The sequence below is a fragment of the Struthio camelus genome, chromosome 2 (genome assembly GCF_040807025.1).
Source record: "Struthio camelus isolate bStrCam1 chromosome 2, bStrCam1.hap1, whole genome shotgun sequence".
Classification (NCBI taxonomy): Eukaryota; Metazoa; Chordata; class Aves; order Struthioniformes; family Struthionidae; genus Struthio; species Struthio camelus.
Window position 1 is genome coordinate 173,120,160 of NC_090943.1, and position 134,843 is coordinate 173,255,002.

Below are 134,843 nucleotides of genomic sequence, written 5' to 3' on the forward strand. Positions count from 1 at the left end.
TCCCGGCTCGGGCCGTGGGATGTTTCCTGCCGGCTCCTCCCGGGGGGCGAGGAGAGGAGCGCGGCCGGCGGCAGGGCTTCGGGCCGTGCAATCGGCGCAGCCGGCGCGGCCTCTCCCCCGGCCGCAGCGCCCGTGCCCACTCCGCCGGCCCCCCGCCGCCGGAAGCCCCTTGCTCTGGATATCGCACGCAGACCCTTCCCCACGGGGCCAGCGCGGCTGCAGGGCCCGGCCCCCGGGGCAAGCGCAGCGGCGCCGGGCACGCGCACCCCGAGGGCACCGGCGGCCGGCGGGGCGCTGCCACCCCTGCAGCCTGCGCGCTCGCCGCAGCACCGGCCGCGCGCGGGGGCACGTGGGGCCGTGCGTCGGTCCTGCGCAGCTGCAGGCGCTGGCACCACCCGGGGCACCCCAGCCCCGCGCCTCCCCTCGGGGCGCCCACTAACGCCACCGCAGGGCTCAGCAGCCTGCAAACCCGTGCAGAGGGGTGGGCAGGCTCGGGGGCACGCACCCCACCGCAGCCCCCCTGCTCGGACGCGAGCAAACAGCGGCGCGGGTGCTCGCCTCCGGAGCGACGCCGAGGGGTGCGCGCGCCGGCTCATCGCGGTCGCGCCAGCAAACCCCGCCGGCCCCGAACGCTGGCCCTCCCCGGTGGAGTCCGGCCAGGGGGGAGAGCCCCGCCGGCAGCGGCGTGCCAGGCGATGCTGCGCCCGGGGCGGCGGGTGCCGGATGCCGGGGAGGGCCGGCGCTCACGTGTCCGCGCCGGGGCACTGACTCTCTGTTTGCTCCCGCAGAGAAGCAGCTGGGCAGCGCGACGCCGCAGGCGGTCCCGGAGGTAAGAGCCTTCCCCGGGGCAGAGTGCACCCGAGGCGCCGCCGGCCGCGGCAGAAGGGCGGCGCGGGAGCCCCGGCAGTGCCCGGCTGCTCCCCGCGCCCCGTGCAGCGGGGTCGGTGGGTGCAGACCCGTCGCGGCCGGCAGCGCCCCCTCTTCCTCGGGGGGCCGGGGGCGCCCGGCCCCGCTGCGCCCTGCCCCCAGTGGGTGCCCTGCCCGGGCCGCGTGCGCCAGGGGAGCTCGGCGCTGCCCGTGCCAAGCGTGCCGGACCTTTGCCCTGGGGCCGAGGGGCCGGTGGGGCCGAGCGCGGCGGTGAAAGGGGCCCATTGTGCCGGCTCTTAATGAGGGAAGTCGCTCACTCCTCCAGCGCTGGGGCCCTGGGGTGAGCACAGCCAGGGCGGCGTGCCAAGCACCCAGCACGGCCCTGCCTGGCGGAGGGGGCTGGCACCCCGGTACCGCTCCCCACGCGCCCCGCTGGCAGCGCCGTGGGGCAGGGGAGGGCCCTGGGCAGGCACCCAGCTGCGGGCAGAGGGCAGGCACCCGGGTGCAGGCAGGCTGCATGCAGACACCCGGGTGCAGGCAGGCACCCAGCTGTGGGCAGGCACCCAGCTGTGGGCAGGCACCCAGCTGCAGGCAGGCTGCAGGCAGACACCCGGGTGCAGGTAGGCGCCTGGGTGCAGACAGGCTGCAGGCAGGCATCTGGCAGAAGGCAGACACCCGCATGCAGGCAGACTCCTGGGTGCAGGCAGATTCCTGGGTGCAGGCAGACACCTGGCAGTGGGCAGGCCCTTGGGTGCAGGCAGATTCCTGGGTGCAGGCAGACACCTGGCAGTGGGCAGGCCCTTGGGTGCAGGCAGACACCTGGGTGCAGGCAGACACTTGGCAGTGGGCAGGCCCTTGGGTGCAGGCAGACTCCTGGGTGCAGGCAGACACCCGGCAGCAGGCAGGCACCCAGGTACAGGCACCCAGCTGCAGCAAGGAGGGGTGGGTGACGTGCCATGGGGCAGCTGGAAGCAGCGTGCCTGGGGCCGGGGCCGGGCAGGGCGCCCCGTTTGCTCTGCGGGGGACTCCCGGGCCCCCCGCGGTACTCGTCAACCCTTGGGCAATCACCACCCCATGGTACTCATTACCCTTGGGGTACTTGTCACCCCTGGGGTACTCACCACCCCATGGTACTCATCAACCCTTGAGCACTCACCACCCCATGGTACTTGTTACCCCTGGGGTACCCACCACCCCACGGTACCCGTCACCTCTGGGGTACTCCCTGCCCCATGGTGCTTGTCACCCCTGGGGTACTCAACACCCTGCGGTACTCGTCACCCCTTGGGGTATTCGTCACCTCTGGGGTACTCCCTGCCCCATGGTACTTGTTAGCCCTGGGGTACCCACCACCCCGTGGTACCTGCTAGCCTGGGTGCTCACTGCTCTGCAGTACTCAGTGTCCCGGGGCATCGTGTGCCCTGGGTTACTTGCTCCCCAGGGCACGCGCTGCCCCTGCGGTACTCGCTGCCGTGGGGGTCCTCGCAGCCCCTGGGGGTGCCGCTGTCCTGGGGTGCTCATTTTCCTGCGGTGCTTGCTGCCTTGGGGTATTTGCTGCCCCGGACGTGCTGGCTGCCCCAGGGCCCTCGCTGCCCAGCCTGTCCTGCTCCGCGTGCTCGCAGCAAAGCTGCGGCCGGGGCAGGGCCGGTGTCCCCCGTCCCTCGGGCTCCGAGCTGAGGGGCATGCAGGGTGCAGCAAGCTGCGCTGCCCTGGCTTTCCTGCATGGGGCTGGGGGCTGCATGGCCCAGGCTGGGGCTGTCCCTGTGTATGTCACCCCTCCCCTGCGCCTTTTGGCTGCTGCGTCCCCACTTGCCTTTCCCAGAGAGCTCCCCAGGGAGCTCGGGTGCCTCCAGAAAGCGTTTCTGCGTGCAAGACTGGCCTGGGAGGCTCCCGTGCATCCAGGCCCCTGGGCGTACCGGCGAGGGGAGGCAGCTGGAAGCGTGGCAGCTCAGCAGCAGAGGGTCGGCACAGCCTGGTGCGATAGCTCTGCTGGGGGCAAAAGTGAGGTACGCCGCGCTGGCGGTGCAAGGGCTGCAGGTGGGGGATGCCAGGCGTGCTGCTGAGCAGTAGCAGTGTGCAGGCGTGTGTGTGGCTGCACCTGGTGGCAAGCGTGCATGCACATGCAAAAGAGCATATGTGACTGTGTGTGTGTGTGCATTGGCAGGGTACGCCTTTGCGTACATGCGTGTGTATTCATACGTGCACGTGCATGCAGGGGTGTGGTGTCTGTGCACGCCTGTCTGCCTGCGGGCAGGCGTTCAGCAGGGTGTGCAGCCGGCGTGTGCAGTTTGAGCAGATGTGCATGCATGTGCGTCCACACCCCTGTGCGTTCAGGTGTATTTGTGTGTGTGTTTGCATGCGTGTGTACGTTAACACGGTGTGTGTGTTTGTATGTGTGCATTTGGGCAGAAACAGAGGTGTGTGTACCTGCTCCGTCCTGCACCCCGTGGCACGTCCGTGCTGCGGCACCCACTGGGGGCCGGTGCATGGGACGGAGCCGGTACCCTGGGCGGCTCCGGTGCCTCAGGTCCCCCTGTGTGCACGCAGGCTGCCCTGCAGCCCCCCCTGCACAGGGTGACCCCGGCCCTGCCGGCAACGCTCAGCTGAGCAGCTCCAGCGCGGCGGCACCGCCAACAAGCCCGGGAGCAAACAGAGGCTGCGCCAGGCGTTTGCGAGGAAGTGGGTCATGTGAAGGGCTCATGATGCCTGTGCCGCGCTGGGGACGGCGGGCACCGGGAGCAGGGCGCGCGGTGCCTGGCTGGAGGGGAACGCCACGCACGGGGTAACGGGCAGCTGCCAGCAGAGAGGGGCTGCGTGGGGGGCGGCCGCCTGGGCCGGCGGCTCTCCGGGGTGCAGCGGGTGCCCCCAACACGTCGGCGGCCGGAGGGCCGACGTGCAGGGCCGTGTTATCGCCCGTGCCCTGGGGGATCGCTGCCCCGGGTGGCGGCGTGGAGCGCCCAGAGGGCCGGCGCGCTCGCCGCGGTGCTGCCCGTCCCGGGGTGGCGGTGCCGGCCCCATCGCTCCCAGCATCCTGCCTGCCAGGGAGACCGGAAAAGCCTCCCTCGCCGGGGGGGTGGCGGGAGGGCTTTGGCCGCGGCCGAGCTCGCGCTGGACTAAAACGGGCAGGTTTCCGGCCCTGAGTCGTGCTGGTAGCTCGGCCCTGGACACGCTCCAGCTGCTTTGCAGGTGCGGAGCTGGGGGAGCCGAGCAGGCGGGTGAGGACGGCGGCTGGTGCGCCGCGCATGCTCCGGCGCCCGCGGCCCGTCCCCCCAGCGCCGCCTCCCCGGGCACCTGGGGCGGAAGGGGGCCCCGGAGCGCCCCGCGGCCGGCGCTGTCACGGGCCTGGGCCCGAGCCCAAGCCCGAGCCCGCCACGGGCAGCTGGTGGCCCTGACGGGGGCTTGGGGCTCCCTAGGGCCATGGGGCACGGGCCGGCAGGTTGCAGCAGGTAGTGCCTAGGGCACTGGCATGGCTCGGGCACCCCAGGGTGCAGCCTCCGCTCTGCAGGGACACGGGCTCAGCAGGGCTCGGGGCCCTGCGGGTCTGTGGGCTCGAGGGTGGGGGGGGGACGGGAGGGCTGCAGGTGTCTGCTGTCGGGACGATAACCTGGGGGCTCTGCGGCTGCACTGACGGATGCCCCCAAGTAAGCGACAAGCCTTGGGGAAAGATAAGGGACAAGTGGGGGGGGTGTCATGGCAGCCCCCCTTTGTCCAAGGGGAGCAGTCACAGCACCCTGCCGGAGGCTGGGGGTGCGGGAGGAGCTTTCCTGGGCGGAGCAGGGCAACCCCCGGGGGGGACTGTGCGGGGGGGGGGGAGGCTGGCATGTCGGGGGTCTGCAGAGCGGGTCAACCCTGACACCTGGGGGGGGGGGCACTCCAAGGGGGTTAATCCTGGCATGCTGGCTCCCCCCCCCCCAGGGGGATGCGTGCTGGAGGGGTTGACCCCAGCCATGCTGGGTGCGCTAGGTGCACTGGTCATGGTTAACCACTGCTGCACTGGGTGCACCGGTCACGGTTAACCCCCGCCGTGCGGGGTGCACGGGGTCCGTGTGCAGGGCCCGGCCCGGGGTGCACACCGGGTGCACCGGTCACGGTTAACCCACGCCGTGCGGGGTGCACGGGGTCCGTGTGCAGGGTCCGGCCCGGGGTGCACACCGGGGGCACCGGTCACGCTTAACCCCCGCCGTGCGCGGTGCACGGGGTCCGTGTGCAGGGTCCGGCCCGGGGTGCACACCGGGGGCACCGGTCACGCTTAACCCCCGCCGTGCGGGGTGCACGGGCTCCGTGTGCAGGGCCCGGCCCGGGGTGCACACCGGGGGCACCGGTCACGGTTAACCCCTGCCGTGCGGGGTGCACGGGGTCCGTGTGCAGGGTCCGGCCCGGGGTGCACCGGTCACGGTTAACCCCCACCGTGCGGGGTGCACGGGGTCCGTGTGCAGGGTCCGGCCCGGGGTGCACACCGGGGGCACCGGCCACGCTTAACCCCCGCCGTGCAGGGTGCACGGGGTCCGTGTGCAGGGTCCGGCCCGGGGTGCACACCGGGGGCACCGGTCACGGTTAACCCCCGCCGTGCGGGGTGCACGGGGTCCGTGTGCAGGGCCCGGCCCGGGGTGCACACCGGGGGCACCGGTCACGGTTAACCCCCACCGTGCGGGGTGCACGGGCTCCGTGTGCAGGGTCCGGCCCGGGGTGCACACCGGGGGCACCGGTCACGGTTAACCCCCGCCGTGCGGGGTGCACGGGGTCCGTGTGCAGGGTCCGGCCCGGGGTGCACACCGGGGGCACCGGTCACGCTTAACCCCCGCCGTGCGGGGTGCACGGGGTCCGTGTGCAGGGCCCGGCCTGGGGTGCACACCGGGGGCACCGGTTACGGTTAACCCCCACCGTGCGGGGTGCACGGGGTCCGTGTGCAGGGCCCGGCCCGGGGTGCACACCGGGGGCACCGGCCACGCTTAACCCCCGCCGTGCGGGGTGCACGGGGTCCGTGTGCAGGGTCCGGCCCGGGGTGCACACCGGGGGCACCGGCCACGCTTAACCCCCGCCGTGCGGGGTGCACGGGGTTTGTGTGCAGGGTCCGGCCCGGGGTGCACACCGGGGGCACCGGTCACGGTTAACCCCCGCCGTGCGGGGTGCACGGGGTCCGTGTGCAGGGCCCGGCCCGGGGTGCGCACCGGGGGCACCGGTTACGGTTAACCCCCGCCGTGCGGGGTGCACGGGGTCCGTGTGCAGGGCCCGGCCCGGGGTGCACACCGGGGGCACCGGCCACGCTTAACCCCCGCCGTGCGGGGTGCACGGGGTCCGTGTGCAGGGCCCGGCCCGGGGTGCACACCGGGGGCACCGGTCACGCTTAACCCCCGCCGTGCGGGGTGCACGGGGTCCGTGTGCAGGGTCCGGCCCGGGGTGCACACCGGGGGCACCGGTTACGGTTAACCCCCACCGTGCGGGGTGCACGGGGTCCGTGTGCAGGGCCCGGCCCGGGGTGCACACCGGGGGCACCGGCCACGCTTAACCCCCGCCGTGCGGGGTGCACGGGGTTTGTGTGCAGGGTCCGGCCCGGGGTGCACACCGGGGGCACCGGTCACGCTTAACCCCCGCCGTGCGGGGTGCACGGGGTCCGTGTGCAGGGCCCGGCCCGGGGTGCGCACCGGGGGCACCGGTTACGGTTAACCCCCGCCGTGCGGGGTGCACGGGGTCCGTGTGCAGGGCCCGGCCCAGGGTGCACACCGGGGGCACCGGCCACGCTTAACCCCCGCCGTGCGGGGTGCACGGGGTCCGTGTGCAGGGCCCGGCCCGGGGTGCACACCGGGGGCACCGGTCACGGTTAACCCCCGCCGTGCGCGGTGCACGGGGTCCGTGTGCAGGGTCCGGCCCGGGGTGCACACCGGGTGCACCGGCCACGCTTAACCCCCGCCGTGCGGGGTGCACGGGGTTTGTGTGCAGGGTCCGGCCCGGGGTGCACACCGGGGGCACCGGTTACGGTTAACCCCCACCGTGCGGGGTGCACGGGGTCCGTGTGCAGGGCCCGGCCCGGGGTGCACACCGGGGGCACCGGTCACGGTTAACCCCCGCCGTGCGGGGTGCACGGGCTCCGTGTGCAGGGCCCGGCCCGGGGTGCACACCGGGGGCACCGGTCACGGTTAACCCCCGCCGTGCGGGGTGCACGGGGTCCGTGTGCAGGGTCCGGCCCGGGGTGCACACCGGGTGCACCGGTCACGGTTAACCCCCGCCGTGCGGGGTGCACGGGCTCCGTGTGCAGGGCCCGGCCCGGGGTGCACACCGGGGGCACCGGTCACGCTTAACCCCCGCCGTGCGCGGTGCACGGGGTCCGTGTGCAGGGTCCGGCCCGGGGTGCACACCGGGGGCACCGGTCACGGTTAACCCCCGCCGTGCGGGGTGCACAGGGTCCGTGTGCAGGGTCCGGCCCGGGGTGCACACCGGGGGCACCGGTCACGCTTAACCCCCGCCGTGCGGGGTGCACGGGGTCCGTGTGCAGGGCCCGGCCCGGGGTGCACACCGGGGGCACCGGCCACGCTCACCGCCGAGCCCGGGCTGCGCCGGCTGCACGGCTCGTGGTTCTGCCCCAGCACGGCGGTGCCGGTGCCGGTGCCGGGGGCTGCAGCGTGCGCGGCCCCGGTGGCGGCGGCGGCGGCTCTCGGCGCCGGCCCCGGTGTGCGGCAGCGATAGGCGCGGGCGCGCCGCCGCCCCGCCCGCCGCGCACGGCCGCGCCCGCCCCGCCCGCGCCGCCGCCGCCGCCGCACCGAGCCGAGGCCGCCGCCGCCGGTGCCGCTGCCGGTGCCCGCGCCGCGCCGCAGCCCCCGGACATGCTCCGCCGGCGGGCGGGCGGCGCGGCGCGCCCCGGCCCCCCCCGCGGCGCCCGGTGAGTACCGCGCACCGGCACCGCCGCGCTCCCCGCCGGGCCCTGCGCCCTGGCCGCGCCGGGGCCCCGGGGGCGGGGGCTGGTGGGGGGGCCGCCCGCTCCCGCCCCCGCCGGCCTCGGCCCCCCCGCAGCCCGTGGCCACGGCGACGGCGCGCGCACGGGCGGCCGCGGTCCCGCGTGGGCGGCGGCGGAGGTGCGCCCGAGCCGCAGCGTGGGAAGGGGCGGGCGCGGCGGGGCCGGTTGCGTGCCCGGGGCGGGCTGTCCGGTCCGGTCCTGTCCTGTCCGGTCCGGTCTGGCCCGACCCGGTCCGGCCCGCAGCCGCAGCGTGGGGGCTGCGCGGCCCCGTCCCCGGCTGCGGGCGGGGGGGCGGCGGGGGCCAGGCGGGGGCTGCAGTGCTGCTGCGGGAGCATCCGGGTCTGCGGGTGCAGGGAGGGGGGCTGCGGGGTGCAGGGAGGGGTCTGCGGGGTGCAGGGTCTGCGGGTGCAGGGAGGGGTCTGCGGGGTGCAGGGTCTGCGGGGTGCAGGGAGGGGTCTGCGGGGTGCAGGGAGGGGTCTGCGGGGTGCAGGGTCTGCGGGTGCAGGAAGGGGGTCTGTGAGGTGCAGGGAGGCGGTCTGTGGGGTGCAGGGTCTGTAGGGTGCAGGGAGAGGGCTCTGTGCTGCAGGAGCCATGGGGTCTGTAGGGTGCAGGGTCTGCGGGGTGCAGAGAGGGGGTCTATGGGGTGCAAGTTCTGCAGGGTGCAAGGAGGGGGTCTGTGAGGTGCAGGGTCCCGGGGGTGCAGGGTCTGCAGGGTGCAGAGAGGGGGTCTGTGGGGTACAGGGTCTGCAGGGTGCAGGGAGAGGGTCTGTGAGGTGCAGGGTCTGTGGGGTGCAGGGTCTGCAGGGTGCAGGGAGGGAGTCTGTAGGGTGCAGGATCTGCAGGGTGCAGGGAGAGGGGTCTGTGCTACAGGAGCCATGGGGTCTGTAGGGTGCAGGGTCTGTGGGGTACATGGTGGGGATCTGTGGGATGCAGGTTCTGCAGGGTGCAGGGAGGGGGTCTGTGAGGTGCCAGGTCTGCAGGGTGCAGGGTGGAGGGGGCTGTGCTGCAGGGTCCCTGGGGTCTGTAGGGTGCAGGGTGGAGGGGGCTGTGCTGCAGGAGCCATGGGGTCTACAGGATGCAGGGCACAGAGTGTGTGGGGGGCAGGGTGTGTGGGGGACAGGGCAGGGGTCTGTGCTGCAGGAGCCATAGGGTGATGGGGTGCATGATGAGAGTCTATTACAGGGTAGGGTCTGTGGGGTGCAGGATGAGGGTCTGTGCTTCAGGAGCTGTGGGGTGGAGGGTGGGGGTTCCTGCTGCAGGAGCTGTGGGGTCTGTGGGGTGCACGATGGGGGCTGTGCTGTAGGAGCCATAGGGCTGTGTGCTGCAGAGTCCATGGGGTGCAGGGCGAGGGTCTGTGGGGTGCAGGATGGGGGTTTGTGCTGCAGGAGCCGTGGGGTCTGTGGGGTGCAGGGTGGAGGTGTGTGCAGCAGAGTCCATGGGGTGCAGGGTGGGGATCTGTGGGGTATAGGATGGGAGTTCATGCTGCAGGAGCTGTGGGGTGCAGGACGGGGGTGTGTGGGGTGCAGGGTGGGGGTTCGTGCTGCAGGAGCCGTGGGGTGCAGGGTGGGGGTGTGTGGGGTGCAGGGTGGGGGTTCGTGCTGCAGGAGCCATGGGGTGCAGGACGGGGGTGTGTGGGGCGCAGGGTGGGGGTTCGTGCTGCAGGAGCCGTGGGGTGCAGGACGGGGGTGTGTGGGGCGCAGGGTGGGGGTTCGTGCTGCAGGAGCCGTGGGGTGCAGGACGGGGGTGTGTGGGGCGCAGGGTGGGGGTTCGTGCTGCAGGAGCCGTGGGGTGCAGGACGGGGGTGTGTGGGGCGCAGGGTGGGGGTTCGTGCTGCAGGAGCCGTGGGGTGCAGGGTGGGGGTGTGTGGGGTGCAGGGTGGGGGTTCGTGCTGCAGGAGCCGTGGGGTGCAGGACGGGGGTGTGTGGGGCGCAGCGCCTGGCGGAGAGGCGCGTGCTGCGGGTGTGCTGTGGGCCCGTGCAGCGCCGGGCGGGGGTGTGGGGCCGTGGGTAGCGCTGTGGGGGCTGCGGGGGGCGGCGGGGGGCTGGTCCGCACGTTTCAGGCCCCGTGCGTGTCCTGATGCTGCAAATCCCTTGCGGAGGCAGCGCGTGGGGGGAAGGGGGCGTGCGGCCGTGGGGTGGGCCGGGGTCCCGGGGGCGGTGTGGGGCTGCCGGCCCGTCGGGTCCGGCGCTGTTCTCCTGTCCCACGCGCTGAGGTTTCCGCCCCTGCCGGCGGGCAGCACGTGGGCCCGGGGCTGCAGGCCTGGAGCCCGCCCCTGGGGGGACCCTCTGGAAAGGTTTCGGCTAAACGCCTCGACCGTTTCTGAGGTCGGGGAGAATTCCTCCTGCCTGGGTTAAACCAGTGCCGGAGCTGCGCCCCTGGGGGGGCTGCAGGGTCACTGTGCTGCGGGGGGGCTGCTGGGGGGCTGCAGGGTCACTGCGCTGCTGGGGGGCTGCAGGGCTGCAGGGGGCTGCAGGGTCACTGCGCTGCTGGGGGCTGCAGGGCTGCGGGGGGGCTGCTGGGGGGCTGCAGGGTCACTGCGCTGCTGGGGGCTGCAGGGCTGCGGGGGGGCTGCAGGGTCACTTCGCTGCTGGGGGCTGCGGGGGGCTGCAGGGTCACTGTGCTGTGGGGGGGCTGCAGGGTCACTGTGCTGCCAGGGGGGCTGCAGGGCTGCGGGAGGGGGGCTGCCCGGGGGGGCTGCAGGGTCACTGCGCTGCTGGGGGCTGTGGGGGGCTGCAGGGTCACTGCGCTGCCGGGGGGCTGCAGGGCTGCAGGGGGGCTGCAGGGTCACTGTGCTGTGGGGGGGCTGCAGGGCTGCCAGGGGGGCTGCAGGGCTGCGGGGGGGGCTGCAGGGTCACTGCGCTGCTGGGGGGGCTGCGGCGGGGGCTGCAGGGTCACTGCGCTGCTGGGGGGGCTGCCAGGGGGGCTGCAGGGTCACTGCGCTGCCAGGGGGGCCTGCAGGGCTGCGGGGGGGGCTGCAGGGCCACTGCACTTCGGAGCAGGCGCTTGCGGTCGGCAGGGTGAATTTGCTGAGTTTTGAGCTTCTGGAGAGGGTGCTGCAGCAGCAGGGAGCTCCCCGGGGTTCGGGGCTGAGCTCGGTGGCGGCTCCGCTCGTGCCAGGCTGGCTGCGTCCCCCTGCTCTCCGGAGCCCCGGCAGCGCGGCGTCGAGGGGCGCCAGGGAAGAGGTGCCGGGTCCGGAGCAGACCCCGAAGCGCCCGGCGCCCCTTTCCCGCGCTGAGCCGGCGTGGCGCGGTGCCGGCCGACCCGGGCGGCTGGCTCCCTCGGGATCCCCGTCCCTCTCTGGGGCTCACCTGCCGAGCGCTTCCGGGCCCCGAGCCATGCGGCGTCCCGTGGAAAAAAATAGCACGTGATCGCGTAATCGAAGACGGCTTCTCGCGGCGCTGCGCCAGGGGGTGGAATTGCAGAAGCATCCTCGCCGCCGGCAGCCGCTGGCGTTGGCGGCTTCGCTTGGCAACCTCCGGCACGCTCTCCGGGGACCGTCCCCCGGCGCCGTGGGGCACGCCGCTCCGGGCTGTTCCCGGGGGGCCGCCGGGGCCCCAGCTCCTCCTGCGGCCCCAGGCCCTCCCGCACGGCTCGCGGCCCCGCCGGGACTCACGTCCGGCCGTGGCTCGCTGCATCCGCGGCATCGGCCGCGTCCTCCCCGCGTGCCGGACCTGCAGGGTCCGAGCTCTGCCCTGGCCGTGAGCCGCCTCCGTTGCGCCAGGTTTTTCCCCTTTGCCGAGGTCTTCCCTGGGGCGCCCTCCTGCCCCGCGCCAGGCGCCGCTCTGAGCACGGAGCGGCGTTGGGTGCAGCGGTCTGGGGGTCATGCCGGCAGTTTGCCCCCAGCGCGCGGCTCCCCCTGGGCCAGCCGTCCCGCTCCGTGGCCGCCCTCGGAGGTGGCAGGCCCAGCCGGCCACCGCGGCCCCTGCGGCGGCCTCTGCACGGAGGCAGCAGGGTGCAGCAGCGGGGCTCCGCGCAGCTCGGTCTGCGCCCTCGGCGCCGGCCGTGTTTTCTCAGTGCGGTGCACGCGGGCGCTTTGCACGGTGCGCCGGCCAGGCAGGAGCCGGCAGGAGGCCCTGCCCCGGCGAGCGGGCTGTGGGGGTCTGGAGGTGCCGCCGGGGAGGGGACGCGGCGCTGGGCAGCGGGGGCTGCGTGGGGGCCGCCCCGCGCAGAGCCGAGCGCGCCCCGGGCCCTGACGCCGCCTCTCCTGCAGGAGCTGATGTCGGCGGGGTGCCGGGAGGCGGCGGGGATGGCGGAGGAGAGCTCCAGCGGCAGCAGCAGCTCGCCCAGCCCCGGGGACACGCTGCCCTGGAACCTGGCCAAGCACCAGCGCAGCAAGCGCACCAAGGCGGCCGCCGGCAACGGCACCGTGCTGGACCCCGCCGAGCGGGCCGTCATCAGGATCGCAGGTAGGGCTGCCGGGGAACGGGGCGGCGCGGTGCGGGCCGGCGGCGGCGCGAAGCGCGGGGCCGCTGCGTGGCCGTGCTGGGGGGCTCTCGCCACCCGGATGGGCCCCTCTCCGTGGCGTTGCGGCGAGGGGTGTCTGGGCCATGGCAGACGCGGCCCGGCCCGCGGGGCGGCCCGTTTGCACAGCTAAGTGCCCGTTGTGCCTCGGACGAGGGTGCTGGCCGGGCCGGCGGGGGGTGCGCGCGTGCCGCTGCGGGGCGGACGGGGCGCGGGACCCTGCCGGGAGCTGCCGGCGGGCCAGCGCTGTCGGAGGGGACGAGGGTGGCGAGGCCGCTGCAGGCTGTGGACCCTGTCCCGCTCAGCTGCACCGAGCAGGGCGGTCGTGGGGGCGATGCTGGTGCCGTGCTGGGGCGTTGGGGGTGATGCTCCGCGGGGCCGTGCCAGTGTGTCCGGGGTGCTGCCGGGGGCGGGAGCGCCGAGCCGGGCTGCGGGCACAAGGGGCGATGCTGCGGCTCAGAGCTGGGCCCTGCCGAGGGGGTCGGGATGGCAGTGCTGAGCGGGGAGGTCTGCACCGTGCCGAGGGGGTCGGGATGGCGGTGCCGAGGGGGTCGGGACGGCGGTGCCGGGCGCGGAGGTCTGCACCGTGCCGAGGGGGTCGGGATGGTGGTGCCAAGAGGGTCAGCATGGCGGTGCCGGGCGCGGAGGTCTGCACCGCGCCAAGGGGGTCGGGACGGCGGTGCCAAGAGGGTCAGCATGGCGGTGCCGGGCGCGGAGGTCTGCACCGTGCTGAGGGGGTCGGGATGGCGGTGCCGAGGGGGTCGGGACGGCGGTGCCGGGCGCGGAGGTCTGCACCGCGCCGAGGGGGTCGGGATGGCAGTGCCGAGGGGGTCGGGACGGCGGTGCCGGGCGTGGAGGTCTGCACCGCTCCGAGGGGGTCGGGACGGCGGTGCCGGGCGCGGAGGTCTGCACCGCGCCGAGGGGGTCGGGATGGCAGTGCCGAGGGGGTCGGGACGGCGGTGCCGGGCGTGGAGGTCTGCACCGCTCCGAGGGGGTCGGGACGGCGGTGCCGGGCGCGGAGGTCTGCACCGCGCCGAGGGGGTCGGGATGGCAGTGCCGAGGGGGTCGGGACGGCGGTGCCGGGCGTGGAGGTCTGCACCGCTCCGAGGGGGTCGGGATGGCAGTGCCGAGGGGGTCGGGACGGCGGTGCCGGGCGTGGAGGTCTGCACCGCTCCGAGGGGGTCGGGATGGCAGTGCCGAGGGGGTCGGGACGGCGGTGCCGGGCGCGGAGGTCTGCACCGCGCCGAGGGGGTCGGGATGGCAGTGCCGAGGGGGTCGGGACGGCGGTGCCGGGCGTGGAGGTCTGCACCGCTCCGAGGGGGTCGGGACGGCGGTGCCGGGCGCGGAGGTCTGCACCGCGCCGAGGGGGTCGGGACGGCGGTGCCGGGCGCGGAGGTCTGCACCGTGCCGAGGGGGTCGGGATGGCGGTGCCGAGGGGGTCGGGACGGTGGTGCTGGGCGCGGAGGTCTGCACCGCTCCGATGGGGTTGGGACGGCGGTGCCAAGGGGGTCGGGATGGCAGTGCCGAGCGGGGAGGTCTGCACCGCGCCGAGGGGGTCGGGATGGCGGTGCCGAGGGGGTCGGGACGGTGGTGCTGGGCGCGGAGGTCTGCACCGCGCCGAGGGGGTCGGGATGGCGGTGCCGGACGCGGAGGTCTGCACCGCTCCGATGGGGTCGGGACGGCAGTGCCAAGGGGGTCGGGACGGTGGTGCCGAGGGGGTCGGGACGGCAGTGCCGAGCGGGGAGGTCTGCACCGCTCCGAGGGGGTCGGGACGGCGGTGCCGGGCGCGGAGGTCCGTGCGGTGCCAGGATTGCCGATGCCCGTTGGGAGCAGGGCGTCCACGGCGTCTCCGTGAGCGGCCCCGGTGTCGCTCCGGCGTGCTGGGCCCCGCCGGGACGTTGGCAGGGCTCCGCCGGGCGCTGGGTGGGACGCGCCGCTGGGCATCGCCGGGCTGCGGGGCCGGGGGCTTCGAGGCCGCCGGAGGAGCCTCGTCCGGGGGGCTGTGCCCACCCCGGGGTGGCGTCTCCTGCGGGACGCCGGCCCGTGCTCCGGCTGGGGCTCTGCAGTGACAGCGGGCGCCGTCGGAGGCAGGACGCGTCCCTGGGGCACCCTTGCAGCGGCGCCGCGGCCGGGTCGTCCCCGGGGCTCTGCAGCCGCCACGGTTGCCGTCACAGGGCCCCTGGGGTCGGGGGCGAGGTGTGTCGACCCTTTGTGCCCCCCCCGTGTGTGCTGGGCCCAGGGGGGCTCCTGCCCCCCCCGGGGGAATGTCCAGCACCCCCATGTCCATGGCGAGGGGGCTTTTTGTGCCCCCTGCCCCATGCCCGTGGAGGAGTGCCCCCCTTCTGCCCTGTGCCCTTGGCAGGGGGGGCCATGCCAGAGGGGCCATGTGCCCCCCTGCCCCCCCCATGCTGGAGGGGCCGTGCACCCTGCATTGGGGGGATCATGCAGCCCCTGCCTGCCCTGCACTGGGGATTGTGCATCCTGCACTGGGGGGGGCCACGCACCCTCTGCCTGCCCCATGCTGGGAGGGGGCCATGCACCCCACACCTAGGGGGTCATGCACACCTGCCTTCCCTGCGCTGGGGGGCTGTGCACCCCATGCCTAGGGGGCCGTGCACCCCTACCTGCCCCATGCTGGGGGAGGGCTGTGCACCCCTACCTGCCCCACGCTGGGGGGGGGGGCTGTGCACCCTATGCCTAGGGGGCCGTGCACCCCTACCTGCCCCATGCTGGGGGAGGGCTGTGCACCCCTACCTGTCCCACGCTGGGGGGGGGGGGGCTGTGCACCCTATGCCTAGGGGGTCATGCACCCCTACCTGCCCCATGCTGGGGATGGAGGCCATGCACCCCACACCCAGGGGGCTGTTCACCCCTACCTGCCCCACGCTGTGGGGGGGCCGTGCACCCCATGCCTAGGGGGTCATGCACTCCTACCTGCCCCATGGTGGGGGGAGCTGTGCCCCTTGCATTGGGGGGGCTGTGCACCCCTACCTGCTCCATGCTGGGGGGAGCATGCACCCCACGCCTGGGGGGCCGTTCACCCCTACCTGCCCTGTGCTTGGGAGGGGGCTGTGCACCCTGCGTTGGGGGGGGTCGTGCACCCCCTGCCTGCCCCGTGCTGGGGGGGGGGGCCGTGCGGGGCTGCTGGCTCAGGCCGCGCGAGGCGGTCATGGGGCTGTGGCCTCCCAGCTATGGGATTGTTTCCACTGCCTGTCCTTGTCCTCGATTTAGCAGCCGTCCCAGGTGCAGGGTGGCCTGGCCCCGCGCTGGGGCTCAGCTATGCCCTGCCCTGCCTGGGGCCGGCCCCGTGGCCCCCCCAGCCGCACTGCCCGGCTCCGCTCCTCGGCGGGCAGCAGGCTCCCCCGTCCCCACATGCCGTCTCTGTGGGGCTCCCCCGTCCCCACATGCCGTCTCCGTGGGGCTCCCCTTTTCCCATTCGTTTCCCTGCGGGAGTTTCTCCCTGCCCTTTCCCGCGGGCGCCGTGCCAAGCGTCAGCGCTCCCTGGCTCGGTACCCGCAGGGCTTGGGGGATATCCTGCTGGGGCCGGGGCCGTGGGTCTGGGGGTGCTGGGTGAAGCCAGGCCGGAGCCCCTGGGTCACCCTGACGGCTCCTCAGGGGGTTCCCCAGGGTCCCTGCTGGTGCTGGTGCCCCAACTTGGGGAGTCCCCAGGGGTCCCAGCCTCACCATCGCAGCCCTGCTGGGGTCTCGGGCGCTGGGTCACAGCTTGGGGTCGGGAGCGGAGCTGGCTGACAATGCCCAGGCTGCAGGGGGCTGCAGCCCCGGGGGGCGCCCGGGGCGGGTGCAGGCGCCCTGCGGGCACCTGGCTGAGTCCGGCCGGGTGACACCGGCAGCTGAGTCATGGGGTGGGGTGCTGTGCTGTTGGGGAGCTGCCCCGGGGCAGCGTGCTGGGGGGTGGGGGTGGGGGGCACGGGTGGTGTGCGAGTGCAGGGGGGTGGCAGCCCTTGGGGCACGAGGTGAGCACATGCAGGGCTGCAGTGCGCGGGGGGTGGCAGTGTGTGCATGGGGGGCACGAGACGCATGCGAGCACATGTGGGGTGGCAGTGTGTGTGGGGTGGCAGCACGTGTGTGTGGGGCATGAGGTGAGCACATGTGGGGCAGCAGTGTGTGTGGGGCGGCAGTGTGTGTGCATGGGGCATGAGGCGCATGCGAGCATGTGTGGGGCAGCAGTGTGCATGGGGTGAGAGCGTGCGTGCCCGCGCTGCAGAGGAGCGGGGCGCGTGTGGGGCAGGAGCGTGCGTGCCTGTGCCCACGCTGCAGAGGAGCGGGGTGCGTGTGGGGCGGGAGTGCGCGTGCCCGTGCCCGCACTGCAGAGCACTGGGGTGCGCGTGGGGCAGGAGTGCGCGTGTGGCTGCCCGCACTGCAGAGGAGTGGAGTGGGGCACGCGTGGGGCGCGGGTGCGCGTGGGCAGGCCGGGCTGGGGGCGGGCGGGCTGTTTGCCCGGGGCGCGTTGCGCGTGGGCACACGGGCGTGGGGCCGGCACCCCGCGCTATTTCGGTGCGGCGCCGGGCTCCAGCGGCTCCCGCTCCGCGGCTTGGGTTTCCTGGGGGTTTTGAGCCGCTATATTTAGGGCTGACGCCGCCGCGTCCCGCTCCGGGCCGGTATCGCATGGCCGCGGCCGTGCGGCTGCCCCACGCGGCGTGTGCGTGCAAACGCGTTTGCACGCGTGTCGTGCGGCCGGGCCGGGGCGACCCCCTCCTGCCGCGGGGGCGGCGGGGGCGGGGGGCGGGCAGCGGCGCGGCGCGGCGGGGCGGGCGGGGGGCGGCGGGTGCGGGGGTCCCCGCAGCCCCGGCGGGCTGGGTCCGCGCTGCGGCGCCCGGGCAGGGGCGTCCGGCCGCGGGTGGCGGAGCGCGGTGCGCGGAGCGCGGAGCCCGGTGCCGGCTCCGGCGGCTCCTTTAAGGGGTAGGGCCGGGCGGCTGGAATGTCCCGTCGGGCTGGGCCGGGCCGGGCCGGGCCGGGCGGCGCCGGGGCTGTTGCAGGCGGCGCTGGCCCCCGCTGGCAGCCCCCGGCCCCGCCGCGCCGCCCTGAGCCATGGCCACCTACGCCCTGGGGAGCTTGCCCCCCAACCCCGAGGAGCAGGACTTCATCCAAGCCTACGAGGACGTGCGGGAGAGATACAAAGGTACCAGCGCCGCTCCGGCCCCTGCCCGCCTCCGGGGGTCGCGGCGCGGGACCCCCCGGGCGCGGGACCCCGGGCCGGGGCCGGGCAGCGCCGAGCTCCGCGTTCATTCCCATAATAGGGCAGGACAGGCGCAGCCGGCGGCCGGAGCCGGGCTCGCTCCGATGGCGCTCGCTGCAGCGCGCGGCGCTGCCAGAGCCGGGGGGCTCCCGGGGTCCTGCCGGCGGGGAGCTGGGGCCCCTCCGGCTGCCGCCGCCCCTCCGGGTGCCGCTGCCTGGGGGCTGCCCCAGGCTGCCGCCTCCTCCACCTCCTCCTCCTCCTCCGGGGTTACAGTGCCCAGGGAGCCGGGGGCACGGGAGACCCCAGAGCAGGTGCGACCCAGGGAGCACGGGGGGCTGCAGCCGGAGGGCAGCCCTGTGTTGGGGGCATGGGGCCGGGTCCCCACAGGGCTGGGACGAGCCCCATGGGGCCAGGAGGTGGGGGGGGTAAGGGGGCACGTGCAATTCGGGGTGCCACTTCTGGGCACACGTAGGAGGAAGGGCAGGAGCCCGTGCCAGCACCCGGACGTGGAGGAGCGCCCAGCAGGGCAGGGGGCCTGGGCGAGGGTCCCACGCGCGGGGCGGCTGGGGACGGGGCGCTTTGGTGCTTGGCAGCGGCGCTGGCACCTCGGGAGCTATGTGGCTCCTCCGGTTTCCTCGGGTTTCTCGGAGCAGCGGGACGGACACGTGGCCGGCCGGGCATGGGGCTGGCGCTGCGTGGGGCCGAGCGCCGCCGGCTGCCATGCCCTTACAAGGGGAGCCAGGAGCAGCAGGACGCCGCGGCCGGGGTGGGGGGAGCTGCCCCCGGGTGCTGGCACACACGGGCTGCGGGCGACGCCAGCTGTCCCACCGCGCTCTCCGGGGCAGCAAGCATCCTTGCCGGGCGCCTTCCCCCGTGCTGCGTGGGTGCGGGAGCAGCGGCCGTTCGCCCTGCCCTGCCGTGCCCCCCCCCTTCCTTGCAGGAGGGTAAGTCCCTGGCTTACGTCCTCGTGCACGCGAACGGTCCACGTGCGGTCGCGTGCCGGCTCTGCCGCTCTGCGCGCACGGGCTGGGACAGGTACCCGCTCTGGCACCTGGCTGCCACGGCCGGGCTCCACTGCACGTGCATGCTGGCCCCACGCGGGGCGGGGGGGAGGTTTGGGGGCCCCTGAGGCAGCCCCCAGCTCTTAGCGGGGTCGTGCGCCTCTTGTAGCAAGCCGCGAGCAGCGGCGCTGCGGAGGACGAGGGCAGGTGAGCTGCTGCCGTGGGGCAGCGGGGGCAGCGTGGCAGAGTCTGCCTTGCCCGCGCTGGCCCTCAGCGGTGCTGCACGCGGCCTGTGCGTGCACCTGCGTGCTTGCGTGTGCGCTGCTGCTGCGCACCTCTGCAGCCTGCCCGCCTTGGCGGCTCCCCGGTGCTGGCCCTGCTCTCCGTCCTGGGGAGACGTGGGGAAGCGCCACGGGCAGGAGAGGGCCGTCCCGCGGCCGAGGGACCGTCGCGCGCTTCGTGCTGCCATCAGACCCTGGGAAGGGCTCGCCTGCAAAGCCAAAGCTGCGCCCGGCGCCGCGCAGCCACCAGCGCTGCCTCTGGTTAGTTCTGGGTGCAAGATCTCGAATGCAACAGGCTCTGCGCGGTCGGGCAGGGAGTCTGCAGAGGAGCAAAGGGGGAGCAGGATGAGCTGCTCCATGACGCCTGCCTGCAGCGGGGAGTGTGCCGGGGTGTCTCTCGCCTGCACCGCCGCGGCCGCCTGTCCCTGGCGCCGGTGCAGACTGGGTCTGCGCAGCGGGGTTGTTGCACTGCGTGCAGGTGAGTTAGGGCCTGAGGTCTCGCGGGTGCGGACGGACTTTCCCAAAGGCGAGTAAGCAAGCCAAGGACGCGCGAACGAAGCCTCGGGGCTCTGCAAAAGGCTGTGACGCCGCAAGGGAAGAGGAGACGACTTGGCGGGGAGCCCGCCAGACAGCAGCGTGTGCCTGTCGGCTCTACCCGAGCTGGTGCTGGTCTCCTGAGCCTGGGCAGGCTCCGAGGCCGACCTCGGCGGCCGCCTCGCGGGGCTCCCGCTCTGCCGTCCCATGCTCCGAGCCGGCCGGTGCCGCGGCCCTGCCCTGCGCAGCATCGCTGCGGGCTCTGCACCAGCATCCTGCACCTGCCCTTCGCCGTCCGCAGCCCCGTCGCACCCGTCCGCACGGGGCCCCGCGTGGGCCAAGCACCGTGGCTGTGCGTGGAGATCTGCGAGCAGACCTGCCTGCAAAGAGCAGCTCTCGTATTTCTGCGCTTGCGGGCCCCTGCCTGGACTCGCACATCCCCATTGCAAAGCATGCAAAATCAACGGGGGAAGCTAAAGGCGGCTGTGTAAGGATAAAAAGCTTAAGTGTATCAGTAACGGGATGAATCCCAGCAAAACAGGACCTATTATTAGCTGAGATGGTGAATTTGTTGTTGCTGCGGGAAAGCAGTCATGCTGCATAAATGTCTGCTCTGTGTTTGGAGAGAAGCAGGATGAGGTACTCGTGTAGCAGGAGGGTGATGAAGTGCATTCCAGTCCACTGCTAACAAAAGAGCATTTTAAACAGCCTCTGCATGGGATAAACATTTTAAAATCAGCAGGCCTGGATGACTTGCACCCAAAAGCCCTAGAAACATCGTCCTGTGGAGAGCTGCGCTCTCCGGATGTCCATCTGCCATAAATCGTCAGGACAACATAGGAAAAGGGCAGCAGCGTGTCTCGGTCCCGCTGAGCTGACATCAGCCCCAGGCAGAGCCACGGCAAAGCTCCAGGACAGAGCGACAGCGGAAGGGGAGAGGGGACAGATGGGGGCAGCTTGGACTTATGGAAAGCGCATCCCCGGATGAGCCCGGTCGTGTTTTCTGGAGTCAGGGTTGCAAAGGGCTGATGCCGCGAGCTTGGTGCGGCGCTCGCCTCGGTGCCTCATGGCTTGCTGATTAGACGCGTATCGCTGTGCAGCGGCGGTAAAGCACGTGGTAAAGGAACCGAAACCTGGCCGCCGGCCAGCTCTCCAAAGACAGCCGCCGAACGGGGCTTTCCAGCCGGGCTCCGCATGGAGCGCGCTGGAGCTGGCTCCGTCTGGCGCCCGCCGCCGGCGCGAGGCCCTGCGCCAGCCCGGGGTGCCGCCCGCCCCGCGGCCGGGGTCTCTGCCCCGGGGGGACCCCGGCCGGTGGGGCAGGGTGGCCGCGGGCCTCGCGGCGCTGGCCGAGGGGGAAAGGCCGGGCAGAGGCTCCGCGCCGGGGCGGCCGCGCTGGGAGGCTGCGAGGGGCCGGCGGATGGGCTGCAGTGCGGCGGCGGCACTTCCCGAAAGGGGCCGGGTGCTGGCGTGCCAGCGCGCGGAGCGGGGCGGCCGGGGACCCGTGCCAGGCGGCGGCGTGCTGGGCCGTGCCCCCGGCGCCGGGATCGCAGCCTGCAGCCTCGGTGGGCGCTGGGGCTCGGGGGGGCCCTGCGGCGAGGGGAGCGGGGCCGCGGTTGGGCAGGGCGCCGCGGGCTCCTGCTCCGGGCGGTGGTGCCCGGCGCCGCGTCCTGGCTTTGCGGACAGCGCTGGCCGCTGCCCCCCAAGTCTCGGAGCAAGCGGGAGGGAGGTTTGGGGCAGGCTCTGCCGCAGCCCCTGTGCCCAAGCGGGATCGCGGTCCAGGCCCGGACGGTGGCAGGGTTTGGGCTGGGCTGGGGGGAGGGTGGGGGTGACCCCCGTGTGTGGGGCCCGGACCCCTGCCCAGGCCGGATGAGAGCCTGGGGCCGGCTCTCCCCAAGGACAAGCGTCCCCCCTCCATGGGGCAGAGGGGCTCTCGCTCTCCCCCCACCTCCGTCCCTTGGTCCCTCGCTGCTGCCAGCGTGGGGCAGACCCGCTCTTTGGGCATGACACCATGGTGATGGGCCCCCGGCAACACAGGCGGGCAGGCAAAGATGAGAGCTGCTGGGTGAGGGGTGGAGGGGGCTGTGCTGAGTCAGGGCAGCGGGAGGAGGACGCGGGGGGCTGTGCGTGGCGGGACCGGGTTGGATGGGCTCGGGATGGAGGGGCTGTGCACATGGGGGGCCGTGACAGACTATGTGGGGATGGAGGGAGCTGTGCACATGGGGGGCTGTGCTGGACTGTGTGGGGATGGAGGGGGCCATGCACGTGGAGGGGCCGTGATGGACCGTGCGGGGATGGAGGGGGCCGTGCACGTGGGGGGCTGTATCGAAGCGGGGGGGGATGGAGGGGGCTCTGTCTCTGGATGTGGCTGTGCTGGAGCGGGTGCATGGAGGGGCCGTGTTGACAGGTGGGGCTGTGCCCTCCGGGGGGGCTGTGCTGGACTGTGGGGGGGATGAGGGGGCTGTGTTGATGGAGGGGCTGCACCTATAGATGTAGCTGTGCTGTGGTGGGGGGGGATGGGAGGGCTGTGCACCCGGGGGGGGCTATGTTGGACCGGGGGAGGGAGTTAAGGGGGCCGTACAGGGCGGCCGGGGGGCCTTGCACCCCTGGGGGCTGTGTCGGACCGGGGGGGGGGTTAAGGGGGCCGTGCAGGGGTTCCGGGGGGCTGTGCACCCCTGGGGGCTGTGTCGGGCCGGGGGGGGGTAAGGGGGCCGTGCAGGGGTTCTGGGGGGCCATGCACCCCTGGGGGCTGTGTCGGACCGGGGGGGGGGGTTAAGGGGGCCGTGCAGGTGTTCCGGGGGGCTGTGCACCCCTGGGGGCTGTGTCGGACCGGGGGGGGGGGTTAAGGGGGCCGTGCAGGTGTTCCGGGGGGCCGTGCACCCCTGGGGGCCGTGCCGGACCGGGGGGGGGGGTTAAGGGGGCCGTGCAGGGGTTCCGGGGGGCCGTGCACCCCTGGGGGCCGTGCCGGACCGGGGGGGGTTAAGGGGGCCGTGCAGGGGTTCCGGGGGGCTTGCACCCCTGGGGGCTGTGTCGGACCGGGGGGGGGTTAAGGGGGCCGTGCAGGGGTTCTGGGGGGCCGTGCACCCCTGGGGGCCGTGCCGGACCGGGGGGGGTTAAGGGGGCCGTGCAGGGGTTCCGGGGGGCCTTGCACCCCTGGGGGCTGTGTCGGACCGGGGGGGGGTTAAGGGGGCCGTGCAGGGGTTCCGGGGGGCCGTACACCCCTGGGGGCTGTGTCGGACCGGGGGGGGTGTTAAGGGGGCCGTGCAGGGGTTCCGGGGGGCCGTGCACCCCTGGGGGCTGTGTCGGACCGGGGGGGGTTAAGGGGGCCGTGCAGGGGCTCCGAGGGGCCGTGCACTCCTGGGGGCTGTGTCGGACCGGGGGGGGGTTAAGGGGGCCGTGCAGGGGCTCCGGGGGGCCGTGCACCCCTGGGGGCTGTGTCGGACCGGGGGGGGTTAAGGGGGCCGTGCAGGGGTTCTGGGGGGCCGTGCACCCCTGGGGGCTGTGTCGGACCGGGGGGGGTTAAGGGGGCCGTGCAGGGGCTCCGGGGGGCCGTGCACCCCTGGGGGCCGTGCCGGACCGGGGGGGGCCGTGCAGGGCGGCCGGGGGGCCGGTCCGGGGCAGGTGCGGACCGAGGGGCCGGGCCGGGGGCGGTGCCGGCGCCGGTGCGGCCGGGCCGGGGGCGGCGCGTGCGGCGCTGCCGCAGTCGCGGATCCGTTCCCAGATCGATGGACGGGGCGGCCCGGCCCTGATTGGCTGCGGCTGCCCCATAAGTGCGGGGGGGCCGCGCCGGGCCGAGCCGGCCGGGCCATGGACACGTCCCGCTCCATCCACCACGAGATCGTCTCGCTCAAAGGTACCGGCCCGGCCCGGCCCGGTGTCCCCCGGGTCACCTTGCTGGGGGGCTCCGGGTGCCGGCCCCCGCGCTGGCCGCTCAGCTTCGGGCCTGGCTGCGGGGGGCTGCGGCCGGGTCGCTCGCCTGGGGGGAGCCCCCAGCTCGCCGGGTGCCCGAGCGTGCGGATGCAGGGGCTGGTGCTGGTGCTGCATCCCTGCGGGGCTCCCGGCTGCATCCCGCGCTGGCGTTGGCCTGGGCTGTGCCCGGGTGCTCCCTGCGGAGCCGAGCGCCCTTGGGCTCACAGGGCGCAGGCCGGGGTGGGGAGGAGGCGTGGGGAGCCGGGGGGCGGCGGCGGCGGGGAGCGGGGCTGTGCCGCAAAGCCTGTGCACTGGGGCGTGAGCGATGCCTGCCCGCGGATGCTGCACGGATGCTCGTCACTGGGATGCTGGCCGTGACCCGGATCGCGTGCGCCTCTCCTCTCCGGAGGCGGCTGCGGCGGGCAGGCAGCCACCGCGCAGGCAGTCGCCCTAGTGAGCTGCGGCGTGGAGGTCGGGGCCAGGCCGGACTTATGGGCACGGGGAGGTCAGCTGCGCACTGCAGGCACGCTCCAGCCCGTGCCTGGGCACAGCACAGCCCGCGAGCGGGGGGCTCGCTCGGGGGGGGCCAGCACCCTCGGCGGTGCCGTGCATGAGCTGGAGGGAGGCCGGGCTCTGCCCGCTTCGCGCAGGGCTCGGGCTGCCGCCGGGCTGATTTATCGTGAGAACGGTATGGCCGGAGGACCCCTGCCGGCTCCGTCCTCATTAATAATCCGGCCCCGGCTCGCTGTGGCTTCCAGGCCTTCCTTGGCTCCGTCCGCAGTGCCCTCCGCAAACAGCCTCTCCTTTGTTCCCGGCTCAGCATGGGAAGCCCTTCGTCCCCTGCTAATGCCAGCCGTAGCGGTCCCAGGCACCGGCGCGGAGGTGGGGGGGAGCGGCGGCCCCAGGCCAGGAGCTGTTGGCGGCGGCCCCCCCTGCGGCGCCCGCTGCCCAGGTGCCCGGTCCGAAGCGCTCTGCCCCAGAGCGGGGGGCTCGCGGGGCAGTGCCAGCATCTCCCATGGGCAGGACGTGGGGCAGGCCACAGGCCCGTGGGCTGGGGGGAGCGCGGTGGGGGGTGCGTGCGGCACGTGGCCGGGGCTGCGGGCAGGGAGCGGCGCTTCCCCAGGGCCCTCTGAGCGGCGATGCTGGAGGCTCTCCTTGCACGCGTGCCCTGCAGCCGGGGAAGCCGGTAGCAGAGAGATGTGAGCTCTGGCACCGGTCCCCTGGGTCTGGAGGGTCTCGTGCCACCAGGGCTGGGTGGAGGCGAGGGCTTGCTTTGCAAAGCCTGGCTAGGCTGGGCAATGCCGAGGCCTTTGACCGCGGCGGGCGAGCTCGTAGGAGGAGGACGGCTGGGGACGTGCTCTGTCCTAGGCTGCGTGGGCCAGAGCCCCAGCAAAGAGCCTGCGGGAGCCCGGGGCAGAGCTGCGTCCCGGGGAGCTGAGCCAGCACGCGGCGGAGGGGCTGGAGACGGGGAGGTTGGCGCAGGGCTGCGGGTCTGGGGGAGGCAGTGTGGTCTGGGGGCAGAGCTTCGTGCCTTGGTGCTCTAGGATGGCGTGTGGCTGGAAGAAAGGGGCAGAGCTGCATGCCTGGGGGGCTGAGGAGGGCTTGGGGTCTGCCGGCCTCTGCCTGGGCCGGCGGAGGTTGCACCTGGCGATGCCTCGCGAGCGCGCCGGCCGGTGTGTGAGCCGGGGAGGGGGGAAGCACGGGGTGCGCGGGGGAGGGCGCCGGCGCGGTGCCCGCTGACTCTGGCCGGCGGGCTGCGTGGGAGGGGGAGGCTGGATGCCGGAGCCGGCTCCCCTGTCACATCGCGTCGGATCACTGCGACGGGCGCTGACTCGGCACTTCCCAGCGGGCAGCCCGGCTTGCTGCAGCCACCCGTTCGCGGGGCCGGGAGGGGGCGCGTGGGGCAGGGTCGGGCCTGCCGTCCCGACGGAGAGGCCGTGCGTGGAGCAAGGGCATGGCTTGCCCTGGCCAGTGGAAGCAGCAGGGTGCTCTGGCTGCAGGTCTGCTCTCGTGTCCCCTCGCCTGCCTGGACCATCCCAGTTGGTGATCCAAATGTGAGGACCAGGGACCCTGTGCTGCCAGGTGACACCCTGTGCTGCAAAGGGGCAGGGCCAGGGCTGGCTCTGGGGCAGCGAGCAGAGCGTGGTGGCAGCTGGGTTGGGGAGCCAGTGCTGGAGGAGACGTGGGGCCTCTCTGGAGGACACGGGTGCAGCGCACCTGCACAGAGCAAGGTCGTTGCTGATGCTTGCAGCAGGGTGTGGAGAGCCCTGCACTGACGTACTGGCCTGTCCCCCCGGTTTGTGCTGCGTGCCTCCCAGCAGGCCCCCTCCAGCTCCTAGTGCTGGCCGGGCCAGCCTGGGGCGTCCCTGTCCGGGGCACCGGCCCTGCACAGGTGGGTCCCTCGGGGCCCGGATCAGCGCGGCGCTCTGGCAGCGCCCCGGCCCTGCTCCCAAGGTGCAGGCGCAGGGCGGCGCGCGGGGAGAGCTGCCGCCGAGGGCTGTGTCCCCAGAGGGTTCGCGTGCCGGCAGCGTTGGTTGTCTGACGGCGCGTCCCCGACCCCTCCCTGTCCTGCAGGGAGAAGCCTGTGGCTATCGACCGCCGGCGGCGGCGGGGATCCGGCGTGTCTCGCTCCCGTCGCCCTGCCTGCCCCGTGGGGGGCTCCCGGGGGGAGCGGGGAGTGCTGCAGCCGGGGCTCCCCGCAGCCCCGAAGCGGCGGGTGGGCTGTGGGAGAGCCCTGCGCTGGCGCCCAGCCCGGCTGAGCTCCGGAGCCGAATGCTGGCCAGGCTCCCGCTGCGCCTTTGCTGTTCCCGGAGCTCCCAGACGTGCCGGGCCGACGGCCGCGGTGATGGCCGGGAGCGCCGGGGCGCCGTCCTGTACCCCGCGGGCTGGGGAACCGACAGCCCCGTCCGGTGGGGCTTTCCTCTCCGCTGGCACGGCGCTTCGTGGGCCTTTGCAGGGGGACTGAAGGCCCGCGCCTTACGGCGGCGCTGCGTGCGGGTGTGCGCGCCCCGCGCCGCGCTCGCTGCTCCCTGCACGTCGGCGTCTGATGGGCTGCTCGGCTTCAGAGCCGGTCTCGGTCCTTGCTCTTTGCCTGCTGTTGTGTTGGGTCCGGGACAGCCACCAGCGTGCGCCCAGGCTGAGCCGGGTGCCGACCTCTGCAGGGACAGCGGGGCTCTGCTCCTCCTCCCCTGCTCTCTTCTCTCCCAAATCGGAGTCACGGGGAAGTTGTGCAAGTCCCGCGCTGCGGCCCTCCTCCCCTCGGCAGCGCGGCCGGCAGCACTAACAGCTTTTGTGGTTTCGGGGTCCCGTGGCACTTGCGTGGTGAGCAGCACTTCTGGTCCAGCGGCGCCCCTCCACCGCGAGCGAGGTCGTGCAGGCCCTGGCCCTGCCCGTGCTCAGCCGGGTGGCCCGTGCCTGTGCCCTGGTCTCCTCTTCCACCAGCCCCTTGCCTGGTCCCTGCCACCTGCTCGGTAAATCTCAGCGCACCCCTTGCCGCTCCGCTGCCGGCGATGCAGTCAGCTGGGAATTGGCTCCGGGGGAAGGTGGTGCTTCTGCAGCTCGTGCTGTCCCCAAGGCCGCCCTGTGCCTGCAGCGGTGCTGCGGCAGGTCCCTGTGTGCCAGGCCCTCCATCGGCAGCATGGAGCCCAGTGCCAGGCTGGCCCGGCCTGACCCGGCTTTGTTTAGGAGGGCTGCAGGAGCCCCGGCTGGCAGCGTCCCAGGCGTAGCCTCCCGCTCCTGCTGCGGGGCGGCGGAGCTGCCATCCTTGAGGCACGGCTCCCAGGAAGCCTCAGGTTGCTCCGTTGCGGGACCTCTTGAACCCAGAGGTGCCCCGAAGGCCGGTGCGAGCCTGGTGCTGGCTCTGAGCTAGCGCCGGAGGTGGGAGAACAGGCAAACAGGTCGTGGGCATCCTGGGTGCCCTGCAGCTTGCCGGAGTCCCTCCTTGCTATTCTTGGAGAGCAGAGGTTGGCAGCCGGCACAGGCGCGTGACTCGAGGTGGGAAATGATCCGGGTGCGCCGCGGGCACCGTCCCCGGAGCAGCCTCCCAGGCGCGGCTGTGCTGCGTGCGCCCTCGGGGAGGGAAGGCCTGGGAGCGCGGAGCAGGTGCTGGCCGGCGCGGGCGCGCGAGCCGCGGCGCTTCCTGCGGCCCTCGGCGCCGGCTGCGGGCGGCGCTGGGGCTGAGGCCTGCCTGCAGCCCGTGTTCCCAGCGGCTGCGCACCGATCCGCGGCGGCGTCCGTAGCTGGTGCATCTGGGACGGGGTCCCGGGGTCCCAGGCCCCCCGCGCGGGGTGTTTGGCCCTGCCGCTCCTTCGGCACGTGCGGGCAGCGGGGGCGGCTCTGCGCGGCAGCCGCGTCCTGGGGGACAGCCGGCGCCCCTTGCCTGCGGCAGGAGGCTGAGCCCTGCCGCAGTGCGGGGCTTCCCGCGGCCGCCCCAGGCCCCTTGCGGTGCGGGGGGCGCTGGGCCTGCCCGTGGGACGCCCGGCGTCCGGGACGGCCCGGCGTGGCCTGCGCCCAGGGCACCCCGCTGCCGGGGCAGGGGCCGGAGCAGAGCCGCGGCGGTGCCGGCAGGATGCGGCCCCTGGAGGCGGGCGGGGGGCCGCTGCCCCGAGGTGGGCCGGGCCGGGGGCGGAGGGGGCCGGGGCCGGTGCGGGCGGGCCCGGGCCCGGGTGCGGCCGCGCTGGCAGCAGCCGCCTTTGCCTGTTTCTTCCTCCCTGCCATGGTGACGGCGGCGCCGGGGGGGGCGCGGGGGCCACGTCCCGGGCAGGTGCCGCCCGGCCGCCGCCGCCCCGACGGCGCTACCGGCTGGGGGGGGGGGGGAGGCGCGGTGCGGGGCCGGGGGGCTCCTGCCGCCGCCCCGTGCTTGCAGCCCCCCCGTGTTTGGAGCGGCCCCCCCCGGTGCTTGCAGCCCCCCCGTGTTTGGAGCGGCCCCCCCCGGTGCTTGCAGCGCCCCCCCCCCCCGTGTTTGCAACCCCGCCGGGCCCCCAGCAGCAGCAGCTGGCGCCGAGGCGGTTAAGGCGGCCCGGCCCCCCCCCCCCCCTCCCGCGGCGCCTCCTTGGGCCCGGGGCCAGCGGCGGGCGGGGGGCGCTGGAGCCGTCGGTCCTCGTCGTGCGCGGCCGGTGCCGGTGCCGGCTCCGGTGCCGGCTCGGGGAGGGGGCGGCCCGGAGCCGCGAGCCGCGCCCGGGGCCGTTCCCACGTCCGCTGCCGCGGGCGAACCAGTCGGGTCGGTTCGTGGGCCGGGTGCGTGTCCGTCTCCCCCCCCCCCGTCCCCCGCCGCCGGGGAAGCCGCGATGACGGGGAGCGGGGTGGTGGATGGGTGGGGGGGGGCGGAGGTTGGGGAGCCCCGGGGCGGCGGGGCCGGGGAGGGGCTGCTGAGTCAGGGCTGCCCGCGGAGCGTGTGCCGCCGCCTGCCCCGGCCCCCCCGCGCCCAGCCCGCCGGAGGTGGAGCTGCCGCCAGTCTGCCCCGCCGCCTGCAGCGAGCGCCCGAGCCGGGCCGGGCCGGGCTGGGCTGCGCCGAGCCGCGCCGGGCTGCACCGAGCTGAGCCGGGCCGGGCTGGGCTGGGCTGCGCCGGGCTGCACTGCGCCGAGCCGTGCCGAGCCGCGCCGGGCTGCACTGAGCCGCGCCGGGCTGCACTGAGCCGTGCCGAGTCGCGCTGCGCGCCCCACCATGGTGGCCGGGATGCTGATGCCGCTGGAGCGGCTCCGCGCCATCCTGGAGCTGCTGTTCCGCGAAGGCGTGCTGGTGGCCGAGAAGGACCGGCGGCCGCAGCGCGCCCACCCGCAGCTGCCCGGCGTGCCCAACCTGCAGGTGATCCGCGCCATGGCCTCGCTGCGCTCCCGCGGGCTGGTGCGGGAGACCTTCGCCTGGCGCCACTTCTACTGGTACCTCACCGACGAGGGCATCGCCTACCTGCGGCGCTACCTGCGCCTGCCGCCCGAGATCGTGCCGCTGTCCCTGCAGCGCGTCCGCCGCCCCGCCGCCCCCGCGCCCGCCCGCCGCCCCGCCGCCGGCCCTGCAAAGGTGCATCCCGCCGGCGGCGAGGAGCCCCGCGGCTCCCGGCTGGCCTACCGCAGGAAGGAGGAGGCCGGCGAGCAGCACGTGGAGCCCGCCACCGCGGGGGGAGTGTCCCGGCCAGCCCCGGAGCCCAGTTCGGCCCCAGGTAGCCACCGGCCCCGAGCGGGCGGCGGGAGGGGGCTCCGCGCCCCGGGAGGGCTCCGAGCCCCGGGGCTGGGGCGGGAGGAGGGCCCCGGCCCGCTTGTTCGGTCCTTGCACCCCGGGAGCTCCTGCGGCCCCGCCAGGCCCCGGACCCTCCTTGGCACCGGCCGTGCCCCCGGATCGGGGCGGCCCCAGGCCCCAGTGCCCCCCATCCCCTGGGTGCAGGGGTGCGTCGCGGCCCGTTTGCCCTCGGCTCTGCAGCCGCTGCCCCCCCGGCGCTGACGTGCCGCCGGCCCTGCTGCTGGCCCTGTCCCCTCTGCCCCTCTGCGGGGGCAGCACTCCCCCCGCCCCAGCTGCTCTCCCTTCCTGGCCAAGGTCGGAGGCAGAGGGCACCTGCGGCCCCCGCGCTGCCCGGGAGCTGCCGCAGGGGGGAGCGGGGCAGGGGGCCCGAGGCTGGGGGTGTGCATCTCCCGAGACCCCGGGGTCTGCTGGAGCCCCTGCTGTCCTGCGGGGCAGCTGAGGGATCCCGTCCCGGCTGGTCCCCCGGCCTTGGGCCGGGCCTGGCAGAGGGCACGGTGCCGGGGCCAGGGTGGTCCCAGGCTGGCGCCGGGGGTGCTGCGGGACGGCTCCCCGGGCTCCGGCGGGGCAAGGAGCGGTTTGGCGGCCCCGGCCGCCGGAGGGGCCTGCGCGGCCCGCCGTGGGAGATGCTCGGTGGCCGCGAGCCTCGACGTGGCCGGGCCAGGCTGGGCTCTCCGCGGCCGGCGCGGGTCCACCCGCCCCGGGGGCCGCCGCATCGCGCGGTGGGGCGGGGGAGACGGACGGCAGCAGCTGGGGCGGCTGGGGCCGCTCGTGGGGAGGGGGCCCTGGGCGGCCGGGGGCTGCGGGGGAGGCCCGGCCCCCTCCCGCCTGACACGCGATGCCGACACGCGATCTGCTGCCGGGGGCGCCGCGGCAGCTGGATCCGGTGGGGGCAGCGGGGCATCCGCTCCGCGGGCGGGAGGGGGCAGCTGCGGCCGGCGCCCAGAGGCCGCGCCGACGGCCGGGCCCCACCAGGCCCTCCCTGCGCCGCCTGGCCGGTGACTCAGCCCCGCGGCCACGGCTGCTCCAAGTTTCCAGCAGGAAACGCGCAGAGCTCGCTCGTCTTCCAGGACTGTGAGTCAGCCCGGTCTGTGGGCAGGGGGGGCCGGCAGGCGGGCCTGGCCTCAGGGCCCTGCCGTGCAAGGGGGCGGCGTGGCCGTGCCCCCGCGGGGACCAGGCATCGTGCTCTGCTGCACTGTCGCCGTATGCCCACTCCCCACCACCCCTGGGCCTGCGGAGACACTATGTCCTGCTCTCCGTGTTCCCAGGGGGGTCGGTCCCCCCCAGGGTGCTGTGCTGGACTCTGACCCTGCAGCAGCACTGTGCATCCCTCTGCCCATGCCCCCGGGGGTCGGTCCCCCCCAGGGTGCTGCGCTGGACTCTGACCCCGCAGCAGCACTGTGCATCCCTCTCCCCATGCCCCCGGGGGTCGGTCCCCCCCAGGGTGCTGCGCTGGGCTCTGGCCCCGTTGCCCCGAGGCTGCTCTGGCTGTGTGTGTGGGACTTCAGGACCGGGGCCTGTGGCTTGCAGGGGACCGACTCGTGGGGTCAGCGCTGGAGGGGGCGTCCAGCGCGGCCCATGTGTGTGGCGGGTAGCACTGGGCCGGAGACCCGCCAGGCACGTGCCGCTCTGGGGGCTGGGTGTCCGACGGCGCGGGGGCCGGGGCCGCTGCTGCTCGGGCTCACGGGGCCTCGTGGGATTTTCCGGCCGTGGCGTGGCTGAGCGAGCGCGTTGTTCCCTTCCCACGTGCTCTGCCGGCGAGGGAGCGGCGGGAAGCGGCCGAGCGGGCCTGGCCAAGAGGCCGCGGGGCCCGGGGGCGTGGGAACCTCCGGCCGGGGCAGCGGGCAGCCCAGCCTGGCCCGGCCCGGCCCGGGATGCTGCGCGCTCACCGCATGCTGCAGGGCAGGCGCTGAGCCGCTCGCTGCACGCCTGGCCACAGCCCCGGCGCTGCTCGGGCTTGCTCGGACGGGGCGGGCCGGCCCCGGCGCACGCTGGCAAGGGGGGTGTGCAAGGAGCTGCCCAGGCGAGACGGCATCAGGAGCGCGCCATGGACTGGGAGGACGGCAGGTACTTCATGGAGGACCTCATCCAGCAGGGCCAAGGTAGGGACGGGGCTGCCGCACCCGCCTGCTGCGGGTCTCTGCCCTCCTTCGCCCGGCGGGATGGGGGGGAGGCGGGGGGCAGCCGTGTGCCAAGGACCCGGCTCTGTGCCATGCTCCGGTGTGTCCTGGCCCCGTGCCTAGCCCCGAGCCCAGCCTCGCTCAGCTCCGTGCCCGGCTCCGTGCCTGCCCCCTCTCCGGTGCATCCCGGCCCCTCTCCGGTGCATCCCGGCCTCTCTCCGGTGCATCTCGGCCCCGTGCCCGGCCCTGCTCGGTGCATCCCGGCCCCTCTCCGGTGCGTCTCGGTCCCGTGCCCGGCCCTGCTCGGTGCATCCCGGCCCCTCTCCGGTGCGTCTCAGCCCTGCTCGGTGGGTCCCGGCCCCTCTCCGGTGGGTCCCAGCCCCTCTCTGGTCCCAGGCCCGTGCCCAGCCCCGCTCGGTGCGTCCCGGCCCCGTGCCCCGGTCCCCAGCGCCGCCGGGCCCCGGGGTGCTCCTCCTCGCCGAGCGGTGCCGGGGGAGGCGGCCCTGGCGCCCCCCAGCCCTCCCCGGCCCGCTCCCCCGGGGCCCGCCGGCCCGCCGCTCCGGCCGAGCCGGGAAATCCAGATCCGGGTCCTCCCTGCGCTCGGGGCAGCCGGCGCGGGAAAACCAGGGCTGGATTGCGCCGCGGGCTGGGACGGGGCCGCGCCGTCGGCCCGCGGCCGGGGGGCGCGGGGGGCTGCGGCTGGGGGCGGGCGGGCGGAGCGGGGCCCGGCGGCCCCGGCACACCGGGAGCACGCTGCCGGCACCCCCCGCAGGCCGTGCCCGGGGCCCGGCGGCCAGTTTCCTCTGGGAGGCAGGGCCCGTTTTCCAAGGAATTAGTGCCAAGGTAATTAACTGCCCGACGGGAATTAACCCTCTCCGCCCCGGCGGGTGCGGGCCGCGCGGCGATGCGTGTGGGGGCTGTTCCTGGCCCGCTGCGGCTGGGGGGGGGGGGGGGGGGCAGCGCGGCTGGGGCGGCCCGGGGGGCTTGCCCAGGCGGACGCGGTGGGGGTCCCACGGTTGGGCCGGGCCGCCCCGTCCCGTCGCCGGGGCCCGTCCCGCCCCTGCCCGTGTCATGTTCTAACTCGGGCACCGTGACGGACCCCGGTTATTTATATCGGCGCCCGCCCGCTCCCTCCCTCCCTCCCTCCCCCGCGGCGGTGACCGGCCGGAGCCGCGCTGCGCCCTCGCTCCGCGCTGCCCGCGCCCTGCCCGCCCATGAAGGTCGTGCCGGGTAGGTGAGCGCCGTCGGGCCGCGCCGGGCCGGGCCGTGCCAGGCCGGGCCGGGGGGGCTGGCGCCGCCCGGCCGCGGCGTCCCGGGATATAAAAAGCCGGGCTGTGAGTGATGGGCGCGGGCCGGGGGTGCACGGCCCGGGGGGGCGGCCCGAGGCGGGGGAAGGCGCCGCGGGCAGGTGCTGGCTCCCGGCCTGGGGCCGCCCCCCCGGGGCCTGATCCTGCCGGTGCGGCGGGCCGGGGCGCAGCCGCCGGGCAGAAAGGCGGCTCCGTGCCGCGGGCCGGGAGGGGTTAAGGCGGAGCGGGAGCGGCCCGGGGGGGCGGGCGCTGGCACGTCCCAGCCCCGCCGGCCCGGCCGCCGGCAGCCGAGCCGAGCCGAGCCGAGCCGAGCCCGAGGCAGGTGTCCCCGCGGAGCCGCGCCGTGCCGAGCCGTGCCGGGCCCCCATGGACGACCCCGGCTCGCTGTTCCCGTCGCTGGTAGCGGCGGGGCATGTGGTGTCGCTCGCCCTGGTCTGGTACTGGCGGCGCCGCGCCGGACCGGGCGATGCAGGTGAGTCCGGCCCGGCTCGGCCCGGCTCGGCCCGGGCGCCGCCCGCCCCCCCGGGGCTCTGGCTGCTGCCGGCGGCGGTGCTGGAGCCGCGGTCCCGGCCGCCCCTCGCCCCGCCCCCCCGGAACCGGCCCAGCCCCGGCGGGGGAGGGACCGGCCGCGCCGACGGGGCGGGAGGCACGGCGGCGCGGGGGGCGGCCGGGCGCCTGGACCCCCTCCCCGGCGCGGGCGGGCCGACGGGCCGGGAGCTGGACCCCGTGCCCGGTACGGGCGGCTTCGGGGCAGGCCCCGCCGGTGCTGGGCTGCTCGGCGCCGGGTGGTCCTGGGGAGCCAGCGTGGGGGCGCAGTGCCACCCGTGGAGCCGGCGACCGCTGTCCGAGGGGGGCTGAGCCCTGGCAAAGGGGTGCAAGGGGGTGCGCCAGCCCCCGCCTGCCCCAGGGCCCCGGGCCGCGCAGCGCCCGTGTGGGGTGGCTGGCATCCCCGCAGGATGCAGCCTGTGGGCGCGCTGGGGTGACTCAGCAGGGCACGCAGCTGCCCTCCCGCCTGGCCCCGCGCCAAGGGCTGGTGGTGAGAGCAGGGTCTGCAGAGCAGCGCGCGGGCAGGAGCGCTTCCCAGAACGGGTTGCGTCTCGGCGCTGGGCGGAGGCGCGCGAGGCTGCCCGCAGCCCCCGCGGCGCCCCCAGCCCGTGCCCACCTGCAGCGTGCCCCTGCCCCAGCCTGCGGGCGCCCGCCCGCCGCGTGGGCCGGGGCAGGGCTTGGGGGGCGCTGCCAGGCGCGGGTGCTGGGTGTCCAACGGCCTGGTGGCCGGACAGAAATCTCTCCGCTTGGAAGCGCGGCAGGTGTTTACCTGGGGCGCGAAGGTGCCGAATGCCGCTGGGGACAGGGCTGTGAGGGCAGGAGGGGCGGAGGGTGCTGGGCAGCAGGCCGTGCCGTGCCCGCCTGCCGTGTCCCCAGCCCAGGCGCCAGGCCGCCTGCTGCCCCGCGCTGCAGGGGGGCAGCGGCGTGGGGGCCCTTGGCAGCTTTGGCCCCAGCCCAGCGTCTCTTGGCTGCCAGCAGGGTCCGGAGACTGAAGGGGGTTTGTGACAGTCGAAGGGAGGTGGCGTCTCGCCGGGCAGCCGGACCGTGGCAGCGCACGGCTGGGCAGGGGCTGGAGGCTGGCTCATGGGGCGGGTGTCACCGGTGCGCCGTGGGGCAGGGGAGCGCCGGCGGGGCGGCTTGCCGGGGACTCCGGCGTGGGGGAGAGCGGCTGTTGCTGCACAGCGAGCGGAGACGCCGCTGCAGGCTGCAGCCGGGCTCAGGCCTGCTCAGGGCAGGAGCATCGCAGCGCGGAGCTGACCCGTGGTCTCGGGCAGGGGCGCAGCACAGGGGCGCGCGTCCTTGCTGCAAGGGCGGGCAGGACTTCCCTGCTCCCTCCTCGGCCAGGCTGCGCCTCAGCTGCTGACGCCGGCGGCCTAGACAGGTTATTTTGGTGCATGCCTCGCTGGCGCGGGTTCGTGGAGCCCCCCCGGCCGGCGCTATTGTCTCCTCCACCTGCCGCGCTGGCGGCTGCCGCTCTCAAAACTCGGGGCGCCCCCCTCCCAGGAGCCGTGCCGCCCTGCTCCGGGCAATGCCCGGCTGGTGCTGGCGGCGTGCGCCTGCCGTCGGCGTGCCGTCGCTGCGTCTCGTGCGAGCGGCGGCGGGGAGCGAAGCCGCCCCGCGCGGAGCAGAGGGGCTTCGTGGCGGCCGCGGTGCGGCACGCTGGCGCTGCGGGAGGCGCCGGGAGGCTGCGGCGCGGCCGGGGACTGCAGGAAGGCTCTGCGGTCTGGTGGTCAGGCGTTGATGTGGTCCAGCGCCTGCTCCACACATCCCCTTTCGAGCGCTGCAGCCCAGTTCCTTCTCCGCAAGGGAATTGGCTGGGGGGGGGGCGCTGGGTGCGTGCAGGGGGAGACCCAGCAGCGGGGCAGCGCCCGGTCTCGTGCTTCCTGGAGCCGCGTCCCGCGAGACCCCTCGGGGCTGCGGGGGTCCCCGTGCGGCTGGGACAGCCCCCGGCACGTGCAGCCCCTCGTGCCGGCGCCGCGTCCTCGTCCTCGGAGTCGCTCGCAGACGTGGAGGGCGCAGGCTGTGGTCCCGGCCCCCGGCCCCCCCGCGCCGCTTTCCAGGGCGTTGGCTGTGGTTTCCGTAGATCTGTGCACAGCATTTCGTGCTGTCACGCTGCCGCCCGGTCTGGTGACGGGCACCGGCCCCCGTTGCCATGGCAGCCGCAGCTGCAGGGCCCGCGTACCAGCGCTCAGGAAACCGCCATCCCGTCCCGTCCCGTCCCGTCCCGCCCCACGGTGCCCCACGCCGCGGCGAGGCGCGTGCACGCGGAGAGGCCGCGGCCGCCCCGGGGCTCTGCCGACGCGGGGCGCCCCGGCCCGGCACCGCTGCAGCCGGCCCGGCTGCTGCTGCTGGACGCCAGGGAACGCGCGTGCCGGCGGCGGTGCCGGGCACCTTGACGTGCCGGCGGCGCTGGCGCCTGCCCAGGGCTGCTCAAAGGGCGTCCCCCCCCCCAAGGTCACACCTGCCAGGGCCAGTCATCCCGAGCCGGGCCGTGTCCGCCCCCCGCCGGGCGCATCCTGGACGGGCTGCAGCACCGGCGGGCGCGCGGGGCCCTGCCGGCCGGTGCAGGGCTCCTGGGCTCCCTCCGCAGATGCTGCGCCCGCTCCCGCGGGGCTCGGCGGCCGGCCGGCCGGCACCCGCTGCGGTGGGCCCAGGGTTTGTTTCCGAGCATCTTTCCGGGAATGGGCGGAGGCGGGGGAAGCCGCCTTGGGTCTGGGTGGGGGACAGCTCTGCTCTGCTCTCAGTCGCGGTTTCGGCGTGCTGTCGGGTACTGTTTACCTTGGATACCGCGTCCAGCTCCGCCGCCGCTCGTGTCGGGTCGCTGCCCGTGCCCAGTGGGATGCTGCGCCCGCAGGGCACGGGGCTGGCGGAGGGGGCTCGTCCTCCCCGGCGCGGGGCCGGCCGGCCCGCCGCCGCCTCCCCTCCGCTCCCGAAAGCCGCTTGCCCCAGGGCTCCTGCGGGGCCGGGGCCGGCCGCGGCGATGGCTCTGGCGTCGCGGAGGGGTTTCCGGGTCGTGGGACAGGCTCAGAAGGGAGATCCCGCGGGATGCGGCGCCGCGAGGGTGCTGGGGGAACGCGCTGGTTTTGGTGCTGGGGGAACGCGCTGGTTTTGGTGCTGGGGGAACGCGCTGTTTTTGGTGGCAGAGGAACGCGCTGTTTTTGGTGCTGGGGGAACGCGCTGTTTTTGGTGGCAGAGGAACACGCTGTTTTTGGTGGCAGGCTGCTGGCTGTTTGTTTGGGCCCCGCTCTTGTTTCCAAGGCTGCTCGTGGCCTCAAATAGCGCGGTGGCGGTGGGTGGAGAAGGCCACCGGGGAGGCTTGGGAACCCCCCTCCCTGCCGGGCCCCCTCTGCACTCAGCTTTTCCACAGCGTTGGTGCTGCGGCGGTGGCCGCGCCGGAGCCGGGGGCCGGCGGGGGGGTCGGGCGCTGCCGCTGGCTCCGCTCTCGCCAAGTGACTCACCAGCTCCGCAGGAAGCGGTGCGGCCCCCGGCCCCGGCTGGCAGCTGCGGGGGCTGCCGGGACGGCCCGCGCCCGGGCTCGCGCCCCGCTGCTCGGAGCAGCTCTAGGGCGCCCGCTCGGCTCGCCGGGGCGGAGGGGGCTTCCCCGGCGGGGCCGGGCCCTTGGGCCGCCGGGGACGGAGTTGGGCAAGAGCGAAAGCAGCAGCAGCGCAAACACGGAGGAGGAAACGTGTCCTGTGATTCCAGATGACGTTTCCTGCGCGGGGCTAATCGCCCCGGCCCTGCCGTCGGCGCTGCCCAGCCGCCCCCCCACCTCCTCCTTATCTCTGCGGCACAGGCGGCCGGGGCAGCGCGGCGGACGGCACCCCGCGCCCTGCCTGGCCCCCCGCCCGCAGCCTGCCCCGCTCCGCAAGTCGGGCTTGCACCACAGCTCGGGTTGAGACACGAGCCAGCGCCGCTGCCCCTCCTGCCCCAGCCTGGCCCGGGCGCTCGCTGCTCTTTGCACAGAGCCCGCTGCGGGGCAGAGAGGAGCCCCCGAAGCGCGCTGCCCCCCTCGAGGGCGCTGGCCACCGGCAGGAAGAGCCGGGCCTGGCCGAGCTCCTGGGCTGTCTGAGTCACCCCGTCCCGTAACTCCCCTCCCGATGCGGGAGAGCTGCGAGCGGAGCGGCCGGAGCAGCGCGGCGGCGGCGGGCGAGCAGGGCCCTGCCGGCACAGCACCATGCTGTCCAAGCTCTGCTGCTGCGCGCCAGGAGGCAGGTGCCCTGCGGCGCGGGCTGCCGGCCTGCCGGAGCCACCGTGGCCGGAGCGGGGGATGCTCCCGCGGCGGGTCCCGCCGCCGGTCGCCCGGAGGTTTGCTCCTGCAGCAGCCCCGCGCGGGCCAGGGGGGGCTGCGGGCCGGGCGCCCCGCGCGGCCCCAGCTTTGGGCAGCTGCCGGCCGCGGCGAGCGGGCGCCGGCGCGGGGGGGCTCGGGTGATGCTGGCCCCGCTCGCAGGCCTGGCAGCTCTCTGATGAGGTAGCCGGCCGCATCCCACGCCGAGGGAGCCCTGCGACGGCTTCCTCTAGGGGCTGGGGGCTGCGTGCGCGGCCTCGCCGTGGTCCTGCGGGGCGCAAGGTGATGGGCGAGGGGGTCGCTGGAGGTGCCCGCGGCCGTGGGAGCCTGGGCTGGCTCCCGGGGAGCGCGGGGGACATGCTCCCCCCGGTGATGGGGGGCAGAAGGGGCTCCCCGCCTGCCCGGCTGTGCCGGGAGGGGTTCGGGTGCGGGTGTGCGAGAGGTCGGGGTGCCCCGTGGCGGTGCCCGTTGCTCTCGCTGCAGGGAGCGGGGGTGCTTCTGGGGCCTGCGCGAGGCTGCGGAAGGTGAGAGCAGCTGCGCTTGGCTCCCGGGCAGGGGTGCTGGGCCCAGCCCTGCAGGGGGGCCGGAAGGAGGCGGCTGATGCCCCTGCTTTCTGCAGGGAGAAAGCCCCCGGCGGCGGGGGGCAGAAGGTGTGCTGGCTGCACGGGGGGTCTGGGTGCAGGGGATAGCGGAGTCAGTGGGGAGATGGGCACCAGGGGTGCAGGGTGCATGGGGGACAGAGTACAGGGTGCATGGGGGATGGAGCACAGGGTGCCCGGCGAAGGGTGCAGGGTGCATGGGGTGCAGGGTGCATGTGGCACAGGGTGCCTGGAGAAGGGTGCATGGGGGAAGGGGTGCATGGGGGATGGGGTGCAGGGTGCATGAGGGATGGGGTGCATGGGGGATGGGGTGCAGGGTGCCCGGAAGAAGGGGTGCCAGGGTGCATGGGGGATGGAGCACAGGGTGCATGGGGGACGGGTCTCAGTGTCCCCAGGGGAAGGGCGCGGGGTGCATGGGCGCAGGTTGCTCTGCTCACGAGAAGGGGCTCCGGGTGCCCGAGGAAGGGGCGCCCCGGCCCCGCGGCTGGCGGCGGCCGCCCGGGAGGCGCGGTGGGGCGGGGCGGGGCGGCTCCGCCCCGTCCCCGTCCCCGTCCCCGTCCCGGTCCCATCCGGTCCCGTGCCGTGCCGTGCCGTCCCGTCGCAGCCCCACCGCGGTCCCGGCCCGGCGGCGGGCATGGCGCTGCGCGGCTCCGACTGGCTCCGCGGCGGCTCCGAGCCCGAGAGGAAGCGGTACCTGAGCGCCCAGCTCTGCTGCGCCGGTGCGTGCGGCCGGGGGGCCGGGCTGCCGGGGGGCCGGTGGTCCTGGCTGCCGGGGGTCCGGGCTGTCGGGGGTCCGTGCTGCCGAGCTGTCGAGGGGTTAGGCTGCCGGGGGTCCGGGCTGCCGGGGGTCCGTGCTGCCGAGCTGTCGAGGGGTTAGGCTGCCGGGGGTCTGGGCTGCCGGGGGGCCGTGCTGCCGAGCTGTCGAGGGGTTAGGCTGCCGGGGGTCCGGGCTGCCGGGGGGCCGTGCTGCCGAGCTGTCGAGGGGTTAGGCTGCCGGGGGTCCGGGCTGTCGGGGGGCCGGGAAGCGCGCTGTCGGGGGGCTGTTCCGTGCCGGGTCGGCAGGTGCTGGCCGGGCCGTGCAGTGCCCGGGGCAGCGCTGCCCGGGGGTCCGGGCCGTGCCGTGCCGTGCCGTGCCGTGCTGGGGGACGCGCTGGGCAGTGGGCTCGGCGTGGCCGTGTGGGCCCCCCACCGAGGGGGGGTCCCGGTGCCCCGGGGTGCTGTGCCGGGGCTCGCTGCCGTCGGGGTGCGCACACGGCGCTGCCGGCCCGGGCAGCAAAGCGTTAAGGGGGCGGGGCCTGCCCGCGCGAGCTCCGCCCCCACCGGGCCGGGCCGGGCCGGATCGGCGGGCTGGGCCCGGCTGGGCCCGGCTGGGCGGGGGTGGGTGGGCGTGCATGCGTGTGCATGTTGGCTTACATGTGTGTGTGTGCATGCACATGCCTGTTTGTATGTAGGCCCCTGCGCGTCTGTCGGCGTGTGTGCGTGTGCCACGCTGTCTGTGCATGGCTCCGTGCGTGCACATCCGTGCACGCCAATACGCATGGGTGTGCAAGCCTGTGCGCATATATGCACGCACATATGTGTGTGTGTGTGTGCATGTGTGTGCACACGCGTGTGGCTTTCCCCTGTGCCTTGCACAGTGAGGGACAGATGCTGCGTGGTGCCTCCCTGGGCTGTAGTGACCCCCCCCAGCAGCAGACCCCCCGATCCCCCTGACTGTAGAGACCCCGGCCCTCCCCACCTCTGCCCCATTGGGGCCAGCCCCCAGCGAACAGCTCTCCTGGAGCAGCAGCCTGCCCTGCCCAGTGCCAGTGACTGGGCCGGTGGTCCCTGCACACCGTGCCAGGACTGCCCTGTCCATGCACGTCTCCGCAGGTCCAGCCCCGTGGGTGCCACTGCAGGGCCCACGGCCACGAGGCTGACCCAGCCTGGTGCACCGAGACCCCAGTGCTGGGCACGCACAGCCCTCGGCATCACTGCCGCAGGGGCCTTGGTGCACCCCTGGGAAAGACAGCGGCTTTCCAGGCTGGAGAGAAGCTCCTTGCGAGTCCGGCTCTGAGTTCCCTCCCGCTTCCCTCCTCTCCTTCCCTCCGCACACCCACGCTGCTCCCGGGAGACCGACCGGGCGGCTCCTTGCGGCCCCCTGCCTCGGGCGGCCGGCGGGGCGTCGGGAAGCGCCCCGCGGCTGTTTCGCTGCGCTCTCGCTGCCTCTGCACGTCCGACCGGTCTCCCCCGTCAGGGAGCGGCGCGTCAGGGCGGCCGGGCGCCAGGCTCGCTGCTCGCGCCCCGCGGCCTTGGCGCAGCAGGGCCGGGGCCGGCAGCTGCCTCTGGTCGGGGGGCGAGACCCCGCTCGCCTCTGCCAGGCGCCCAGCCCCGGCCGGGCCCGCTCGCTCCGGATGCGGCGGGGCACGGCCCTTCCGGCTGGTTTCCAAAATGCGCCGCGTGTGCGCGGGAAGCAGCAGGGCTTGGGGTGGCAAAGAGATGCGCGGGCGCCGCCGGTGCGGCGTTCGCTCCGCTAGGCTGGCCCCGCGCCGGCCCCTGCCGCCTCCGTCCGTGCTCCCGCAGGCCCCTTGCTGCCCTACCTGCTGCCGCAGCGCCTCCGCCAAGGGTCGTGCCGACGCCGCAGGTCCCGGCGGGCCGGGAGGGCTTGGCATGCGGGAGCAGGGCGCAGGTGGTCCTGCTCCTGGGGACACGGAGAGCAGCGGCCCCGGCCGCGGCGGCTCTGCTGGTGCAGGGAGGTCCCCGCGAGGGGCCGGGCCGCCCCGCCGGGCGCTGACGCCGGGGCACCTCGTCGCCGAAGGGCCAGGTGGAGGGCAGCTCCCCGGCCGGCGCGGCCGGGCCGGCGGTTCCCCCCGTGGGAGCCCTCCCTGCCCCAAGGGCTCCGCCAGGGCTTCTGCCTCTTCACATCTTCAAAGCGCCACCTCTGCCTGCCGCGTCGGTGCTCCCACGCGCGGCCGCCGAGCCCTGGGGTGCCCGCGGGCGCCAGGCGGCTCCTTCCTTTGGCGACAGCATGGGGAAGAGGTGCCACCCCTGTGCCAGCCTGGTGGCATCCCCCAGCGCTGGCGGGTGCCCAGCGTGGCTATGGGGCGACCAGGGGCCGAGGGGGCAGTGGGGTCGCTCTGGCCTGACCCATGAGCCTCTGGAGCCGTGGCCAGGTTGGGCACAGCGGGTGCACAGTGCGGTGCATAGGCGGGTGCAAAGCCAGGTGCGCAGTGGGGTGCACAGTGCGGTGCGTAGCGGGGTGCACAGCGGGGTGCACAGCGAGGTGCACAGCGAGGTGCACGGAGGGGTGCACTGCCGCGTGGGCTGGGGACATGCAGGATGGCAGGGTGGTGGCGGCTCTGCTGGCCGGGCGTGGGCCGTGGGTCCATCCTTGTGCCTTGCCGCGGGGGAAGAGCGTGGCTGCGGCGGGCGTACCGGAGCTGGGGTGCCCGGGCAGCGCGGGTGCACCGTTGCAGGCAGCGCCGTCGCGTGCGGTGTCGGGCTCCCGGCGTCGCGCGCTGGAGGTGGCCAGGGCGGGCTGTGCGCCGTGGCCGCCGCAGCGCCTGGCCGGGCCCGGGGTGCAGGGACCCGGCAGGGAGAGCTGCCGTCGCACCGCGCACACCATCTGGCAGCGCCCTGCAGGCCCCGCCGTCCCGCCGGAGCCCGGGCTGGCGTGCCTTGCCCCGAGGGTGGAGGCAGAGGCAGCTCGCCGTCCGGCGGCGCGTTGCTGCGCGCGGTCTGTGCCCCAGCCCCACGGTGCCGGCGCCCCAGGCGGAGGCGAGGTGCACCTGGAGGAGCGTGAGGAAGCGAAACTGCGCGTCAGCTCAGCAAGCGGTGCCGCTGGGCACCTGTGCTGGGCCTGGCCACGCAGCTGCCGGCGTGCTGGTGGGGACGGAGCAGGGCGAAGGCTCCCCCGTGGCAGTGCCCTGCACCCAGCACGATGGCTGCAGCCCCTCCTGACTCTTGGCTCCTGCCCCGCATGGCCCCACGCAGAGGTGCAATGGCCCCTCGTCCCCCCCCGCCCTGCATGGTCCCCCCCGGAGGTGCAATGGCCCCTTGTCCCACCCCTGCCCCGCATGGTCCCCCCTGGAGGTACAATGGCCCCTCGTCCCCCCCCCCACCCCGCATGGCCCCCACGCGGAGGTGCAATGGCCCCTCGTCCCCCCCGAGAGGTGCAATGGCCCCTTGTCCCACCCCGCCCCACATGGCCCCACCCAGAGGTGCAATGGCCCCTCGTCCCCCCCTGCCCCACATGGCCCCACACGGAGGTGCAATGGCCCCTCGTCCCCCCCCACCCCACATGGCCCCCACGCGGAGGTGCAATGGCCCCTCATCCCCCCCTCACCCTGCATGGTCCCCCCCGGAGGTGCAATGGCCCCTCGTCCCCCCCCAGAGGTGCAATGGCCCCTTGTCCCACCCCGCCCTGCATGGCCCCCACGCGGAGGTGCAATGGCCCCTCGTCCCCCCCCGCCCTGCATGGCCCCCATGCAGAGGTGCAATGGCCCCTCGTCCCCCCCGCCCTGCATGGCCCCACCCAGAGGTGCAATGGCTTCTCATCCCCACCCCTGCCCCGCATGGCCCCCCCTGGAGGTGCAATGGCCCCTCGTCCCCCCCCAGAGGTGCAATGGCCCCTTGTCCCATCCCACCCCACATGGCCCCACCCAGAGATGCAATGGCCCCTCGTCCCCCCCCGCCCCGCATGGTCCCCCCCGGAGGTGCAATGGCCCCTCGTCCCCCCCTCACTCTGCATGGCCCCACCCAGAGGTGCAATGGCCCCTTGTCCCACCCCGCCCTGCATGGCCCCCACGCGGAGGTGCAATGGCTTCTCATCCCCCCCCCGCCCCGCATGACCCCCACGCGGAGGTGCAATGGCCCCTCGTCCCCCCCTGCCCCGCATGGCCCCACCCAGAGGTGCAATGGCCCCTCGTCCCCCCCCTGCCCCACATGGCCCCACGCGGAGGTGCAATGGCCCCTCGTCCCCCCCCACCCCACATGGCCCCCACGCAGAGGTGCAATGGCCCCTCGTCCCCCCCGCCCCGCATGGTCCCCCCCGGAGGTGCAATGGCCCCTCGTCCCCCCCCAGAGGTGCAATGGCCCCTTGTCCCACCCCGCCCCGCATGGCCCCCACGCGGAAGTGCAATAGCTTCTCATCCCCCCCCCGCCCCGCATGGCCCCCACGTGGAGGTGCAATGGCCCCTCGTCCCCCCCCCCGCCCTGCATGGCCCCCATGCGGAGGTGCAATGGCCCCTCGTCCCCCCCTGCCCCGCATGGCCCCCCCTGGAGGTGCAATGGCCCCTCGTCCCCCCCTGCCCTGCATGGCCCCACCCAGAGGTGCAATGGCTTCTCATCCCCACCCCTGCCCCGCATGGCCCCCCCCGGAGGTGCAATGGCCCCTCGTCCCCCCCTGCCCCGGCAGCCCCGCTGGCTGCGGGTGGATGTGAGCTGTAGCTCAGGTATGTCCCTGCCCTCTGACGCGCGCTGGCGTCAGCCGGGCTCCCACAGCTGTAGCTCATCGCTCCAGATGTGTTGGCGGCAGAAAAAATGTGTGTTTGGAGCCCGCTGCCGCGCGCATTCCTGCTCGGCAGGCCCTGGCCCCGGCCCAGCGGGGCGCCGGGGCGGGAGAGCGGCCCCGCTTGCGGCTGGCGAGGATCCTACCCGGCGGTGGCAGCGTCGCTGCGCCGGCCCTGCCCCTGCCCCAGGGTCCCCGGGCTGCTGGGCGCCGGCCCCGGTGCGCGGGCTGCAGCGCTCCTGCGGGCTGCCGCTGCCTGCCGGAGCGGCTGTCCTGCCCAGAAAGCAAACACGGCGGAGGGTCCGCTGCGTCAGCAGCTTCCCCGTCTGCCGCCGCAAGGGCCTCCCTCTGCCCTTGGCTCTCCCCGCGCCGCCGGGCGCTCCCGGCCGCTGCTCCCGGCGGAGGCGGCGCCCCGGGCAGCGTGCCGGGCAGGGCGCCTGCGCCGGAGCCGTGAGTCACGGCGGGGCCGCGCGCACCCCTTGCACCCGGGCAAGGGTCGGGCTGTGCCCCGCGGCCGGCCGGCCGCTCCGCGCCTGCGACCCGGGCGCTGGCCGGGCCCCGCCGGCGGCGCTCGGTCTGCGCTGCCCTCGCCTGGCTCTGCCCCTGCCCGGCGCCCCGGCTGCACCCGCCCCTGTGCAAAGCGTGCCCCGGCCGGGGGTGCATCCGGCGCGGGCTGGGGGCACCCCTGGGTTGCCGGCTCCCCGGCGGGCCGGTGCAGCCGGGCCAGGTCGTGCACGCTCCCAAACGGGACGCGGCACCGGCAGCCCCTCGCCGCCCGGGGTGCCGGGGTGCCCGGCGGCCCCGCGGCGAGGGCGGGAGATGCCGGGCTCCCGCGGGAGCATCGCCCGAGCCCCCGCCGGGTGGGGGGCAGCGGCTGCGCGCGCGCCCTGTGCCGGCCCCGTGCCAGGCGCCGGGACGGGAGCGCCTGGAATGCGTAGCCGGCAGCGCTGGCTCCGGGCCCCGCGCGCGGCGCTGTCTGGGCCGAGGAGCTGCGCGCCCGGCCCCCGCGGCCCGCTTCGGGCACGCCAACGCTTCCCACGCCCGCTCGGCGACGCGGGGCTGAGACCCCGGGCGCGGGGGTCCTGCCGCCCCTGGGTCGGGGTCCCGAGCCCCCCGGGTGCGGGGACCGGGGGTGTAAGGCTCCCAGGTGTGGGGACTGGGGGCCCTGAGCCCCCCGGGTGCGGGGACCATCGGTCCTGCAGCCCCTGGGCATGAGGACCAGGGGTCCTGAGACCCCAGGGCTTGGGGATTGGGGTCCTGCAGCCCTGGGCATGGAGACCAGGGGTCTTGAGACCCCAGGGCTTGGGGCCTGGGGTCCTGCAGCCCTGGGCATGGGGACCGGGACTCTTGAGACCCCAGGGCTTGGGGCCTGGGGTCCTGCAGCCCTAGGCATGGGACTGGGGGTCCTGAGGATGCTGGGCATGGGGACTTGATTTCCTGAGTCTCCTGGGCTTGCAAATTTGGGGGTCCAAATGCCACAGTGTGGGGACTGAAGGTCCTGAAGCTCTGAGGTTTGAGGACCAGGGTCCCAAGACCCCTGGGCATGGGGACAGGGGGCCCAGAGGCTCTTGGACTTGCAAACCAGAGTGTCCTGAGGATGCTGGCCTTGCAGACTGGGGGCCCCTGGGCATGGGGACTGGGGGCCCAGAGGCTCCTAGCTTTGGGGACCAGGGTCCCAAGACCCCTGGGGACAGGGACTGGGGGGCCGGTGGCTCTTGGACTTCCTAACTAGAGGGGTGCTGAGGACCCTGGGCTTGGAGACGGGGGTCCCCAGGCTCACGGCCATGAGGCCTGGGGGGTCCTGAGGACCCTTGGCATGGGGACCAGGGCTCTGGACCCTCCTGGGCTTGCAGACCTGGGGGTCCCGCGGCCCCTGGATGTGGGGCCAGGGGTGCCAGCGCCCCGGAGTGTTGCACGTGGCGCCGGCCCCGGGGCCCCGAGGCCGCTGCGCAGGGAGGAAACGGTTAAGGGAGGCGATGGGCTCGGCGCACCAGGTTTCCTGTGGGTAGGAGCCGATGCCGATGCCCGGCCGCAGCGGCAGCGCAGCGGGGAGGGAGGGCTGGAGGGAGGGAGGGGAGCCCCAGTCTCCTCCCTGCGGCCGGGCCCCACCTCGGGCGCCCGCCTGGCTCCGCGCCTCGGGAAGGGAAGGCAAGGGAAGGGAAGGAGGGGTTTGCAGAGGGGCCAGGCCTGGCACCCGCACCGCACCCCCGGGCAGAGCGGGAGGCGAGCCGAGCGCCGTCGGTGCTCAGCGCGGCCGCGCAGCGGGAGCCGCGTCCCCCCCGAGCCGTGGCGGGATTCCCAGCCGGCAGCCAGCATGTCGCGGCAGCGCCTCTGGAGCCGGGAGGAGGAGGGTCTCTCTGCGGGGCAGAGGACCAGCTCGGAGGACAACCTCTACCTGGCTGTGCTCAGGGCGTCCGAGGGCAAGAAAGGTAGTGGAGCGTGCGGGGCGGATCAGGGCACGCCGTCTGCCCGCCGCGGGCATCCCGCTCCGCGGTTTGGGCCCCTTCTTGCAGCCCGGGGGGCTGGTTGCTGCCCTCGCTGCGCCCGGCGGGGCCCGGCGCCGGCGGCCGGTGGCCGTGCGTGCCGGGCCGGGGTGGGACGCGGGCGCTACCCGGCGGCCCAGCCCGCGGGAACCGAGCGGCACTTCTTCCCACGCCCGTCCCCGCGCGCCGTGGGTCGGCCCCGCCGGCCGGGCCTTGCCTGGGCGACGGGCGCTCCCCGGTGCCTCTCCGGCTGGCGCGTGCCGGCCGCGCTCGGCCCCGGAGCGCCGTCCCTCCGCCCGCCCGCGGCGCTCGGGCTCCCCGGGCCAGCGCGCATTGCACTTCCTCCCTCCGTACGTGCGTGTGCCGGCGGTGGCCGCTCCCTGCGTGTTTGCTTTCCTGTGCATCTCCGACCCGGCCCGCCGAGACGCCCTGCGCCGAGCAGGCGCAAGCGCCGGCCCTGCGGACGAGCGGGCCCCTGGGCCGTGCCCGCCCGGCGGCGGGGTGTCTGCAGCGGGGTGCCCCGTGCCCCACGGCGCCCGCCTGGCTGCGCGCGGGCAGGGTGGAGCCGCGCGCGCCGCCCTGGCACCTGGGGAGCCGCCGGGCGCCGCGTGGGCAGATCCCGGCACGCTCCGGCGGGACGAGACCCGGCGCGCGCCGCCCGGACCCGCGGGGCTGGCCGCGGCGGGGGGCGGCAAGGGGCGTCTCGGGGGCGCGGGGGCGCGGCGGCTGGGACCCCGCGCACGCCCCCTCCGTGCCGAGCTCGGGGCCCAGGCGTCCTGGGCTCCGCCGTAATGCTCTGTGCTCTGGGGCTGGGAGAGGCCTGGAGGTAACGATGTGGGTGCTCGTTAGCAGGGGCGCGGGCGTGGGGCTGGGCCGGGGCCGCGCCGGCGCGCGTCAGCCGTCCCCGTCCCCATAATTACAGGGCAGTGGGGCAGGGAGCACCGGCAGCGGGGCAGGGAGTGCCCGCTGAGTCAGCCGCCCCGGAGTCCCCGGCGAGCGCTGGGACGGCTGGGCCTCGTCCCCCAGCGTCACCGCCCACCGGGGCACGCGGGGCGATTCGGGGGCCGTGGGGCAGGCGGGGTGAGGCTGCTCCGGGGCTGTTGCTCCGGGGAACCGGTCCCTGCAGCAGCCCCTGGCCGCCGCCGGCCCGCGGGGCATCGCTCGGGGCCAGCCTGGAGCAGGCTCCTGGGCGCCTGCGCCCACCCCGTGCACATATTGCTGGGGCTGCGCTGGTGCAGACGCCCCGCGGGCCCGTTCCCACCCTGTACATGCGTCGCTGGGGTTATACGCACCCCGCTCGGGGCTGCGCTGGTGCAGACGCCCCGGGGGCTCATTCCCACCCTGTACATGCGTCGCTGGGGTTATACGCGCCCCGCTCGGGGCTGCGCTGGTGCAGATGCCCCGGGGGCTCGTTCCCACCCTGTACATGCGTCGCTGGGGTTATACGCGCCCTGCTTGGGGCTGCGCTGGTGCAGACGCCCCGGGGGCTCGTTCCCACCCTGTACATGCATCGCTGGGGTTATACGCGCCCCGCTCGGGGCTGCGCTGGTGCAGACGCCCCGGGGGCTCATTCCCACCCTGTACATGCGTCGCTGGGGTTATACGCGCCCCGCTCGGGGCTGCGCTGGTGCAGATGCCCCGGGGGCTCGTTCCCACCCTGTACATGCGTCGCTGGGGTTATACGCGCCCTGCTTGGGGCTGCGCTGGTGCAGACGCCCCGGGGGCTCGTTCCCACCCTGTACATGCATCGCTGGGGTTATACGCGCCCCGCTCGGGGCTGCGCTGGTGCAGACGCCCCGGGGGCTCGTTCCCACCCTGTACATGCGTCACTGGGGTTATACGCACCCCGCTCGGGGCTGCGCTGGTGCAGACGCCCCGGGGGCTCGTCCCCACCCTGTACATGCGTCGCTGGGGTTATACGCGCCCTGCTCGGGGCTGCGCTGGTGCAGACGCCCCGGGGGCTCGTCCCCACCCTGTACATGCGTCGCTGGGGTTATACGCGCCCTGCTTGGGGCTGCGCTGGTGCAGACGCCCTGGGGGCTCGTCCCCACCCTGTACATGCGTCGCTGGGGTTATACGCACCCCGCTCGGGGCTGCGCTGGTGCAGACGCCCCGCGGGCTCGTTCCCACGCCACGTACATACATCTTGGTCTGTACACGCACCGCTTGGGGCTGTTGGTGCAGACTCCCCGTGGGCCTGTCTGCACCCGTGCACGCATTGCTCGGGCTGTACGTGCCCTGCTCGGGGCTGCGCTGGTGCAGACGCCCTGCGGGCCCATCTGCGCCCTGTCCGTGGTACATGCGTTGCTCCAGGCAGGGCTGGGGCAGCCTCCCCATGCGTCCGTCCCCACCCCGTACAGCATTGCTCAGGGCTGCAGTGGTGCAATGGTGCAAGGCACGGCAAGGTCTGACTCACGTTAACTGTTTCCTTCCCGTTGCTATGTCTGGTGACTCACCGTGGTTCCCCATGGTGGTTGGCTCATCGTTTCCTGCCTGTGATGAGTTCTGTGAGACTTTGCCTCCGGCGGGGCAACCCTGCCTTTCCTGCTGCCAGTCCTCCAGCTGGGGTGGGATTTCTCCTGGTGCTTCCTCTGCCCCTCTCAACCCTGCCCTCTCTTCTCTTGCAGATGAGCGAGACCGCGTCCAGAAGAAAACCTTCACGAAATGGGTCAACAAGCACCTCATCAAGGTAGGGGCGCGCCTCTGCGCTGCTGACCTCCCCAGCTGCCAGCTGGGCCGTCCCCGGCGGAAAGTCCCCGGGAGGCTGCAGGTGGCTGCGCCCAGCGCGGGGAGGGAGCAGCCCGGCCCGCTGGGGTCCCCGTGGGCAGGAGCTGCCTGCGCTGCCCTGCCTGTCCCGTGGCGGCAGCCGCCCAGCCCGGCGCGGGCTCGCCGCCGGCTGCCCCCTCCCACGCCGGCCGGGAAGCGCCGCCGCGCTCAAAGGCGGATTGTGCCGCGGCCCCGGCCGGGCAGGAAGGGACCTTTGGGGCGGCTTCGCCGCGGTGCAGCTCGGAGGCTCTGCCGGGATCCCTGCGCCGCCGGCGTGCCCCGCCGTGCCGAGGGCTGGCGCTGGGGGAGAGGGCTGCGGGGGCTGCGGGGCGCGGGCAGACCTGCTCCGCGGCCGGTGCTGCCCCTTCCCCTTCCGAAGGGTGCCGGCTGCCTCGGCGGCGCTCCTGCCCGGCCCGGCCCGCTGCCGGCCCTTCCCGCCCTGCCCTCTCCCGGCGGGTCTCCGCTCCGTTCCCGGGGCCCGGCAGGCTTGTCGGTACGTGCCCTCCCCGCCGCGCCGCGCCGCGGGCAGAGCCCACGTCAGCGCCCGGCACGCGCGGAGACGTCTGCCGGCCCCCGCGCGCCGCCCCATCCCTGCGGACGTGCTGCCGCGCGCTCGGGGCCCGGCCCTGCGGTGCCGCGGGCGATGCCGAGCGCCGTGCCGTGCTGCAGGCAGTGCTGAGCACCGTGCCGTGCCGTGCCATGCCATGCCGCAGGCAGAGCTGAGCACCGTGCCGTGCCGTGCTGCAGGCAGTGCTGAGCACCGTGCCGTGCCGTGCCATGCCATGCCGCAGGCAGAGCTGAGCACCGTGCCATGCCGTGCTGCAGGCAGTGCTGAGCACCGTGCCGTGCCGTGCTGCAGGCAGTGCTGAGCACCGTGCCATGCCGTGCCATGCCATGCCGCAGGCAGAGCTGAGCACCGTGCCGTGCTGTGCCGTGCCGTGCCATGCTGCAGGCAGTGCTGAGCACCGTGCCGTGCCGTGCCATGCCGCAGGCAGAGCTGAGCACCGTGCCGTGCTGTGCCGTGCCGTGCCATGCTGCAGGCAGTGCTGAGCACCGTGCTGTGCCATGCCGTGCCGTGCCGCAGGCAGTGCTGAGCACCGTGCCGTGCCGTGCCGTGCTGCAGGTAGTGCTCAGTGCCGTGCCGTGCCGTGCCGCAGGCAGTGCTGAGCACCGTGCTGTGCCGTGCCGTGCCGTGCCGCAGGCAGTGCTGAGCACCGTGCCGTGCCGTGCCGTGCTGCAGGTAGTGCTCAGTGCCGTGCCGTGCCATGCTGCAGGCAGTGCTGAGCACCGTGCTGTGCCATGCTGTGCCGTGCTGCAGGCAGTGCTGAGCACCGTGCTGTGCCATGCTGTGCCGTGCTGCAGGCAGTGCTGAGCACCGTGCTGTGCCATGCTGTGCCGTGCTGCAGGCAGTGCTGAGCACCGTGCCGTGCCATGCCATGCCGTGCTGCAGGCAGTGCTGTGCACTGTGCTGTGCTGTACTGTGCTGTGCTGCAGGCAGTGCTGAGCACCGTGCCGTGCTGTGCCATGCCATGCCGCAGGCAGTGCTGAGCACCGTGCTGTGCCATGCCGTGCTGCAGGCAGTGCTGAGCACCGTGCCATGCCGTGCCATGCCGTGCTGCAGGCAGTGCTGAGCACCGTGCCATGCCGTGCCATGCCATGCCGCAGGCAGTGCTGAGCACCGTGCTGTGCCATGCCGTGCTGCAGGCAGTGCTGAGCACCGTGCTGTGCCATGCTGTGCCGTGCTGCAGGCAGTGCTGAGCACCGTGCCGTGCCATGCCATGCCGTGCTGCAGGCAGTGCTGAGCACTGTGCTGTGCTGTACTGTGCTGTGCTGCAGGCAGTGCTGAGCACCGTGCCGTGCTGTGCCATGCCATGCCGCAGGCAGTGCTGAGCACCGTGCTGTGCCATGCCGTGCTGCAGGCAGTGCTGAGCACCGTGCCATGCCGTGCCATGCCGTGCTGCAGGCAGTGCTGAGCACTGTGCCACGCCGTGCCGTGCCGCAGGCAATGCTGAGCACCACACCGTGCCGTGCCATGCCATGCCGTGCCGTGCCGTGCCACAGGCAATGCTGAGCACCGTGCCGTGCCACGGGCTGGGCGAGCACGCTGGCCCCACCGGCTCCCCCACCTCTGCTGGGCACCAAACCTGTCTCCTCTCTGCTGCCTCTCCTAACCTCTCTCTCTTCTCTCTGGCTCTCCTCCTCGCGGCAGCACTGGCGAGCAGAGGTAGGTGGCCCCCTCCACGCTCCCTCTTCTCTCTCCTCGACGCTCTCTCCCCGCGCAGGGGCCGAGGTCCCTACAGCAGCCCGGTGCTGGGCTGCGTGCGTGGCGGGCAGCGGGTCCGCGCTTGTGCCGGGTCCGTCCAGGCGCGAGGGCAGCAAGGGCACGGGGAGCGGCCCGCGGCGCTGCGGCGGCTCGTGGGACGGGCTGGGGGTTCCCGGGCACCCCGTCTGGGTCGCCGGCTCCCGGTGAGCTGCCCCGGGCACCAGCCCCTGCGCTTAGAGGATGTGCCGCGCCGGAAGGGGGCTACCGGGGTCCCCTCCCACGGCCCCCCTGCTCCGGGGCACGGCAGCAAGCGGGGCGGGTTTGCAGCGCGCTGCGGCCGGTGCTCCGCGTGGACAAGCTGCCACCAGGTGCCACCAGCCCAGCGACGGTGCCTCCCTGTCCCTGCAGGCTCAGCGTCACATCAACGACCTCTACGAAGACCTGCGGGATGGCCACAACCTCATCTCACTGCTGGAGGTGCTCTCGGGGGACACGCTGGTAGGTGCCGTGTGGGCTGGGGACACCCGGCCGTGCTCCGCGGGGCGTAGGTGCGGATGCGGGTGCGGATGCGGGCACGGATTCAGGCGGAGATGCGGGTGCGGATGCAGGAACGGATGTGGATGTGGATGCAGGCACGGATGCAGGCACAGATGCAGGCGCAGATGCAGGCAGAGATTTGGGCACATATGCGGGTGCGGATGTGGGCGCAGATGCAGGTGTGGATGCAGGCACCGATGCGGGTGCGGATACAGGCGCAGATGTGGACTCGGCTGCGGGTGTGGATGCAGGCACGGATGTGGGCGCAGATGTAGGTGTGGATGCGGGCGCAGATGCAGGTGTGGATGCAGGCAAGGATGCGGGTGCGGATGCAGGCACGGATGTGGACATGGATGTGGGCACTGATGCAGGCACTGATGTGGGTGCAGATGCAGGTGCAGATACAGGTTCGGATGCAGGTGTGGATGCAGGCACAGATGCAGGTGCAGATGTGGACGCAGATGCAGGGGTGGATGCAGGTGTGGATGCAGGCACGGATGTAGGCACAGATTTGTGCACAGATGCAGGTGCAGATGCAGGCGCGGATGCGGGTGCAGATGTGGGCGCGGATGCGGGTGTGAATGTGGGCACAGATGCAGGGGTGGGTGCAGGTGTGGATGCAGGCACGGATGTAGGCACAGATTTGTGCACAGATGCAGGTGCAGATGCGGGCGCAGATGCGGGTGTGGGTGCAGGCACGGATGCGGGTGCAGATGCAGGGGTGGATGCAGTCACGGATGTGGGCGCAGATGCGGGCACAGATGCAGGGGTGGATGCAGGTGTGGATGCAGACACGGATACAGGTGCGGATGCAAGTTCGGATGCTGGTGCAGCGGGGTGCTGCTCCCGGGGCCGTGCTCTGCCGTGGCTCTGCCTCCTCCCGCAGCGCTGTGCCTGCGGGCCGGACCCTCTGCTTCCCGCTCCTGCTTGGCCTCTGCCCCGCTTTGGTGCCGGCCCCGGAGAGCTGCCCGGCACTGGCGCGGCCGGTGCCCGGACCGCACCGGCGCGGCCGCCCCGCTCCTCCTCCGGGCTCGCTCCGGCCTCTCCGCCCCCGTCCCGAGGCTCCCCGCTGCTGCTCTGGGCCTCTAACACATTAACGTTTCTTTGCTTTGGTGAACTTTCTGCTTCTTTGTACTCGTCTCCTGTTTGCCGATCTGACCCTGACCTTCTCCCCTCTGGCCTTTGCCTCCTTTCTTTGCACTGCTCTTGCTGGGTAGCCGAGGGAGCGCGACGTGATCAGGAACTTGCGGTTGGTGAGTGGTTCTGCCGTTTGCTCTCCGCATGGCCGAGCGTGGCATGTGCCTGCTGCAGTGCCCCTCTGCGGGGGCAGCGGCGTCGCGGGAGCCACCGGCCGCGGCGGAGGCGCCCTCGGGGCCGGCGGCTCCGCGCGAGGAGGCGAGAGCCGGGGCCCCGCGCGGCCGCCGGAGCCGCGACACCACCTGCTTGGCGCTGCGCACCGCGGCGGGGGGCTCCGGGCTCAGCGGGGCCGTGCCCTGCCGGCAGCAGCGAGACGGCAGCAGGGCTCGGCAGGGAGCCGTGCCGCGGGGCCGCGAGCCGTGCCGCGGGCGCTGGGCCGCCCTCGCTTCCCGCTGCGGCGTCTGCTCGGCTCCCGCCCGCGAGCCGCGGTTCCCTCACCCCTGCAGCTCCCGGGGTCCGGGGCTCCATCGCCTCCGAGCGGCGGCACGGCCCGGCTCCGGCGGTCGGCGGCCCCTCTGTGCGGGCGCGTCGTGCCCGGGGAGAGCGTGGCAGCGGGCGCGCGCGCGCTGCGGGCTGGGCTGCGCCGGGCCGGCTCGGGGCAGGAGGAGCGACGCCTCGGCTCGGCGGGGCCGCGCTGCGCCGGGGCCGCGCTGCGCCGGGGCCGGGGGCCGGCCGAGGAAGCGCGGGGGCAGCCTCGCTGCCATTGTTCGGCCCGGCAGCGCTTCCTCCCCGCGGCTCCGGTGGGACGAGCGGAGGATTTCCGGGCCGGTCTGTGCTGCCCGGTGCTTCCTGCACAGGCGCTGCCTGGACTGGCGGTGGGCAAGGTGCTTTCGGCCGCCTGGCCCGGCGCAGAGCTGCTCTGCCAGCCGCGGGGCGATGCCCCGGTGCCGTGGGGAGCGTGCCGCCCCGGTCCGCGGTGCACCAGCAGCTTCCCCCGGCGAGGCCGGCCGAGCTCACCGGAGCCGGCGCTCAGCTTGCCCACTCGGTCGCCCGGCGGGTGCAAACGCTGCCAGTGCACAAGGGCTGTGGCTGCAGCACAGGTCCCGCTTTCTGGGCAGGAGGTCTGGTGCTCTGCTGCCTCGGGGCAACGCAGTGCGGGGCAGGGGTCCGGGGAGCCCTGCGGGCAGGTGCTGAGCGTGGCATGCAGGGATGCAGTGCGGGGAGGCAGTGTGGGGATGCAGTGTGGGGATGCAGTGCGGGGATGCGGTCAGGGATGTGGTGCAGGGAGGTGGGGTGGGGATGCAGTGCATGGATGCAGTGCGAGGATACCACAGAGGGATGCAGTGCGGGGATGCCGTACAGGGATGCGATGTGGGGATGCAGTGTAGGGATGCAGTGTGGGGGTGCCATGCAGGGATGCAGTGCGGGGATGCCGTACAGGGATGCGATGTGGGGATGCAGTGCAGAGATGCAGTGTGGGGGTGCAGTGCAGGGATGCCCTGCAGGGATGCAGTGCGGGGATGTGGCGTGGGGATGCCGTGCAGGGATGTGATGTGGAGATGCCGTGCAGGGATGCCGTGCAGGGATGCAGTGCAGGGATGCCCTGCAGGGGTGCTGTGCACGCTGGGTCCAGCACCCCTCCCTGTAGCGGCTCCGACAGCGAAGCGTCTCCTGCTGCCTGGGTGGCCTGGTCCTCCCAGGAAACCGGGGAAAGGTTTGGGCTGGGCCGGCCCGTGAGAGGCATCGTCCTCGGATGTGCAGCAAGGTCTGGCACGGCGTGGGGACAAAGCGCGGAGGGCGTGTGCCGTTGGCATGTGTCGCGCCGGCGCTCACGCGGCGGACGGGGACGCCTGTGGCCGGCATGCGTGCGGGGGCCGGGGGCCGCGGGGCCGGGCCGGCGGCTCAGGCGCCTGCTCCCTCTCTCGGCAGCCCCGGGAGAAGGGGAGGATGCGCTTCCACAAGCTGCAGAACGTGCAGATCGCCCTCAACTACCTGAAGCATCGCCAGGTGAGCGGGGTCCGGCGGCGGGGGCGTCCCCGGGGTGGGCGCCCGCCTCTCCCCGGGCTGGCGGGGGTCCGGTGGCCGCCGCTCCCCCTGCAACCGCTGTGCCTTGGCGCCGGCAGGTGAAGCTGGTCAACATCCGCAACGATGACATTGCCGACGGCAACCCCAAGCTCACGCTGGGCCTCATCTGGACCATCATCCTGCACTTCCAGGTGAGCCCGGCACGGCCAGCGGGGCCGGGGGTGGCGGGGGGGCCAATGGCCGCGCTGCCCCTGTCGTGCGTGGGTCACCCCCCCCCCCCCCACAGGCTGCCTGCGTGCGTGCGTGTGTGCATATGTTTGAGTGCACGCCTGCGTGTGTTTGCATGCACACGTGCACGTGTTTGTGTACACGTATGTGTGTGTGTTTGCATGCACATGTGCATGTGTTTGTGTGCACGCCTGTGTGTGTTTGCATGCACGCCTGTGTGTGTTTGGGTGCTCACATGCATGTGTTTACATGCCCGTATGCAATGTGTTTGGGTGCACACGTACATGCACATGTACGTGCGTTTGTGTGCACATGTGTATGTGTTAACGTGCACACGTACATGTGTTTGTGTGCACGCATACGTGTGTTTGGGTGCACTTGTGCATGTGTTTGGGTGCACGCCTGTGTGTGTTTCCTTGCACGCCTGCGTGTGTTTGGGTGCTGGGGCGTGGATGTTTGCGTGCACGCGTGTGTGTGTGTGGGTGCTGGGGTGCAGGCCCACGTGCTGCAGCGGGCGCAGGCTGCGGTCTGCCCCGGCTCCGCCGCCCTCGGCCCCCCCCGCGCGGGGCGGGCGCCCGCGGTGAGCGGCACAGATTGCTGCTCGGCAGAGCCTCCTCCGCAGGCGGCAGGAAGCGGCGGCCACGGGGCGCCCGCTCCCGTGCAGGGGCCCTGGGCTGGGGGGCGGGCGGGGGGGCACCGCCCTGGGGGGGCAGGCGGGGGCAGACTGGACGGGCAGTGGGGCAGGCGGGGGGGACGGGGCAGGCAGAGGGGCAGGCGGGGGCAGACAGGGCGGGCAGTGGGGCAGGCGAGGGAGCAGGCAGGGGAGACGGGGCGAGCAGTGGGGCAGGCGGGGGGGACGGGGTGGGCAGGGGGGCAGGCAGAGGGGCAGGTGAGAGGGGACAGGGAGGCAGTGGGGCAGGTAGGGGGGACGGGTAGGGGGTGACGGGGCAGGCAGTGGGGCAGGCAGTGGGGCAGGCAGAGGGGCAGGCGGGGGGGACGGGGCAGGCAGGGGGGTAGGCAGAGGGGCAGGCGGGGGCAGACAGGGTGGGCGGTGGGGCAGGCGGGAGGGCAGGCGGGGGGGACGGGGCAGGCAGGGGGGTAGGCAGAGGGGACGGGGCAGGCAGGGGGGCAGGCAGTGGGGCAGGCAGGGGGGCAGGCGGGGGCAGACAGGGCGGGCAGTGGGGCAGGCAGTGGGGCAGGCAGGGGGGGACGGGGCGGGCAGTGGGGCAGGCGGGGGCAGACTGCACGGGCAGTGGGGCAGCCCCACGGCAGCCGGGCGCCGGGGCTGCCCTGACGGGCGGCCGCCGGGCAGATCTCGGACATCCAGGTGAGCGGGCAGTCGGAGGACATGACGGCCAAGGAGAAGCTGCTGCTCTGGTCGCAGCGCATGGTGGAGGGCTACCAGGGGCTGCGCTGCGACAACTTCACCTCCAGCTGGCGGGACGGCCGCCTCTTCAACGCCATCATCCACCGGCACAAGTAGGTCTCCCCCGGGCACGGCGTCCCCATCCCGGAGCCGGCAGGGCTTGGTCCGCGGCGCCCCGAGCGGTGCCGGGGCCGAGCCGGCGCCGGGGCCACGTGGGCGCGCTGGCCGGGGACCAGGCGCCGCCGAGCCCAGGTGCGCTGCCGCTGCTGCGCGGGGGCGAGACGCCGGCACGAGCGCCGGACGAGCCCCGGCCCGTCCGCCCAACCTGGCAGCGCCGCGCCGCCCCGGCGGCTGCCGGCTTCCCGCGCTCTGCCCTGCCCGGTGCCGCCGCGGCGTGCCCGGGCGCGGGGCGGGCTGGCCCCCGCCGGCCGCGCCGCTTTGCACCCGTGCAAGTACGTGCAGGCGCGCCGCACCCGTGCAGGCAGCGAGCGGGGGGGGGGGGGCCGCGCCGCACTCTGCGCCGAGCCGCCGCCGCGGCCGGAGCTGCTCCGCGTGCACCGAGCTGCTCGGGGCTCAGCGCATGGAGCGGCACGGCAGGCAGCGGGCCCGGCGCGAGCAGGGCCGCCGGGGCGCCGGGGGCTCGCCGGGGGCAGAGCGCCGGGTGGTGATGGTGTGCGAGGAGGTTCCCGAGGCGCCCGAGCTGCCCGACGGGTCCCGGGCGCCCAGCGTCAGCGGCTTCCTCTACTCCGTCCACTCCACCCTGCGCCTCAAGGAGCTGTAGGCACCGGGGCTGGGGCAGGCCGTGGGGCAGGGGCTCGGGGGGCAGCGGGACGGGGCGGTTGTGCCCCCCAGCCGGGCTGTGCTCGGGGCTGCCGCCCCCTTGGCAGCGGCGGTCGGGGCAGGGGGAGCTCAGGGATGGGGCTGGGGGAGCTGGACGGCCCCGTGGGGCGGGCAGAGCAGGGGAGGGGTGCAGGCGCGGGGGCATCACGGGTCTGTGCGTGGGGCGTGGGGGGATCCCCTCCTCTGGGTCTGTGCATGGGGCACGGGGGGATCCCCTCCTCTGGGTCTGTGCATGGGGTGTGGGGGGATCCCCTGCTCCGGGTCTGTATGGGTGGCGCGGGGGGATCCCCTGCTCCGGGTCTGTGCATGGGGCACGGGGGGATCCCCTCCTCTGGGTCTATGCATGGGGCGCGGGGGGATCCCCTGCTCCGGGTCTGTGCGTGGGGCACGGGGGGATCTCCTGCTCCGGGTCTGTGCGTGGGACACGGGGGGATCCCCTCCTCTGGGTCTGTGCGTGGGGTGTGGGGGGATCTCCTCCTCTGGGTCTGTATGGGTGGCGCGGGGGGATCCCCTGCTCCGGGTCTGTGCATGGGGCACGGGGGGATCTCCTGCTCCGGGTCTGTGCGTGGGACACGGGGGGATCCCCTCCTCTGGGTCTATGCATGGGGCGCGGGGGGATCCCCTGCTCCGGGTCTGTGCATGGGGCACGGGGGGATCCCCTCCTCTGGGTCTATGCATGGGGCGCGGGGGGATCCCCTGCTCCGGGTCTGTGCGTGGGGCACGGGGGGATCTCCTGCTCCGGGTCTGTGCGTGGGGCACGGGGGGATCCCCTCCTCCAGGTCTGTGCATGGGGCACGGGGGGATCCCCTGCTCTGGGTCTGTATGGGTGGCGCGGGGGGATCCCCTGCTCCGGGTCTGTGCATGGGGCACGGGGGGATCTCCTGCTCCGGGTCTGTGCGTGGGACACGGGGGGATCCCCTCCTCTGGGTCTATGCATGGGGCGCGGGGGGATCCCCTGCTCCGGGTCTGTGCGTGGGGCACGGGGGGATCCCCTCCTCTGGGTCTGTGCATGGGGCACGGGGGGATCCCCTGCTCTGGGTCTGTATGGGGGGCGCGGGGCGATCTCCTGCTCCGGGTCTGTGCGTGGGGCACGGGGGGATCCCCTCCTCCAGGTCTGTGCATGGGGCACGGGGGGATCCCCTGCTCTGGGTCTGTATGGGTGGCGCGGGGGGATCCCCTGCTCCGGGTCTGTGCATGGGGCACGGGGGGATCCCCTCCTCTGGGTCTGTATGGGTGGCGCGGGGGGATCCCCTGCTCCGGGTCTGTGCATGGGGCACGGGGGGATCCCCTCCTCTGGGTCTATGCATGGGGCGCGGGGGGATCCCCTGCTCCGGGTCTGTGCGTGGGGCACGGGGGGATCCCCTCCTCCAGGTCTGTGCATGGGGCACGGGGGGATCCCCTCCTCTGGGTCTGTGCATGGGGCACGGGGGGATCCCCTGCTCTGGGTCTGTATGGGGGGCGCGGGGGGATCTCCTGCTCCGGGTCTGTGCGTGGGGCATGGGGGCACCCACTGCTCTGGATCTGTGCATGGGGTGTGGGGGGATCCCCTGCTCTGGGTCTGTGCATGGGGCGCAGGGGGATCCCCTGCTCCGGGTCTGTGCATGGGGCACGGGGGCACCCCCGCTTCAGGTCCATGTGTGGGGCACGGGGGCACCCCCTGCTCCGGGTCTGTGCATGGGGAGCAGGGACACCCCCTGCTCCGGGTCTGTGCGTGGGGCACGGGGACACCCCTGCCCTGGGTCTGTGCATGGGGCGCAGGGACACCCCCTGCTCCAGGTCTGTGCGTGGGGCACGGGGACACCCCCTGCTCCGCGTCCGTGCGTGGGGCACAGGGGGATCCCCTGCTCTGGGTCTGTGCATGTGGCACGGGGGGATCCCCTGCTCTGGGTGTGGGGCGCGTGGGGCAGCACCAGCCCCCTTCCCCACGGGTGTGCGCGAGGGCGTTTTTTGCTCCCGGGGTCTGTGCCTGGGCGCCGTCCGCTCCAAGCGCCGGTGGGTCGGGAAGGGGCGCCGCTGCCTCCCGGTTCCCGCGCTCTGGCGAGAGGGCGGCTCGCTCCTGGGCGCGTGGCCGGCTCCCGGTGCCCGGGGCGCTCGGGGTGCACGGGGCGCGCGGGGCGGCCGGCGGGGCGCCGGGGCAGGGTGGAGGCGCCGTCCCCGAGGCGTCTCCAGCAGTCGGAGGGACGTCTGCCGGGCGCCGCTCACCCTGCCCCTGCGCCGCAGGCCCATGCTCATCGACATGAACAAGGTGTACCGCCAGAGCAACCTGGAGAACCTGGACCAGGCCTTCACCGTGGCCGAGCGGGACCTGGGGGTGACGCGCCTCCTGGACCCCGAAGGTACCGGCACGAGGTCCCTGCTCGCGCGGCCCGGGGGCGGCATCCTCGCCGGCGCTGCTCCCGCCCGCAGCAGCCTCCTGGGCCGCGGAGACCCGGGGGCGCCGCCGTCCCGTCCGGCGCCCTGACCGCCCTCCCTCTCCCTAGACGTGGACGTGCCCCAGCCGGACGAGAAGTCCATCATCACCTACGTCTCGTCGCTGTACGACGCCATGCCCCGCGTGCCCGACGTGCAGGACGGCGTCAAGGCCAACGTGAGTCCGGGGGCTGCCGGGGCCGGGGCGGCGCGGGGCCGGGGCTGGGGCCGGGGCACCTCTCACGGCTCCTCTGCCCCAGGAGCTGCAGCTGCGCTGGCAGGAGTACTACGAGCTGGTGACGATGCTGCTGCAGTGGATTCGCCACCACACCGTCATCTTCGAGGAGCGCAAGTTCCCGGCCAGCTACGAGGAGATCGAGGTGAGGGGGCTGGCGCGGTCCCGGCGTCCTGCCGGGCGCCCCGGGGCCCCGTGCCCTGCCGAGCAGGGAGGGACCCTCTGAGTCACTTCTTCCAGGCGAGCTGAGCTCCTCGTGAGTCACTGCTTGCAAACACGAGTCTCTCCCAGCCCGGCCCCTTCCTTCCTGCAGGCTCCTCGCGCTGCGGCCGGCGGCGAGGGGGGTGCCCGAGCTGCCCCGTCCCTGTCCCTGTCCTCGTCCCCGTCCCCATCCCCATCCCCATCCCATCCCCATCCCATCCCCATCCCCATCCCATCCCATCCCCATCCCATCCCCATCCCCATCCCCACCCCCATCCCCATCCCATCCCATCCCATCCCATCCCCATCCCCATCCCCATCCCCATCCCCATCCCCATCCCCATCTCATCCCCATCCCCATCCCCATCCCCATCCCCATCCCATCCCCATCCCATCCCCGTCTCCATCCCCGTCCCCATCCCATCCCCATCCCCATCCCATCCCCATCCCATCCCCATCCCATCCCCATCCCCATCCCATCCCCATCCCATCCCCGTCCCCATCCCCGTCCCCATCCCATCCCCACCCCGTCCCCATCCCATCCCCATCCCCATCCCATCCCCATCCCATCCCCATCCCTGTCTCCGTCCCCGAGTGGTGCATCCGAGCGCTGCTCTGCACGCAGCAGCGCCCCATGCGCACCGGGTGACCTGCCCGGGCGGCGCGTGGCGGGGGGCGGCCGGGTGGGCACAGGAGGGTCCGGCACAGAGCCCGTGCCCGCGGCGGCGGGTTGCGGTGCCGGGGGCCGGGGGAGCCCGCGCTGCCCCGCCTGGAGCCGCCCTGCTCTGGCAGATCCTCTGGCGCCAGTTCCTCAAGTTCAAGGAGACGGAGCTGCCGGCCAAAGAAGCCGACAAGAACCGCTCCAAGGCCATCTTCCAGTCGCTGGAGGTGAGCAGCGGCGCGGCTGGGGCGAGGCGGCCGCCGCGGGGCTTCCCCTCCCCGCGCGCCCTCCGCCCGGCCGGCGGCTCTGACGGCCCCTCGCCGGACGCAGGGCGCCGTGCAGTCCGGGCAGCTGAAGGTGCCCCCCAGCTACCACCCGTTGGACGTGGAGAAGGAATGGGGCAAGCTGCACGTGGCCATCCTGGAGCGGGAGAAGCTGCTGCGGGCCGAGTTCGAGAGGCGAGTGCCCGGCGGGCGGCGGGTCCGCGCGCGGCGCCGGAGGCTGGGGGAGCCGGTCTGGCCCCCGCTGGCACCGCTCCGCCTTTCCGCGCGGCCGGGCTGGGCTGGGCTGGGGTGTCCCGCGGCCCCCCCGCCCCGCTCTGCACGGGCACCGCGCGCTGCATGAGTCACTGCCGCCTCCGGGAAGCGAGCGATCCCGCCGCGAGCGAACTCGACGCGAGCGAACCCGCCTGCCCCGAGCGCGGCACGGCAGCCGGGCGCCGGGGCTGCACCGCGCCGCCGGCTCCTCGCCCCGCGCCGCCGGGTGGGCTCGCGCCGGAGCGGAGACGGCGGCCTCGCCAGCGGTGCAGGCAGGGTGGGGGGGCCGGGGCTGCCGCACGGCCGCGAGAGGGCAGAGGGGCCGGGCGAGCGGGCTGGCGAGCAGGGCAGGGTGGGGACTGGACCCATGCCCGGGGCGGACGGGATGTGTGCCGCGTGGGGATGGGAGGCTTGCCAGTGCAGGAGCGGGATGGGATCCATGCCGTGCAGGGACAGGCTCCGTGCTGCAGCAGGATGGGATCTGTCCAAGCCCGTGGAGGGGCGGGATCTCTGCCGTGCAAGGACGGAGTCTGTGCTTGCGCGGGAATGGGATGTGGGTCATGCCAGGACAGGATCTGTGCATGGATGGGATCCAAGCCTGTGCACGGATGGGATCCGTGCAATGTGGGGCTGGGGTCTGTGCCATGCGTGGATGGGATCTGAGCTTGTGCATGGATGGGATCTGTGCAATATGGGGCTGGGGTCTGTGCTGTGCGTGGATGGGATCTGAGCTTGTGCATGGATGGGGTCTGTGCAATGTGGGGCTGGGGTCTGTGCCATGCGTGGATGGGATCTGAGCTTGTGCATGGATGGGGTCTGTGCAATGTGGGGCTGGGGTCTGTGCCATGCATGGATGGGATCCGAGCCTGTGCAGGGCTGGGGTCCGTGCAATGTGGGGCTGGAGTCTGTGCTGTGCGTGGATGGGATCTGAGCCTGTGCATGGATGGGGTCCATGCAATGTGGGGCTGGGGTCTGTGCCATGCATGGAGGGGATCCGAGCCTGTGCAGGGCTGGGGTCCGTGCAATGTGGGGGCAGGATCCGTGCCGTGCATGGACAGGATCCGTGCTGTGCAGGGCAGGATCTGTGCCATGCAGAGATGGAGTCTGTGCCTGTGTGGCTTCCCCAACCCTGCCCTCTCCCCGCACAGGTTGGAGCGGCTGCAGCGCATCGTCAGCAAGCTGCAGATGGAGTCGGGGCTCTGCGAGGAGCAGCTCAACCAGGCGGACACCCTGCTGCAGTCGGTGAGATGCGGTTCCTGCTGCCGGAGGGTTTCCTGGGGCGCCGGGTGGGGGGTCCCCGTGGCAGGCGAAGTGGCGGCGCCCTGAGCATGCCATGCCCGGCAGGACATCCGGCTGCTGAACGCCGGGAAGCCGCCGCAGAAGGCGGCCGAGATCGAGCGGGACCTGGACAAGGCGGATGCCATGATCCGGCTGCTCTTCAACGACGTGCAGACCCTCAAGGACGGGCGGCACCCGCAAGGGGAGCAGATGTACCGCAGGTACGGCCCGGCCCCGTGCCGCCCCGTGCCGCCCGGCTGAGCCCTGCTGTGCTCCCCCCGCGCCGCCGCAGGAGCCAGCGGCAGGATGGGGCTGTGCCGCCTCCCCGTCCCGCGGCGCGGCTGCCGTCCTGGTGCCCACGTGCCCTCTGCCCGCAGGGTGTACCGCCTGCACGAGCGCCTGGTGGCCATCCGCACCGAGTACAACCTGCGCCTCAAGTCGGGGGCGCCGCAGATGGCCCAGGCGACGGTGCCCCTGGGCCAGAGGCCCCGGCAGGACCTGGACGACGTCACGCTGCGGTACCTGCAGGACCTGCTGGCCTGGGTGGAGGAGAACCAGCGCCGGCTCAGCGCGGCCGAGTGGGGCGTGGACCTGCCCACCGTGGAGTCCCACCTGGGCAGCCACCGCGGCCTCCACCAGTCCATCGAGGAGTTTCGCGCCAAGATCGAGCGGGCGCGCGCCGACGAGGTGAGCACGCACCGGGGTCCCTGCCCGTCCTGGGGCGGCTCGGCGCTGCCGTGCCGCCCTCCGGGGCCACGCGCGGGTCCTGGACGCACCACGCAGAGCACGCGTGGCATGTTGCCTGCCAGCTGGTGGTGCTCACTGGGACACAGGAGATGGAACTAGACAGGCTCCAGTGATGGTGCTGGCCTGCTCCCAGCCCTAGAGGAGAGGGGCTGGAGGCCCCAGAGATGGCAGCGAGCTGCGAAGCTCCCTGCGCTCATGGTGTGCTCTCCCGCAGACACAGCTCTCGCCGGGACCCCGCAATGCCTACCGCGAGTGCCTGGGCAAGCTGGACCTGCAGTACGCCAAGCTGCTGGTGAGATGCCGCGCGAGGGGATGGGAAGGCCTGCGGGGCTGCAGGACCTGGGGGCAGAGGTTCTGGGATGGAGGTGCAGGACATGGGGGAGACGTTCTGGGATGGAGGTGCGGGACATGGGGGGAGAGGTTCTAGGATGGAGGTGCGGGATGTGAGGGCAGATGTTCTGAGGTGGAGGTGCAGGACGTCGAGGGAGATGTTCTGGGATGGATGTGCAGGACATTGGAGGAGAAGTTCTGAGATGGATGTGCAGGACGTTGAGGGAGACGTTCTGGGATGGAGGTGCGGGATGTGGTGGCAGGTGTTTTGGGGAGCAGGGTGTGGGACGCAGCCCATTCCTGCGCCCCGTCCCCAGAACTCCTCCAAGGCTCGCCTGCGGCACCTGGAGAGCCTGCACGGCTTCGTGAGTGCTGCCACCAAGGAGCTGATGTGGCTCAACGAGAAGGAGGAGGAGGAGGTGAACTTCGACTGGAGCGACCACAACCCCAACATGATGGCCAAGAAGGAGAACTACTCGGTACGGAGAGACCCTGGTGCAGGACTGTGCTTGCACGGCCCCATCCCTGCACACACCTGTCCTTGCATGGACCCGTCCCTCCCCGTCCCTGCACACTGATTTTTGGAGGTGCCTCTTGCACCCCATAGCTGAGGATGCCCTTGGGACCCTCAGCCTCAGTGTCTTGTCTTGTCCTCTCTGCCTTGGGCCAGCCCGCTGCTGTGTTGTGCTCTTTGCCGAACTGGTTGATGGCTCCAGCCCTGCTTTTTATCTCTGATCTGTAGGACTTTGGTCTTCTTCCTTTCTTGCTATCTGATCATTTGAATGAAACCACATTGCGCCCTGCAGCGCTAAGCACGCTGAGCACGTGCCAGTCCTTTAACCCTTCTTCTGCTGTTCCTCCTGCTGCGCTTGCACATGCATTAACATGCACGCATCCTCCAGACTGGGCTTGATGTGTTACAGATCTCTGCACCCCCATCCCACCCACAGGCTTTGCGCACCCTAGCCCCTGTCTCTCAGCCCTCCTAGCCCCTCTTCCCCTGTCTCCATGCACCCCATCTCTGCACCCCACTCCTGTCGTGGCCACTGGCCCTAACACTGACTCTGAGCATCCCCTTCCTCTGAGCAGCCTCTGGCAACTGCAGACCGCCTGGGAGGCAGGAGGGTGCCTCAACCCCCAGCACCCACAGTGCACTCACACGCACACGCACACGCACACATACACACAGGTTGTGCTGGCCCCACTCACAGCCTGGCCAGGGTACAGGCGCTCACCTCTGCTCCTCGGCTCCATGCCAGGGTCTGATGCGGGAGCTGGAGCTGAGGGAGCGGAAAATCAAAGAGATCCAGAGCACTGGGGACCGGCTGCTGCGGGAGGAGCACCCGGGCAGGCAGACAGTGGAGGTGAGCGGGGCGCGCAGGGCAGCTGTGCTGCTGGCCCGGGGGCAATGGGCAGTGCGGGGCCTTGGGGAGGGGTGCACTGCATGGGGGGCTGTGGGCAGTGCAGAGCCCGCTGGTGTGGGGTGCAGTGCAGGGGGGCTGTGGGCAGTGCAGAGCTCACTGGTGCAGGGTGCAGTGCAGGGGGGCTGTGGGCAGTGCAGAGCTCGCTGGTGTGGGGTGCAGTGCAGGGGGGCTGTGGGCAGTGCAGAGCTCGCTGGTGCGGGGTGCAGTGCAGGGGGGCTGTGGGCAGTGCAGAGCTCGCTGGTGTGGGGTGCAGTGCAGGGGGGCTGTGGGCAGTGCAGAGCTCGCTGGTGCGGGGTGCAGTGCAGGGGGGCTGTGGGCAGTGCAGAGCCCACTGGTGCGGGGTGCAGTGCAGGGGGGCTGTGGGCAGTGCAGAGCCCACTGGTGTGGGGTGCAGTGCAGGGGGGGCTGTGGGCAGTGCAGAGCCCACTGGTGCAGGGTGCAGTGCATGGGGCTGCGGGTCCCAGAGCCAGGGCAGGATGGGGTGACGTCTCCTGTTCCCAGGCCTTCCAAGCGGCTCTGCAGACCCAGTGGAGCTGGATGCTCCAGCTGTGCTGCTGCATCGAGGCCCACCTGAAGGAGAACACCGCCTACTTCCAGGTAAGGGCTGCGGGCAGCAGGCGTGCAGGGCTGCACACTGTCCCTGCGCACAGCCCCGTCCCCGGGGCCAGGGCGCATGCCGTGCTCACCTCCTCTCCCTGGGCTGCTCTAGTTCTTCGCCGACGTGAAGGAGGCTGAGGACTTCCTCAGGAAGATGCAGGAGAACATGAAAAAGAAATACTCCTGTGACCGCAGCATCACGGTCACACGCCTGGAGGACCTGCTGCAGGACTCCCTTGTGAGCATCCCTTGAACCTTGTACAGGGTCCCAGGGGTGACCCCAACATGTGCACCCCACTGCCGGGCCCCAGGGGTGACCCCACATGTGCACCCTGCTGCCTTGTACAGGGTCCCAGGGGTGACCCCTGACATGTGCACCCCACTGCCGGGCCCCAGGGGTGACCCCACATGTGCACCCTGCTGCCTTGTTCAGGGTCCCAGGGGTGACCCCTGACATGTGCACCCCACTGCTGGGCCCCAGGGGTGACCCCACATGTGCACCCCACTGCAGGGCTCCAGGGGCAACCCCAACATTTGTACCCCACTGCAGGGCTCCAGGGGTGACCCCCACATGTGCACCCTGCTGCACAGCCCCAGGGGTGACTCCCATGTGTGCACCCCACTGCAAAACCTCAGGGGCGAGCCCCCCATCATGTGCTCCCCGTGGGCCCCTGGCCCGCAGCTGGGCTCCCCCTATGCCTCCCCTCCTGACCCAGGGCCAGGGACCCCCCGGCAGGGTCCCGCTCGTGGACACCCCTCACTGGGTGCATGCTTCTGCAGGACGAGAAGGAGCAGCTCGCCGAGTACCAGGGGCACCTGGCCGGGCTGGCCAAGCGAGCCCGAGCCATCGTGCAGCTGAAACCGCGCAGCCCCACCACCCCGCTCAAGGGCCGGCTGCCCATCCAGGCCGTCTGCGACTACAAGCAAATGGAGGTGCGAGCGCAGCGTGGGGACGGGCCGGGGGCTGCTGGGGGACGCCAGGGCCACGGCGTGGGGGGACGAGTCCCCGTGGGGTCCTGCGGGCTCATGATGCCCTCGTGCCCCCCCAGATCACAGTGCACAAGAACGATGAGTGTGCCCTGCTCAGCAACGCCCAGCCCTACAAGTGGAAGGTGCTCAGCGCCGCCGGCAGCGAGTCCATAGTGCCCTCCGTGTGCTTCCTCGTGCCCCCGCCCAACCGGGAGGCGCTGGATGCCGTGCACAGGTGAGCGTGAGGGTGATTGGGACCGTGCTCCTCCCTGGGCTCTGCTGCCCCGTCCTCACCTCCCTGCTGCTCTCATGTGCTGCCATGGGGTCCTGCGTGGGGCTGGCCCTGCCATCCTCTCCCCTTGCCCCGTCTCCCTGCTCATGCTGCCTCTCCCCAGGCTGGAGGCCACCCATCAGCACCTCCTCACACTCTGGCACCAGCTGCACGTGGACATGAAGAGCCTCCTGTCCTGGCAGTATCTGATCCGGGACATCCAGCAGATCCAGTCCTGGTCACACGTTACGGTGAGTCCGGCTCTGCCTGGCATGGGGCAGCGCGGTGCCTGGAGCGGGACCTGCGGCAGTGTGCATTCCTGGGGCACGGGAGCAGGACCCACGGCAGTGTGCATTGCTGGGGAGTGGGAGCAGGACCCACAGCAGTGTGCATTCCTGGGGCGCGGGAGCAGGACCCACAGCAGTGTGCATTCCTGGGGCGTGGGAGCAGGACCCACAGCAGTGTGCATTCCTGGGACGTAGGAGCAGGACCTACAGCAGTGTGCATTCCTGGGGCATGGGACTGGGATCAGCAGCAGTGTGCATTCCTGGGACGTAGGAGCAGGATCTGCAGCAGTGTGCATCCCTGGGGCGCGGGAGCAGGATCTGCAGCAGTGTGCATCCCTGGGGCACGGGAGCAGGACCTGCAGCAGTGTGCTTTCCCAGGGCGTGGGACTGGGATCTGCAGCAGTGTGCATTCCTGGGGTGCGGGAGCGGGACCTGCAGTGGCATGCGGCCCCAGGGTGCAAGAGCGGGCGCTTTGCGTGGGGCTGACGGTGCGCTGCCTCCCCAGTTCCGCACCATGCAGGTGGACGAGTACCGGCAGATCCTGCGCACCCTGGAGACGCACTACCAGGATTTCATGCGCGACAGCCAGGACTCCCAGAGCTTCCAGCCCGACGACCGGCTGCACATAGAGCGCGAGTACAACGCCTGCGTCCAGAAGTACGAGCTGCTGCTGCGCAGCCAGGAGAAAGGTGAGCAGCGGCCCTGCGGGTGATCTAGGGGCTGCAGTTGCACAGCCAGGGACCGGCAGTGCCGTGGGCCGGCGGGCGAGAAAGGCCGTGTGCCGAGGCTGCGCTCTGCCCGGGACTGCTGCTGTGGCAGGGCGATGCCCACGGGATAGGTGGCTTAACTGTCTGCTACTCCTCCTGGGTGGGCTATGCTGCTGCCCCGTTCCCTGGCCCCAGAGACGCGGGCAGGGGCAACCAGAGCAGGCTGTTGGCAGGGCACTCGCTAACCCGGGCCCTGGCGTCCCTGCAGGAGAGCAGGACGAGTCCCTGTGCAAGAACTACATCTCCCAGCTGAAGGACATCCGGCTGCAGCTGGAGAGCTGTGAGACCCGCACCATCCACAAGATTCGCCTGCCCCTCGAGAAGGACCCGGTCAAGGAGTGTGCCCAGCGCATCACCGAGCAGCAGGTATCAGCACACACATGAACGTGCACGTGCAGGCGTGCAACGCACATACACGGGGGCTTCTGCACCCAAGCCATGGCTGGTGTCTGCCTACCTGTGATTGCACCTGTGAACAGCAAACCTTCACCGTTACCTGCTCAGCTCCTCCTTGTCCTGGGTACCATTGGGCAGCTGGAGACTGCTCATCCCGCCACAGTGGTGTGGGTTGATTTGGACTCAGCTCTCTGTGATCCCTGCAGCTGGAGCTAGCGAGCTGCTCCCAACAGGCCTGGCTGGCAGGACAGTGTGTGTGGCATGGCGTTGGCATAGGCGATCAGCCCTGGGCTAGGCGAGGGGCAGGGCTCGACCCCAAACTGCAGCTGGCTGGAGCCAGACACAGAGGTTGCATAGGGCAGCACTTGGAGTAATGGACCCTCCTTTCCCTGCAGCAAATCCACCTGGAGCTGGAGGGCATCAAGAAGAACTTGGACAAGGTCAGCGAGAAGACGGAGAAGGTGCTGGCCCAGCCAGAGCAGGCCAGCTCAGCCCCTGTCTTGCGCTCGGAGCTGGAGATCACCTTGCAGAAGATGGACCAGGTGTACAGCCTCTCCAGCATCTACCTGGAAAAGTGAGCGCCCAACCCCTGTGTGGCTCTGTGCTATGTCCCGTTGTTGTCCTGGGTGGGGGGCAAAACACTGCATCAGCTGGGGTGAGCCTGGTGCAACCGGGGGTTCGATTGAAGGTCTGGAGGCTGCTGTATGTGTCCTAGTGTCTTTCCATTCCTGCAGATTCCCTACCTGCTCCCTTCTCACCTCTCGCATGCTGGGCAGCACCTTGTTGCCTGCCCAGGCTCTGGGCACCCTCTGAGTCTTTCTCCTCGCTCCTTAGGCTGAAGACTATCAACCTGGTGATCCGCAGCACACAGGGGGCAGAAGAGCTGGTCAAGAAGTACGAGGACCAGCTGAAGAATGTGCAGACTGTGCCGTCCGACCTCAAGGAACTGGAGGCCAGCAAGGCCGAGCTGAAGGTAACGTCTGGGGCTGGGCAGCACCGTGCAGGGAGCGGGCCGGGCAGGTGGCCAGGGCTGGGTCGGGACCTGGGGCTGACCTGTGCTCTGTGCTGCAGCGGCTGCGTGCGCAGGTGGAGGGGCATCAGCCCCTCTTCAGCACTCTGGAAACCGACCTGAGCAAGGCTAAGGATGTCAACGAGCGGATGGTGAGAGGCCACAGCGAGCGGGACGTGGACCTGGATCGCTACCGGGAGAAAGTTCAGCAGCTGCTGGAGCGCTGGCAGGCCATCCTGACCCAGATCGACCTGCGCCAGCGTGAGCTGGACCAGCTGGGCCGCCAGTTGCGGTACTACCGCGAGAGCTGCGATGGGCTGCTCCAGTGGATCCAGGACGCCAAGCAGCGGCAGGAGAAAATCCAGGCAGTGCCCATCACAGACAGCAAGACCGTGCGGGAGCAGCTCCTGCAGGAGAAGGTAGCGCCCACGCAGGGCGAGGACGGGTTGGCATGGTCGGTGCTGCGGCAGGGTGGGTGGCGAGTGTGGGGCTCTAGCTCACAGCCTGTGTATTTCCCCAGAAACTCTTGGAAGAGTGCGATCGCAATAAGGAGAAGGTGGAGGAGTGCCAGCGCTATGCCAAGCAGTACATAGATGCCATCAAGGTGTGCCCCCTTGCCCTGTGTGCCTACTTGGGCTTGGTCCCCTGGGTAGCAGCCTGGGAAGAGCTGAGGCAGGTGTGGGGCTGGGGAGAGGCAGCCCCATGCCAGGCACGTGCCAAAGGGCGTGGGGGGCTTGCTGGATCTGGCGGTGGGGAGGGGGCAGGAACAGGCCCCAGAGCCCCTGTGTGCCATGGCTTGCTGATGACACCTCTCCCTGGCAGGATTACGAGCTGCAGCTGGTGACCTTCAAGGCACAGGTGGAGCCGGTGGCTTCTCCTGCCAAGAAGCCCAAAGTGCAGTCTGCGTCTGACAGCATCATCCAGGAGGTGAGCTGGGGGGCCCCCTGAGCGCATGGGCCTGAGTTTCTCCAGACAGGACCCGGGCAGAGTCCCTTGAGGCGCCTGAGCCCAAGGAGCTCACCCGCATTGGGAGCAGCGTGCTGCAGCTCTTCCCTGGAGGGGGGGCTTGCGGAGGGGCTGCCGTGCCGGCGTGCCCTTGGGTTGGCCACACCAGTGCCTGGGTGCCAGGAGGTGAGTGGGCTGGTGCTGGCAACCAGCAGGTGGGGAGGCAGCAGCTCTGGGCACGTTCCTCTGCTGACCTATGCCGTTTCCAAAAAGAAAAACTTCTTTACTCTGAGAGTAACAGAGCGCTGGAGCAGGTTGCCCAGAGAGGTTGTTGAGTCTCCATCCTGGGAGATACTCAAAAGCTGTCTCGACAGGGTCCTGGGTGGCCTGTTGTAGGTGACCCTGCTTGAACAGGGTGGGTTGGACTAGATCTCCAGAGGTCCCTTCCAACCTCAACCGTTCTGTGGTTCTGTGATTGTGACGACAGTATGTGGACTTGCGAACACGGTACAGCGAGCTGACCACGCTCACCAGCCAGTACATCAAGTTCATCACGGAGACCCTGCGGCGGCTGGAGGAGGAGGAGGTAGGGGAGTGGCGTGGGGGCACACGGGGGTGGCATGGCTCCGGCTGCATTTTCTCTCCCTCATAACAGCGGGGAACATTGTTCATGATGACTGCCAGCCCCCCATCACTAACGCTGGCCCATGGCCTCTAACCCCACTCTGGTCAGGGCTTCCGGGACCGAAGCTTTTGGCTTTGGATGCAGCAAATTTCTGAGCAGAGAGGGCCGGCTGGGCCCAGCTGGGGTGGTACGCAGAGCTGGCTCCCAGGAGCTGCCGGGGTCGCCCGGGCTCTGGTGTGACTGGTGTTAGGAGGCACTTCCCAGATACACATAGTGCAATCAGCGTCTGCCTTCAGCATGAAGCTGTGCTCGGGCGCCGCGGGACCTGGTCTCCTCGGTTGTTCTGTCTTGGTAACCTTTCTAACTCTTGGTTTCTGCCCTTGGAAGTCAAGCCGCTTTGCCAGTGCTTTGTCTTGGGGGATGTTTGTGTTGGTGGGGATCTAATGGAGGGTAAAAAACCAGGATGACTCTGGCATCCCTGCACCAGGTACTCACTCTGCGCATGCCCCCCTCCTCACAGCACCCCTCCACCTCACCACATGGCCACAAGCAGCCTGCGCGCCCAGCACCTGCTCACTGCACCCTGCTTCCCTGCAACGAGCAGGGCACGCCATCCCCAGGGCACCCTCGGCCTCACCTCGCCTCTCTTCTCTCCTGGCCTTTGCTGCACCTTTTAGGGTGGCATGAGGGGACTCTCAGTCTGGTGGGGATGGGGGTTGAGCTCACCCCGCACGTGCACCCGCCTCGCTCTTGGTGCATGCAACACAAGTGCTCTGCGACACGGGCCGGCAGGAGGCTGCAGCCACTTCCTCTGCTCCTTGGAGAGATGCACGAGCAGTGTCAGCCACTCACTCTGCTGGTTCTGCAGAGAGCTGGGGCAGGGAGGCATTCACAGTGGCCCCAAGACATCCCTGCTCCTGGCTGTAGACAGCCAGCCCGCCTGGGTTGTCTGGAGCTGTCCAGCGAGGGATTCAGACCCAGCCAGGGCAGCAAAAGTTTGGAGCTTGGATTGCTCTCCACATCGTCAAGGCTTTCCCAGCAGGGAAAGGTCCATCTGGCACCTCCTCCACCACCTGCTCTTTTCTATCCTGTTGCATCTTGGTACTGCAGCTGGGTTTCTCGTGTCCCCACGGTGATGGCTCTCTGCGCTGGCCCCTCTTTCTTGCACAGGGAACCCTGGAGAGAGCAAGATAAGGCTCCCTTTTGCAGGAAGGCGTGTGCACAGGGCTGGGACAGGGGCTCTCCCCAGACTGCAGTGGGCATGGTGGTGGTGTGCAAGCTGCTAGCATCCATCTCCATCGCCTCGGGCTGTGCTCGTGCTCCATTCCTTGTTTGTGGTACGTGGGTCATCCTGCTTCCTGCGCTGCTGTCTTGGTCCTGTCACCTGTCTCCCTGCGCTGTGCTAAGTGAGATACAGTAGTTGTGTGTCCCCTGTCTGCCATACGTCTTCTGGAAGCTGGCGTCACCGCCTCTAGCTCGTGGGGAGACCCAGGGACCTGAAGCCATTCCATGCGCATCCTCCAGCCCTTCTGCCCTGGACCATCCCGTGTCTCGGTGGCGTGTGGTTGTGGTTGGCGTTTACGCCGTGGCTCGGTCGTATTTGTTGTGATTTCTCTCTTTCCCTTCTCTATTTTCTCTGCACTCTCTTTCCCCTCCAGAAAGCAGCCGAGAAGCTGAAGGAGGAGGAGAGGAAGCGGCTGGCGGAGGTGGAGGCCCAGCTGGAGAAGCAGAGGCAGCTGGCTGAGGCCCATGCCAAAGCCAAGGCACAGGCAGAGGCGGAGGCGCGGGAGCTGCAGCTCCGCATGCAGGAGGAGGTCACCCGGCGGGAGGTGGTGGCTGTGGATGCCGAGCAGCAGAAGCAGAACATCCAGCAGGAGCTGATGCAGCTGCGGCAGAACTCTGACCTCCAGATCAAGTCCAAGGTCAAACTCATTGAGGAAGCCGAGTACAACCGCAAGAAGGTGGAGGAGGAGATCCGCCTCATCCGCCTCCAGCTGGAGAGCACTGAGAAGCAGCGGACCAGTGCTGAGACAGAGCTGCAGGAGCTGCGGGCACGTGCCGAGGAGGCCGAGCGGCAGAAGAAGCAGGCACAGGAGGAGGCCGAGCGCCTGCGCCGGCAAGTCAAGGACGAGAGCCAGAAGAAGCGGGAGGCAGAGGAAGAGCTGAAGCGCAAGGTGCAGGCGGAGAAGGATGCAGCCCGGGAGAAGCAGAAGGCGATGGCAGACCTGGAGAAGCTGCGGCTGCAGGCGGAGGAGGCCGAGCGGCGGATGCGGCAGGCAGAGCTGGAGAAGGAGCGGCAGATCCAGGTGGCGCAGGAGGTGGCTCAGCGGAGCGCCGAGGCCGAGCTACAGAGCAAGCGGCTGTCCTTTGCAGAGAAGACGGCGCAGCTGGAGCTGTCCCTGCAGCAGGAGCACATCACGGTGGCCCACCTGCAGGAGGAGGCCGAGCGGCTGAAGAAGCAGCATCTGGAGGCCGAGCAGTCGCGGGAGGATGCCGAGAAGGAGCTGGAGCGGTGGCGGCAGAAGGCCAACGAGGCGCTGCGGCTGCGGCTGCAGGCCGAGGAGGTGGCCCACAAGAAAACGCTGGCCCAGGAGGAGGCAGAGAAGCAGAAGGAGGATGCGGAGCGGGAGGCCCGCAAGCGCGCCAAGGCCGAGGAGTCGGCCCTGCGGCAGAAGGAGCTGGCAGAGGAGGAGCTGGAGAAGCAGCGGCAGCTGGCGGAGGGCACAGCCCAGCAGAAGTTTGCAGCAGAGCAGGAGCTGATCCGCCTGAAGGCGGAGATGGAGAATGGGGAGCAACAGCGCCTGCTCCTTGAGGAGGAGCTCTTCCGGCTGAAGAACGAGGTGAGCGAGGCCATCCAGAAGAGGAAGGAGGTGGAGGAGGAGCTGGCCAAGCTGCGGGCTGAGATGGAGGTCCTGCTGGAGAGCAAGGCCAAGACGGAGGAGGAGTCACGCTCCACCAGCGAGAAGTCCAAGCAGCGTCTGGAGGCCGAGGCCAACAAGCTGCGGGAGCTGGCCGAGGAGGCCGCTCGGCTGCGGGCCCTCTCCGAGGAGGCCAAGAGGCAGCGGCAGCTGGCAGAAGAGGAGGCCAGCCGGCAGCGGGCCGAGGCCGAGCGGATCCTCAAGGAGAAGCTGGCGGCAATCAACGAGGCATCACGTTTGAAGGCGGAGGCGGAGATTGCCCTTAAGGAGAAGGAGGCGGAGAACGAGCGGCTGCGGCGACTGGCGGAGGATGAGGCCTACCAGCGCAAGCTGCTGGAGGAGCAGGCGGCCCAGCACAAGCAGGACATCGAGGAGAAGATCGCCCTGCTGAAGCGGTCGTCAGAGAGTGAGCTGGAGCGGCAGAAGGGCATTGTGGACGACACGCTGAAGCAGCGGCGCCTTATCGAGGAGGAGATCCGCATACTGAAGATCAACTTTGAGAAGGCGTCAGCCGGCAAGGCAGACCTGGAGCAGGAGCTCAGCCGCATCCGCGGCGAGGCAGAGGAGGTCCAGCGCATCCGGGAGCAGGCAGAGCGGGAGGCTGAGCGGCAGCGGGGCCTGGCGCTGGAGGAGGAGGGCCGCCGGAGGGAGGCCGAGGAGAAGGTGCGGTCCATCCTGGTGGCTGAGCAGGAGGCCGCGCGGCAGCGGCGGCTGGCCCTGGAGGAGGTGGAGCGCCTGAAGGCCACGGTGGAGGAGGCCAAGCGGCAGAAGGAGCTGGCAGAGAAGGAGTCAGAGCGGCAGATCCAGCTGGCGCAGGAGGCGGCCCAGAAGCGCATCGCGGCAGAGGAGAAGGCCCACCTGGCCGCTGTGCAGCAGAAGGAGCAGGAGCTGCTGCAGACGCGGCGCCAGGAGCAGAGCATGCTCGACCGGCTGCGGGAGGAGGCCGAGAGGGCCAAGCGGGCCGCGGAGGAGGCCGAATTCGCACGCAGCAAGGCTGAGCAGGATGCCAGCCTCTCCCGGCAGCGGGTGGAAGAGGCCGAGCGGCTGAAGCAGCGGGCGGAGGAAGAGGCCCAGGCCAAGGCGCAGGCCCAGGAGGATGCGGAGAAGCTGCGTAAGGAGGCTGAGCTGGAGGCAGCAAAGCGGGCCCAGGCGGAGCAGGCAGCCCTGCGGCAGAAGCAGCTGGCGGATGCAGAGATGGAGAAGCACAAGAAGTTCGCGGAGCAGACGCTGCGGCAGAAGGCACAGGTGGAGCAGGAGCTGACCAAGGTGAAGCTGCAGCTGGAGGAGACCGACCACCAGAAGGGCATCCTGGACGAGGAGCTGCAGCGGCTGAAGGAGGAGGTGACGGATGCCATCCGGCAGAAGGCCCAGGTGGAGGAGGAGCTCTTCAAGGTCCGGGTGCAGATGGAGGAGCTGGCAAAGCTGAAGAGCCGGATTGAGGAAGAGAACAAAGCACTGATCCTCAAGGACAAGGACAACACACAGAAGTTCTTGGCAGAGGAGGCTGAGAAGATGAAGCAGGTGGCGGAGGAGGCTGCACGGCTCAGCGTGGAGGCCCAGGAGGCCGCCCGCATGCGGAAGCTGGCTGAGGATGACCTGGCGCAACAGCGGGCGCTGGCAGAGAAGATGCTGAAGGAGAAGATGCAAGCGGTGCAGGAGGCCACGCGGCTGAAGGCCGAGGCGGAGGTGCTGCAGAAGCAGAAGGACCTGGCACAGGAGCACGCCAAGCGGCTGCAGGAGGACAAGGAGCAGATGCAGCAGCGCCTGGCCGAGGAGACCGAGGGCTTCCAGAAAACCCTGGAGGCTGAGCGCCGGCGGCAGCTGGAGATCACTGCCGAGGCTGAGCGCCTCAAGCTGCATGTAGCGGAGATGAGCATGGCCCAGGCCAAGGCCGAGGAGGAGGCCAAGCGGTTCAAGAAGCAGGCAGAGGAGATCAGTGGTAGGCTGCATGAGACCGAACTGGCCACACAGGAGAAGATGACACTGGTGCACACCCTGGAGATACAGCGACAGCAGAGTGACCAGGACGCGGAGAAGCTGCGGAGGGCCATCGCTGAACTGGAGCAGGAGAAGGAGAAGCTGAAGCAGGAGGCGGCCTTGCTGCAGCAGAAGGCGGAGGAGGTACTGGGTTATGGGTCCCCCTTAGTGGTGATGGTATGCAGGGAGATCTTCCCTCTGCCATGCGGGCAGCTGGCTAGGCTCACACAAGGCTGGCCAGGGTCCGGGAGCAGCACTGGGCATTTGCTGACCACCATCGCCGCAACGCAGGCTGGCATCCTCTGTCCCCAAGCGCGTGCACAGCGCTGGAGGCGAGTGCTGCATCTGGTGGATGTGGATGAGGAGCGAGCTGCTAGCACTGTCCAGGAGATGGAGGCATCACTGAGGCTCCTCGCCCCAGTGTCTGGCCCCTGCCCTCGGTGGTCACAGTGAGCGGCCGCTTGTGGAGCAGGATTTGCTCACGCAGGTCACGGATTTGTGCAGAGCCAGGATCCAGGTGCAGCGAGGCAAACCCAACAGGGAAGCGCTGAAGTGGGACCTCCCACCCTCTGCCCTCTCCCGCTGCCTCCAGCAGCTCCTGCTCTGGAGGGGCAATCCCCACCACGTGTGCCAGCTTTTTGGCCATGTGGGGTGTCCTACTTATTCCTCTCTTCGAACAAGAGCCATCCTCAGCTCCCAGCCTCAGTAGCTGGGCAGGGGGTCCCTCACCCCAGCAGAAGAGCTCTTGTCTTTTCCCTGGTTGTTTCACCCATGTGTTGTTTGCTGTAGCTCCCTAACCCCAGCTCTACCCCATTAACTTTTAACCTACGTAGTAGAGTGGTTGGGCAATTCATCCCATTAATGCACACCCTGATACCAGCCTGGTAACAACCCGCTGCCTGTCCTCCCAGCCCTGCCCACTTCCTGCTGCCCTGTCGGCACTGCCATATCTGGCAGACAGTGCTGTCTGACCAATGCTCTCCTCTTTCTCACCCCAGATGCAGGTGGCCCAGCAGGTGCAGCTCCGCCAGGAGACGCAGATCCTTCAGCAGACTTTCCTGACGGAGAAGGATGCCCTGCTCCAGAAGGAGAAGTTCATCGAGGAGGAGAAAACCAAGCTGGAGAAGCTCTTCCAGGATGAGGTGAATAAAGCTAAGAATCTAAAGGCAGAACAAGAGCGGCAGCAGAAGGAGATGGAGCAAGAAAAGCAGCAGCTGAAAGCCATGCTGGATGAAGCCAAGAAGCATCAGAAAGAAGCAGAGGAAAATGTGCGGCACAAGCAGGAGGAGCTGCAGCAGCTGGAGAGACAGCGGCAGCAGCAAGAAAAACTCCTTGAAGAGGAGAACAAGAAGCTCAGGGAGAGGCTTGAGCAGATGCAGGAAGAGCACAAGGCTGCCCTGGCACAGACACGAGAAATCATGATCCAGACAGATGACCTGCCTGAGGAGGTTGTGGTTACAACGCAGCTGATGGACATCAAAGCTGTGCCCAATGGCAGAGAGGTGGTGGATGGCATAGCACAGAATGGGGAGCCAGAGTTTGCGTTCGATGGTATCCGCCAGAAGGTGTCTGCAGAGAAGCTGGCTGAGGCTGGCATCTTGAGCAAGGAGAGCTTAGACAAGTTGGCAAAGGGCGTCGTGAATGTTGACGAGCTCTCGCAGAGGGAAGACATCAAGAAGTATCTGCAGGGCAACAGCAGCATCGCTGGTTTGTTAATCAAACCCACCAATCAAAAGATGAGCATTTATGAAGCCATGAAGAAAAAGCTGCTCACCCCGGGCACTGCACTGGTCCTCCTGGAAGCGCAGGCTGCCTCTGGCTTCATAATTGACCCTGTGCGAAACATGAGGCTATCGGTGAATGAGGCAGTGAGAGAAGGAGTGATTGGGCCAGAACTGCACAATAAAATGCTTTCTGCTGAACGGGCAGTAACTGGCTATAAAGATCCTTACACGGGAGACAAGATCTCCCTCTTCCAAGCCATGTCAAAGGAGCTTATTGTCAGGGACCATGGCATCCGCCTGCTCGAGGCCCAGATCGCCACCGGCGGCATCATTGACCCTGTCAACAGCCATCGCCTCCCTGTTGAAGCTGCCTACAAGCGAGGCTACTTCAATGAGGAGATGAACCAAGTCCTCTCTGACCCCACGGACGACACCAAGGGCTTCTTTGACCCCAACACCCAGGAGAATCTCACCTACCTGCAGCTCATGGAGCGGTGTGTGACTGACCCGGACACGGGGCTGTGCCTCCTACCACTCACTGACCAGGCAGCCAAAGCAAGGGAGCTGCTCTACACTGACAAAGAAGCCAAGGATGTCTTTAAGAAGGCTACAGTGATGGCACCATTTGGCAAGTTCCAAGGGAAGACTGTGACCATCTGGGAGATCATCAACTCTGAATACTTCACTGAGGACCAAAGGCGGGACCTGATCCAGCAATACAGGACTGGCAAGATCACGGTGGAGAAGATCATTAAGATCATCATCACGGTTGTGGAGGAAAGTGAGAAAAAGAGCCAGATGTTATTCGAGGGGCTCCGGGCCCCCGTACCTGCTGCTGAGCTGCTGGAAAGCAAAATCATCAACAAGGATCTCTACAACCAGCTGCACCAGGGGAAGAAGTCCGTGAACGATGTGGCAGAGATGGAGTCTGTGAGGCAGTACCTGAAGGGCACAGATGCCATTGCTGGCATCCTAGTGGAGTCGACCGGCCAGAAGTTCACCTTCTATGACGCCTTGAAGAGAAACCTGCTGAAGCCAGAGATTGCCTTGCCCCTGCTGGAGGCGCAGGCTGCCACAGGCTATATCATCGACCCTGTGAGGAACAAGCTGTACTCTGTTGATGAGGCAGTGAAGGCTGAGACCGTGGGGCCAGAGTTTCATGAGAAGCTGCTGTCTGCAGAGAAGGCTGTGACAGGCTACAAGGATCCCTACACGGGCCAGACAGTTTCCCTCTTCCAAGCGCTCAAGAAGGGCCTCATCCCCACTGACACTGGGGTCCGTCTGCTGGATGTCCAGCTTGCCACTGGCGGCATCATCGATCCCGTGAACAGCCACCGGCTCCCACTTGAGGTTGCCTACAAGCGGGGCTACTTTGACCCGGAGATGAACGCAGCTCTGTCCGCGCTCCTAGATGAGGCCAAAGCTTTCTATTGTCCCAACACCCAGGAGAACCTCACCTATGCCCAACTGCAGAAGAACTGCCACCGTGACAAGCAAACTGGCCTCTACCTCCTCCCCCTCTCGGACAAAGCCATCCAGTCACAGCAGGAGGAGATCTACACAGACAGCCAGGCAAAGGAGTGCTTTGAGAAGGCAACCGTAGAGGTCCCATCAGGCAGCCTGAAGGGCCGGACAATGACCATATGGGAGTTGATCCACTCAGAGTACTTCACAGAGGAGCACAGGCGGGAGCTCCTCCGTCAGTACAAGACTGGCAAGGTGACCATTGAGAAGATCATCAAGATCATGATCACCATCATCGAGGAGACAGAGACCAAGAAACAGGAGAAGCTGACGTTCAGTGGTCTCCGGGCACCCGTATCTGCTAGCGAGCTGGTGGAATCCTGCGTCATCAGCAAATCCCAGTACGAGCAGTTGAAGGAAGGCAAGAAATCAGTGAAGGACCTCTCTGAGACAGATTCAGTTAAGAGATACCTGCAGGGGAGTGACTGCATTGCCGGCATCTATGTGGAGGCAACGAAAGAGAAGCTAAACATCTACGAGGCCATGAAGAGGAACCTGCTGAGGCCCAGCACTGCTGTAGTTCTCCTGGAGGCCCAGGCCGCAACTGGATTCCTGATTGATCCCATGAAGAACCGGAGGCTGTACGTCAACGAGGCAGTGAAGGCTGGCGTCGTTGGGCCCGAGCTGCATGAGAAGCTGCTATCTGCCGAGAAGGCGGTCACTGGATACAAGGACCCCTACTCGGGAAACACCATCTCCCTCTTCCAGGCCATGAAGAAAGGACTCATTGTCAAGGAGCACGGCATCCGCTTGCTTGAGGCCCAGATTGCTACAGGTGGCATCATCGACCCTGTGCACAGTCACCGTGTCCCTGTGGAGGTGGCCTATAAGCGGGGCTACTTTGATGAGGAAATGAACCGGATCCTCTCTGACCCTACAGATGACACCAAGGGCTTCTTCGACCCCAACACTCATGAGAACCTCACCTACATGCAGCTGAAGGGGAAGTGCATTGAGGACCCTGAGACGGGCCTGTACCTGCTGCCCCTGCGGGAGCCAGAGAAGCCTATGGTGGTGGAGACCACTCAGGTGTACACAGAGGCAGAGACACGGAAGGTGTTTGAGGAGACGCAGGTGGACATCCCCGTGGGCAGCAGGGCAGGCTCGTCCATGTCGCTGTGGGAGATCATGAACTCAGACCTGCTGCCTGAGGAGCAGCGGAAGCATCTCATGGAGGAGTTCCAGTCGGGCCGTGTGTCCAAGGAGCGCATGATCATCATCATCATCGAAATCATTGAGAAGACTGAGATCATCCGGCAGCAGAACCTCACCTCCTATGACTATGTCCGGCGCCGCATCACGGCTGAGGACCTCTACGAGGCCACGATCATCTCCCTGGACATCTACAACCTGCTGAAGCAGGGCTCCAAGACCATCCGGGAGCTTCTGGACATAGAGACCGTCTGGAAACACCTCTATGGGTCAGGCTGTGTTGCCGGCATCTACATCCCCTCCTCCAAGCAGAAGCTCAGTATCTACCAGGCACTGAAGAAGGGGCTGGTCAACTCTGAAGTGGCCCGCTCCCTCTTGGAGGCCCAGGCTGCCACTGGTTTCATGATTGATCCTATAAAGAATGAGAGGCTGACAGTCGATGAAGCGGTCAGGAAAGGTGTAGTTGGGCCAGAAATCCATGACCGGCTCCTGTCCGCAGAGAGGGCTGTGACCGGTTACAGAGATCCATACAGTGAGCAGAAGATTTCCCTCTTCCAGGCCATGAAGAAAGACCTCATTCCCAGTGAAGAGGCCCTGAAGCTTCTGGATGCCCAGATAGCCACCGGCGGTGTTATTGACCCACACCTTGGCTTCCACCTTCCCCTGGAGGTGGCCTACCAGCGGGGCTTCATCAACAAGGACACGTACGACATGCTGTCCGAACCCAGTGAGGTGCGGAGTTATGTGGACCCCTCCACGGAGGAGAAGCTCAGCTACACGCAGCTCCTGAAGCGGTGCCGGAAGGACGAGAACAGCGGGCTCCTGCTGCTCCCGCTCTGCGACACGAGGAAGCTCACCTTCCGCGGGCTGCGGAAGCAGATCACCGTGGAGGAGCTGGTCCGCTCGCAGGTAATGGATGAAGTCACAGCCCAGCGCCTCCAGGAGGGCCTCACCTCTGTCGAGGAGGTCTCCAAGAATCTGAAGAAGTTCCTGGAGGGCACCAGCTGCATTGCTGGTGTCTTTGTGGACTCCACAAAGGAGCGGCTGTCCGTATACCAGGCCATGAAGAAGGGTATCATCAGGCCAGGCACCGCATTTGAGCTCCTGGAGGCGCAGGCAGCCACCGGGTATGTGATCGACCCTATCAAGGGCCTCAAGCTGACTGTGGAGGAGGCTGTGCGGATGGGCATCGTGGGCCCTGAGTTCAAGGACAAGCTGCTCTCTGCTGAGAGGGCAGTAACTGGCTACCGTGATCCCTACACCGGAAAGCTCATCTCCCTCTTCCAGGCCATGAAGAAGGGGCTGATCCTGAAGGACCATGGGATCCGCTTGCTGGAGGCCCAGATTGCAACAGGAGGCATCATTGATCCTGAAGAGAGCCACCGCCTACCCGTGGAAATGGCCTACAAGAGGGGCCTCTTTGATGAGGAGATGAATGAGATCCTGCTGGATCCCAGCGATGACACCAAGGGCTTCTTTGACCCCAACACAGAGGAGAACCTAACCTACCTGCAGCTCATGGAGCGGTGCATCACTGACCCAGAGACCGGTCTCTGCCTCCTGCCCCTGAAGGAGAAGAAGCGGGAGAGGAAGACCTCCTCTAAGTCCTCTGTCCGCAAGCGCAGGGTGGTGATAGTCGACCCAGAAACTGGCAAGGAGATGTCGGTGTATGAAGCCTACCGCAAGGGCCTCATTGATCACCAGACCTACCTGGAGCTGTCGGAGCAGGAGTGCGAGTGGGAGGAGATCACCACCTCCTCCTCCGATGGCGTGGTCAAATCCATGATCATCGACAGGCGCTCAGGGCGCCAGTACGACATCGATGATGCCATTGGCAAGGGCTTGATCGACCAGTCGGCCCTGGACCAGTACCGCTCGGGCACCCTCTCCATCACCGAGTTCGCAGACATGCTGTCCGGGAACATGAGCGGCTTCCGGTCGCGGTCGTCCTCCGTGGGGTCATCCTCCTCCTACACTGTCAGCCCGGCCCCCACACGAACGCAGATATCAATGTGGACCGACCCAACCGAGGAGACTGGGCCGGTTGCTGGCATCCTGGACACAGATACTCTGGAGAAGGTGTCCATCACGGAGGCGATGCGCCGCAACCTTGTAGACAACATCACAGGGCAGAGGCTGCTGGAAGCCCAGGCCTGCACCGGGGGCATCATCGACCCCAGCACCGGGGAGAAGTGCTCTGTCGCTGACGCAGTGAACAAGGGCCTGGTGGACAAAATCATGGTGGACCGCATCAACCTTGCTCAGAAGGCCTTCTACGGCTTTGAGGACCCAAGAACCAAGACGAAGATGTCAGCGGCCCAGGCACTGAAGAAGGGCTGGCTGTACTATGAGGCCGGGCAGCGCTTTCTGGAGGTGCAGTACCTGACGGGGGGGCTGATCGAGCCTGACGTCGAAGGCCGCGTCTCCTTGGACGAGGCACTGCAGAAGGGCACCATCGACACGCGCACGGCCCAGAAGCTGCGGGATGTGAACACCTACTCCAAGTATCTCACCTGCCCGAAAACCAAGCTCAAGATCTCCTACAAGGACGCGATGGACCGGAGCATGATTGAGGACGGGACAGGCCTGCGACTGCTGGAAGCCTCCTCCCAGTCCAGCAAAGGCTACTACAGCCCTTACAACGTCAGCAGTGCCGGCTCCACCTCCGGCTCGCGGTCGGGCTCCCGGACGGGGTCCAGGGCGGGCTCGAGGCGTGGGAGCTTTGATGCCACCGGCTCTGGCTTCTCCATGACCTTCTCTTCCTCCTCCTACTCTTCCTCAAGCTTTGGGCGCAGATACGCATCGGGTCCCCAGAGTGCCGTGGATGCAGGAGACCTGGCGCTCGCCTTGTCCCACCTGAACAGGAGCTGCGGAGGGGAGGCAGGCGGGACGCGCGCCGAACCGCGCGGGCCACCGCTCAGCGTGGCGTAGAGCCCCCTCCCTGCCCCTTCCGCGTCCTGAGGAACCTGCCCGCCTCTCCTGCTCTGCATGTGGTCAAGCTGCTGGCTAATCACTCTATTATTTTTTTAATTTTTAAACTCCATTTTTCTTCCAAAGCAGTGCCTAAAGTTTAACCAAAAAGACTAGACTAATATATTAATATATACGATTGTTCTGATAGTATTTGTATATTAAGAGATGAGAGAGAAAACACACTACCCTCCCAAGACCTGCAGTCCCAGGAGCTTGCTGCCGTTCGCGCCCTCTGCAGAGCAGGTCCCGCCGCCGCCGCCGCGAGGCAGACCCTGAGAACAGTTTTGTGTTTTTGATCTAACCACTTCGTGACTCTTTTATCGTGAACTCCGCCGGCTTCACCCCTGCCCAGCACCCCGAAGGAGGAGCCCGCCGGCCCCGGCCCCGGCCCCGCGAGGAAGGGGCATCGCCTGCGTTGGGACCCCCGGCCCGACCGCCGCGCAGCAGCTCCGGAGCTGTCGCTGGACCCTTTCCCCCGAGCCCTGGCCAGGCGAGGAGGGGAGCCCCGAGCTCCCCGGCTCTGCCCCCCGCCGCCTCCCCGCCGACCCGGCGCCGACCGTAAGTGCGCGCTGGCGCTGCCCCCGCTTTCGCGGGACCCGCCTGCCTGCCTCCGCCCCGCGGCTTCGCCTCCGAGAGGTTTTGCCTCCTCCGCCAGCCCGCCCGCTCGCTCGCTCGCTCCGTCCCGCTGCGCTTCGCCCCCCGCCCGGCTCGCCGGGAGAGGCCGCCCGGCCCCGGCTGCTCCCAGCGCGCCTGCATGCCTCCGTCTGTCCGGCTCTGTCTCTCCGTGTATCTGGGAAGTGCTCTGTGCAAGGTTGATTTTCGGGGGAAAACTGGAGTTGGCTTAACGAACCGACAGGCGCTCGTCAGCGCCTGCCCCACAGCTCTGCTGACCACTCATCCCCACGCCGGCCCGGGGGCCGCGTGCACACGCGTGTGCCTGCATGCATGCGTACATGCACACGTGTGTGCGTGTGGGCACACGTGTGTGCCTGCATGCATGTGTGCATGCACATGCGTGTGCTTGCATGCGTGCGTGCACACGTGTGTGCCTGCATGCATGCGTGCATGCACATGCGTGTGCTTGCATGCGTGCGTGCACACGTGTGTGCCTGCATGCATGCGTGCATGCACACATGTGTGCCTGCCTGCGTGCGTGCACACGTGTGTGCCTGCGTGCGTGCATGCACATGCGTGTGCTTGCATGCGTGCGTGCACACGTGTGTGCCTGCGTGCGTGCGTGCGTGCACACGTGTGTGCCTGCCTGCGTGCGTGCATGCACACGCGCGTGCGTGCGACGTGCGGCTCCTCCGCCCGCCGCCCCGGCACCTGGGGCTCTCGCCAGCCTCCCCGGCGGACGCGGAGGCCGGAGGCCGGTCGGCGCTCGGGACGGGCCGTGGCACGCTGCAAAAAAAAAAAAGGATCTCTAAAACTGGACTCTCCTTTCCTTCCTCACGTAATCCTTCCCTCTTGGCTTTTCTCTCCCGTTTCTTCACCGCCATAACGCTCTCTCTCCCCGCCAGACGTCTCTCTCCAGTCCCACCAGAGACGTCCCCTCGCCGCTGGGCGAGCTCCTTAGCTGGGTCGCTGACGTCAGCAAGTCCTGGGCCGGCGCGAGGGGCGCCCGGGCCGCAGCAGCTCCTCGGCCGCGCTCGGCCGCGCAGGTAATGCCATCCTCTGCTTGGAGACGGGCTTTTGGGCGGCGCGCTGGGCCGGAGCGGGGCTGCGGCGGGATGCTGCGCGCGTCGGACTCTGCCGCCCGGCCGGCGGGGCTGCACCGCTCCCAGGCGCTGGCTCGGCATGTTGTCCTGCTCCGCGCGCGCGTGGGGATAAAACAGGCCACGGTGCAGGGACGGACCCGGGCTGGGGGCAGCGGGCGGGCGGGCGGGCGGGCGAGCGGGGCGCAGGCGCGGGTCGGCGTGGCCGGCTCTGTCTGACGGCTTCATGGCGTGAACCAGCCTTCCCGTCTCATCCCATCTTTTTTTTTTTTTTTTTTTTTGTATGTGTGTGCGTGTGTGTTTGTTCGCTTTGTTTTAGTGTTGCTGGATGTCCATCCCAACTCCCCCACCGCTGCCTCGGAGCCCGCGCCCCGCTGCCGGGGGACGTGGGACGGCGCTCGAGGACGCTGAGAAACGCTCCCTCTCCCTTTGCGCTTGCCAGAGAGCCCCGAGTCCGCGGCTCGGCGCGGCAGCGGCTCCCGGCCGGGGCTGCGGTGCCCCAGGCCCCCCGGCGCAGCCTCCTCCTTCCCTCCCGCTCTCATCTGCCACCTGTCAATGGAGTCACGTTATCCCGCAGCATTTGTTGTTATTATTCTCATTATCCAGTTTTGCTTTTGCATGACATACTAATGTGGGCGACTCTGTCACGTATCCCAGCCCCACTCGTTTCTCATCAGGGCAGCAGGGGCTGATTAGTAATCCCAAAGCATCTCTTTCTGGGGGCAAAACACTAAAACCTGACTTGTATATACCGTGAAGTGTTTGTAAAACATGCAGTATGGACCCATGGCTCTCCCCAGCGAGGTCAGTAAAAGAGATTCTTCGAAACCTGCCGGCAGCTCCGCGTCCTCTGTTGGCTGCGGCTGCCGTGGCGGGCCGGGCGCTCCCCGCGGGCTGCCCCGTCCCCGAGCGGAGCCGCGGGGCGGCGGGAGACGTGCTGCCGCCGCCGGGCTGGGTGGAGGTCTGTCCCCTGCGGAGGGGCGCGGGCGGCCACGGGAGCTCCCCTGGGGGCGTGGGGTCGGGTCTGCACCCCCCCGGGCGAGCGCCGGTGCAGCGGGGTTTGGGGCACCACGGGCTGCAGCGCGGCTCCCCTGGGTTCGTGGGGTCGGGTCTGCACCCCCCGTGGGTGAGCACCGGTGCAGCGGGGTTTGGGGCACCGCGGGCTGCAGCGCGGCTGCCCTGGGTGCGTGGGGTCGGGTCTGCACCCCCCCAGGCGAGCACCGGTGCAGCGGGGTTTGGGGCACCGCGGGCTGCAGCACGGCTCCCCTGGGTGCGTGGGGTCGGGTCTGCACCCCCCCCGGGCGAGCGCCAGTGCAGCGGGGTGTGGGGCACTGCGGGCTGCAGCGCGGCTGCCCTGGGTGCGTGGGGTCGGGTCTGCACCCCCCCGGGCGAGCGCCGGTGCAGCAGGGTTTGGGGCACCGCGGGCTGCAGCGCGGCTGCCCTGGGTGTGTGGGGTCGGGTCTGCACCCCCCCGGGCGAGCGCCGGTGCAGCAGGGTTTGGGGCACCGCGGGCTGCAGCACGGCTCCCCTGGGTGTGTGGGGTCGGGTCTGCACCCCCCCCCCCCGGGCGAGCACCGGTGCAGCGGGGTTTGGGGCACCGCGGGCTGCAGCACGGCTCCCCTGGGTGTGTGGGGTCGGGTCTGCACCCCCTCCGGGCGAGCGCCGGTGCAGCGGGGCTCGGGGCACCGCAGGCTGCAGCGCGGCTGCCCTGGGTGCGCGGGGTCGGGTCTGCACCCCCCCCCCCCGGGTGAGCACCGGTGCAGCAGGGCTCGGGGCACCGAAGGTGCAGCGCGGCTGCCCTGGGCGCGCGGGGTTGGGTCTGCACCACCCCAGGTGAGCACCGGTGCAGCGGGGTTTGGGGCACCGCGGGCTGCAGCACGGCTCCCCTGGGCGCGTGGGGTCGGGTCTGCACCCCCCCGGCGGAAGGGCTTGCACTGCCCTGGCCGCTGCTCGGTGTCTCCCTGCAGGGCTGCAAGGAGCCGGCGCCTGCGAGGTGGCGGGGGCGAAACGAGTTTAAGCTAGCGGCGTAGCAGCTGTTGGGGCCGGGAGCAGCCAGGAGAGCCCTGCTGGACGTCAGGGTCGGAGCTGGCGTGGGAGGAGGCGGCTGGACAGCAAGGTTTGCGAGGAGCAGCCAGGGCACAACTGGAGCGACTTGGGCGCGATGCAGCCACGGCATTTGCTTGGGTGGCAGGTGCTGGGTGCAGTGCCGGGACCGCCGTGGCCGCCGAAACCGGGGTGCTGCGTGCCATGTGCAAAGGCTGTGGGGCCGGCGGGGCCTGCCTGGGAGCAGCCGTGCGTGCCGGCCCCCGTGGCAGCACCCAGCTGGAGAGCCCAGGACAGATGGCAGCAGCTCGGGAGCACCGTAATTACACTGCGTGTCTGCAATTAAGAGCAGCGTCCCTCCCTCCCTCTGTGCGGCGGGGTGCGCACGGGCTGCTCCTGCCAGACGCCCTCGCTGCTGCCCCCGCCGCCGGGGCGGGAGTGCAAAGGCAGAGCCCCCGGCGTGGGCCGCAGTGGGGCCGGCGGTGCAGCCGGGCCAGGTCCCGCTTGTGTGTGCACCCCGCCAGCCCCGGGGCCGTGCAGCGCCTGCAGCTGTGCAGCGCTCAGCGGCGGCTCTGCCGCTGCTTTGCCCCCGGGAAGACCTTTCCTCCGGCGCAGCGTGGTTCCCGCTTGCCGGAGAGCTGCTCCGTCTGTCTCGCTCGGTTCGCCGCTGCCCGTCCTCACCCCTTTGCTCCCCCGTCCCTCCCACAGCCTTCCCACGGGCAGCATCTCCTCCTTGCGCGCTCACCCCCAGAGCAGGGCTGCCCCGCTGAGCGCAGGCGCCCCGTCCCCGGGCCACAGCCCTGCTGCTGCCCCAGACCCTGCGGCGCTCGCACGGGGCAGGGAGCAAGGTTACGCGGCAGCGCTCGGCTCCGGAAGGATTTAGCAAGCAGCCAGGACAGGCCGCGGTGCTCCGGCGGGGTCGGGCAGGCGAGCGCGCTGCTTGCCCGCCACCGACCCCCTGCATCCCCTGCTCTCTGTTCCCCCGGCGCTCCCTAGAAAGTTTCACACGGTCCCGCAGGCTCCTTCTGCTCTAAAACTCCTTGTGTTTGTCTTGTTTCTTCCTCACTAGCAGTTGCAAAGTCCAGGTTGGCCGTGCCTGCACTTTCCTAATTGCCCATCACTTCCCGACGGCAGGATTTGCTCTCGGTCGTTGCCTTTGCCATGGCTCCTCTGCCGGCTTGTGCCCCGGGGTCTGGTTTATTGCCCCCGCTGCACTTGTTGCCTCCTGTGCACAGAAGGGTCCTCGAACTGACCACCTGAATTGCGCGGATGCTCCCACGTCCCCCAAATCCTGTGGCATGGGGGTCTTTGTGGCAGGATGCGGCGTTGCCCCACGGCTCCATCCGGCTGCGGGGAGCGCCAGGCTTGCCCCCGGGCTGGCACCCCGAGCGGGTGCTGGAGCCTCCCAGCTGCGGCGATGCCCGGGAGCCATCCGGGTGGCCCAGGAAGCTCAGGCGCCCGCGCGAGGGAGCCCTGGGGCTGGAGCCGGGCCGGCGGGAGCGCAGCCCAGCAGCAGCTCAGCCCTGAGCAGCGTCAGCTGCCGCCGAGCCGCACCGTGTGCCGGGAACGGCCGAGAGAGTGTGTAATTGGGCCAGGCTAATTATGATGGATAACTCTATTATATTCCTGTTTTTAATGCACTGCAGCTTAGCTCGCCCTGCTGACGTGCAGGCCAGAGTTCACTCCTTTCAGGCCCTCCGAGCTAAACTGTCACACAGCGTTAAAACCTCAAGGCGATGGTATGCAAAATGCTGAATGTCGCACTAATAATAGCTGTCAGTCAGCCCTGGGAAGTATACGTTTGCCTACTGAGTGAGCCTGCAGTATGCACACAAACATTTGCAAACAGCCTGTGACCAACTTACACAAAACACTAGCTGCAACCATAGCAATCTCGCTAGACAAACCCGCTGCTCCGCGCTCCCAGGTGTGCGGCCACTGAGCCCGTCTGCATTCAGACGGCCGTGCTGCCCAGCGCCTCCACCCTGCCCACGGCCACGATAGCTCCGAGCACGGGGGGGGGTGCTTGTGCATCACTGGGGCTCCCCCCAGCCAGCAGCACGGGGTGGCCCCAGGACCGCCAGCTGCAGAGCCCTGTCCGCTGCCAGCTGCAGTCTGAAGCGTGACTGGGACCGGCAGCGTGCATCCTGAGTGGCATGCATCCCGAGGGAGCAGCATGCATGCCAAGCAATGTACATCCTGAGTGGTGTGCATCCCAAGCAGCATGCACCCGGAGCAGTGTGTATCCCGAGTGCTGTGCATCCTGAGCGGTGTGCATCCCGAGCAGCGTGCATCCCAAGTGCAGTGCATCCCAAGCAGTGTGCATCCTGAGTGGCGTGCATCCCGAGTGATGTGCATCCCGAGCAGTGGCAGCGCGGGCTCCAGGCAGCCAGCTTGGCCGCTGGCACAGAGCAGCTGCCAACCCTGAGAGCCCGCAGCCCCGGGCTCTGCCTGTCACCTCACTCCAAGCCTGCGTTTGGAGCCGGCTCGCCGCTGTGGGAACTTTCTGTACAGTTTAGCAGGCAGGGACAAAGCACGGCCGATCTCTCCCACGCCCCCCCCTTTGCCGGCGTGCTGAACTTTTCTTTAAGGAGATAAGCTGCCCAGCTCTGCTTCCTGCACACGTGCAGAGACCCAGAGACTCCCCCCGGGGCCGTGTCTCACCATTGCCTCTGCACAGTCACTGCCCGAGGCAAAAACCCGTCGCTTGCTGCAGGGTTGGCACGTGGGTCCATGCCTTCGTTGCTTAAATACTGATGTGCATTGGCCAAGGACAGCTTGGGGTCCCGGTAATGCGCCTGCGTCTCTGTGCCGACGTGTAGTGCGGAGTGGTCCGTGCTCCCCGTCCTCCGCCAAGGGGAGCAGCGGGAGCGAGCGGCCTTGGGGCTTTCGGAGCCGCGCAGCCCCTCTCCCATGCCGCCGCACGGGGCCCCGCGCGGTGCAGGGACCTGCCCCGCTCTCCCGAGGCACCGGCGTCGCTGCTGTCAGGCAGCTCTAAATCCGTTTGTTCTGCTTGTCATGTCCGGGGACGTGGCCGGCGCAGCCCGCTGTGCCTGTTGGCTGTCCCCGATCTGGTGCTGGTTGTTGCTCTGTTGCTCCCCCCACGCAGCGTGCCGGGGAGGCAGCGGCTGCGTGCAGGGATCTGCGCGGCTGGGCCCGCTGCAGAGGTGTTCAGCACGGTTTTCCTGGCACCTGCCCTGGGCCGGGTCTGCTGCCCCTCGTCTCTCTATCGGCACAGCTCCAGGACGCGGGGGCCAGGTCCGGCCGGTGCAGGCATGGCTCTGCGCCGAGTCCCGGGCAGCATCTCCGCCAGCGATAGCCAGGGCTTTATCCGCCGCACGCTGCAGCAAGCCCGGGCTGGATGCAGCTCGGCATCTCATGGTTTTAGGCGCCGTTACTCGAGGAGCGTTTCCCACTGGCATGTGGGGCTGGGGGCAATGGGGAGGAGCACAGGCACCGCCGACCCACTGCCCCACAGACAGCTCTACCTGCTGCGGCCATGGCCAGGCTCGTAGACCCTGCGTCAGACTGATCTGCGCTTGTGCAAAGAGCTGGGCTTTGGCCCCTGCCCGCCGTGATGTCCTCCAAGCAGGCCACTCCCCAAAAATAAGAATGAACCACAGGGCGAAGGCAGTGGTTTCCCACACCAGCCTTTCTCTGTCACATCAGCATATTCATAGCAGTTCTGCACGCAGCTCTCCACCCTGGTCAAATGCTCTTCCGCTTTGGGCAAAAATGAGCCCTGGGCTCTGCACAAGTTCTGTGGGCTGCTCCCCATGGACTCTGTAGTTGTGTTTTGGCAGCAGGGCTGGTGTGCTGCTGGCCACGTGCTCCTGCCTGGGGATGAGGATGCACCTGCAAAGCGCGTGGGGCCAGTGGCCATGGCGCGGCGCAGGAGGGCCGTGAGCCATTGTGCTGCGGGGCTGCAGGTGCTGCCGATTGCACCAGCCCGTGCTGAAGCCGCCACGATCCTGCACCCTCACCTCATCATCCCGCTCCCTCCCTTGTGCCAGCGCCGATGCCGGCCTGGCCCCAGGGTGAGGACGCGGCTGGGATGCAAGTTGTGGCTTGGCCAGCTCACGGGGGACACTGGCGCGGGCTCCGGGCAGAGCTGGGCTGAGCGGCTGGTGCTGCGGGGAGCGCGGGGCCGCGGTCTCCCTCCCGGTGCACCCACTGCTGCAGACAGCGTCGCACGCGCAGTGCCTGCAGCGAGCACATGTGCCGGGAAGCCTCCCGCTGATGTGCCCCAGCCACGCTGCTGAGTCCACCGAGAAGACACTTGCTCACTTGCAAAGAAAGACAGTAGAAGATGATCCTTTTTCTGTATTTATTCAGTTTTGGGGTGTGAACAAACATCTGTCTCTTCCTGACACTCTTCTTGGTGAGTGCCCCCAGCTTCTGGTGCACTTTAGCTCCTGAGGAGCACATCCTTTCCAGACCCTTTCTGCCCCGGTGGCACCTTTCTCAGGTGGATTTGGTCAGCTCTGGACTCTGCATCCCCAAGGAGAAACCTTGTGTTTTGGGTCCAGGACTTGGGTCCCTCCACGTTTACCCAGTGACACCACTGCTGTCCCTTCTGCTCACATCTTCCCCATCTGGTCCCAGCAGCGGGTCTCACTCTCACTCTGTGCAGCTGTTTGTTGCCTGCAGGAGGCCAAGCCGTGCCAGCACGCAGCCTTGCACCCCAGCCCCATGCTGACCCTTGCACCCCACCTGGCTGAGGGTGCACAGACCCAGGGCGGGGGGATGGATTCACTTGTCCCAAGGACCTGGGAGCTGTCACCAGTACAAGAGCCCAGTTAGGGTGAGGGTTTGTTCCAGCCAGGCACTGCCGCTCTGCTGCTGGTGCACTGCAGAGCGCATAAAGCAAATTGCTTGGTTATACACAGCCACGAAAGAGCGCCGGTGCTGCTCTGCAGCCCTGACCCAACCCTTACGCCTTGCCGAGGCTGCCCGCTGCACACCAGCACAGAGGCACGCAGCTTGGCGGCTCGGAAACCTCTCCGTGTGCAGGGAAAGCTTGGCCCAGGCAGTCTGCTGGGAGCACAGCACCAACCTGGCTCTGTTTCCCCTTTTCTAGGCAATTTATTTCTTCATCTGACCAACGTTTCTGACCAGCCCTCCATCCACTGTTCCTTTCTCAGCAGCTGCACCAGCCTTCGCTTCCTCCCAGCTATCCCCCACGAAGCTTGCCCTGCCTCTGCCCGGTCCGGACCCTCGCTTAGTCACAGGCAACCCCAGGCCAGCAAAGGCAGCACTGCCGGGACACAACTGCCTGGTGTGGCTCTGCCGTGAGCCTCGTCCGACGGGAGCTCCAGAGCCAGCACCCGGGTCTAGCTCTGTCCCCAGAGCCGTGCACCCCGCAGCAGCCTGACCGCTGCCTGGTGGTGGCTTGGTTGGCCCAGGGCACCCTGTGGCACTTTCCCATTTTCTCCTGAGCTTTAGGCCTGCTGCTCTTCTTGCATAGATGCGTTATTGGTGTCTTGCCTGGAGCCGCTGCCTTGGCCGGCCGCGTCCTCCTGGGTGTTGCAGCATCACTATGCCACTTCTGAATCAAACTGCATTCTCTATCTCCCCGTTTATTGAGCCTGTGGTCCCCAGCCTATTCCCATTGCAGGCAGAGCTGATGCAAGACGTTGACAGACTGGTATTGGGACTGCCCACCAGCCCTTGCTTCCCTCTTCGTGTTCAAATTTCATTTCATCACACTCCTTGGGGGCTTCATCACCGTAACGCATGTTGATGCTTTACCTCCTGCACCCTTCTGGCTGCAATCATGCTCTTGTTTGTGCATCTCAGCAGCTGCCCTCACTGCACCCAAGTGAAAACTAGCCAACGGTCCATTTGCTTTTGTGCATGAGGCCTCTTGCTCCTCTGACAAATGCCTCAGATCTGTCTGTCGTCTCCTCTTCCTCCTCCCTGTGCACATATTTGCAGGCTTTTGTGCTGGATGCAGCCCGCTTGCTGGAAGGCTGGAGCCTGTCCCCAGCTGTGCCGTTCACTACAGCGCGTGCAACACCAGCCCTGGTTTTCTGTGGACCACAGCTTCTGGCGCTGCTTACTTTCCTGCTGTACACTCTCTGGTTGTCCTACCTGGGGTTCCCAATAATATCCACAGGACTGCATGCTGCTTGCCTTCATTATGTTTGGCCAGGTGTCCTTGTCTTGGCAAAGCGTTACCAGGGCTAATTACAGGTTAATTGCAGGTCTCCTAGGACTGTGCAGAAGTGTGTGCATCTCAGCTTTCAGGTGCCAGCGTGGTCCAATCTCTCCTGCAACAGCTCCCTGCTGCGGGTTTAGGGCAGCTGCTGGCATCCCTATGGTCTCCCTCTTTCCCTATCCCTGCAGGGAGATGTATTGCCCATGGGCTTATTTTTAATCTGGTGTTTTCTTCCAGCTGAGCTCACAGCACCTGAGCCTGAGCAAGCTGAAGGCTGTGAACCAGATCAGCAGGCTCAGCGCCAGCTAATAGCAGAGACAAGCGCCTGTCTAACGCCTTCACTGGCAGCACCCGGGGCTCACGGCTGCTCGTGACCTGCTCTTTAACCCCTTCCACCGGTCCTTACCATTCCTAGCAGGTTTCAGCTGCGGTGCCATTTCTGCAACTGCTTTTCCATCCCGGTGATGCTCTTGGGTTGTTCCCACCCTTCCCGGCGATGCCGAGCCATCACTCGCAGCCGGGCGCTGTCGAGCGTGGCTGGGGCAGGAGTCGTGCATGCAGGGTGCTGCAATACGCCCCGAGCCTGGGCTCCGGCCGGCCCATCTCTGCAGGAGGCACAGCCGGGTGACCTCGCGGCCATCCCTTGCAGACGGGTTTGTGCACGCTCAGTCTGGTGCCTCTCCCTGCAGCACTGTGATCAGCAGCAAGATAAAGGCTTTTATGGCTATTAGTGTATTATCTTTATGACTGCTGCCGTGCCACCCCCACTCTTCTGGTGCTGGCACAGAAGCAAAGGATGATCCCAGCTTGGAGACGCTATTCCCAGCCGGAGCTCGAGGCGAGGAGCAGCAGGCAGGGATGTGCAGCACGGCGATGCATAGAGGGACGGAGGGAGGGCGGCTGGGCGCAGCCCCAAGGGTGCGGTGGGAGCTGCTCCAGGCCCGCGGGGCGGCTGTGGCTCCATGCACGGCTCACCCATGCCTTGGCTGGAGCTGCCCCAGGCGCGGGCGCGGGCGCAGGCCCAGCCTTGTTGGTGTCCCAGCCCAAAATGGGTTGTCCCAATCCCGGGGCACTCGCTGCACCCAGCCTAGCGGCTCCAGCTCGATTTGGCGACTCCTCCTTCCTTGGCACAGACCATCTGACTGGCGTAACGCACACACCCGGCCGCCCGGGAGCTCTGCGCTGCTGCAGCCCCTCGCTGGGGAGGGACCCCGGGGGCCGGGGCTCAGCTGTCCCCGGCGCAGCCGGATGTGCTCGCCAGCCCCTGTAAATCTCTGCAAGCAGCAAGGGAGTTAGCAATGCCGTGGGGACCGGGAACGGCCCTTCATCACTGCAGGCTGCTGGCACTGCTGCCAGGTGTCCAAGGACAGCAGTTACATCTTTAACTGGAGCCAGACTCGGCAACCCATAATTAATGGGCTTGGCGCGACATGCTCCCCATAAAGCTCCATTAACTACAGGCCAGTTGTCTAAGGGCTGCACGTGTGGGAGCGGAGCAGTGCGTTGCACACGAACACACAAGCCGAGAACAGCCTGCAGGGCCCCGGTGCCACGCGCCGCACGTGCACAAGCGCGTGCCATGCACGGCCCCCTCTGCACGGGCAGTGAGGCTGCGCGCGCCGCGCCCAGCGCTCGCTAGGGTCATCCAGGAGGCGTTTGCCATCCCCACGTGCCGTCTTCTGGTCTGAGACGCCGCTGCTTTGTGCCTCCAGCTTTAGCCAGCTCCACCATCCAAGCTGGATGGGTAGGCTGCTGGCGACTGATTCGGGTTCGGCTGTAATGCTGGAAAAGCCTCAAAAACAGGATGATCCCCTCCCACCTCCGCTCCGGTCCTGCCTGCCGGAGGAGACTGGCTGCTGCTGCCTGCCCTGAGCAGAGGCACCAGCCACCCGGTGCAAGGGCAGGAGGGTCTGACCATGCGTGGGGCTGGGGAAGGGGTATGCGGAGATGCGTGGGAAGAATAAATCAGAGAGGGAACCGGTGGTGCCGGGGATGGTGGAAGCACCGTCAGCCCAGGGAGCCGTGCAGGAGGGGTGGGAAAGCAGCTCCGCAGCGGTGGAAGGGAAGGCAGGGGCGCGGAGTGCAGGGGACCTGGGGCTGCAACCGCAAGAGCAGCGTCCCAAGGGAGCCAGGGTGCAGGGCAGAGATCGCAGCCGGGCCAAGGCTGTTGTCTTCGCCCTGGTGCCAGCCAAGCCGCTCCAGCGCGTGTTCCCAGCACCTCTTGCGGAGTTGGGCACGGGAATGGGATGAGCCTGTCCCCGCGGCTGGGACCCCAGCGCAGAGCGTGGGGCGCCAGTGGGGAGGAGCTGGCCAAATCAAGCCTCCGGGGCAGGCGGCTCGCGGGGAGCTGCTCGACCGGAGCGGGACAGGGATGCAGTGGGATGCCGTGCCCGGGCAGGAGCGGTCGGCTGGGGCAGCTGCACGCGGGCCCGCGGGATCGGGCAGAGCGGGGCCGCGTGGGGCCACGTCCTCTGGCTCCAGGTGAGCAGGGATGGGCGCGCACGGGGTCCACGGCTCCAGAGGGGGCACGGCTGTAGCTACACTGAGGTCTTGGAGGATGGTCTGAGATGTGCGTGGGGCAAAGCACATGCAGGGTCCGGCCAAGGAGAGGATCACAGCACAAGCGGAGGTCTGGGAGGGAAGGGGCTGCTCCAAGGGCGGTGGTGGAAGGACCCAAGAGATGAACCGATTTGGGAGGGCAGCAGTGGAAGGATGCTGCTGGAGGGACATCCTCTGAGGAGTGTGGCAGGGGGAGTACCGGGAGGTGCCCAGCCGTGAGATGGAGACCGCATGGGTGACCAGGGGGATGGAGCAGGAGGGACATGCGGTGGTGGGCCAGGCTGGGAGGACTTCCGAGAGGAAAGAAGGAGCCAATGTGGAGAGGAGGGCTTGGTTTTCTCTCAGGGATGAACTCATTACCAAATATGCTGAAGTTGCTGGGATTGGACCCAGGGAGCGAGGGATATTTACTCACAGGACCACAGGTGCCGAGCAGGCTAAGAGCTGGCAGAGGCCGGAGGAGGCGGTGAGACGCCAGCGGAGGATGAGTCTGTGCCAGGACGAGGCAAGTCCGGCTCAGAGGAGAGTCCGAAAGGCAGGAGAACAGCTGGCAAAGCCGCCTGGGATGAGCAGGGGCAGGGAGATTTGCACATGCCCACTCCATGGGTCACTTCAGTAGCTGGTATTAGCTGCTCAGCCTTTCCAGAAACTGGCCCCTAGACCTCCTGTCTACCCCAGTTGCTGGCATCTGGACCTGTGAGGTTTGTGGTCCCACTCCAGTGGGTGCAACACACTTGCTGGTACTCCGACCTCTTCTCCTACTTAATGGCTAGTCCAACTTGAAGTTTGCTTCACACATACAGTCAGAGTGGAGAGTACATACCACGCAGAAGATAATTAGAAAGGGGATTTGATGAAACTGTGAGATAGACTGTGATGCTCAGTGCCTGGCTCAGACAAGTGTCCTGCCCAACCCCCTGTTTATACTCACCCAGCCCTTTTATCTGCTTTCTCCTCTGTTCCTGTTCTCCCATGCTTCCTCTGCAATCCACGTTGATCCCTCCTTTTCCCCACCTTTGATCCTGCCCCAAACACCCCGTAATAATTCTTGCAGATTCCCACCATCCCTGTAAAACATCCCCCCATAAGTTCTGCATGGTGCCCAGCTGCTCTTCCCCCTGCATCCTGTCATGAGTCCCATATCCTTTCAGACAATAATCCCTCTAGTTTGCAAGACGTTCTCGGGGCAGGGAGAGGAGGCTCATCTTGGTGGGTTTTGCTCTGGAACCAAGGCGTCATTCTCCCTGGACTGCCATGGGGAGTAGCTGAGTCTGGGTGCTGCACATTCACTGCTTAGGTTGTTCCCCTGCTGATCTTTGTGTTCAGGCTTTAATTGGACAGCCTCAAGACAACTGGCCAGGCCAGTGACAAGAGGACCTGGTGAGGAAGCGTGTGAGAAAGCCTTACAGGAGGGCATAGCCCTCTGTGGCCATTTCACACCATGATACTGAGGTCTCCTCTGGCTTAGGGAAGCTCAAGTCTGGACTAAGTGGGGCTGAGAGCTTATGGGCCAGGATTAGCAGGCAGACAAGCATGGGTGACATTGTAGTGGGTATCTGCTATAGACCACCTGATCAGGACAAAAAAATAGACAAGGTTTTCTTCAGACAACTGGAAGACGCCTCATGTTTGCAGGCCTTGGTCCTCATGGAGGTCTTTAACCACCATGGTAGCTGCTGAAAGGACAAGGTGGCACAAGCAATCCAGAAAGCTTCTGGGGTGCATTGGTGCCAAAATGCTAACTCAGATGATCAAAGAGTCTCTGAGGAAAGGTGCTCTGCTGGACCTCAGAGTCACAAACAAGAAGGACTGATGAGAAGTGTGAAAGTTGGGGCAGCCTTGGCTGTAGCGCCCATGAGATGATGATGTTCAAGATCCTGAGAAGGGAAAAATGGAAACTGCAGGATCACAGTCCTGGACTTGGGGAGAGCAGACTTTGGCCTGATCAGAGACCTTCTTGAAAGAATCCCAGGGGATATGGCCATGGAGGGAAGAGGAGTCCAAGGGAGCTGGCTGATATTCAAGGATCACCTCCTCCAAGCTCAAAACTGGTCCATCCCAATGAGCAGTAAGTCAATTAGAGGCAGCAGGAGGCCTGCATGGATGAACAAGGAGCACCTGACTAAGCTCAAACATAAAAAGGAAGAGGACAAGAGGTGGAAGCAGGGATAGACAACTTGGGAGGACTATAGAGACGCTGTCCGAGCATGCAGGGATAGGACTAGGAAAGCCAAAGTGCATCCGGACTTGAATCTGGTGAGAGACATGAAAGGCAATATGAAGGGCCTTTACAGGTACATCAGCAGCAAAAGAAAGACTAGGGAAAATGTGGGTCCACCGTTGAATGGGGCAGGGGCCCTGGTGACAAAGCACATGGAAAAGGCCAAGGTATTCAATGGCTCCTTGCCTTAGTCTTTACTGGTAGGACTGGCCCTCAGAAATCCCCAGCCCCTGCGACCTATGAAAAGGTCTGCAGAAACAAAGACTTGTCCTAGGTGCAGGAGGTTCAGGTTAGTGTACATGTAAACAAATAGGACATACCTGCCTCCATGGGCCCTGATGGGATGCACCCGCAAGTGCTGATGGAGCTGGCCAATGTCACTGCAAGACCACTCTTGATTAGCTTTGAAAGGTCAGGACATTCAGGAGAGATTCCTGGGGACCGGAAGAGAACAAACGTCACCCTTAACTTCAAAAAGGGCAAGAATGAGGATCTGGGGAACTACAGGTTTGTCAGCCTCACCGTGATCTCTGGGAAGATGATGGAGTAAATCCCCCTAGAGATTCCAAACATAGGAAGGACAAGAAGGTGATTGGGAGTAATCAGCATGGATTTATGAAAGGGAAATCCTGCTGAGTGACCTGATAGCCTTCTGTGATGAAATAACTAGCTCCATGGATGAGGATGTTGTGTCAGCACTGGCTTTTGACGTTATCTCTCTCCACATCCTCATAGACTCACTGATGAAGAAGGGGTTAGATAAGTGGTCAGTGAGGTGGATTAGAAACTGGCAGAACTGCTGGGCTCAGAGGGTTGCGATCAGCTGGAAAGCAGCCTGGCAGAAGAGGACCTGGGAGTCCTGGTGGACAACCAGTTGACAATGAACTAGCAACATGCCCTTGTGGCAAAGAAGGCCAACAGCCTCCTGAGCTGCATTAGGAGCAGTGTTGCCAGCAGGTCGAGGATGAGCCTTTCCCTCTATTCTGCAGTGGTGAGGCCACACCTGGAGCACTGTGTCTAGGACTGGGCTCCCCTGTACAAGAGAGACATGAACATACTGGAGTGTGTCTAGTGAGGGGTTATGAGGGTGATTAAGGGATTGGAGCATCTGACATAGGAGAAGCTCAGAGAGCTGGGACTGCAACCTGGAGAAAGGAAAGCTCAAGGAGGATCTTATCAATGGGTATAAATATCTGATGAGAGGATATAGAGAAGATGGAGCCAGACTCTTCTCAGCGGTGCCCAGTGAAAAGACAAGAGGCAACGGTCAGAAAATTCTGTTTAAACAGGAAATTCCACTTAAACATAAGAAAAGACTTTTTTACTATGATGGTGACTGAGCACTGGAACAGGTTGCCCAGAAAGGTTGTGGAGAGTCCATCCTGGGAGATATTCAAAACATGACTTGACATGGCCCTGAGCAACCTGTTCTGGTTGAGTCTGTTTGAGCAGTGGGGTGGGACTAGATGATCTCCAGAGGTCTCTGCCAGTCCCAGCCACTCTGTGGTTCTGTTTCCGACTGCTGGGAGCTGGGGGTGTCACCAGATCCTGCTATTCCCAACCTCTTCCCCTGCACTTTCCAAAGCACCAGCTGCTGGTGAGCTGGGCAGACCTGTCTTGCCAGTTTCATGGTCTGAGCTGGAGCAGAGCAAAGTGGGAGGCACTGGAAGGAGGGGAGGGAACTTCCCAGAGACAGCCCAGGGATAGCACCGGACAGAGCATGTGGATTCGGGAGGGCTGCCCTGTGGCAGAGGCGCAGGGATTTGGGAGAGCTCAGGTCCACCGATCTGTGAGAGCCCGTATGTGCTCTGCAGAGGGAGGCTGACCAGGATGCAGAGGCCCCGGGACACAGAGAGGTGAACAGGGAGGCCATGTGCTGCCCACACATTGCTGCTGTGGGAAACGCACCCTTAGCCCCCTTTGACGCCAGGTGGTTTCTCCTAAGTGGTTCTCACACCTTTTTTGCTAGATAAAAGCCCTTAGAGGCAGGCAGGGTGATCCTTACCTGCTCCAGTTCAAACTCTTCTTGACTTCCTTGATAACTTCAGTGGGTTGCTTCAAGCCTCTCATGATAAAACATTTTCTGTAGTTCTCTGCTCACCTGTGTGGCTTTTTCTCGTCCGGCTCCCGCAGCCTTGCCAACCCTCCAGGAGTGCTCCAGCCGGGGGGGAGGGTGCTGCTCCCAGGGCAGTAGCATTTGGGGGCTTTCACACCCCTAGGCACCGATGTCCTGCTCACTACTTTGTGTGGCAATGCGGCGCGGCAAGCCTGTGCCGCAGCTCCCTGCATCCCCGGCAGCAGCAGCGCCAGCTCGCCAGCGCGGTGCCCCTGGCCTCCCACGGGCGATGTGCAAATGGGGCTGTGCTGCTGGCAGCCGGCTCCTCCAGGATCCCCAGGGCTGCCCAGCAGGCACAGCTCCCGGCTGGTGCAGAGCTGCAGCACCAAGGCCACCCTGCTGCCCCCAGCAGCCCTCCCCGCAGCCCAGGGCTGCGCCTCCTCCAGGCAGCTCGTCTGCTGCCAGACAAACTTTGCTCAGCCTGGAAGAGCTGGCGACAGGGGGTGCAGGCAGGCCAGCCAGGCTCACCTGGTGCATCCTGCCTGATCGCTGCTAGCATGCGACCTTGGCTGGATATTGGGGTGCAGAGCAGTGGCCAGCCCTGCTCCTCCTCGGCATCTCAGTACTTTTGTCTCTCTCCAGCCTTGTGCAGAGCCAGGCTTCGGCACCAGCTCCCTGGGGACTGTGCTAGTGGGAGGGAAAGCGCTGTGGGTCGGTTTGCCGTGGTTGGTCTCAGCCAGGTGCCAGGACAGCAGCAGGGTCTGTAGCTCACAGCCTTGCAAAGGGCAGATTTAGTGAAATGACGTGGACCAGCCACTGGAACCAGCGGAAGGGGCCAGCAGGTGTAGATGGAAGCAGGTGAGAACTTCTCCAGATAAAAAAGGATCAGGACATTTGGGAATGCCGTGGGAGCTGCCGAGTTGAGCAGTGCTCAGCCTGGAGAAGGAAACCAGGATGTACAGAGGCACAGACTTGCAGGTAACACTGGTGGTTGGTGGGAGAGGACAGAAATCGGGTTCTCAGCCAGCCCCATTGGAAGGGATGCTTTGCTCAGGTGTGCGGCGAGGATGTGCATGGCAGCTGTCCTGCGTGCAGGAAGGAAACCCCAGCAGGGGCAGCACCACCAGAGTCTCTCCTGCTCCTCAGGCTGCAGGTCTGAGTGCCCACCCCCCAGGAGGCGGTGGGGCTGGTCCCCCATGACTCCCACCCCAGCACTGCCTGCACGGTTCTGTGCACATCTGAGTGCCTCTGACTAGCCCGCATACCACTCTGCTCCACCTATGCTGTCCACCAGCTGCTGACATCCCTGTGCCAACCCCAGCCAGAAAAACTTCATTCCTCACTCCTTCCTTCTGCTCTCTTTGCAGAAGCTTTTTGCGGAGGATGATGCTGATCTCCCTGGAAAGAGCATGGAGGGGTCGTTGCCAGATGTGGAAGAGATGGAGAGGTATGGATCTCCGCTGGGCACAGCAAGATGTGCAAAGACACCTTTACCAGATGCAGATCAGGGCCGGGAGCCTGCACATGTGTGCATGTGCGTCTGCATGATGAGAGGAGCTGGGGGCGCCTCTTGTAGCTGCTGGGTGCTGCCTGCTGCACACGCACGTCCCAGCCCCTGGCAAGGCCTGGCCGGGGCACCTGCATCCAGCCCCAGCAAAAGCAGCGGCTGTGCAAGCCAGGCCAGAGGGCTGAGATATGAGGCTGGTTTTGGGGAGTGAAGCTGTTGAGGGGGTTGTTCAGAGCATGCCCTGGGAGCTGAGCCGTGAAGAGCTGGCTGGCAGCGGGAGTGGCAATGCATCCCTGCTGTGGGAATGCAGTAATGATGCCTTACGTTGGCTGCGTGGTGCCAGCCTGCCCTTGGCATCCCTGCAGGCCGGGCAGCTGGAGTTTCCTGGCCCGTTCACGCAGCCTGTGGCCGAGCAGGTTCCCCACCAGTGCATGTGCCGGCATGGGGCATTGCCCCCCCCTTCCCTGCAGCGGCGTGGGTGTCTCAAGTGCTGCCCCTGCCCCCAGCATCACCATCTGCCCCTGCTTGCAGCACCCTGGTGGTGTGAGCACCTGGGGGGCCCCCTTGGCTGCAGGGTGCTCGCGGGGCTGGGGCGCTCGTGGGGCTGGGCAGGTGGTGTGGGGGCTCTGTGGGCCAGCCCTGGGTTGCTGGGGGGCCACAGTCTGCCTGTGCTGTGCATGGCTGGCTAGGTCCTGGGGGAGGCAGTGTCCCATCTTGGGGACCTGCGCCCTCCTCTCTCCCATGCCAGGTACCTGCGTAGGGGCTTATCCAGGAAAGGTGAGCAGGAGGAGGGTGCAGAGCTTGGTGGAGGCACCTTTGGGGTCCTCACGCCCAGCCCCTGGGGCTGGTCTCTGAGACGCAGCCAGAGCCCCCAAAGCAGTGCAGGGAGAGCTGGGTGCTGTGGGCAGAGAGGTGCAGGCAGCCCCTGGCACGGATGGTTTCATCCATCCCCCCATCTGCAGGCAAGAGCAGCTGCGGGGACCTGGGGCTGGGCAGGGGGCAGAGGACACGGCTTGGCAGCGGGTGCCCAGGGAGGGGAGCCCACAGACGTGCGTCCCCGCAGCCTCTCATGTCCTGCGCTTTGTCCCCAGAGCGTGGCAGCGGAGCGAGTGGAAGGACTGGAGGCTGGAAGTGCACGAGCAGCTGCTGGCCCTGCGGCACTGGCTGGACGCCGTGGAGAAGAGGCTGCCCACCCTCCCAGAGCAAGGCCTGGCCCTGCAGGTAACTGGCTTGTCCCGGGGCAGATGGCAGCCTGCAGACTGCTCAGAGCCAGGCAGGACCCAGCCCAGGGGCTCACTGAGGCTGGCAAGGTCTCGACCTCTGAGAGGGAGGATGGAGCTTGGCTCCAGCCAGCTGGGCGACCCATAGGCATGGCCCCAGAAACCTCACCCTCGTTGCACCTGTGGGCCAGGCAGGATCCTGTGTCCCTGGCTCCCCCTCTCCAGCCTGACAGTGCTCTCCCTGACCTGCCCGCGGCTGAATGTGCCTCCATCCCCTGCTGCCATGCCGTGGGCTTGAGGCTCATGCCTGCAGCCAGGCCCCGCTTGCAGCAGGGCCACCTGCAGCTATGGGCTCAACCCTGTGCTGTAGTAGCTCTGTCCAGGTGTTGTGTGCAGCTATGTGCAGCAGTGTCCCCCTGCAGAGGTGAGGCATGTGCAGCCATGCACAGTGACACACATGCAGCAGTGTCTCCCTGCGCAGGTGAGATGTGCAGCCATGCACAGGGAAGCATGTGCAGTGGTGCCCCCCTGTCCAGACCTTGTGTGCCCCTCTGCTTGCAGCCCCCCTGCCTGGAGATCCAGAGGGCATTAACATGTCCTGCCCTGGTCCCCTGGCTGACGCAGGCTGCCAGCTCCCGCCGGCCCAGGCTTTGCAGAGCGGCAGCGGGGAGCACTGCTGGCCAGGGCTGCCCTGGCCAGCCCCTCCTCACAGCACTGCGAACAGTCCCTCGCTGGCTCCTTTTGTTCTGGGCCTGGCCAGCACACGGGCTCCCTCCGCACACATGACAGCACAAACTGAAAGGGCCATTCATCCCGGCCTCAGCGCAGACAAAGCCGAGGCCGAGGAGAAACCCACCCAGCTCCTGGGATCTGAGGCTGCGGATTCCAGCCGACTGCTCTCCATTTGGTGCCTCGCGTTGGACTCCCCCTGCCCGGGGCGCCCATACCACCCCCAGCTGGGTACCTGGGGCTGTGGAGCGTGCCAGGCAGGCTCCCAAGAGGCACCCAGCGCGGGGGGAGAGCTGAACCACTCCTGGCGAGGGAGCTGAGCCCATTGCCTCCTGCTCAGCCTGTTTCATGTGGGGCCGAGCTGGATGCTCGGGGCAGCTGAAGCAGGTGGTCCTGAGGCTCGCGCGTGCTCTCCCTTTGGTGCAGGGGCAACGTGGGGTGCTCAGCACCATCATCCGGGCCCCTGTTTGGCCCGGTGGTGTAGGGAATGCCCTGGGAGGGATGCCCGGGGAAGCCCGTCGCGGGGGCAGGCAGCCCAGGCACGCATGCGGCGCTGGCGCTGAGCTCGCCGCGCCCCACCACGGGGGCAGAGAGTGCCGCGCTACGCCCATCCCCGCCACGCTGCGGCGGCGGTGCAGACAAAGCGCCCGGCCGGAGCTCTCGGCGGAGCCCGGGGAAGCCCCGGGCCTGGGAGCCGCTCCGCTCAGTGGCCCCATGCCCCCCGGCCGGGGGGGAGCCCGGCCTGGCCCCCCCCGGCTCCACGGGGCCGCTGTGCCAGCGGCACCGAGCGCCCCTCCTGCCCCGCGGCGGAGGTGGGCACCTGCCCATCACCAGGCTCTCATGGCTGCAGCCCTGCCGTCTGACCGCGGGCACCGGCACCGCTGCTGCGGGGGGGGGGCTTCGCGGTGGGGGCCGGGGCTGGGCGGAGCCTTGGGAGCAGGTGCCCGCGGGGCGTCCTGGCAGCAGCTTGGTGGGAAGGGCTGCGACCCCTTCCCCATCCCATCCCCATCCCCGTCCCTGTCCCCATGGCCATCCCCATCCCCATCCCCGTCCCCATCCCATCCCCATCCCCATCCCTATCCCCATCCCCATCCCCATCCCCGTCCCCATCCCCATCCCCATCCCCATCCCCATCCCTATCCCCATCCCCATCCCCATCCCCATCCCATCCCATCCCATCCCATCCCCATCCCCATCCCCATCCCCGTCCCACACCCATCCACTTCCCCATCCCCATCCCATCCCCATCCCCATCCCATCCCATCCCATCCCATCCCCATCCCCGTCCCCGTCCCCGTCCCCATCCCTGTCCCCATCCCCATCCCCGTCCCCATCCCCATCCCCATCCCCATCCCCATCCCCATCCCCGTCCCCGTCCCCATCCCATCCCCATCCCATCCCCATCCCCATCCCCACCCCATCCCCATCCCTGTCCCCATCCCATCCCCATCCCATCCCCATCCCCATCCCCATCCCCATCCCATCCCATCCCCATCCCCATCCCCGTCCCCATCCACATCCCCATCCCATCCCCATCCCCATCCCCGTCCCCATCCCCATCCCCGTCCCCATCCCCATCCCATCCCCATCCCTGTCCCCATCCCCATCCCCGTCCCCATCCCCATCCCCATCCCCATCCCCATCCCCATCCCCGTCCCCGTCCCCATCCCATCCCCATCCCATCCCCATCCCCATCCCCACCCCATCCCCATCCCTGTCCCCATCCCCATCCCCATCCCATCCCCATCCCCATCCCCATCCCCATCCCATCCCATCCCCATCCCCATCCCCGTCCCCATCCACATCCCCATCCCATCCCCATCCCCATCCCCGTCCCCATCCACATCCCATCCCCATCCCCATCCCCATCCCATCCCATCCCCATCCCATCCCCATCCCATCTCATCCCCATCTCCAACCCCATCCCCATCCCCATCTCCAACCCCATCCCCATCCCCACCCCCATCCCCGTCCCATCCCCATCTCCAACCCCATCCCCATCCCCATCCCCATCCCATCCCATCCCCATCTCCAACCCCATCCCCATCTCATCCCCATCCCATCCCCATCCCATCCCCATCCCCATCCCATCCCCATCCCATCCCATCCCCATCTCCAACCCCATCCCCATCCCATCCCCATCCCATCCCCATCCCCGTCCCCATCCCACCCCCATCCCCATCCCCCCGCGCGGGATGGCTGCGAGTCCCCGGTGGGTTTCCCCGGTAACGGGGCCCGGCGCCGTTCGGCACGCGAGGAGTTAACGCGAGCAGGCTCATTGTACGAGCGCGAGTGTGCCGCGGGGTCAGCCCTGCCCTGCCCTCCCCTCCCCTGCCCTCCGCCCCGGCCCCGGCCCCGGCCCCGACACCGGCCCCGGCCCCGGCACCGGCCCCGGCCCCGGCCGCCGCCGAGCCCGACCCGCGCCGCGCCCGGCGCTGCGCTGCGCTGCGCTGCGAGGGGCGCGGGGGGCGGCGGCGCCCCGGTGCCGCGGGCCCGGCGCCGCGGTGACAGCCGCGCGGTCCGGCCGCGCCGCCCTCCGAGGACGCCCCTTCGGAAACTTCCCGGCCAGCGCGGGATGCGGGAACCGGCCAAGCGCCTTTGAAGTGGCACAAAAGGCCTCGCTCCCCGGCGGAGGCCGGCCAGGCGCGCCGCGACATGTCGCCGCTGCCGTAACTTCAGCCCCAGTGCCCGCCGGCGCCCCTGCTCCGCCGCGGGACACGGGCCGGCACCGGCACCGGCACCGGACCCGGGGCGAGCGCCGGGACCGCCCCCGGAGCCGGCGTGCCCAGCACCCCGGTTGCGATGGCCCGGCCGCTGGCCGGCTAGCCCGGGGAAGGCGAGACGGCTCCGGCAGCCTCCCTGCAGCCCCTCGCTGGCTGCTGCGTTGCTCGGAGCAGCTCTTCCCTCCCCCCGAGGATGCCCCCGCTTTAGTGCTCGCACTGCCCATGGACCCCGGTGTGCTTCGCGGAGGGGTAAGTGGCACCGTCCCCTCGCCCAGCTCAAGCAGCAGCAGAGCGCGGGAGGGGGGTGGCTGGTCCCTTGCCCCACGGCGTGACAGTGTGTGGGGTGAGTGTCCGGCTGGGGGGACGCGTGGCCAAGCGCAGGGGCGAGGGTCCATGGTGCAGGGGCACACCCAGGCCCCTGCACGGGGGGAGCTTGTGGCGCGCGGGAGGCCATGGGGCAAGGCCCGGCCGGAGCGGGGTGCTGAGGTGCAGGTGATGCTGCTGTGAGCACGTGGGCTCTGGGTGTCGGGCAGAGTGGGTGCAGGTCTGGCCGGAGCAGCGTGGCCCGTCAGCGGGTGCAGCTGCATGTGTGCAAGGGCCATGTCCTTGCGGTCCTGTGTGTGTGGAGGTGCGAGAGAGGCTTCACCATGAGGCATGGATGAGGCTTTCACATGTGTGCGTGTGGTGCAGGCGGGGTGCAGGGTGTCCCTGAATCACCCCTCATCTCCCTGCCGTGGTGGGCGCTGGGATGACCCTCTGCCCACGCTGCTCGGGGGTGGCCTGACTGTGCAACGCCTGGCAGGGCTGGCTGCAGGACACGTGGGGAAGTGCGGGGGGGACACGCTGTTGTGGGGTGAGTGATGCTGTGCACGTGCTGGTGCGTGGGGCGTGCAACGCCTCCTGGGGTGAGTGTGTCGGGGCAGCTGTGTGCGAGTGTGTGCACAGCTACCCGTGCGTGCGGGGCTGCGATGCCATGGGGATTGTGCGCCCATGGAGCGTGCAATGGTTGTGTGTGGAGGGACTCAGTGTGTGCGCACACATCTCTGCAGGCTGTCGCTCAGAAGTGCTCTGTCCACGGAGGAATGTGCACACCTGGGATGCACTATTGCTATGGATGGGCACGGAGCGCGCCGGCCCTGTGGGAATGTGCGCGCTCCTGTTGCATGTGTACACAGCTGATGTGGGCATGCTTGCATATGTTTGTGTAGCACTGTTAACGTATGCATGTGTGGAGCGCAGTATTGCGGGGGAGTCTGTGCCCGTGTTGCTCCCAGCTGGGGGGTGGGAGGCAGTGCAGCGTGTGAACTACGGGGTGTGTGCGGGTCTGCAGTCCTGCCAGAGGTGCGCACAGCGGTGTGCAGCGCTCAGCCCACCTCCGGGCGTGCACGCGTGCTGCGTGGCCCTGCAGCGGGTGTGCGCAGCACCCAGGCCGGCCGGCTGGGGTGTGTTGTGCAGCAGAGGGGAGGGAGCCAGGGGTGCAGGCGAGGGGGTGCTGTGGTGTGAGGGGTGCGCGGGCACACAGGACTCCAGCCAGCTGTGGGGATGTGAGCGCCAACCTGATGCACATGCCATGGGTGTGTGCACTCGTGCATGCGTGTGTAGGCCTGCTCTGTGTGTGTGTGTGTGTGTGTGCGCATGCACAGGTGTGTGTGTGCGTGTCGGGGTGGGCACGGTGCGTGCCCCGTGCAGGGCGGGAAGGCTGCGGCACGGGCGTCCGAGCGAGGGGTCTCGGTGGCGGCACTGCTGGCGGAGGGAGGCTGCGGCCGAGCGCGGGGGCCGGCGTGGGAGGGTCCTGCCGGGTGGCGCGGGGATTTATGGCTGCGGCGGGCGGACGGGCAGGGGTGGGGAGGCTGCCTGCCGGGGTGGGTGCTCCCAGACGACGGCCCCAGCCCCGCTCCCCCCGTGCGGCTCCCCGGGGCCGCCTTTGTCAGGGCCCTGCAGACAGATGGCTCTTTTCTCCCGGCTCCGCTTGCCTCGGAGTTAATCTAATGGCACAAAGCGATGCTGGTTGGGAGCATCTGCCTGTCTGCCGGGTGCCCCGCGCTGCCTCCCGGTACCCTTCATTTGCATTTCTGGTTAATGAGACGGGGCTTGCCGCACGGGGACGGGCGCCGCGGCCGAGCGTGGCACAGCCAGAAATCCCCAGGGTCCCTTCCCCGCGCCCGCCCGGCCCCGGGCGGCCGCCGGCACCTCGTCCCTGCCTGCCCTCTGGCCAGCCCGTTGCTCGGGGGCCCGGGAGCCCCCCGACGCCTGGCAGGAGTTGGGGCGCCGCGGGGGGCGCAGGCGAGGGTCCGGGGGTCCGGGAGCCAGCTTCGCCCCGCGGCGCGCGGAGCCGGAGGTGGGCGGCCGCACGGCCCCGCGGCGGCTCGGATAACGCCGTGCTCCCGGCTCCTTCCAGGCGGGGATTTGATCCGGGGGCTGGCACCGCGCCCCGCGCCATGGGGAACTCGGTGAGCAGGCCCAGCTGCCTGGGGGAGAAGAGCCGGCGGCCGGAGGAGCTCCTGCGGGAGCCGCCGCTCCGGGACCCTGGGCCGGACGCGGAGCCGCTGTCCGGCAGGAGCAGCACAGAGGCCGGGCCGGGGGCCCCGGACAAGTGGCCGGCGCTGCCGGCGGTGATGGAGAACGGCTGGAGCCCGGCGGCCGGGGACGCCCGGAGCCGGCCCGGCAGCCCCCTGCTGCAGCGCAGCAGCTCGGAGGCGGCGGTGCAGAACGGGAGCGCGGCCTGCGTCCTGCTGCGGGGCCCCGGCGAGGCGGGGGGCGCCGCCTGGACCCCCCCCCGGGCCAGCGCCCCCAGGGCCGCCTGGTCCTGGAAGCCCGTGGCCACCCGCGAGGTGACGGAGGTGACGGAGGTGACGGAGACGATCGTGACGGAGATCGTGGAGGTGACCGAGTACCCGGCCGGCGAGAAGGGCGGCGAGCCGCTGGTCACCCGGACGGTGACGGTGCTGACGGAGCGCGCGGGGGAGCCGGCCGCCGGCGGCCGCGCCGGCCGCCCGGACCCCGCCGAGGTGACCGCGGGACCCCTCGGCCGCAGCAAGCCTCGGCCGGGGCCGGGGCTGGTGCACGCGTGCCTGCCGGCGGGCGCCGGGGGGCTGCAGCCGACCCCGTCCCCTCTGCGGGGCTCAGCGCTGCCCTCGGGGTGCTGCAGGCTGGCGGCGGTGCAGGGCGCCCGCTCCGGGCACCCGCGGGTGGCGCCGGGTCCTCGGCCTGGAGGAGCGAGCGCAGGTCTGCGGGGAGCCTGCCCGGCCCGCGGGGCTGGCAGGGCGCTGGGGGCCGGGCCCCCGGGCAGGGCGTCCCGGGGACGCGCGCCCCGGCCCCACGGCGGCCCCACGGCCGGGCCCCTGCGGGGGCAGCGCAGTCCCGGGCGGCTCAGCCACGTCTCCTTCGCAGGCGGCCCCGCGGGCCGTGCCCGTCCTGGAGGACGCCCCCGGCGCGGAGCGAGCCCAGGACACGCTCGAGAGCCTGCTGGCCTGGGTGGCGGACATGGAGGAGCTGGTGAGCAACCAGAAGCCGCCCTCCTCGGAGGTGAAGGTGGTGAAGGCCCAGCTGGAGGAGCAGAAGGTGAGCAAATCCCTGGGCTCGGCCGCCCGCCCGCGCCGGCCTCCAGCCGGGGATTACGGGCCGGGAGTGGGCAGCGAGGGGCAGAGCGGCCGTCCCGCGCGCTGCCCGCTCTCCGAGCCGCCCGTGCTGGATGTGGTGCGGAAGGAGGGGGCCGGGCGCCGGGACCTCCTGGGCCCCTTGCAGCTCGTATCCCACCCTGGCTCTGGTCCTCTCCGCGCCGGGGGTTTCGGACGGTGCCTGGTGCTGCGGGGCCGGGGAGGCTGCGGCGCGCAGGCAAAGCCGACGGCTCCGCGGAGCATCCCCGGGACAGTGCCGGGCCTAGCCCATGCCCCATCTCTGCAGCTCCTGAAACGGCTCCTGGAGGAGCGTCGGCCGCGAGTGGAGCACGTCCTGCAGGACAGACCGCCGCCTCCGGCGCACAGTGCTGGGACAGAGGCGCCGGAGGAGACCAGCAGCCTTTTCAGCCTGGGGGAGAAGTGGGGCAAGCTGATGCAGGAGGCCGAAGCCAGGTGGGTCGGGGCTGAGACCTCTGCCTTTGGGTTGGCAGCTCCATCCCCGCACGCACAGACCCTTCCCGGGTCCCCGCGGCGCCCCTGCGTGCAGCGCTGCCCGCAGGGTGCAGCACGGCTCCCTGCCAGCACCCCGGCCCCGCGCCGCGGCGTGTCCCCGGGGCTGCCCCGTCCCACGCGCCGCGGCCGCTCCGTGCCCTGCGGACCGCCCTGCAGCTGGGATAGGACGCTGGGACGGGGTGGCGAGCTCCGTGCTGCTCGGGTGCCCCCGGCGTTGCCGTACCCGAGCCGGTGTGGTTTGCGGGACGGCGTGTGGCACCGTCCTTGCCGCGGGCACGGCGCTCTGCAAAGCGTCGTGTCTTTGTGCGCCCCGGGGCCAGGCAGCCGGAGCGGCGCCATGGAGCAGGGCTGGATGCGGGGCTGGCAGGGGCTGCCTCCGTCCCGCGTCCCCAGGTCCCCTCCCCTTGCAGGGCCGAAGCCATGCCCGCAGCCCGGGCACCTGCGGTTTGTCCTTGGGATGCTCCCGGCGCTGCCTGGGACGGGTGGGAAGAGGCCACCCTCGGATGCAGGGGCTGCGATGCGGTTGGCCCCCAGCCGGGGGGCCGGGGCAGGCGTTCCCGGTGCCTGGCCCCTATGACGCCCGGGGAAGGGGCCCGTTTGGCTGCCGCCTCACCGGCCGCCCCGGCAGGCACGGCTGCCTGGAGCGCGTCCTGCCGGCCGCCCAGGGCTTCCAGGAGGCGGTGGACCCCTTCCAGGAGTGGCTCGGCGCCACGGAGCGGCAGCTGGCCCAGCTCTGGAGAGCCGACGGCTGCGTCGGCCGCCTGCAGGACGCCCACCGGCAGATCCAGGTAGGGGCTGGGGCCGGGGCCGGGGCCGGGGCCGGGGCCGGGACAGGATCAGGCAGCATGGTGGGGTGAGCGCTGCCTGCGGCGCACGGGGAGGGAGGAGGAGCGGGGCACCAGAGAGGCGGGCAGAGCCGGGAGCCTGGGCACGGAGCAGGCTGGGTGCCGCCGGCGCAGGAGAGAGGAGCCCGGGGGGGGACGGGGAGCGCAGCGCCCGCGGCAGCCGCTGCCACGAGACCCTCTCGCGCAGGGCCTCTGCGAGGAGATTCGCACCCGGCTGGGAGAGCTGGAAGGGGCCCTGGAGAGCGGGCAGCGGGTGCTGGAGATGGTGACAGGCAAGTGGGGAAACGACGTGGGAGCGCTGGCCCTCCGCCCCGGCACTGCCGGCTCTGCGCCACGGCTGCGGGCACCCCCGGCCAGGGCTGGCGCCGGGGCGTGCGGGAGAGGGCGAGCACAAAGAGCCGTGCTGGGAGCAAGGCAGAGCCCTCGCTCCAGCTCGCGCAACCCGGGCGTCCTCGGGGCGGCTCCGCTCCCCGGCGGGCTGCCCGTGCTGCCGGCGGCTCCAGGAGCAGCCGCTTCGGGCCATGCCTTTCCCGGGGCGTCGGACGGGGAAGGGGGCCGGGAGGGCAGGAGGCGCAGCGAGACCGGGGCTCGGCCGGGAGCGGACGGGGGGTTGCACCTCCCTCCCAGCAGGTCTGGCAGCTGGGAGCAGAGGAGGGACAGGTCTGGGGAAGAGCAGGACAGCGTGCCGGGCATGCACGCCTGCCGAGGAGGGGCGAAGGCGTGGGTGGGCAGGCACTGGCCCCGCCGCCAGCGCTGATGCTGGCCGCCTGCCGTGCTGCCGCAGGGGAGGAGGCCCAGCTGGCGCAGGAGAAGATGGAGTCCCTGAGGATGCGGTACCTCATCGTGGGCCAGAGCAGCGCCGACACCATGCACCGACTGGAGCAGACCCTGGAGGCCTCGTCCCGCGTGGGCACTGCCCAGGAGGACCTGGCCCTTTGGCTGGGCCGCATGGAGAAGGAGCTGGCCTCCTGGGACAGCCAGCATGGCGACCAGGCGCTCGTGGTCAGCACAAGCGACAGAGAAAAGGTGCAGGATGGGGGGGCCCTGGGGACCATCCCCCTGTGTCCCCTCCAACCCCCCCAGCCCCATGACTTGGGACATTGCCACCTGCGTGGGGTGGGAGACACGGAGGAGAAGGGGCTGGAGGGACACTGCTGCATGGGGTCTGTGCCCACCCTGGGGAGGAAGGTCCTGCTGTAACCAGCAGCAGACGCACTAAGGAGGCTGTGCCCTGGAGAGGCATCCGCAGCCCACGTGCCGTGTCTCCCAGCCGGGCTGACGGCTCTTGTCCCTGTTGCAGTTCGAGCAGATCCTGGACTCCGAACTCGCCCACCTGGCTGGGCTCGGTGGGCGGCTAGAGGAGATCAGCCAGGTGCAGCTGGACGCGCAGGCCCTCCGCGCACAGCTCTCCGATCAGAAGGTGGGTACGCAGGGCTGCTCTGGGGCGCAGCGGGCTGTGTGGGGTGCACCCTGCAGGTGTCCTGCACCTCCAGCGGCAGCCAGCAGCAAACACAGCGAGCACCAGGGATGCTGGGTTCATGTCCCCACCGCGCTGCGCTCCCGCTGTGCACGCACGGACTGAATCACACATGTGCGCGGACTTGCTGGCCTCCTCCCTTCCCCGCATCCTTCTGCAGCTTCCCAACCCCTGCGTGCCCCAGCGGCCGCCGTGCACACCCACCCTGCATGTGTGCACCCCGATTCCTGTGCATCAATGGCCCTCCCTCAGACTCCCACTCCCCATCTCATGTCAAAAGTCACGCAAATGCAAAGTGGCAAAGTGTGGTGGTCAACACAGCTTAGCCACAAGAGGGAAAGCCCTGGGGGCAGCTCTTGGGTGCAGGGAGCAGCAAGTGAAGTCTTCAAAGCTCCAGGCTTGGTGAGGTCTGTCCTTGGGCCTGGCCTGCACGTGTGCTCCCCAAGCTGCACCTGCCTGGACAGGAGCACTCTCTGGGGATCAGGGTACGGAGAGCAGCTGGGGCTTGGCTGCTCATCCCATCAGAGGGATGTCTGGGCTGGCAGAGGACTGGCCAGCCAACGGGTCTCTCCTGGTGTCTATATTCCTGGGTGCTGGTGCACGTGGCTAAGCTCCCCGGCAGCTGTGCACGCTGCTCCCTGGTGCTAACGGGCTGCCACCCGGGACCTGGCACCTCTTGCCTCTGTCTTCCAGCTGCTCTCTGCTGAGATCCTGCACCACCGGGGACTGGTGGAGCGTCTGCTGGGGATCTCGGACCCGCTGCTCCAGTCCTGCCCCGAGCTCCTGCAGCAGCACCTCCAGGTGAGCAGCCGTCTGGGTGCTGGCGCTGCCCAGCCAGGGGCTCCTCAGCTCCGCGGTGCAGCAGCCCACGTGGACGGGCTGGGCAGGACCAGCCCGCCCGCTGCACGCGCCTGGAGCTGCACAAGTGCTGCGTGCGATGTTCCTGGGCTGAGGCCAGTTTGAACCGGGGTCCCTCTGGGGAAGGGCCGTGGCCGTGTCCTCAGCCTGGCCACAGCAGGATGCCCTGGTGCGCCTGCCCCAGGTGAGCCGGTGTCTCCGCAGCCCTCCGTGCAGGCGCTGCGGGAGCGCGCGGAGCAGCTCTTCCTGCGGAGCGGGGCCTGTGCCGTGCAGCTGGAGCACACCCAGTCCTTGCTGGCCCAGTTCTCCGAGGCCCACGACGAGCTGTTGCCCTGGCTGGAGGAGACGCAGGTCATAGGGGTGCAGCTTTCCCCAAACGCCATCAGTTATGAGGCCTTCAAGGAACAGCAAGCGCTGCTGCAGGTGAGGGGCTGGGACGGCCCCAGCCGGGGCACGGGAAGGCAAAGGCAAAGGGGGTGGTGAAGGTGAAGGCAAAGCCAAAGGCAAGAAGAAGGGGAAGGGGGAGAGCCAGGGGAGGTGCAGAGGGGATGCGGGAGACCCCGGCAGAGGGAGGCGCAGCCGGGTGGAGCTGGAGGGGGCAAAGGGCAGGGAGCACTGCTGCAGGACCACGCGGCTGGGGGCAGCTGGCACGCACGAGCACCGTCCATCCGGAGCAGAACCGGGGCCTGGGCGCAGGGTCAGACCTGCCACGGCACGGGCAGCCCTGGGCCACGCCGGGACCCGTCCCCATGCGTGCCGGCCCCGGGCTTCGCTGGCTCCCACTGCCCTTCCTCTGCCCTCAGTGCCTGCGGGAGGCGATTGCCGAGCACCGGCCGCTCATGGGGAAGCTCCAGCGCATCTCGTCCCAGCTGGTGGAGCTGAGCCCGGAGCAGGGCGCCCCGTTCCAGCAGCACTACCAGGAGGCTGAGGAGCAGTACGGCCGCATCCGTGAGCGCGTGCGCCAGGCAGCTGCCTTGCTGGAAGATGCCCTCCCGCGTTACAGCCAGGTACAGGGCCAGCACCGGGGGGGATAGCATCCCCCAGGGCTTTCCCTGAAGTGACCAGCCTGGTCCTGCTGCACCGTCCGCAGCTGACCGAGCGCATGGACCTGCTGCTGGAGTGCCTGGAGCGGCTGCAGAGCCGCCTGCAGACCCCGCCGGCCGTCCGTGGCGACGTGGCCCACCTCCGGGAGCAGATCCGCGAAAACAGCCTGGCCTTGGCAGAGCTGGAGAAGCTGGGGGTGGCACTGGAGACCGTCCAGGTGCAGGGCACCGAGCTGCTAGCCAGCATGCAGGCAGCAAACTCGGACGCTGCAGCAAAAGGTACCTGCACCCCCAGCCCCACGCAGATGCAGGCATGGCCCCACGGGTGCATGTGCGTGCATGGGAGCGGGTCCCCAGCGGGGAGCCGTGTCCTCACACACAGGGCTGGGGGTGCCTGGTCCCCGCCGGTGCCCCGAGAGCCCCCCAGGCCCAGCCCCGTCCCTCCCCGCAGTGATCCAGGAGCGCACGGCACAGCTGCTGTCCCAGTGGGGCTGCCTGCGGGGCCGGTGCGAGGAGCAGGAGCGCTGGCTGCGGGAGCTGCTGGCGCTGGCCGACCGCTTCTGGCACGGCCTCTCCGACCTGGCCCTGACGCTCAGCGACACCCAGCAGCTGGTGCTGGGCCTGGAGGAGACCAGTGTCGAGCCCGAGTCCATCCGCTCGCGCCTCCGCACCATGCAGGTACCAGGGCAGCGAGGGGGCCCGCTGGCCCGCACTGGCCCGGGAGCGGGGGTCCCGCCGGCCCCCCACTGACCACAGCAGGGCTGAGCCCCGTCCCACCCGCAGGCGCTGCGGGAGGAGATCGACTCCCTGCAGGGCGACCTGGACACGCTGGGCATCCTGGGCGTGGAGCTGATGTCCTCCTGCGGGGACCCCGACAAGCCCGATGTCACCAAGAGCCTGGACGATGTAAGTGCCCCGACGGGGTGGTCCGCCCCGTGGCGGGTGCGGGGTGCTGCTCGTGGGGACAGGGCACATGAGGACAGGGCATCCCTGGAGCTCAGCTACTGCTGGACCCTGTTCCCGGGACCCTGCACCCGAGAGCCCCCAGGGTGGGTATCCTGGGGAGCTGCAGGTTGGGGATTGGGGGAGCCCCCAGGGTGGGTATCCTGGGGAGCTGGGGGTTGGGGGTCTGGGGAGCCCCCGGGCTGGATATCCTGGGGAGCCATGGGTTGGGGGTCGGGGGAGCCCCCGGGGTGGGTATCCTGGGGAGCTGCAGGTTGGGGGTCAGGGGAGCCCCCGGGGTGGGTATCCTGGGGAGCTGCGGGTTGGGGGTCCGGGGAGCCCCCAGGGTGGGTATCCTGGGGAGCTGCAGGTTGGGGGTCAGGGGAGCCCCCGGGGTGGGTATCCTGGGGAGCTGCGGGTTGGGGGTCAGGGGAGCCCCCAGGGTGGGTATCCTGGGGAGCTGCAGGTTGGGGGTCCGGGGAGCCCCCAGGGTGGATAAGCTGGGGGGGGATGCCATGGGTAGGTGCCCAGGGAGCCCTGGGGTGGATGTCCCAGGGAGCCAGGGATGGAGGTCCTGGGGAGCCTCCAGGGTGGGTGCCCGGACAGCCTCAGGGTGGGGGTCCTGGGCTGGTGTCCTTGCAGGAGGGAGCGCGTGCCACTGCTGCTCGCGCCCCGCGGCGGTGCCACTGACCCTCGCGCCCGGCCGCAGCTCTACTCCTCCTGGCACAGCCTGAACAAGGTGTGGACGGAGCGGTACGCCCGCCTTGAGGAGCAGCTCCAGGCCTCCCTCAGCTACCAGGAGACCATGCAGGTGTGGGGCGCGCGGGACCCGTGGCTCACAGCCCTGCCAGGGGCTGCCTGGGCAGCAGCCTCGAGGGGCCGTGCGGAGGCCAGGGCTGTCCCTGGGCATGGCTGTGTGCGGGAGACCGGCTGGCACTGCCGTGGGGCTGGTGGTGGGGCATGTCTGGCACGGGCTGGGGACAGAGCGGAGGCCCGGGACCCTCCTGCCCCCTGACCCCGCGGCCCTCTCCGTCCCAGCGGCTGTTCGAGTGGCTGGACACGGCCGAGCTGCGCATCGCGGAGGAGTTCCTCGTCGGCGGCGACCTGGACATGGTGCAGCAGCAGCTGGCGGAGCTCAAGGTGGGTCGTGCAGCAGGATGCAGCCCCAAGCCCGGGGGGAGGCACGGGACGGCTCCGAGGGGCTGAGCCAGGGGCGCTTGGGGCATTTCCCAGCAGCGGGGTGAGAAGGTGGCGTGTTGGCTGGCGCTGGTGCCTCCAGGGCACCCGCTTGTGGTCGGTGTGGGGTGGCTGAGCCCCTGGCCCAGGGTCACCCACGTGCACAGCAGGGTGTGGGGCTGCTCCAAAACCGCCCCAAACAAGCAGGGCCCCGCGCTCTCCACGAGGAGGAGCTCCGGGCCCGGGAGAGGGCAGGTACACCGCACTGGCTGCGCAGTGCCAAGCCGTGAGGAGCTGTGCCAAGCGGTGCAAAGCCATGCTGTGCTGTGCTGCGTAAAGCTGTGCCGTGCCAAGCTATGCTGCGCCAAGCTGTGCCGTGCCATGCTGTACCCAGCTCTGCCATGCATGCATGCCATGCTGTGTAAAGCTATGCTATGCCAAGCCATGTCATGCCATGCTGTGCTGTGCCAAGCCATGCCATGCTGTACCCATCTTTGCCATGCATGCCATGCTGTGCCCTGCTGTGCAAAGCCCTGCTGTGCAAAGCCATGCCATGCTGTGCTGTGCTGTGCCAAGCCATGCTGTACCCAGCTCTGCCATGCATGCATGCTGTGCTGTACAAAGTTGTGCCATGCTGTGCAAAGCTCTGCTGTGCCGTACTGTGCCAAGCCATGCCATGCTGTGCCATGCTGTGCAAAGCTGTGCCATGCTGTGCCATGTCATGCCATGCTGCACCCGGCTCTGCCATGCATGCCACAATGTGCAGTGCCATGTCATGCCATGCTGGGCCATGCTGGGCCATGTCAAGTCAAGCCATGCCTGCCTGGGGGCGCAGCAGGCCCACAGGCTCGTGCATGGGGCCAGGGCTTGCAGGTGGCCCTGCTCATAGCTGTCCCCACAGGAGTTCAAGAGGGAGCTCTACCAGTGCAAGGTGGACGTGGAGAGTCTGCGGCACCAGGCTGGCCTGGGCAGCGCCGGGCACGGAGAACCCCCAGCGCCGCTCAGCGACTTCCGCCAGCGCTGGGACCGCCTCGAGGAGGAGATAGTCAGTCGCCAGGTAGGCGAGGGGGCCTCGGCCAGTGCGAGGTCACTCCTGGTCTGGCCTGTGCTGGGGTGGGTGCCGTCCTCATGGGTATGGGGGGAGATCAGGGGGGTCTCTGGGAGGTGGTGATGGTGCCTGAGCTGCTGGTGCCTCAGTTCTGCCATGGGCATGGGGCGAGAGCTGCAGCAAAGTGGGTGCGTGGTGCCGTGGGGGTGCTGGGTGCGTGGTGCTGCGCAGGCGCTGGGTGCCTGGCCAGGGCTGGCCGTGTCCCCTGCCAGGCGGGTGCCCCATCCTGCCCCTTCCCTCGCACAGCACCAGCTGGAGGCGGCTCTCCTGGGCCTGGGGCAGTTCCAGCACCAGCTGGAGGAGCTGCTGCAGTGGCTGTCCCGCACCTCCGAGCAGCTGCAGGGCCCGACCCTGCTGCGCCTCGACCTGCAGAGCTGCGAGATCGAGCTGGCCAAGCACAAGGTGAGGGCGGCAGCCAGCCAGGGCTGCCTGCACGCCGCATCCCAGGGGTGCCCAGCCTGCTTGCCCTGGCCATCGGCTGCGTGGGTGCCAGGGGTCGGGTGCTGGTGGCAGGATCCGTCCTGTGGCAGCGGGCAGGACGCGGCCTGGGTCCCCCCGGTTTAGAGCAGCGGGAGGGCTGCGCGGCCCCAGCCCCTCTTGCTGCGGGGATGCAGCCCAGCCCCACAGCACGGTCCTGCAGCGGCGTGTCCCGACCCCGTGGCACATTTCAGCTCCTGGGCACGGTCACGCGGGGGCAAGGCACAGCCCAGCCGTGGCCGCACGGGCCAGCCCATGGCATGGCCCTGCCTGTAGGGAGGCAGCCCAGCCCCATTGCACAGCCCAGCCCCACATTGCGGTCCTCCTGCCCCATAGCTGCGGCGTGCTGCCTGGCCCCGTTCCTGTCCCCTGCTCCAGGCGCTGCCCTGCCCCATGGCGAGGGGTGAGGGCACAGCGGTTCGGGGCGGGCAGCGTGAGAACGTGTCTCCTCCCGCGGTGACAGCATGGAAGGAATGAGTCGTCTCCGCGTCTGCGGGGAGGCAGCGAGGGCTGCAGCCAGCCCCGCTCTGCCCGGGCACGCTGGCGCGTCGTCTGACGCAGGCGGCACCGCGCTGCAAGGTGCTGCGAGCGCGTGAGCCCGGCCCCAGCGCCCCGCGGCCCTCGCCGGCAGGTCCCCATCCTCCTGGCACGCCGCTCCCCGAGACGAGCCTGCGCGTGCCGTGCCATCCCCTGCCGCGCAGGGGGCCCTGCGGGCGCCGCGGGTGCAGGCAGGGGGGTGGCAAGGGGGGAGCTGGTGCCCGTCCGGCCGTGACCGGGCAGTGCGCGCCTTCGCAGGTGCTGAGGAACGATGTGATGTCCCATGCCCGCACGGTGCAGTCCGTCAATGAGGCCGGGCAGGGCTTGCTGCTCTCCAGCCTGGGGGAGAGCGTGGAGGGGCTCCAGCGCAGCCTGCAGCAGCTCAACCAGCACTGGGACGTGGTGCAGAGCGAGACCGAGAGCCGCCAGCTGGAGCTGGAGAACAACCTCAGCCAGGTTCGGGGACGCCGCACCTCGGGGACTCCGCTGCCGCCGCGCGCCCTGCTCGGGGGGCGCCCCTGAGCCTCGGCCCTCGCCTCCCGCCAGGTGCAGGACATCACGCTGGAGATCACGGAGCTGCTGCAGTGGCTGGAGCACGTGGAGCTGCAGCTCTTCTTCTCCAAGCCCACCTGGGGCCACCCGGACACCACCAAAGAGAAGCTCACCGCACACCTGGTGAGCCCCGGGGCTGTGCCGGCCGCCCCGCGCTCCCCCGGGCTGCAGCGCCTCCACGCGCCCCGGGAGCGCGGGGCTGGACGTGTCCCCGCATCCGCCCCGCTCCGTGCTGAGACGCGGGCCCTTCTGCCCTCCCTGCGCTCCCGGCCCCGGCGGAGCCCTCCTGCACCCCGTCCCCCACCCCGCGCCGACCCCCGGGGCAGAGCCGGAGCCCCCCCGTCCCTCCGCCCCGGGGCAGCAGCGCCGAGCGGTAACGCCCCGGGGCTGCCACGCCGCCTCTCGGCAGGAGCTGTGCAAGGAGATGGAGTCGAAGCAGCACACGTACGACAGCGTGCGGGACCGGCTGCAGCGTCTGCTGGCCTCCTGCCGCGCCGCGCGGCCCTGCAGCACCGAGCACAGCCTCCGCATCCTGGAGCAGAAGTGGGAGAGCGTCTACGCCGAGGCCCAGGAGAGGAAGGTGGGCGGGCGGGGGGCGTGCTGCCCGCCCGGGGGCCAGCAACCCCTGCCCGCCAGCGGCTGCGGGGGCTGCGGGCGTCGCGCCGCCGTCTCCGTCAGCGCCTGCCTCCGCTCGCAGGAGCGCCTGGCGGAGGGGCTGACGGCCGCCACCGAGTTTCACGGCACCATGCAGGACCTGCTGCGCTGGATGGGGCGGGCGGAGGAGACCCTCGGCTCCCCCGCGCCGCCCAGCTTCGTGCTGGACACCGTCACCGCGCAGATCCAGGAGCACAAGGTGAGCGCGGGAGCAGCAGCCTGGCGCGGGCGCCGAGCCCTCCGCCCCGCACGGCCCTAGCATGCACAGGCAGGGCATCCCCCCCCCCAGCTCCCCCGGGACATCTCTGTGCAGCCCGCAAGGACTGCTCCTCGTCCCCGTCCCCGGTCTGGGCTGTGCCCCCTGCCTCCCCCCCCCAGCTCCCCCGGGACCTCTCTCTGCAGCCCGCAAGGACTGCTCCCCGTCCCCGTCCCCGGTCTGGGCTGTGCCCCCTGCCTCCCACCATGCTGTCGGAGGCTCTCCCTGCCCGGGGCTCTCTGTGCGCCCTCAGCTACGTCCGGCTCTCCCGCAGGCCCTGGTGAAGGAGGTCAACGCTCACGGGGAAAAGCTCAGCAGCCTGGAGGCTGTTGCGTCTCGCCTGAAGGACTTCAGCAGGAAGCAGGACGGTGCTGCGATCCAGAACCTGGTGCTGACGGCCAAGGAGCGGCTGGCCAGGGTGCTGCAGCGGACCGCCGAGCGGGGAGCAGCGCTGGAGGAGGCCCGCAAGCGCACCAAGCAGGTACTCGGCAGCCGTGCCAGGGCCCCCAGGTCCCGCAGGGAGCTGCTCCGGGGCATGGGCCGTGCTTCTCCGGTCTGTGGTCCACGCTGCCCCGGGCTGCTGCAGAGCGGGAGCCGTGCTTCTCCACCCTCGGAGCTGTACTGCTGCCATGCGGGATCGTGCTGCTCTGGCGCGTGGGCCTGGCCCCTGGGCTCCAGTGCAGGGGCTGTGTGCTCCTGCACGTGGACCTTGCTGCTGCAGCCCGTGGTCCGCATTGCAGCGGTGCACGGGCCACGCTGCTTTGTTGTGCGGGCTGGGCTGCTCCGGCCCATAGCCCGGTTGCTCCGGTGCAACGTGCGTACGTTCCTGCCCCACACCTCTCCCCTTCCTTTCAGTTCAGCGAGTCCCGGCGGCTGCTCCTGGACTGGATGGACGAGGTGGAGCAGACCTTGGAGGTGCCCCAGGACACTGCCACGAGCCAGGAGGAGATCAAGTGCCAGCTGGCTGAGCACAAGGTGAGCTGCTGGGCTGGTGGAGAGGAGAGGGGTCCCGGCAGCAGCAGGGGGAGCAGAGCTGGAGGGGCTAGGGGTGGTGGTGGAGGGGACACCCGGCCCCGCTCCCGTTGCTGAGGCTCCCCCTGGCCTGTGCCCTGTCCATCCAGCGCCACGGCTGGCTTGGGCTCCTCGGCTCCCAGCAGGACCCGGGGCCTTGGCTGCACCTGGAGCCGTGTCGGCACGCTGGCATGCTGTGACGCCTGTCCAGAGCCGTGGGAGCAGGAGTCAGCGCACTGCTGGCGCCGGGGCCAACCCCGTCCCGAGGGGCTGCGTCCCAAGGGGCTGCATCCTGAGGGTCCACATCCCGAGGGGCTGCATCCCGAGGGGCTGCGTCCTGAGGGGTCCCGTCCCGAGGGGTCCCATCCCAAGGGGCTGCATCCTGAGGGGCCGCATCCCAAGGGTCCGCGTCCCGGCTGGGCTGTCTGACCCCTCTGCCCGCAGGCTTTCCAGAAGGTGCTGCGCTCCAAGCGGCCCGTGTACGAGGCCACGCTGCGGAGCGGGCGGGCGCTGCGGGAGAGAGCCCAGCTGCCCGAGGACCTGCAGCCGCTGGAGGAGCTGCTGGGGGAGCTGAAGGAGCGCTGGGACGCCCTGTGCAGCCGGGCTGTCGAGAGGTGAGGCGGGCACCGCTGCCCCATCTCGCCGGCCGGGCAGGGCTCCCACGCCCCGCTTGCCGTGCAGGTTGCAGCCGGCTGGCACTGCACGGCCCTTCCTCCCCGGGCGCCCCTCTCCCTGCGTCGGGCCTCCTGCCCTCGCTGCTGGGCACCGCTCCCTGCAGGCTGCAGCCAGCATCCGTCCCGGGCCACTGGCGAACCCAGGTGCTGGCAGCTGCGATGCCATGCTGCGCGTGGGCCCGTCCCTGCATCCGCGCGTGCACCTGCGCCTGGGGCACCGGGGATTGCCGCCGGCCATTGCCTTCCAGGCAGCACAAGCTGGAGGAGAACTTGCTCTTCTCGGGCAAGTTCACGGACGCGCTGCAGGCCCTCATGGACTGGCTGTACCGGGCTGAGCCGCAGCTCAGCGAGGACGTGCCCGTCGGAGGGGACCGGGACCTGGTCGGTGACCTCATGGACAAGCACAAGGTGGGTACGGGCCGGCCCTGCACCTGGACTCCCCATGGGAGGCGCCGGAGCGACGGCAGCGCAGCCCCACGGCGCTGCTCTCAGCCCCGGAGCAGGCAGGGCGGCTGCGGCCCCCCAGCGTCTCCCACCCCCTCCTCGCCCGCCCTTCCCCAGGTTTTCCAGAAGGAGCTGGGCAAGCGAGCCAGCTGCATCAAGATGCTGAAGCGCTCGGTGAGAGACCTGACCCGCGGCAGCAGCAGCGTGGACTCGCAGTGGCTGCAGAGGCAGATGGAGGAGCTGAGCACCCGCTGGGACCTGGTCTGCAAGCTCTCCGTCTCCAAGCAGGCCCGGCTGGAGGCGTCGCTCCGGCAGGTGAGAGCGGCGGGTGCCGGCGGGGCCGGCTGATGGGCAGCGCGTTGCCCAAGCCCCCCGGGACGGCGCTCCGGGCTGTGCAGAGGGCAGCCCGCGCACCCTTGCGGGGAGGGTGCTGGCCCACGCCTGCGTCGCAGGGTGCTGCGCGTGGTCTCTGGGCTCTGCGTGTGGCTGGGTGTTGCAGAGCGCTCACGTGGGGCGTGCGCTGCAGGGTGCCGCGCCGGTGCCCAGGACTGCCCGTGGCCGAGCTGCGGGGTGCTTGCTGCCTCGGGTGCCCGAGGCTGCGCGTGACGGGGTGTCGCAAGGCGCTGCGTGGGGCGTCCGGGCTGTGGGTGGCCGCGTGCTGCTGGGTGCCATGTGGGGCTCTGCGCGGCCGTGTCACAAGCTGCTGCGGCAGGGTGCCAGGCTGTGCATCGCGGGCAGGTGCTGCAGGGTGCTGTAGGGCTGGGTGCCTCCTGCCTCCGTGTGTTTTGGGGCCACCCTCCTTGATGGGGAGATGCTGATGGGGGTCAGGGGAAACTCTGCCTCAGTTCCTCTCTGGGGCGAGGAGCATCTTCTCTGCCCCGCTGGGGCTGGGGCTGGGCTGCGAGCAGCTCTCCTGGGGGCCCTGGAGCTGCGCGCTGAGCTGCAGGGCTCGGTCCGGCCAGGGCCGGGGGCAGCCGCAAGGGGAGCAGCCGCGAGCTGGGTGCTAGCGGGTCCCCGTTGTCCCCGGCCGGCCGGCTGCGGCAGGCAGAGGAGTTTCACACCCTGGTGCACGCCTTCCTGGGGCGCCTCTCCGAGTCCGAGAAAACCCTCAAGTACGGCATGTTCCCCGAGGAGGAGGAGGCGGCCGTGCAGGAGTGCCAGCACCAGCTGCAGGTCAGTGCCCGTCCCTGCCGGCCCCCACCTCGAGGATGGTCTCTGTCCTTGCCCCGAGCCGTCCTGCGGCCCCGGTCGCCGGCCCCAGGGCGCGGGTGAGCCGGCCTTGCAGCATTCCCGGCTCCTTAAGGAGCGCCGGTGGCCCCTCTCCCACCGTGAGCTTGGCAAACCCAGGCCCCCTCCTCCTGCTCTTAGTCCCCCTCCTCCCCTACTTGCCCTGACCACCTGTCCCATCCATGGGGGGGATCCTTCGGGTCCGGGTGCTCCGTGGGGCGCGGGGCTGCGGTGCCCCGGTGCCAAGGTCCCGCGTGCTCCCCCAGGAGCTGATGAAGTCCCTGCAGTGCCAGCAGCTGGAGCTGGAGTGCATCACATCGCTGGGGGAGGAGATCCTCTCCACCTGCCACCCCGACTCCGTCATCACCATCAAATCCTGGGTCACCGTGGCCAAGAGCCGCTTCCAAGAGGTGAGCTGGGCGCCCCTCTCCATCCCTCCCCAGCAAAGAGGCACCGGACAAGCATGGCCCCACGTGCTTCCTTCGCGGCTGCCTCTTCCGTGCAGCCCTCCTGACCGGTGCCGCCCCGGGCACGGGGGAGGCTCGGCCCCTTCCTCGGCTGGCTCTCCGGCAGGACGGGACCCTCACCCCCCCACGAGAGCACGGCCATCCCCTCGTCCTACCCCGTCCCCTCGCTCCTGTCCCTGTCCTGGTGCCACCCAAGGGTTGTCTCCCGTGGCAGCAGCCAGGGCTCATTCCCAGTTCCCAGAGCTGATCATGTGCGGGATTGCGGGATGGCAGCAGTGGCGGAGCATCCCCGGAGGGCAGCGCTCTGGGAGTCCTGCCAGGCTCTGAGGCCGCCTGGCGCCCCGGGGTAGCCGGCAAGAGCGTTCCCAGCTCTCTCCAAACGGGTCTGACAGGTTCTGTGTGTCTTTGCATGCGCAAAGCCCTTTGTGCTCAGAGCTTCCCACATCTAATTGGGATCTGTGGAGAGGTAGCGGTCGGGTCGGAACCGCGGTACCATGCCACCCATGGGGCAGCCCTCCCCAGCGCCGTCGCAGGAGACCGCCAGCACGTTCGTGGCAGCATGGTCCTGGGAGCTGGCATGTCCATCACTGCTGCAGGGGCAGCTGTAGGGCTGGTGCTCGAAGCACGGCCAGGTGCAAGGACCCCTTGGCACACGATGAGCAGAGCCGTCAGGATGGCCCGGGCTGGCTGGCATGCACCAGGCTGGGGTCCGTGTTTGTGCACCATGGGCAGACGTGCACCGGGCCGGAGGGTCTGTGTTCCTGCCCTGCGGGCCAGTGTGCACCAGGCTGGGGTCCGTGTTCGTGCACCATGGGCAGGCGTGCACTGGGCCAGAGGGGGTCTGTGTTCCTGCCCCAGCTGACCCCGGCCAGGGTCTGTGTTTGTGCACCATGGGCAGACGTGCACCGGGCCGGAGGGTCTGTGTTCCTGCCCTGTGGGCCAGCGTGCACCAGGCTGGGGTCCGTGTTCGTGCACCATGGGCAGGCGTGCACTGGGCCAGAGGGGGTCTGTGTTCCTGCCCCAGCTGACCCCGGCCAGGGTCTGTGTTTGTGCACCATGGGCAGACGTGCACCGGGCCGGACGGTCTGTGTTCCTGCCCTGTGGGCCAGCGTGCACCAGGCTGGGGTCCGTATTTGTGCACCATGGGCAGACGCGCACCGGGCCGGAGGGTCTGTGTTCCTGCCCCGCGGGCCAGCGTGCACCAGGCTGGGGTCCGTGTTCATGCACCACGGGCAGGCGTGCACTGGGCCAGAGGGGGTCTGTGTTCCTGCCCCATTCCTGCCCCAGCTGACCCCGGCCAGGGTCTGTGTTTGTGCACCCTGGGCAGGCATGCACCCCGCTGAGGTCCGTATTCCTGCCCCAGGGGCCAGTGTGCACCTGGCTGGGGTCCATGTTCCTGCCCCATGCGTCGGCGTGCACCTGGCCGGAGGGTCTGTGCTCCTGTCCCAAGGCAGGGGGGCTGGGGATCCCCATGGGAGACACTGGCTGTTCCCCAGAGCGAGGGCTGCGAGGTGGCCAGTCGAAGCTGCACCGCTGCGGACACTGGCGGTTGGCAGCGCTGCAGCAGCGCCGCGGAGCTGCCGTCGGCCGTCAGCCCCAGCCCGTCTCCCCGCGCTCGCAGGTGCTGAGCTGGGCCCAGCAGCAAGGCGAGCGGCTCCAGGCCCAGACGGCCAGCCTGGCTGCTGAGCGCGAGGAGGTGGCCCAGCTCATCGACTGGATCACGGCGGCCGAGGAGGCGCTGAGCCTGCGGGACCAGGAGCCGCTGCCCGAGGACGCCGAGCAGCTGGAGGAGCTCAACGCCCAGCACGCGGTACGGCACCCCGGCCCTGCTCCCTGCCTGGACGGGGGCCAGCCCGTCCCGCTGCAGCACCCCACCGCCCCGACCTGGCTGCAGCTGGGCAGCCCTGCCGTGCTGCCAGCCGGCCGCCGCGTCCCCGGGGGCTGTGGCTGCACCAGGACCATGCTGGCAGCCACGGCCCGGGCCCAGCAGCGGTCAGTCCCTGAGACAGGAGCATCCCGGCAGCCCGTCCTGCAGGCGGGCTGCGCTCCGGCACCAGCCGCGCACCCTGACGGCGCTGGCTGGGTGCGCTCACCGCCGCCACTCGCCCCACAGGTGTTCGTGGAGGAGCTGAACCGCAAGCAGCCCGACGTGGAGAAGGTCACCAAGAGCTGCAAGCGGAAGCTGGCCACGGAGCTGGGCCCGCCGGCTACCCGCCGGCTGGCCACACGTAAGGGTCCCCCCTGCACCGCGCTGTGCCCGGCACCCCTGGGCCGTGTCCTCACTCCTCCGTCTCTGGCTGCCGCAGGGCGCCGCAGTGCGGGGAAGGCGCAGGGCACCCCGGCGGTGCCGCTCGGGGGGCTGGAGCCCCAGACGCCCCTCATGGCCCAGCTCCTGCACCGCTGGCAGCAGCTCTGGCTCCTGGCCCTGGACCGGCAGTACCGGCTGGAGACGGCCCTGCAGCGCCTGCGGGAGGTAGGGGCCGCCGGGACGCTCGGGTGCCTGGCCTGCTCTTCTGCAGCGGGAGCCCCTCGGCTGGGCTGGGCTGGGCCAGACATAGCCAGAGATCCGTCCCCGTGTATCCCTCCGGGTGGGAGCAGGCACATCCCATCCCCGCGTGCCCCTCCGGGTGGGAAAGGGTGCATCCTGTCTCCGTGTGCCCCTCTGGATGGGAACAGGTGCATCCCATCCCCATGCATCCCGTCCCCATGTGCCCCTCCGGGTGGGAGAGGGTGCATCCCGTCCCCGTGCATCCCTTCGGGTGGGAGAGGGTGCATCCCGTCCCTGCATGCCCCTCCGGGTGGGAGCGGGTGCATCCCGTCCCCGTGCATCCCCTCGGGTGGGAGCGGGTGCATCCCGTCCCCACATGCCCCTCCAGGTGGGAAAGGGTGCATCCTGTCCCTGCGCATCCCTCCGGGTGGGAGCGGGTGCATCCCGTCCCCATGCATCCCCTCGGGGGGAGTGGGCGCATCCCATCCCTGCGTGCCCCTCCGGGTGGGAGCGGGCGCATCCCATCCCCGCGTGACCCTCCGGGTGGGAGCGGGTGGACCGTGGTGTTCCTGCTGGCAGCCCCGGCCGGGTCAGGGCTGGGAGCGATTCAGCCACACGTCTGGGCTAAGCCTGGACGCAGTCCTGTGTGGGGCGAAGCTTGCGACCCACGACGCCTTTCCCGCCGGGGTGTTAATTCCTGCCTGTGCCTCTCCGAGCTGGAAGAGTTTGCTCACTTTGACTTCGGGGTCTGGCGGAAGCGTTACATGCAGTGGATCGGCCAAATGAAGTCCCGGGTCCTGGACGTTTTCCGAGGCATCGACAGGGACCAGGATGGGCGCATCAGCCAGCGGGAGTTCATCGAGAGCGTCCTCGCCTCCAGTGAGTGCACCCGGGGCACCCAGCTCTGGGCTCGGGATGGGCACGGGGGGACGAGCACGCCCCACGGCACGTCTCCCCACGCCCTGCCTTTCCTGAGTGTCTCCGTCTCCCCCCAGAGTTCCCCACCAACGTCCTGGAGATGAAGGCCGTGGCCAGCATCTTTGACTTGAATGGCGATGGCTTCATCGACTACTATGAGTTCGTCAGTGCCCTGCACCCCAACCGGGACCCGCTGCGCAGGACCGCTGACGCAGACCAGATCCAGGACGAGGTACGGCCAGGGCTGCCGCGGAGGCGAGGGGCGGGCGGCTGGGCTGGGGGCCAGCGGGCCCCCGCGGGTCAGACCCGAGCTGGCTGTTTTGCAGGTGAACAGGCAGGTGGCCCAGTGCAACTGTGCCAAACGCTTCCAGGTGGAGCAGATCAGTGCCAACAGGTACCGGGTAAGTGCTCCCCTGCCCTGCCTCCACCTCCCGCCCCGCTGCGGGGCCGTTCCCTCGCCCCGGGAGCTGCTCCCACCCCGGACACGCAGCCTGCACCATGCGGGGTCTCCCGCTCCCCCGTTCCCTCGCCCCAGGAGCTGCTCCCACCCCGGGCACGCAGCCTGCACCATGCAGGGTCTCCCGCTCCCCCGTTCCCTCGCCCCAGGAGCTGCTCCCACCCCGGACACGCAGCCTGCACCATGCGGGGTCTCCCGCTCCCCCTATTCCCTCGTTCGGGGGCTGCTCCCACCCCAGGCACGCAGCCTGCACCATGCGGGGTCTCCCGCTCCCCCGTTCCCTCGCCCCGGGAGCTGCTCCCACCCCAGGCACGCAGCCTGCACCATGCAGGGTCTCCCGCTCCCCCGTTCCCTCGCTCCGGGAGCTGCTCCCACCCCAGGCACGCAGCCTGCACTGTGTGGGGTCTCCCGCTCCCCCTATTCCCTCGTTCGGGGGCTGCTCCCACCCCAGGCACGCAGCCTGCACCATGCGGGGTCTCCCGCTCCCCCCGTTCCCTCGCCCTGGGAACTGCTCCCACCCCGGCCACGCGGCCTGCACTGTGTGGGGTCTCCCGCTCCCCCCGTTCCCTCGCCCCAAGGGCTGCTCCCACCCCGGGCACACGGCCTGCACTGTGTGGGGTCTCCCGCTCCCCCCGTTCCCTCGCCCCAAGGGCTGCTCCCACCCCGGGCACACGGCCTGCACTGTGTGGGGTCTCCCGCTCCCCCCGTTCCCTCGCCCCAAGGGCTGCTCCCACCCCGGGCACGCAGCCCCCATGCTGCAAGGAGGTGCCCAGCCAGCCTGAGCTACTGCTCTCGTTCCTGCATCCCCCGGGGCCAAAGTGTCCCGTTCTCTGTCCCTCCGACTCTGGAGCTCCTTCCCTGCGTGCTGGGAGGGTGCAGAGCCCTGCCCCGCTCCGGTGCCCCGCTGGCAGCTCGGGCCCCCCGCGCCTGCCCCTGCCCCGGCGCTGCCCTCACGGCCGGCTCCTCCGCAGTTCGGGGAGTCGCAGCAGCTGCGGATGGTGCGGATCCTGCGCAGCACCCTCATGGTGCGGGTGGGCGGCGGCTGGATCGCGCTGGACGAGTTCCTGGTGAAGAACGACCCGTGCAGAGGTCGGCAGGGCTGGCGCGGCGCGGCGTGCCGCGGCCGGGGCGCTTGGCGCTTGGGGGGGCCGCGGCGTCGCCCGTCCCCCAGCGCCGGCCCGGCTCACGGCCTCTCTCGTCCCCAGTGAAGGGAAGAACCAACCTGAAGATCAACGAGAAGTACTTGTCCCCAGATGCCTTCGGGGCCGCCGCGGCCAAGTGCGCGGGGAACCAGTCGGCCCCCTCCTCCAAAGTGCTGTCCCCGAGCCGGTCCAACTCCAGCCTCAGCCTCTACAGCAGCGCCTCGGCCCCCAGCAGCCCCCTGGCCAGGAAGGTAAGGGCCGGGGCGCCGAGCCCCCGCCGCCCACCCGGCCTCCCCGCCGGGCCGCCGCTGACGCCTCTGCCTCCCCAGTCCGTGCTGCGGCGGACGCGCTCCGGGGACCGGTGCCCCCGCTCCCGCGGCTCCCTGCTGCCCGACGGCGCCGAGCTGCAGTTCGCGGCGGCCGAGGAGAGCCTGGACGCGGCGCCCCCAGGTGAGGGCTGCGCAGCCGCGGGGCCGCCCCCCGCCGCCGCCGGGCCCCCGCCCCGCGCCCTGGGGCCGGGCTGGGGCGCGGGGGCCGCCGGCGGCGCCGAGCGCTCTGCCGCATCCCCGCGCTGCCCTGCAGAGCCGCCCGACGGGTCCCCGCCGGAGCGCCGCAGCCCCTGCCGCTGAGCACCCCCCCCGCCGCCGCCGCCGCCGCCCGGCACCTCGGCCGGCCCCGCTCAGGACCCTCCCGCCCGGTGCGCCCCCGCCCCGAGGACGGCGAAGCGGCTCGGGCCCCGCCGCCCGCACGGCTGCGCCCTGCGGGGCTCCCGGCCGAGGGCGGCCGCCCCCGGCCCCAGCGCGAGGGCTGAGCTGTCTGTCCGTCACCCGTCCCGCCGGGCCTGGCCCCGGCTTATATGCAAGCACCCCCCGCCTCCCCACCACCACCACCCGCCGCACACCAAACTGCCCCCGGCGGGGCGCTGGCTGGCACGGCCCCGGCCCCGGCCCCGCTCCCGCCGGCGCCCCGTGCAGCGTCGCTGAGCATCCCGCAGCCGCGGGGTGCGCCAGGGCCCTGCCCCGCTCCGCTCCCCCCGGCACCGGGCGCTCGCCGCTCGGGGAGCCCCTGGCCCGCCGCCGGCACCGCGAGGCGGGAGGTGGCGGGGCTCTGCAGCCGGGCACCGGGGCCCCTCGCCGGATGCAGAGCCCCCTTTCTGGTGCTAAACCTCACCCCTTGGGCCTTTGGCGCGTGCGCCCGCCCGGGGCCCCGGCCGCCCCCCACCCTGGCAGGCCTGGGGGCCCCTCGCGGCCGGAGCCCCCGTCCCGCTGCAGCATCCCTCCGGCACTGGGCTCCGCTGCCCAGCCGACGCATGTTCACCACCACCCCGCTAACCGGACAGCAGTAGAGCTGAATGTAACCCTGGTCTGGGCACGGCCCTGCCAGCCACAATAAAGAGTAGATTTCTTTTTCTATAAGCATCTGGGGCTTGCTGCAGCCTGTCTGTCCGCGCAGGCTACCGGCGGCGCGGAGGGGAGCAGGAGGGCTGCAGCAGCGCTGTGACACATCGCTCGAGCGCGGCGCTGGGGCGAAGGGGTGCCACGGCCGGGCTTGTCCGAAGCACCGCCGGAGCCTGCGCGCGCGCTTCCCCGCACGGCGGCACGCGGGGCCACGGCTCCTCTGCTCCCCGCCGCCCGCCTGCCCGCCCGTGTGCCGGGCGGCTGCGCCGCGGCTGGGCTCGCCACCTGCAGAGACACGCCAGGCGCAGGAGCAGCAGCTGGCAAGCTCGGCGGAGGGCGGCGGGTGCCAGTAGGCACCGGGCCGCATGGCCTCCTTTCCGAGGAAAGCATTGCGAGGATTCCTGCTGCGCGTCACCCAGCCAGCGCCTCTGCCTGCGGCGGGGGGCCGGGCTGCCGTCGCGCCCCGCGCCCCGGGCCAGCCGCGCTGCAGAGCGGGGCCGCGCCGGGCCCTGCTTCTCCGGCCCCGCCGCACACCAGCAGCGTCCACGCAGCGCCCGCCAGCCCGGCCCCGCAGCGGTGCCGCCATCTGCCTGCCCGGTCCCGCTCTGGACCCGCCGGCGATGCCGTTGGGGGCCGGGATGCCGGGCGCGGGGAGGCAGAGGGGTCCTCCGTGGGACGCCTCCGCGCGGACACCTGCCAGGCAGCGGGACGCCTCCCCGCGCTGGGGGACGGGCGCCAGCCCCCGTGCGCTGCGGTGGCCGCAGCCCGGCTGGGTCCCCCGGCCGGGGTTTGGGCTTCTGCCTGGCCGCGTCCTCCCTTAACCTTGTCCTGCGGGCTGGCCGGCCGTGCCCACCTGGCTCTCCGTCCCGTTGCCGCACTGTTGGCCCCTAAAACCACCTCTGCGCTCCTTATTTTTTTCCTCAACAAATTTCTTCTGCATCAGATTCCAGCCAGAGAGGGGGCAGGTCTGGAAAAGTGCCAGAGCCAGCCTGTGCCTGTGCCGGGCTGCGCATCCCCGGCCAGGTGCGCACGGAGGAGCGCCTGCAAACGCCCCTGGGTGCCGCGTGCGAGCCGAGCCCGCCTTGCCCCTGCAGCTGCCGGCCGCCCCCCGAGGGCCGTGCCGAGCCCTGCCGGTCCCGGCCACGGAGCGGTGCATCCGTCAGCACCCCTGGGACGGTCCCCAACGCTAATTGCGCTGCACATTCCTCTCCGCTCACGGAAATCGCGTCCGCCCCTCCCAGCCAGGGGAACACGCCTGGCAACCCCGGCACCAGCCTCTGTCAGCTGCATCCAGCGCCCCCGGCCATGGAGCCGGCCCAGGAAGCAAAGCCAGGAGGTGCGGGGCAGCGGGGCTGCGCAGCAGCGCTGCCCGGACACGGCACCAGCACAAGGGTCCCTGGGCTGCTCTGGATCCTGTCTGCAGATGTGGGGGGGTCTCCCCGCCTGCTGGGTGCACCCGCAGCCCACACGAAGCCCTTGCCCAACCCGGCCCTCGGCCGCCCCATGCCCAGGGGAAGGTGCTGCTGGGCACAGGGCAGGAGCCCACGGCCCGGGCAGCCCTCGCCAGAGCCTCTGCCCAGCTCAGCACCTCGTCTCCAGACCCTTTTGCCCAGGCTGGGCAAAGCACGGGGTGGGGATGCCTGCGGAGCTGGAGGCAATGGCACGGTGTGGACTCGGCTAAACGGCTGCAGCTTGCTCAGGGCGCACGTGGCAGCAGGTCGGAGGCTTTGGTGCCATGCAGGTGAGCGTGTGCACACGGGCCCTACTTTTGTGCTGATGGGAGCTGGGGGTGGGGGCCAGAGTTGGGCCTCTCACTGCACCTCTGCAGGCACATGCATGTGTGCGTGTGTGCACAGCCACTTGCATGGGCACACAACGTGTGCACAGCTCTGCTTGAGTGTGAGCATCCGTTTTTCACCTGCACAAGAGCGTTTGTGCATGTGTGGGTGCAGGTATCACACAGCAAAACCCCAGCAGGCCTCTCCCGGGGTGAGCTCACATCTGGCCCGAGCCCCACGTGCACCATTCCTGCCCGGCTGGCGATGGGCAGCGCTTCCAGCGCCACCTCCTCTCCCCTTCGTCCGCACACCCGGAGACAAAAGCCACACGGCAATTAGCCCCTCAGCCTTCCTTTCCTCCTCACCCTGCCCCAGCTTCCACCAGACGATGCTGCTAGCAGAGCTCGGAGGTGCTCCCAAGCCGTGGGGCTGCACGCTTTGCAGCCAGTGCGGGCAGAGCCACTGGCTGGGAAGGGGCTCAGGGCTGGGGGGTTATAGCCTGCACCGCAGAGGGTCAAAGCACGCAGAGCACCAGGGTGTCTGCAGGCCTGGACGGCTGCAGGTGGGACGGCTGGGCACAGCGCGGGGCGGACGTGCCACCCGGCGATGCCTGGCACCGTGCGGGCGAGCACAGCAGCCGGCCTGGGGTGCAGCATCCGGGGACTGACGGACGCAGCCGGCCATGCACCGGGGGCTGCATGTGGACCCCAGGGTCAGTGTGCCCCAGGGCTGGTCCAGCTCCGTACGGCCGGCTGTGGCCAGCACCGCTGCCCTGCCAGGCGCTTCCCACCAACGCCGTATCGATGGCCCCAGTTCACTCACAGAGGGAATTGCTGGGACCATCTGCGCAAGTTCATTGCTCCTGGCCTTTGCAGTGTCCCCTTTCCTGTGACAGTCTCATTAAGGCTTCTTCCTGCTAATTAAAGCTTAGGTATTACCCATTTGTATTTGTGGTTTATCTGGATCCAGGCTGCCGATTCCCACGCTGATATCAGGCTCTGCTCCCTCCCACGGGGAGCCGGTTTTCTCCCAGCTCATCATCTTGCAGTCACCACACCAACTGTTTGCCCTGGCACCTAGATTTTGGCTACTGCTTCAGCCCATCCTGCAAAAGAAACTGTTGTCCTGCCCAAACGGGGAGCCCAGCGCTTCCTGCCCAGCATGCCCAATCCGGACCAGTGAACACGGCCACAGGCCATCGTGGTCTGACACCGAAGAGCGGCCGGGACGTCTGCGTTGCAGCTGCTCAGCCAAGGGCGGCTCTGCGTCTCCCAGCGCTCATGATTTCCAGTCCAATCCCTCCAACCACTCGTGATTTCCATGGCAGTGGACCTGCACCCACCGGTCCCATCTTGTGACACTTGAGCCATCTGTGAGCCACAGGATGCTCGCCCCTGCTCCTTGTGTCCTCCAACCCCACCTCCCCATGGCTATTTTCTAGGGCTGTTCTCTCTCTGGCTTTGGTACAGGGTGTCTGCCCTCGTCTCCTTGCACAGACGTTATCACTCCTTTCACAAGAGGGATCCCCCCCGTTGTTACAGCTCGGGTCTGCTTTGCCGGTTGGGGGGCGAGACGTGCCCACCTCGGCCTTCACCTGGTAGGACAGACTTTGGCAGGGAGCAGCTCCCGCGAAGCACCCCCACTTTCCGTTGCTCAGCCAAAGCCACACTCTTCCTCACACAGAGAAAAGTTTTGTGCACCTAGGGCTGGCCAGACTCGGTGCAGACTGTCCGGGCTGAGGGCGTCCCAGGGCCATGAGCAGCACCTGCTTTAGCCTCCTCTGGGCTTCCTCCTGCTCGTTTCCCATTCACATTGGCATTACTTTCTTCAGCAGTTTGATGAGAGGCAGCTTTACTTCTGCATCCTTTAGGATAAAAGGATGGAACAGGTTGCCCAGAGAGGTAGTGGAGTCTTCTTCCCTGGAGATATTCAAAACCCATCTGGATGTGATCCTGGGAAATATGCTCTAGAGGACCCTGCTTGAGCAGGGAGGTTGGACTAGATGATCTCCAGAGGTCCCTTCCAACCTCAACCGTTCTGTGATTCTGTGATTCTGTGAAAAGCTCATGAGATGCTGAAGAGACGCAACAGCACTGCTCACCTGGGCAGATCCACGAGTGTCAGGATTTGGCTGACACATGCCACCCGCTGCATGTCAGGAGACCTGACGTCACTGAGATGACTCTGCCTAGATAAGGACTGCAATAAGGACCGAGGTGTCTGGCAGAAGCTGTTGCTCCACGACGGTAGCAGCTGCTGGGGCCCCATAACAGTGGGGCACTGATGTGCACAGATGTAATTTCAGGAGTGCCTTCTGCATTTGGGGTCCACCACAGCACTCTCTTGGGTAAACCTGAGACCAGGTGATTCCTTCTTAGCAACGCACTGCTGATGTGCCCGTCCTGCAGCCTTTGCCTGTACTCAGACCAGTGCAGGACATTAATCCTGCCCCTGGGCCCCGTGCACTCCTCCATGCCTCGTC

The 134,843-nt window shown here is 69.8% G+C and overlaps 2 protein-coding genes across 27 annotated transcripts; both read left to right on the forward strand.

Moving 5' to 3' along the window:
* Positions 1–750: 750 nt before the first annotated feature.
* Positions 751–85,031, forward strand: PLEC (plectin). Of its 26 annotated transcripts, none has more exons than XM_068933658.1 (36): positions 751–829; positions 12,027–12,222; positions 48,881–48,942; positions 51,229–51,243; positions 51,691–51,780; positions 53,037–53,072; positions 54,886–54,963; positions 55,080–55,172; positions 56,522–56,688; positions 59,636–59,751; positions 59,896–60,002; positions 60,085–60,204; positions 61,053–61,148; positions 61,252–61,379; positions 62,606–62,699; positions 62,802–62,956; positions 63,113–63,422; positions 63,697–63,774; positions 64,130–64,291; positions 65,072–65,176; positions 65,738–65,833; positions 65,946–66,071; positions 66,614–66,766; positions 66,883–67,037; positions 67,198–67,324; positions 67,866–68,049; positions 68,336–68,493; positions 68,919–69,097; positions 69,358–69,496; positions 69,595–69,951; positions 70,053–70,136; positions 70,355–70,459; positions 70,965–71,063; positions 72,761–76,141; positions 76,996–83,928; positions 84,891–85,031. In XM_068933658.1, exons 2-35 carry the CDS (start codon positions 12,033–12,035, stop codon positions 83,326–83,328), a joined length of 13,878 nt encoding a protein of 4,625 aa, XP_068789759.1. In that variant the 5' UTR covers positions 751–829; positions 12,027–12,032; the 3' UTR covers positions 83,329–83,928; positions 84,891–85,031. The 26 variants fall into 26 exon arrangements, with proteins under 26 accessions (XP_068789759.1, XP_068789758.1, XP_068789763.1 ...); XM_068933657.1 differs by lacking the exon at positions 751–829 and adding an exon at positions 3,529–3,649; XM_068933659.1 differs by lacking the exon at positions 751–829 and adding an exon at positions 4,432–4,508.
* A 30,214-nt stretch (positions 85,032–115,245) lies between these two features.
* On the forward strand, positions 115,246–133,302 carry LOC104142027 (microtubule-actin cross-linking factor 1, isoforms 6/7-like). Its single transcript, XM_068933677.1, has 27 exons — positions 115,246–115,334; positions 115,440–115,562; positions 116,328–116,409; positions 116,637–116,738; positions 117,676–117,831; positions 118,129–118,284; positions 119,155–119,352; positions 119,443–119,571; positions 119,858–120,028; positions 120,146–120,301; positions 120,633–120,839; positions 121,214–121,333; positions 121,814–121,983; positions 122,292–122,451; positions 122,605–122,802; positions 123,532–123,660; positions 123,981–124,124; positions 125,803–125,991; positions 126,295–126,409; positions 126,488–126,654; positions 127,386–127,548; positions 127,665–127,819; positions 127,914–127,988; positions 129,016–129,133; positions 129,250–129,437; positions 129,516–129,636; positions 131,527–133,302. Exons 2-27 carry the CDS (start codon positions 115,540–115,542, stop codon positions 133,026–133,028), a joined length of 5,094 nt encoding a protein of 1,697 aa, XP_068789778.1. The 5' UTR covers positions 115,246–115,334; positions 115,440–115,539; the 3' UTR covers positions 133,029–133,302.
* Positions 133,303–134,843: the final 1,541 nt, after the last annotated feature.

Bases quoted from the DNA above. Each gene is read 5' to 3' on its own strand.
- PLEC (XM_068933653.1), top strand. From the start codon at position 28,859: ATGGTGGCCGGGATGCTGATGCCGCTGGAGCGGCTCCGCGCCATCCTG. The intron at 29,352-48,880 runs GTAGCCACCGGC...CTTCTCTTGCAG, and splicing joins GGAGCCCAGTTCGGCCCCAG to ATGAGCGAGACCGCGTCCAG. The intron at 61,380-62,605 runs GCGAGTGCCCGG...CTCCCCGCACAG, and splicing joins CTGCGGGCCGAGTTCGAGAG to GTTGGAGCGGCTGCAGCGCA.
- LOC104142027 (XM_068933677.1), top strand. From the start codon at position 115,540: ATGTCACCAAGAGCCTGGACGAT. The intron at 123,661-123,980 runs GTCAGTGCCCGT...GTGCTCCCCCAG, and splicing joins AGTGCCAGCACCAGCTGCAG to GAGCTGATGAAGTCCCTGCA. The intron at 127,549-127,664 runs GTGAGTGCACCC...GTCTCCCCCCAG, and splicing joins CGAGAGCGTCCTCGCCTCCA to AGTTCCCCACCAACGTCCTG.